The sequence below is a fragment of the Schistocerca gregaria genome, chromosome 2 (genome assembly GCF_023897955.1).
Source record: "Schistocerca gregaria isolate iqSchGreg1 chromosome 2, iqSchGreg1.2, whole genome shotgun sequence".
Lineage (NCBI taxonomy): Eukaryota > Metazoa > Arthropoda > Insecta > Orthoptera > Acrididae > Schistocerca > Schistocerca gregaria.
The window spans coordinates 135,086,598-135,230,776 of record NC_064921.1 but is presented as its reverse complement, the minus strand read 5'-3'; the positions used below and the strand labels follow the sequence as shown (position 1 = coordinate 135,230,776).

The following is a 144,179-nucleotide window of genomic DNA, read 5'->3' as shown; positions in this document are numbered from 1 at the left end:
CCGTTATTCCCACTATCCCTGTTGCACTACCATACAATACTGTGATCCAAAGTACGTTCTCAGAAATTTCTTCCTCAAATTAAGGCCTTTGTTTGATACTAGTAGACTTCTCTTGGCCAGGAATGAACTTTTTGCCAGCGCTAGTCAGCCTTTTATGTTCTCCTTGCTCCTTCCGGCTTGTGTTATTTCGCTGCGTTGGTAGCAGAATCCCTTGACTTAATCTACTTCGTGATCATCAGTACTGATGTTAAGATTATCGCTGTTCTTATTTCTGCAACTTCTCATTACTTTCGCCTTTCTTCGATTTACTCTCACTCCATATTCTGTACTCATATGATTGTTTCTTTCATTCGGCATATCTTTTAATTCTTCTTCACTTTTCCTGAGGATAACAATGTCATTAGCGAATCTTATCAGTGATATCCTTTCCTATTGAATCCTTTCCAATTGAATTTAAATTGCGCTCGTCAAACTTTCTGTTATTTCCGTCATTGCTTCTTCGATATATAAAACTTAGGAGGAGGGGTGAAAGACTACATCCCTATCGTACACCCTTTTTTGTATGAGCACTTCGTTCTTGAGGTTCCACTCTTGTTGTTCTCTCTTTGTTCTTGTACGTATTGAATATTACCTATCTTTACCTAAGGGATCTTTTCTTAAATTTTCAATCACCTTGCTCCATTTAACATTGTCGAACGCATTTTCCAGGTACACAAGTCCTATGAATGTGTCTTCATTTTTCTTTAGTCTGGCTTCCACTATCAACCCTAATGTCAGAACTGCCTCCTTGGTGCCTTTATCTTTCCTAAAGCCAAATTGGTTATCATCTAATACATCCTCAGTTTTCTTTTCCATTCTTCTGTATATCATTCTTGTCAACAACTTGGATCGTGAGCTGTTAAGCCGACTTTACGATAATTCTCGCACTTGTCGGCTCTTGCAAATCTTCGGAATTAAGTGGATGATGTTTTTCCGAAAGTCAGACTCACACATTCTACACACCGACGTTTTGTTGCCACCTCCCCAATGATTTTAGAAATTCTGATGGAATGTTATCCATCCTTGTCTTATTTGATTTTAAATCTTCCAAAGTTCTTTCAGATACTGATTCTAATACTGGATCCGCTGTCAAATGGATCCCCCTATCAACTCCTGTCTCTCCCTATCAACTCCTGTCTCTTCGTCTATCACGTCATCAGATAAGTCTTCCCCCACATACAGGCCTTCGGTGTACTCTTTCCACCTATCTGCCCTCTCCCCAGTCTTTAACAGTAGAATTCACATAGCACTCCTAACTTAACGACTCTTGCTTTTAATTTCATCGATGGTTTTGACTTTCCTGTATGCTGAGTCAGTCCTTCCGATACTCATTTTTCTCGGATTTCTTCACATTTTTCACGCAGCCATTTCGCCTTAGCTTCCCTGTACTTCAGATTTATTTTATTCCTAACTGACTTATTTCTGTATTCCTGAATTTCCCTGCAGATATTTATACTTCTTTCATCGATCAACTGAAGTATTATTTTTTTTACTCTTGCTTTCTTCGCAGTTACCTTCATTGTACCTATGTTCTTTCCTAAGTCTGTGATTACACTTTTTAGAGTTGCCCGCTCCTCTTCAACTGAATTGCATACTGAGATATTCATTATCGCACTATCTACAGCCTTAGAGAACTTCAAGCACATCTCTTCGTTCCTTAATACTTCCGTTTTCCTCTTCTTTGCACTTCGTGCTTCCTGACTAGTCTCTTTAACTTCATCCTACTCTTCATCGCTACTAAATTGTGATCTTTGTCTATATCTGCTCCTGGGGACGCCTTCCAGTCCAGTATCTGATTTCGGAATCTCTGCCTGACCGTGATGTAATCTGAAATCTTCCTGTACCGCTCCGCCGTTTCAAAGTACACTTCTTCCTCTTGTAATTCTTGAACAGAGCATTCGCTATTACTAGCTGAAATTTATTACAGATCTCAGTCTTTCTCCTCTCCCATTTCTGGTACCAAGTGTTTATACTACCATAACCCTTTCTTCTACTCCTTGCCCTACAACCACGTTCCAAACCTCCATGATTATTAGTTTTTCATCCCTCTTTACGTACTGAATTACCAGTTCAATATCCCCGTATACTTTCTTTCTCTCTTCAGCTTCGGCTTGCGATGTCGGCATGTATACCTAAACTATAGTTTTCGGTGTTGATTTGCTATCGATTCTGATGAGAACAACCTTATCAATGAACTATTCACAGCAACTAACTCGCTGCGCTATCTTCCTGTTCATAACGAATCGGACTTCCGTTTATTTTCTGTTGCTGTTGGTATTATCCTATACTCATCTGACCAGAAATCCTTCTCTTCCTTCCAATTCACTTCACTGACCCCATTACATCTCGTTTCTATACAAGCTAAAATACCCTTCGGATTTATCACTGTATTTTATCTCTGATACCTGGGAAGAATCATAAAAGAAGGCTGTATACATGGAAGAAGCCTGGAGATACTGACAGGTTTCAGATAGATTATATAATGGTAAGACAGAGATTTAGGAACCAGGTTTTAAATTGTAAGACATTTCCAGGGGACGACCACAATCTACTGGTTATGAACTGTAGATAAAAACTGAAGAAACTGCAAAAATGTGGGAATTAAAGGAGATGGGACCTGGATTAACTCACTACACTGCAGGTTGTACAGAATTTCAGGGAGAGCATAAGGGAACAATTGACAGGAATGGGGGAAAGAAATACAGTAGAAGAAGAATGAGTAGCTCTGAGGAATGAAATAGTGAAGGCAGCAGAGGATCAAGTAGGTAAAAAGACGAGGACTAGTAGAAATCCTTGGGTGACAGAAGACATATTGAATTTAATTAAAGAAAAGAAAATATAAATATGCAGTAAGTGAAGCAGGCAAAAAGGAATACAAATGTCTCAAAAATGAGATCGACAGGAAGTGCAAAATGACTAAGCCGGGATGGCTAGAGGACAACTGTAAGGCTGTAGAGGCTTATCTCACGAGCGGCAAGATAGATACTGAATACAGGAAAATTACAGAGACCTTTGGAGAAAAGAGAACCACTTGTATGAATATCAAGAGAGCAGATGGAAACCCAGTTCTAACCAAAGAAGGGAAAGCAGAAAGGCGGAAGGAATATATATAGAGGGTCTATACAAGGGCGACGCACTTGAGGACAATATTATGGAAATGGAAATGTAGCTAAAGATGAAATGGGAGATACGATACTGCGAGAAGAGTTTGACACAGTACTGAAAGACCTGAGTGGAAACAAGGCCCCGGGAGGAGACAACATTCCATTAGAACTACTGATGGCCTTGGGAGAGCCAGTCCTGACAAAACTCTACCATCTGGTGAGCAAGATGTACGAGACAGGCGAAATACCCTCAGACTTCAAGAAGAATATAATAATTCCAATCCCAAAGAAAGCAGGTGCTGACAGATGTGAAAATTACCGAATAGTCAGTTTAATAAGTCACGGATGCAAAATGCTAACGCGAATTCTTTACAGACGAATGGAAAAACTGGTAGAAGCCGACCTCGGGGAAGATCAGTTTGGATTCCGTAGAAATATTGGAACACGTAAGGCAGTACTGACCCTGCGACTTTTCTTAGAAGCTAGATTAAGGAATGGCAACCCTACGTTTCTAGCATTTGTAGACCTAAAAGCTTTTGACAATGTTGACTGGAATACCCTGTTTCAAATTCTAAAGATGGCAGGGGTACAGTACATGGAGCAAAAGGCTATTTACAAATGGCAGTTGTAAGAGTCGAGGGACATGAAAGGAAAGCAGTGGTTGGGAAGGGAGTGAGACAGGGTTGTAGCCTCTCCCCGATGTTATTCAATCTGTATATTGAGAAAGCAGTAAAGGAAACAAAAGAAAAATTCGGAGTAGGTATTAAAATCCATGGAGAAGAAATAAAAACTTTGAGGTTCGCCGATGACACTGTAATTCTATCAGAGACACCAATGGACTTGGAAGAGCAGTTGAACGGCATGGACAGTGCCTTGAAAGGACGATATAAGATGAACATCAACAAAAGCAAAACGAGTATAATTTAATGTAGTCGAATTAAGTCGGGTCATGCTGAGGGAATTAGATTAGCAAATGAGAGACTTCAAGTAGTAAAGGAGTTTTGCTATTTGTGGAGCAAAATAACTGATGATGGTCGAAGTAGAGAGTATATAAAATGTAGACTGGCAATGGCAAGGAAAGCGTTTCTGAAGAAGTATAGATGTAAGTGTCAGGGTTTCTGAAAGTATTTGTATGGAGTGTAGCCATGTATGGAAATGAAATATGGACGATAAATAGTTTGGACAAGAAGAGAATAGAAGCTTTCGATATATGGTGCTACAGAAGAATGCTGAAGATTAGATGGATAGATCATATAACTAATGAGGAGGTATTGAATAGGACTGGGGAGAAGAGAAGTTTGTGGCACAACTTGACTAGAAGAAGGGATCGGTTGGTAGGACATGTTCTGAGGCGTCAAGGGATCACCAATTTAGGATTGGAGGGCAGTATGGAGGGTAAAAATCGTAGACCAAGAGATGAATACACTAAACAGGTTCAGAAGGATGTAGGTTGTAGTAGGTGCTGGGTGATGAAGGTTGCACAGGATAGAGTAGCATGGAGAGCTGCATCAAACCAGTCTCAGGACTGAAGACCACTACAACTACTTGAAAATCTGGAATAATGTAAGTTAGTCAACATTGTTAAAAGTTTGCACTAATTCTGGAAGCGCTATAAACGTTTTTCTTAACCTATCTTCTAAGAGAAATTGTAGTCAGTGTTTCTTTGCCTTTCTCCGGGACCCAAACCCTCGGAGGTCGGGCCACTGCCAGTCTTATCCACACCGTAAATAATTCTTGTCCGTATCTTGCAAACGTGACTTATCAAAGCGATAGTTGGGTAATATTCACATCCCTCAGGATCTGGCTTCTTTGGAATAGGAAATGTCACTTTCTTCCTGAAGTCTGATGGCGTTTCATCCTCTGTTATATCTTGCATACCAGGTGCAATAGTTTTGTCGCGGCTGACTGTTCGAAGAATCTCAGCAATTCTGAGTGACTTGTTTTGACTAAGGTCTTTCAGAGCTCTGTCAAATTCTTCTCGTCGTATAGTACGTCCCTTCTCACTTCCATCTCCTTGCGCTTCTTTTTCTATAACAGTGTTTTCAGGTTTGTTTCTCTTATGTAGTCTCTCTGCATAGTCCTTTCACCTTTCGATCTTCCCTTTTTTGCTTTGTACAGGCTTGCCATCTGTGCTCTTAGTATCCATATAGGTGCTTCTCTTTTCTCCAAAGGTGTCTAGTTTCCTTATAAGCTGACTTCCATCTTTCCTATAGTTACGCATATATTTACAGCCTATACCTACGTATAATGTAATCTGGAGGTAATTCCCGTTATTAACTGCGTGAGTAGTTCAGCACTAGTCGGAATACTTTATAGAAGTATCCTACTGTGGCTTCTCTGTCTGTGAAGGCATAACTTGACTCGTTCGACATCCTTGAAGAATGTCGTTCATGACTGGATTTACGGTACCCGATTTCTGAATGAATCAACAAATGAATGAATGAGTCCGTTGTAGTTTGACTGTCGATCTTCAGAAGAGAGAAAACGAACCCACTGTCAAACAATTCCGAATTATTCGAAGAGATCTTGGGATTGCAGCTGTTCCACCGTAAAGTGTACGACGATTGGCTGCAATCCCGAAATCTCTTCGAACAATTAATTCGACGGAAAATTTTTTAAAATTTGACTTCCCAATTAACTCTTCTCATGAATATTCTAATTCACTAGAAATGTATTCGGGATTGTACAATTTTTATTCCCTTTCTGGAACTCTTGAAGACGAAAGACATATTTCTTCATGATGTAGCTGTGGGGCGTTCAGAATGTTTTTCCACATTGTTTGCCCAAAGTGAATAATTGCAGTTGCAACCAGATGAGGTAGTAGGCCCGCCAACGTTCCAGGAAAATGAGCCAAATGTTGGCTTAAAATTAGACATAACACTCGCGGTAATTTAGCTTCCCGCTACAAGCCGGTTTTCCACAAGCATAAATACCAGTGGGTTTATTACAGAAATACTCACGTAGTAGAATCCCACATGGATCGTCGACCAAGTTCTACTTCAGAACATTAGCGATAAGAAATGTTTTTTATTATTTATTTATTTATTTTCGTTACAGGCATGTATGGGCTACGTTTACACAACTTCCCTCATTTTCTGAAGTTCTCTTGCTTCCTCTTTCGCCAGTACTGCTTCATCCGTTGGCTCACTCGTGCACATTCTTTTGCCGAGAATACTCTGTTCTTCCTCGTTTTCTCCTCGAAGAAATCCTTCACCTTCGCAACCTTTTTCCTAAATACCTGCTTGATCACAATTTCTTCTGCCGTGATCCCGCATATTTGTAGATCCCAGTGCACTTCTTTCACCCATGGAACTTGTGTCTTCTTGCTCTCCTGGAGGAGAAGAATCTTGTTTGCGAGCCTCTCGTATTCCATTCTTTTAATATGTCCATAGAAAGACAGTCTTCTTTTCTTAATTGTGGTGGTGATATTTTCAAATCGTTGATAAAGTTCTTGATTTGATCTTAGGCGGAACGTAAATTCATTAGATTTTTTCTGGGCCCAAGAATCTTTCTAAGGAATTTCCTTCCTTTCTTTTCCAATTCTGAAAGTCCCTTCCTGACTATTGTCTCAGATGCATATAAACATTCAGGTTGGACGACTGTGCTGTAGTGTTGGAATTTGGCCTGATGTGAGAGTGGTTTAGATTTTTATGTGTTCTGACTCACTGTATGCTATTTCCATTTTTCTTGCCGGTTATCCAATTGCTGCCTTTTCATTGTTGTTTGGAGTCAAAATTTCTCCTAGGTATTTGAACTTCTGAACTCTTTTGATGTCGTCATACTTGGACCTCATTGTCCAGACTGGACCAGTGGCATTTATGTTCATATATTGTGTCTTCCCAAAAGATATTTGCAATCCTGCTTTCACAGCTGTTTCCATGAGGACTTCAATCCGTTTAGTTGCAATTTGCAGATTCTCTGCAAAAAACACTATCATCTGCAAACGCGAGGCATTCAAATGTAAGCCCAAACTGTTTGCGGCTTAGCCTGATTCCATTTGGAAAGTTGAACTGACTCATTTCTTTTCGCCATTCCCTGGTAACTTTTTTAAAACCACAGTTGCACAAGATCGGAGAGAGACTGTCTCCTTGTCTCAAACCTGTTTTGATTTCAAAGGGCTCTGACAGTTCTCCTAAAAATTTTATTTGTGATTGTTAGTGTTTCCTGAATAAGCCTCGTTGTCTTATCTGTTCCAAATTCTTTCAGCACTTCCATTAAATTGTCTCTGTCTACGGAGTCGTACGCCTTTTTAAAGTACAAAAATGTCATGATGTCATGATCACTTTCTTATTAGCTGCAAGTGTCTTTGTTTTGATTAAGGTTTTGATGTTAAAGATCTGCTCTGTACACGATCTTCCTGTCCTAAAGCCGGCTTGATATTCACCTAGTTGTTGATCTAAGTGACGTTCTGTTCTATGTTTGAGAGGAATGGCAAGGGTCTTGTATGCTACGGGTAGAAGTGTTATTCCTCTGTAATTATTGACACTGGATTTGTCTCCTTCCTTGTGCAATGGGTGGATGACAGCATCTCTCGATTCTTCTGGGATCTCTCCCGTGAGCCAGATTTTTTGAAAGAGTCTTTCGAGTCGTTACAGTCTCCTTCGTACTTCAAAAAGAATCTTTGCCAGACACTTTATTGTTTTTCAAGCTCCTGATAATCTTTCGTGTTTCCTTTTTATCTGGTGGGGTGGAATCAGAAATTTTGTTTTGTAGTTTCTGGACGGTTAATTTTTTTGGTGGTGGGTCACAGTTGAGCAACTCTTTGAAATATCTAGCCAAGTGTTCACAATTCTGTTTGTTGTTCATAATCAATTTGCCCTGATCATTTTTGAAACAGATGTTGTGTGATGAGTAACCTCTAAGTTTTTACTTAAATTTCTGATAGAAGCTCCTGGCGTTGTTCTTCTGGAAATTATCTTCTAGTTCCTTTAATTGATCTCTTTCAAACTTCCGTTTGGTGTTCCTAAATACTTCTTCTGTCGTCCTTCTTTGGGTTTTAAATTCTTCGAAGTTCTGGTTGGTAGAATTCCATTTGTTCCAATCTTCAGAACGTTTCCGTAAGGCATCTTCACATTCATCATCCCACCATGGATGTTTCTTTTTGTTAGCAAAGAAAATTGATTGTTTCGCTGCTTCCTGAATCTTCTGAGCCATTTTGTCCCAGTCGTTGGAGTTTAACGTGTCAAGTTCATGCTGACACTTCACAACTATTTCTTCACTGACTTTCAGTGCTTCAATTCTGTACTTCTGTATTCTGAGGGTTTTCCTTCTCCGATTGCCAGGTATTGGTTTCACTTTGACCATTGTCAGGTAATGGTTGGAATCAAAATTAGCACCTTTCTGCACTTTGACGCTCATTATTTCCTCCGGGTTGGTGGTCTCTACGTGATCAATCAGAAATTATCCTAACATGGGATTGGGTGATCGCCCTGTTTTCATCTGCTTTGGAGTCCTTTTAAACTGGGTGGACACAATTTTCATTCCAAATGATTCACATACATCAATTAATCTATCACCATTTCTGTTTGTCCTTCTGTGAGTTACATATTTGTCCACAGTGTTTTGGAATTTTCTGTCTTTTCCACTCTGGTTATTGAAGTCCTCCGTAAGGATCTTTACATGTTTGTCTGGGATTCTGAACTGTTCTTCTTCGAGTTGTGACCAACATTCTTCTACTTTCTCTGGGTTCTTTCTATTGTCTTTATTGATTGGAGCATGGGCATTGAATTTGGTGTATAATTTGTTTCCACTTGCAAGAATTACTATAGACAGTCTAGGAGATGCAGATCTGAATTCTTCTATAGATTCAGTTATAGAATTATGAATGAAGAAGGCCGTTCCAAGGATTAACACTGCATTCTTAGTTTTCTCTGTTTTCTTAATCTCGATAGCTGGTCGTCCTTTCAGTATCCTGTGGTTGCCCATAGTTGACACTTCATCTGTTGTGAATCTTGTTTCTTGAACTGCTAGAAGTCTGATTTTGAATTCATGAAGTACTTTGATCAGTTCCTTTTGTTTTCCAATTTGCAATAGGGTGTTCACGTTTAAGTGTAACAAAGAAATGTTTCTCCTTCGTTCTGAGTTTGTGGAGTGATGGATCCTCCGACTGATCCAAACATGATGGTGTAGGGCCCCAGAATCCATTGCTCTACTTGAACCAAAATTTTGGTCCCGGATTGAAACGGCTGGGGCAGTAGTTTCCGTACGTTGTGCCATCATGGTAGTTGCGTGGGTTTAGATTTCTGGGATAGGGTGAAACCCTACCCAAAAATAAAACCAAGTTGGTGAGACCTGGAGTAACTAGAACAGCCATCCCTAACATGGAATCAGACGCTGGCCAGGAAGCCGCCCAATACGGGAACCGTCGCGCCTGGGTTTAATGTACTTAGATTATGAGGTTTGCTCCCTTCGGATCTTCCGCTCTCAGTGGCAGTGGGAAATATCCTGACTCTCTTCTGCCGCTAATACCGTTGACCTGCTTCTCCTAGTAACCCTAGGTAGGGGCCCTATGACAGGACACTACCATCCGGAGCCAGATGGCCCCTGTTCTTTTTTTACGAGTTTGATATTCGTCCTGCTCCACCTTCCTCATCACTTGCACGATGAGGCCCCGGACTTGCAACCGGCAATGGCGGAGTTGAAATGTTTTTAATAGTAATGTAATAAACTGGCGGGTTAAATGAGACTTTCATACAGTAATGGCCATTAAAATTGCTACACCACGAATATGACGTGCTACAGACGCGAAATTTAACCGACAGGAAGAAGATGCTATGACATGCAAATAATTAGCTTTTCACAGCATTCACACAAGGTTGGAGCCCTTAGCGACACCTACAACGTGCTGATATGAGGAAAGTTTCCAACCGAATTCTCATACACAAACAGCAGTTGACCGGCGTTGCCTGGTGAAACGTTGTTGATGCCTCGTGTACGGAGGACAAATGCGTAACATCACGTTTCCGACTTTGATAAAGGTCGCATTATAGCCTGTCGCGATTGCGGTTTATTGTATCGCGAAATTGTTGCTCGCGTTGGTCGAGATCCAATGACTGTTATCAGAATATGGAATCTCTGGGTTCAGGAGGATAATAAGGAACGCCGTGTTGGATCACAACGGCCTCGTATCACTAGCAGTCGAGATGACAGGCATCTTATCCGCATGGCTGCAACGGGTCGTGCAGCCACGTCTCTATCCATGATTCGACAGATGGGAACGTTTGCAAGACAACAACCATCTGCACGAACAGTTCGACGACGTTTGCAGCAGCATGTACTATCACCTCGGAGACCATGGCTGCGGTTACCCTCGACGCTACATCACAGACAGAAGCGCCTGCGATGGTGTACTGAACGACGAACCTGGGTGCACCAATGGTAAAACGTCATTTTTTCGGATGAATCCATGTTCTGTTTACAGCATCACGATGGTCGCATCCGTGTTTGGCGACAACGCGGTGTATTCGTCATCGCTATACTGGCGTATCACCCGGCGTGATGGTTAACCAATGGCACCCCATACCGTCTCGGTCACCTCTTGTTCGCACTGACGGCACGTTGAACAGTGGACATTACATTTCAGATGTGTTGCAACCTGTGGCCCTACTCCTCATACGATCCCTCCGAAACCCTACATTTCAGCAGGAAAATGCACGACCGCATGTTGCAGTTCCTGTACGGGCCTTTCTGGATACAGAAAATGTGCGACTGCTGCCCTGACCAGCACATTCTCCAGAACTCTCACCAATTGAAAAGGTCTGATCAATGTTGGCTGAGCAGCTGGATCGTCACAACACGCCAGTCACTACTCTTGATGAACTGTGATATCGTGTTGAAGCTGCATGGGCAACTGTACCTGTACACGCCATCCAAGCTCTGTTTGACTCAATGCCCAGGCTTATCAAGGCCGTTATTACGGCCAGAGGTGGTTATTTTGGGTACTGATTTCTCAGGATCAATGCACACAAATTGCGTGAAAATGTAATCACATGTCAGTTCTAGTATAAAATATCTGTCCAACGAATACCTGTTTATCATCTGCATTTCTTCTTGTTGTAGCAATTTTAATGACCAGTAGTGTAGATTACATGAGAAGGCGACGTTGTTGATATACAGATGACGGTATCATTTCAGAGATGCAAGAAAGGCGAAGTCTTAGTGGAGCGCATAACTGAGAAAGTGCAAATGAGGATATGGTTGCAGTAATAAATACACGAGTGGATGTTGTCTGTTCTTGCGTAGACTGTATGCTAAATGAAAAAAAAAATAATGCAGATACAATTCTGTATTTGACTGGAACCGCATAGAAGTGAAGTACTAAACGAGGACGGGTACGCGTTCTACACTGTCCAGTCACTGTAATGTGACCACCAGTCAAAATCCTGGATAACCACCTTATGCAGTTCCGATCGTTACTAGACGTGTAGGAAGAAAGTCAGCGAAGTTCTAGGGCACCGACGGGGATGGGGAGTGATGCTGACTCCAGTGACGTGAAAGGCTGCGCTAGGTTTCTCCGTTGAGTATCCGCTGCGCTTACAGCCCGATCGAGGAACTCCCACAGCTTGATTCATCTTGTGCCGATCTCCGCCATGATTGTGTTCTGGCCACGAGTGTTAGGTCGATATTGGCCTCGCCAGAGTTGCTGGGGGCGCGAGTTGGCGGCGAGCGGTCTTCTGGCGACCGGTAGTGGAGAATTACACAATATCGAGCTAAAAGGACAGAACGGTAGAATTGTGCATTTAATAATTTTCGCACTCTGTGGTTGTGACTGATGGTGAAACCGAGACGCTTGGGAATTCAGCGCTGCTGTGGAACGATAAGCCGTGGGCTAAAAAATGGTTCAAATGGCTCTGAGCACTATGGGACTTAACTACTGTGGTCATCAGTCCCCTAGAACTTAGAACTACTTAAACCTAACTAACCTAAGGACATCACACACATCCATGCCCGAGGCAGGATTCGCACCTGCGACCGTAGCAGTCGCGCGGTTCCGAACTGCGCGCCTAGAACCGCTAGACCACCGCGGCCGGCAGCCGTGCGCTCTGCAAGTGTATGGACGCAATTATGGCTAGCTGTGGCCGATGTCGTTTGTGGGTGTTTGCCACGGCAGAGGAACAAGACAGCGTGGGCCCAACCTGAACACACTGTGCTGTAGCATGTTCGCCCGCAATAAGGATGTCGTGATATTGGAGAAGAAAGTAGTGGAATAAGGTACGTGTATTAACCTTCAGTGACTTCTGCGGTGTTAGTTTGCTTTACTGTCTGGCGACTGAGCAGTACCTGCCACTTTAGAAAGAAACTGACGAGTGTGTAAAAGTGTGGCCAATGCCAGATGGGCGTTGTCATCAAGTTGTTATATTTCTTACTTGTGAACATAATTTTATCAGGATTACTCATTAGATAGATTTGAAATTCAGTTCTGTGCTGTAGTTCAGCGGGTTCTAAATACTGGAATTTACTATATCTACTAACTGTGAGTTTTCTATATCTACGTGTTAAATGAAAGTTAATTTTGAAGTTTGAAAGGTACCTTTCTACCATTACGATTCTGTAAGTTTTTATTGGGAAGTGATGTTGTTTGCTGCTGTTTTGGTTGAGAATTTATTACCAAAAGGAACAGTTATTTAATCAGTCTTTTATGAAGTGTTTTAAGACTTGTTGTTGTTGGTGAACTATTACTAACAAATTACGTAAATTAGTAATGTTGTGTTATTTAAGGCACCTATCTCCATTAGTCAATCAACCATGGCCAGCTGGGAATGGGCATTGATGTAATATTAGGGAACTAGAGGCTATTTGCTAAGTTGTGGCAATGCTAATCTGTTGTTTGTTGTTATTGTCGCCCCTAAATGAACCTAATAATTGTGCACAATATGGGAGGTCAGTTGCTCAACAGTTGCATGTCTGTTCGCCCGTGCATACGTCGTCTACTCTGTCCTCTGTGGCCCGTGGTGCACGACAGTTACCTCGGTGCCGGTTTTTGATAGCGCCGTTTTGCAATGTACGGTATACTTCAACCACAGCGACCTGCAAACACTTTACAAGTATCGAAAATGCGACCACCCTTGGCCCGAAAGACAATAGTCATACTCTTTTGGACGTCAGCCACATCGCTCCGTTTCCGTATTATGGCAACGACTGGGTGTTTGCCGCGTCTCCGCGTATCCATTTATCCTTAGGAACCATGTATTTTCGTCGGTAGGACTGCATCTACCAGCAGGACAATGCAACGTGCCACACAGTTCTCTTTGCGTATGTGGATGGTTCCAAGAGCACTACGATTAGTTTACCGTTCTCCTCTTGCTACCAACTCTCCGGATTTAAACCCAATCGAGAATCTGCTACAGTACATCGATGAGGTTGTTCGCGCGATCACTTCTCAACCCAGAAACCTAGTGCAGATGGCTACACATCCCTGTTGGTACTTTCCAGAAGCACTTTCACTAATTCTCTCCACGTCCTCGCTGTAAAAGGTGGTTATTCAGGCTTTTGGTAGGCGGTTACATTAATGTGTATAAGCCAAAAAGGAAATACGTGAAATACAGGGAGGGGCAAATAAAAGTGGACTGGGCCATTTGTGGAAGCACTGACGAAGGAGGAAAAGACCTACAGTTATTTCTAACAGGATTGAGCAACTACCCATACAGCCAGCCGAACCTTGCAGCACCTTTGCACAATCTTCACACCTGACAAGGGCTGTTAGCAGAGGTCAGTCTGGTCCCGCCTTCGTTGGTGACCCAGGTCAGCTGAGCTGTCAGTGTGCAATTACTTTGTGTGGGGCGCCCTCAATTCTAAAGTGTATAGCAACAACCCTAATAGTCTTCAAGAACTGCAACAGAACATTTCAGATGAGACTGCAGTCATCTCCAGTCTAGCTCCGATCTGCCTTCAGCAATTGCTGACCTGTACAAAATCTGCCAAGGGATGAATGGTGGTCACTTTGAACGTCTGTTATAGTCAGATTAAGTATTTAAATATCTTTCCTTTGCTACATTTCTTTGTACTGTGTAACTCTGTCCTCCGGGTCACTCTAATTTGTTCCACTGCGAGTACGGACTACCATCAGCTGTGTAAGGGAATGATGGCAATGAAAACTTGTTCTGGACCGGGACTACAAAAGGATTTCGTGCTGCACACGAGCGGTTGCTTTAAAAGCCTTCGCCATCCCTGCATTACTGACGGCGAGATCCAAAACTCCATATTCCGTCGTTCTTGCGCCACAAACTGAACTCGTACACATGTTGTGTAATTCCCGTACAGGGGAGGACACTTTAATTGAAAGTCGCTGCACGGTGTCTGCAGATAAAAAAGAACATTGCACCGTTCTTCTTAACAACAGACATCCTGCAATATCGTACAAAAAGGAAAATTTCTGTCCACTCTGTAAGAACATCAGCTTACAGAACTTCACAAAATCGGACAAACTCATTCCTGAGAGAGAGAGAGAGAGAGAGAGAGAGAGAGAGAGAGAGAGCAGCTATGTTTACATAACATCGAATATTAGAGAAAACATTTCTATTAATTTAATAAGAGAGTCTCACAACCTATTAGGAAATGCTAAAGAGTGAAAAAAGAGCATACAGCTGAAAGCGAACTAACTACGTCTTTAACTACATCTTATCTTTTAGCTCGACACCTGTACAAACCACGCAGCTGTAAACATCTAGAATATTCTGAAGGCATTATTCGCCGGTGTGCTATTAAATGAGGTTTAATTAAAATAATAGTCCCAAGAACGACATATTTTTGATGAATCTTCAATGCATCCTTGCCCTAAAATTGTGTATTTTTATAACTTGCGAATTATAACACGGAAATTACTAAATACGAAAATTCGTTAACTAACAATACGACGTTCCCTGTTATTTTATTACAACAAATTGTATCAGTTGTATATATATTCTCAATGCGCTGGTGCTTAGAAACAACTCGTATTTGTTGGATTATGTCATAACATAAAACCCACCAAATATGAGAGTACACTGAGAGCGAAAAATGCAATATGGCGGCTCGCAAGTTCTGCCTATGACGTATAGAGCGGCCTTGCCTCGTGTTGGTTCAACCTTTCGTAACCTGTTGCCAAAATATCGCAGAACGTATTTTGCGTTTCACGTGAGGCAACTGTTACTCAAAGCGAAATAAGAGGAAGTGAAGTCCCCAAACTCGTACAGCTCCAGCTCAACGGCAGCTCATTCGATCCCTCCGACGACAGCTGTAGAAGCGCTATGATGTATTCTAATAAAAACCTCACGCATCACTGGCTCTCAATAATTCTGACATCATCGCGCCTTTCCCGGTACGGCGCACTGTCCACCTGTCTCATTCAACAGCACCCAAGCGCCACTATTCTCGCACATTCATGCGAGACGAGGGCGGTCGTTGTTCAGGTTTCGCGTGGAACGCTCGTATGCAGTGTGTCCCCATACTCACCCAAAGCAACCCCCGGTGCCTCCAGGTAATATATCTTGTGAATTAAGCCTTAATACATTTGTAAGCAGTTTAACAGATTTGTCCCTCAAGGCAAACGAAACTTGGGACAGCACTCCAATGGTGACAGTTTCCCCCAGCTGGAACATTGTCCCTCTAAGTTCCACTGTGATTAATTTTGGCATGATGTTTGAATAGAAAGACAGACCCCAAGACTCACAGTTATCTTCACTCGGCGGCATCAGGGATTTTCTCTGCCTCGTGATGACTGGGAGTTGTGTGATGTCCTTAGGTTAGTTAGGTTTAAGTAGTTCTAGGTTCTAGGGGACTGATGACCATAGATGTTAAGTCCCATAGTGCTCAGAGCCATTTGAGCCATTTTTTTGAGTAATCTTCACTCATGGGAGACACTACTTCTATAAAATGCCGAAGTTGCTCTATTCCAACTTAAAAATTCAACCCGCCCCCACCTATGATTTTGCGTCACTACGTCATCCCACGCAAACTATAGCGCAATGTATTTAATACAGTGTTGGCGAAGAATTCGGCACGCGAGCCATGCTCTACCCCGAGAACCAGAGCTCTCATCCGGATACATGCAACGGGTACCCCCACGTGACACTGTCTGAGCTTGAGGAGGGGGATGTGGGGCCAACTGCGAAAGTGCCGCATTTTAATGGCAATGCAGTCGCGCTGTACACAACTTTATCTCATAGTTCATATTTCTCAATAATATAAATCACAAACGAAAGAAATTTTCGATATCACGAAAAAGATAGGTTCGCCGGAGAGCTTCTGTAAAGTTTGGAAGGTAGGAGACGAGGTACTGGAAGAAGTAAATCTGTGAGGACGGGGCGTGAGTCGTACTTGGTTAGCTCAGTGGTAGAGCACTTGCCCGCGAGAGGCAAACGTCCCGAGTTCGAGTCGCGGTCCGGCACACAGTTTTAATCTGGCAGGAAGTTTCAAGATAGATGGCTATTTACCATATTCTGGAAATGTTGAACCGCAGACAGGCACAACATGGGGGTGAGGAGGAAGCTGGGAGGGGGAGCGATAGAAGGGTAGAGGTGGGAGATGATGAATTTAAGCTTGCCAGAGCGTATAGGAACGAGATGGAGAGAGGGTAAGGCAGCTAGGCAGCTAGTTGCTGTCTGGAGGTTAAAAGCTAGGCAGTGGGTGGGAAGGGGGTGGGGGGGGGGGGGAGGAGGAGAAAACGAGATAAGTAAAAAGATTGTGGGTGGGTCGTGTAGGGCTGACTGGAAACAGGTAAGGGGATAGGTGGGTAAATAAAAATGTAGGATATATTGCAGTGACAGTTCCCATAGGTGCAGTTCGGAAAGACTACTGTTGATGGAAGGATCCAGAGGGCACAGACTATAAAGCAGTCATTAAAATATAGACTGTCATGTTGGGCAGCGTGCTCAGCAGCTGGATAATCCAGCTGTTTCTTGGCCACAGTTTGTTGGTGGCCATTCATGTGGACAGACAGCTTGTTGATTGCCATACCCATGTAGAGCACAGCTCAGTGGTGGAAGTTTAGCTTGTGGTTCACGTTACTGGTTTCACAAGTAGCCCTGCCTTGATGGGATAGGTGACGCTTTTGATTGGACTACAGTAGATGATGGTGAGAGGATGTGGAAAGGCCTTGCATCTAGATCTACTGGAAAATGAGTCATGAGGCAAGCGGATTGAAACAGGGATTGTGTAGCGATAGACGAGGGTATTGCATAGGTTCAGTGGACGCCGGAATAACTCTGTGGGGGCGGTGAGAAGGATGGTGGGTAGGACATTCCTCATTTCAGGGCATGTGGAGAGGTAGTCGAAATCCTGATGGAGAATGTGATTCTGTTGCTCCTGTCCTGGGTGGTACTGAGAGATGAAGGAAATGCCCCTCTGTCGCCAGATAGTGCAACTTTGGGAAATTGTGGATGATTAGAGAGATAAGGCATGGGAGATCAGTTTCTGTACGGGTTGGGAGGGTAATTATAGTCTGTGAAGGCCTCAGTGAAACCTCTGGTATATTTCGAGAGACGTCTGATAGGGATGGAGGTACTGATGTAACCATCGTTGAGTTGGAGGTCAACATCAAGCAAGGTGGCTTGTGTTGAGAAGGATCAAGTGAAGTGAGTGGGGAGGGCGGGGGGGTAAGGTATTGAGGTTCTGGAGGAATGTGGATGAGGTGTCCTCATTCTTAATCCAGTCAAAAAGGTGTCATTATTGAATCTGAACCAGGTGAGGAGTCTGGGATTATGGGTAGTTAGGAAGAATTCCTTCCTCTAGATGGCCTATGATTAGCTTGGCATAGGATGGGGCCATGTGGGTGCTCATTGCTGTATCCCACATTTGTTTGTAAGTGATGCCTTCAAAGGAAAAGTAATTGTAGGTGAGGATGTAGTTGGTCATGATTACCAGAGAGGAGGTTGAAGGTTGGAGTCTGTCGGTGTTTGAAAAGGAAGGGTTCAATTGTGGCATGGCCATGGGCATTAGGGATGTTACTGTAAAGATGGTGGGTAGTGTTTAACGTCCCGTCGACAACAAGGCCATTAGAGACAGAGCGCAAGCTCGGGTTAGGGAAGGATTGGGAAGGAAATCGGCCGTGCCCTTTCAATGGAACCATCCCGGCATCTGCCTGAAACGATTTAGGGAAATCACGGAAAACCTAAATCAGGATTGCCGGAGACGGTATTGAACCGTCGTCCTCCCGAATGCGAGTCCAGTGTGCTAACCACTGCGCCACCTCGCTCCGTGTGTTACTGTAAAGGGAAGTGGCATTAATAGTGACGAGCAAGGCATAGTAAAGAAACAGGAACTGTGGAGAGTCGGTGTAAGAAATTGTTGATATCTTTTATACATGTGGGTAGGCTGTGAGTAATAGGCTAAAGGTGTTGGTCTGTGAGAGCAGAGTTTCTCTCAGTGGAGGCACAGAAACAGGCCACAAGGGGGATCCTGGGTGGTTACGTTAATGGATTTTAGTAAGTGTGTAGATGGTAGGGTGCAGGCATGGTGAGGACAGATATAGAATTTGGGTAGAGGCTCTGAGATAGGCTTAAGGATTTGAGAAGTGGGGAGAAATGTAAGGTCTCCTGAAATGACTGATACTTCTGTTGGTCTGAGGCTCTTTGACGAAATGTTCATGACTGATAACGAGTTTGTTTAGGTTCTGGATTCTGTATGGTGGTGGGAGGCAGTTTCTGAAGGTGGGATAGGTGTAGTAGGTTTTTGAGGTAGGGTTTGTCAGCTATGAGAAGAGGTGGGGGAGGGGGGGTGATTCAAGGCTGCTACAGATGAGGTGGATAAAGGTAGTCCAAGGTGGGAGTAGGAAGTAATTGGGTTGGAGTGCTTTTGAGGTGACATTGTGTATGCTGCTCTAGTTCCTGGAGGGTAAGAGTTTGTGTGTGAGGTGGGACCCAGGAATTTGGAACTGCACAGTAGGAGGATTTTACAGAGGAAGAGGAGGTGTTGCAAGGAGGCATGGGCCTGATTGGCATGGTTTTGCAGGACTATGGTGTTTGAGAACTGGCGGAATCTGAACAGATGGAAGTCATTGTGGGTTAGAAGGGGTTGCTTCTGGAGATGGGTGATTTGATGGTAAGTTTACTTTGGAGGATTACATGAGCTAAGCAACAACGCAAGAACAGTATGTGAGGTTGGGTACAGTCTAGGAATAAGGAAACTGTTCTTTATTGGCGAGGGTAAAAGATCCATGGTAGAGGATAAAAACGCGTAAAAAGACGTAAACAACGTAGAAATATGTGAGAAGAATTTTCAAAAATACACCACAATATGTAGAAAAAAACAGAAGAAGTAGGGAACAGTTGAGAGACTGGGAAACAAGATGAAACCTGAGGGAGTAGGCCAATAGTGTGAGTCGAAAACGAACTGAACTCGTCGAGGAAACAAAATGAGATCAAAGATAAAAGTAAATAAAAAGGTTGCAGGTTCTGTGGGCGGAGATGTATGGAGAAAGCGGGTATCAGATGTGGCTAGGTTAGGTGAGATTGGTATGTGTGGACTGGAATAACGGAGAAGGAATAGGTGCTGGGTAGGGGTTGGCAAGGTACGGAAAATTACACGCGAAAATACGCGAGAGTGACACAGGAGGAGTGATCAATTTGAAGGTCTAGAATTCAAGAAGTCGGGGGAGTAATGTATGACATGACATGCACCACTAACAATAAACGTGGTCTTCTGGCCGTGTGCTGGTGGTGGACCCCACAGTTGATACAGTGTGGCTCGTAAGTAAGAGCGTGTGGTGTGGTTTGGAAAGTGACACGTAACACACGGGAAAGACGAAAGAGAAAAGGACGGACACTGAGTATGGTAATGCATTAGAAAATAGTACCAGAGGAAAACATCACTGGGTTAAGGGATTGAGGAAAAACCGTTGGGCAAAATTTTGAATTTTATTTAATTATTTTAGGTGCACTGAAGGCATAACACAATTTTTATCTGGTAGAGATTGTCGCCATACGGACAGACAAATGCAGTTTCATACATCTTCGCACTCAAGTTGCAATGTGATCGTGGCTTATGTAGTTTTATAATCGGAAAAAGCCTTTCCAACACATATATTGTTCGAAATAATACATCTCGTTTGCAATCTCGTTATGGAGATGCGGAAATCAATCAGTTACATATGCATATGCATGTGGGCGCTCTCAATTTAAATGGCAAAAGTTATCGACAAGAGATGTAAGATTGACATTGGCCTCATAACACTTAGGAAACTGTCCTAATTGTTTCAAGGTCACAATGAATACTTTGCAAGGTGGCAGAATAAAAGAAGGTCAGCTTTGCACCTTACATAAGAACTTTATACATCACAATTTGAAGGTGAATATGACACCTAATTTAATTTGCCAGTAATGAGCAAATTTGCCTATGAGTGTGTAATGCAAAAAAGGATGACACTCAATTGACGGTACTAACACACTGATCCTATATAATGCATGTCTACAAGCAGAAGGTGGAACAAGCAGTGAGGGGAAACATTTTGGTTTGCAAACAAGGGCGGGCATCATGGAAACCACTATAGGGGTGTCCCAGGCAAGAGTCAACGACCGACCGACCAGGTGACTCAGACGGGAGAGAGTGGGCAGGTCCACCTGGAGGAGGACAGAAAAAAGCTTTAGAAAACTGCGTTTCAGAATTCCACATGGATACGAACAAAACCAGTGACACATTAGATCACGTGAACTGTGAATGGTACACACATGATAGACACATGTAACTTTTTAGGTGTCTGGAGTGGCACAAAACATCTGATTGGCGGAAACACACTGGGAAGGAGTAAAGTGCCGAGCTTTCGACGCAGTTAAATGGTAGGACCTTTGCAATTGGTAGAGAGAGTCCACAAAATAAGAGGAACGCTCCTATTTGTCGAAAAAAGCTGTGACATGGAGAATGAAAGAACTCAGGCGGGGAGACAGTTTGGCTGTGAGAAAGACAAGACGGAAATTTTGAGGGACTCTTCTCTGAACAGACGTTTAGTGCAGAATGGGGTGCAAAACGCCCTGTACGACGCAGACGAGAAATGTGTGTGAACACTGCGCTCACAGCGGCTGACATCCAGCTAGAAATTAGCTGCAGCATCGTTGAGCTCCAACTGTGGAGAAACGAACCAGCCAGTTAACTGTTCTTGCGAGAACTGAGAGGGCACTATAATATGTACACTGCTTCAGCCACAGCTTGAGACTAGGGATGAGTTCATGTTTTATTGCAAATCGAGAAACATAGGGAAAGTTTCTGCTGAGCACCCAGGCAGACGACAGCTCATCACAGCTAAGGTAAATAGTGTAGAGGCATCAACTTGTTGGTTCACCAGCTTGCGTCCACTGTAAACTCGAGCAACCTTCGGTAATCTTTAACACCAGTGAGCAGAACTAAAACGTGAACAATATGTCAATTACACTTTAAGCGAAGTCTTGTAAATTTGTCTGGATCAAGTAACAGTGTGATAATCAGATGCAGTTGTAAATACTGAGAACATTTCCATAGAAATGGTTTGTACCAAGTTAAGTAAATCTGCATACGGATACTGTAATAGGGTGAATTAATGTTTTATATGTTATAGAGCCACTCAGTCTGAGCGCCCTGAAAACTGACCAACATCCACTCAGTCTCCTCCTGGAGCAAACCAAAGAACCCACTGTTGCACCGGCGAATTTATTTTTGTCAGGGACTACAGATTTCACATCCTCAGTTGATTCTCCAGGGAAGAGAGTAATTAAATTAGCGGCAGCTGAATCTATTAGAGGACTAGATGGATTGGACAATACCTCATTTTCCTTTCTATGTATCTCAGTGTTTTCTGCTGAAACCTGTGCTACCTGACTAAATAACGACTGAATCGCCTCTGCCAGTATGGAACATTCCCCGACGGTAGTCGGCCTTAACGGAAGCAAATAAAGCCGTTCACTGATACAAAATCGGTATACGGTGCACTGAGTCGTAGGAGGATACATTGTGAACACCTTACAGGTTGAAAACAGTGTTCCCTGGCATTGACAAGACATTATGACAGATCAGCTGGTTGTACCAATTTCTCAAATACTACCCTCAAATTCTTATGAGAGTCTCGCCTTGAACCCACCTCCCCTGCACATGAAAGCAGCAGAAACGAAACATTTCTTTCAGTCACCCAACGTTGGCATTAGTCGACTTTTCAAACCAACTTCAGCAGCGCACCATGGATATCTTCTACAGTGGCAGAGTTTAGAAGCGGAAGTGGGTCGTGTTATGGATGTTGGTCATTGGTAGCACAAGAAAACAGCATCAATGGTCAAACATTTTATTCGGACTCAAGATCTAAACGGTCATTGAAAAGTTTTCGTTTGAGGGCGTTGCTGCAGCGTATACGCAACGTAACACGACTCCGATACAGTTATACAGGGTGGTCCATTGACAGTGACCGGGCCAAATATCTCACGAAAAAAGCATCAAACGAAGAAAACCACAAAGAACGAGACTCGTCTAGCTTGAAGGGGAAAACCAGATGGCGCTGTGGTTGTCATAATAGATGGCGCTGCCATAAGCCAAATGGATATCAAGTGCGTTTCTTTAATAGGAACCCCCATTTTTGTAATTAAATATTCGTGTAGTAAGTAAAGAAATGTAAATGTTTTAGTTGGACCACTTTTTGCGCTTTGTAATTGATGGCGCTGTAATAGTCAAATGTGTTGAGCCACGTGTGAAACGTCAACAACGACCTCCAACAAATGGTGATGCCCAAGTAGGTGTTTTAGCTGCTGTCGTGGCTAATCCGCACGTCAATAGCACACAAATTGCGCGAGAATCGGGAATCTAAAAAACGTCGGTGTTGCGAAAGCTACACAACATCGATTGCACCCTACCATATTTCTATGCACTAGGAATTGCATGTCGACGACTTTGAACGCCGTGTACAGTTCTGCCACTGAGCACAAGAGAAATTACGGGACGATGACAGATTTTTTGCATGCGTTCTATTTAGCGACGAAGCGTCATTCACCAACAGTGGTAACGTAAACCGGCATAATATGCACTACTGGGCAACGGAAAATCCACCGTGGCTGCGACAAGTGGAACATCAGCGATCTTGGGGGGTTAATGTATGGTATTGGGAGGAAGGACAATTGGCCCCAGTTTTACCGATGGCAACCTAAATGGTGCAATGTATGCTGATTTCCTACGTAATGTTCTACCGATGTTACTACAAGATGTTTCACTCCATGACGGAATGGCGATGTACTTCCAACATGATGGGTGTCCTGCACATAGCTCTTGTGCGGTTGAAGCGGTGTTGAATAGCATATTTCATGACAGGTGGATTGGTCCGCACGTTCACCGGATCTGACGTCCCCGGATTATTTCTGTGGGGAAAGTTGAACGATATTTGCTATCGTGATCCACCGACAACGCCTGACAACATGCGTCCGCTCATTGTCACTGCATGTGCAAACATTACGGAAGGCGAACTACTCACTGTTGAGAGGAATGTCGTTACACGTATTGCCAAATGCACTGCGGTTGACGCACATCATTTTGAGCATTTATTGCTTTAATGTGGTATTTGCAGGTAATCACGTTGTAACAGCATGCGTTCTCAGAAACGATAAGTTGACAAAGGTACATGTATCACATTGGAACAACCGAAATAAAATGTTCAAACGTACCTACGTTCTGTCTTTTAATTTAAGAAACCTACCTGTTACCAACTGTTGGTCTAAAATTGAGAGCCATACGTTTGTGATTATTACAGCGCCATCTGTCTCAAAGCGAAAAAAGTGGTCCAACTGAAACATTCATATTTCTTTACGTACTACACGAATATGTAAGGAAAAAATGGGGGTTTCTATTTTTAAAAAACGCAGTTGATATCCGTTTGACTTATGGTAGCGCCATCTATCGGGCCAACAATAGCGCCATCTAGTTTCCCTCTTCAAGCTACACAAGTTTCGTTCTTTGTAGTTTTTTCATTTGACGCTTATTTCTTGAGATATTTGGCCCGGTCACGATCAATGGACCTCCCTGTATAAGCACCGAAATGTAGTCAATGGCCGGCCGCGGTGGTCTCGCGGTTCTAGGCGCGCAGTCCGGAGCCGTGCGGGTGCTACGGTCGCAGGTTCGAATCCTGCCTCGGGCATGGATGTGTGTGATGTCCTTAGGTTAGTTACGTTTAAGTAGTTCTAAGTTCTAGGGGACTAATGACCACAGCAGTTGTGTCCCATAGTGTTCAGAGCCATTTCAACCATTTTTTTTTTTTGTAGTCAATGGATTAGTGTGTTATTCGCGTCTTTGCGACGCACGAGCTATGGCAACGTTATTACTAGATGTGTCCAAACAGGACCAACGCGCTGTTATTCTTTTTCTGCTGCCGCAGGAGAATCATTGTTAGATGTCCTTTGGAGAACGAAGAATGTGTATGAGGCAGCATATTCTGGATTGGTGCATGAAGTTTCATGCACCTCGCGATTTGACGCAAGAGGCCAGTCGATCTGAGAGGCCAGCCTCATCGATTGTGAACAAAACATCAATCTGGCGGTTGATAATGCGATTAGTGTGGACTGGTGCTTAATAATCTTTGTGCTAGCAAAGGATCTCGAAATCATCTTCGGTGACATGCAACACATACGGCAGGAGTCAGGATGCTGTAAGCACCTGCAGGTAATGGACACCCCAGGCACTGAATGTCGAATAGGATAGCTGTTGCCTGAAGCACCTGATGCGTTTCAGTATTAAAGGCTACACCGTGCTTCCTGGAGCGCATTGTCTCATTCAACGAAAGCTGCTGGGATCATTGGGTTTTTGTTGTTATGGTCTCCAGTCCTGACACTGTTTTGATGCAGCTCTCCATGCTACTCTATCCTGTGCAAGCTTCTTCATCTCCCAGTACCTACTGCAACCTACATCCTTCTGAATCTGATTAGTGTATTTATCTCTTGGTCTCCCTCTGCGATTTTTACCCTCCACACTGCCCTCCAGTGCTACGCTTGTGATCCCCTGATGCCTTAGAACATGTCCTACCAACCGACCCCTTCTCCTAGTCAAGTTGTGCCACAAACTCTTCTCCCCAATTCTATTTAGTACCTCCTCATTAGTTATGTGATCTACCCATCTAATTTTCAGTATTCTTCTGTAGCACCACATTTCTAAAGCTTCTATTCTCTACTTGACCAAACTATTTATCGTCCATGTTTCACTTCCACACATGGCTACACTCCATACAAATACTTTCAGGAATGACTTCCCGACGCTTAAATCTATACTCGATGTTAACAAATGTCTCTTACTTAGAAACGTTTTCCTTGCCATTGCCAGTCTACTTTTTATATACTCTCTACTTCGACCATCATCAGTTATTTTGCTCCCCAAATAGCAAAATTCCTTTAGTACTTTGTCTCATTTCCTAATCTAATTCCCTCAGCATCATCCGACTTAATTCGACTACATTCCATTATCCTCGTTTTGCTTTTGTTGATGGTCATCTTATACCCTCCTTTCAAGACACTGTCTACTCCGTTCAACTGCCCTTCCAAGTCCTTTGCTGTCTCTGACAGAATTACAATCTCATCGGCAAACCTCAAAGTTTTTATTTCTTCTCCATGGATTTTAATACCTACTCCGAACTTTTCTTTTGTTTCCTTTACTGCTTGCTCAATATACAGATTGAATAACATCGGGGAGAGGCTATAACCCTGTCTCACTCCCTTCCCAACCACTGCTTCCCTTTCATGTCCCTCGACTCTTGTAACTGCCATTTGTAAATAGCCTTTCGCTCCCTGTATTGTACCCCTGCCACCTTTAGTATTTGAAACAGGGTATTCCAGTCAACATTGTCAAAAGCTTTCTAAGTCTACAAATACTAGAAACGTAGTTTTGCCTTTCCTTAATCTTCCTTCTAAGACAAGTCGTAAGGTCAGTATTGCTTCACGTGTTCCAACAATGCTACGGAATCCAAACTGATCTTCCCCGAGGTCGGCTTCTATCAGTTTTTCCATTCGTCTGTAAAGAATTTGCGTTAGTATTTTGCAGTTGTGACTTATTAAACTGATAGTTCGGTAATTTTCGCATCTGTCAACACCTGCTTTCTTTGGGATTGGAATTATTATATTCTTCTTGAAGTCTGAGGGTACTTCGCCTGTCTCATACATCTTGCTCACCAGATGGTAGAGTTTTGTCAGGACTGGCTCTGCCAAGGCCGTCAGTATTTCTAATGGAATGTTGTCTCCTCCCGGGGCCTTGTTTCGACTCAGGACTTTCAGTGCTCTGTCAAACTCTTCTCGCAGTATCGTATCTCCCATTTCATCTTCATCTACATCCTCTTCCATTTCCATAATATTGTCCTCAAGTACATCACCCTTGTATAAACCCTCTATATACTCCTTCCACCTTTCTGCTTTCCCCTCTTTGCTTAAAACTGAGTCTCCGTCTGAGCTCTTGATATTCATACAAGTGGCTCTCTTTACTCCAAAGGTCTCTTTAATTTTCCTGTAGGCAGTATCTATCTTACCCCTAGTGAGATAAGCCTCTACATCCTTACATTTGTCCGCTAGCCATGCCTGCTTAGCCATTTTGCACTTCCTGTCGATCTCATTTGTGAGACATTTGTATTCCTTTTTGCCTGCTTCACTTACTGCATTTTTATATTTTCTCCTTTCATTAAATTCAATATTTCTTCTGTCACCCAAGGATTTCTACTAGTCCTCGTCTTTTTACCTACTTGATCCTCTGCTGCCTTCACTATTTCATTCCTCAGAGCTACTCATTCTTCTTCTACTGTATTTCTTTCCCCCATTCCTGTCAATTGTTCCCTTATGCTCTACCTGAAATTCTGTACAACCTCCAGTTTAGTCAGTTTATCCAGGTCCCATCTCCTTAAATTCGAACCTTTTTGCCGTTTCTTCAGTTTTAATCTACAGTTCATAACCAATAGATTGTGGTCAGGGTCTGCCCCTGGAATGTCTTACAGTTTAAAACCTGGTTCCTATGTCTCTCTTACCATTATATAATCTATCTGATACCTACTAGTATCTCCAGAAATCTTCCATGTATACAACCTTCTTTGGGTACCAGAGACAAATGCATGGACGAAGAAGATGCGTCATGTATCATCCCCTCGTCCCAGTTTTCTCTGCCCGGGAAATGGGTGTTTGTGTTTCCTCATCATTTCATTATCATTCGTGGCAGTGGAAAGATTGGACTGTATAAAAAAATAGGACTGCATAAAAATTGGGACGTTGCATGGATGCTGATGAACCCGCAGTTGAGCGCCCGATAAAGCAAACATCATCATCCCCTCTTCACACGAAATTCAAGAGCCAACCATCTGCAGTGAACCTGATGCTCACCCTGTTGGTTACTGGGGACCTTTGCTTATTAATTTTAAAGAATCTGACTTCTCCATGACTGGGGAACCATACTGCGCGACGTTCGAGAAATTGCGGCTTGCAGTTAAGGTGAAACTCCCGGGAAAACTACAAAAATGTGTGCTGCTGCTGCATGACAACGTATGTCCCCATATCGCAAGCGTCGTATCGCGGAAGCTACGCCAATTCAAGCGAGAGACACTCGAGCTCCTGTCCTCTAATCCTGATCTCTGCTTTGGTTTGGTGCTTATGGTAGTTCCGATCTCTCCCCACGCGATTCTCATGCCTTTGGCCCATTAAAAGAGACCTCGAATGGTCGATGATTCCTATCGGACGAGGATGTGGAGCAGGCGCCTATGGACTTCCTCGTCCGGCAGCACATGGTGTGTTAGCAAAAGGGTGACTCCAACCTGCTGCTTCGGTGAGATGATTGACTCGTGCTCACGGCGACTGGCATAACTATCCTGGACTGTACTACGTCCGATCTCCCCTTATATAACATTGGCTTAGCACCAGCTGCTTCGCTCGCGTTTATTGTATGGTCTGCATTCTTAAAAAATTTTCTTTAATCGAATTTTTATGTTCACAAATTGCAATACCTTCTAAAATTTTCTCGCTAATCAAGGCCACAGAAGCATGGTCTTTTCAGAATGTACTTCTGACCAAGAAGCGATTATGGTTGTTGGTGTGCAAGATTTTTGGTAATAATACTTTCTGCGTACTTGTGGTATTTCCATAGAAACTCATCCCCTAAGACATATTTCTTTATGCCATATAGAAGTGAAACACCAATTTCATAGATTTACTTCTAAAAAATTTTAATACAAAGAAGTATAATTTTAAAAATTTTCATCCCTTAAATCACCCTCTTAGGAGCTGAATTTTCGAAAACAGTGAAACACATTTTTTTTATTTATAAAAGACAAACCAAAAACAAATTTTCATGGATTCAGCTTTGAGAATTCTCTCACAGTGAAACAGTTTCAGAAAATTTTCATCCCCTATTTCACTCTCTTAGGGGTTCGAATTTCGAAAAGCGGTGAAACACCTGTTATTTTATTTCCAAGCGAGGAGTGAAATCTCTATTTTCATAGGCGTAGCTTTAAAAATGGTTTAGTAATTCATTGATCATGATTTATTTAAAAAAAATTCAACTACTATTTTACCTCCTTAGTGGCTGGGTTTCCAAAAATATTGAAACACGTATCTTTTTACTTTTAACAAACACCAAATACCAATTTTCGAAGTCCTAACATCAAAATTGCTATAATAGCAATATATTTTCAAAAAGCCTTTCATCCCCTATTCCACCCCCTTCTTAAACGATGCCTTCAGTATAAGAACACATCCTCCCAAACTCCAAGTTTTTATCTTTGCTGGTTTGGGCTGGTCCTATGTCATCCCCTTGGGGGTTCAGTTTCCAAAAGCAGTGAAACACACATTTTTTTCATTTCTAACAGAGAAACAAAACACCAGTTGTCAAAGATTTGGCTTCAAAACTGCGTGCATAATGAAATGTTTCCATAAAAATTTTCCACAAAAACTATTTCAGCCGATAGGGCTTGTATTGCCACAAAAAGTTGCACACATATATTTTTATTTCTGAGAAGCGCCGGCCGCTGTGACCTTGCGGTTCTAGGCGCTTCAGTCCGGAACCGCGCGGGTGCTACGGTCGCAGGTTCGAATACTGCCTCGGGCACGGATGTGTGTGATGTTAGGTTTAAGTAGTTCTAACTCTAGGGAACTGATGACCTCAGATGTTTAGTCCCATAGTGCTTAGAGCCATTTGAACCATTTTTTTCTGAGAAGACATATTGAAAGTTTCATAGATTTAGCTTTAAAATTGATTTCGCAATGAAACATTATCATAAAACATTTCAGTCCTACTTCACTCCATTAGGGGTTAAATTTGTAAAAGCACTCAAACACGGTCTTTTTGAGAAGTAAAATACGAATTTTCATAGATGCAACTGTCAAAATGCTGTAGAGTTGTTTAATAATGATTTGGTTTAAAAAAACTTTCACGCTCTATTTCACCCCTATGGAGGTTATATTTACAAAAATGTTGAAAGACGTATTTCTTCATTTTTCACTGAAAAATTAAGTATCGGTTTTTGGAGATCTAGCTTCAAAATTGGCTTAATAGCGACATATTTTCAAAAAACTAATCATCCACTGTTTCACTTCCTTAGACGTGGAAGTCGAAAAATCACTTCTTAAACGACGCCTGCAATATAAGATAACTCTCTCCAAATTTCAAGTTTCTATTCTTAGTGGTTTTGGCTGGGCAATGATGAGTGATTCAGTCAGGACATTGCCTTTTCTACGTACAGTTTCATAGCGGCCGCTTCTCGGCTAGCATGCCCGCCTTTGATGTGTGGTGAGGACAGCATGCGTAGGACCGCTGCTGGCGGTGGGCAGCCAGATGCCAGCTGTGACGTCAGCGACCGGAGGAATGCTGGCGCCCAGACACCGCACTGTGTCACGTGCGCCGGCTGTGTAGGCGCAGCTGCTTGTGACAAGGTGTGCCAGCTATGCGGAGGACCGCCGTAATATCAGCCCTCGGAAAAGGAACTAGTCCTTGCGAAAGAAGGCGTGTGGCACCAGGACGCCTGCACCAGTGTAGGGGGGGGGGGGGGCGAGTGGCCGCATCTTCCTGGTCTCGAATGGCTGCCCACCCGGGCAGAAGCCTACTGTCTTAGGAGTCACCAGTGGGAAGGCGCAAAGTCCAACGAGGTGGAATAAAGCTATCGACACACAGACGGTGCTTTCGAACGTCAACGTTGAGCATGCTGCGTTCAACATGCTGCTGCACTTTCAGAAACGATGCGGCTTGCTCATACGGTACGTGTGCCTCAATGTGATACACGCGATCGCGGCACTCTCCAACGGCAGTTGTCGGCTGTACTCCGCGTTAAAACCCTACATTAGCTCTATTAAAACGCACATTTGTTCACTTGGCCATGTGCTAATCATGTTGTTCTCTCTGCATCCATTTTCATGTTATAAGGCAAAGGAAGAAAGTAACGTGTCCACTCATTAAGGCTATTCACTTATGAAACTTCCATTAGAAATAGTGCGACAGGCCGGACGGAGAGGCCGAGTGGTTCTAGGCGCTACAGTGTGGGACCGCGCGACCGCTACGGTCGCAGGTTCGAATCCTGCCTCGGCATGGATGTGTGTGATGTCCATAGGTTAGTTAGGTTAAAGTAGTTCTAAGTTCTAGGGGACCGATGACCTTAGAAGTTGTCCCATAGTGCTCAGAGCCATAGGCGACAGAAATTTACAATATTTCTTTGCATAAGGTCAAAATTATTTCATCATTCTCATTTTTCAGTAAAACACTAATGTTATTCTTACTTGTTTACTGTCCCTGTTCAGTAGCTGAATCTTTAAAACATCTGAAATACAAGATTTGAAAAAAGAAAGTGCACAATATCTTACTGCAAGCAGTGTAAGCTGTGTTATAGATGAAGCCGATCGAAGCAAAACAATCCTAAAAAAACCGCCCTTGTATTTACATACCATCGAATACTATAGAATACACTTCTATTAAAGTATCAGAATCTATCAGAAAACACAAAGGTTAGTAAAAAAGTATTTGGATGCAATGAGACGCGATCAAGCAACACACAACTCTGCGTCTCTACTCATTACACTATAGACTTACTCATTCGTACGCAATACCCGAGTCGGGCTGTTTGTGGTAGGAAGGACAGAGCCAAAGGGAGATTGAATATCATTCGTGTTGTGAACTTTCTATTAATTTTAAACGAATACCGTTTTATTAAAAATCTACTGGAAAACACTTCCAGTGGTATTGACAACTAAGAAACAGAATAATTTACAATAATGAAACTGTACCAGGTTGATTAATAGCAAACAGATTACATTCAATAATAAAAGCTGTAGCATTACACATGTAACATATTGGGCATACATAGGAAAAGAAGTCCACAACTGTACAGCTACACTATTGATCACAAACAGCTGGAGACAGCGTCTGCCGCAAAATATCTAGACGTAACTATCCAGAGCGACCTTAAGTGGAACGACTACATGAAACAGATAGTGGGGAAAGCAGACAACAGAATCTTAAGGAAATGTAACTCAGCCACGAAAGAAGTGGCTTATAAGGTGATTGTTCGCCCGATTCTTGAGCACTGTTCATCCATCCGGGATCCTATCAGGTAGGACTGATAGATCCAACGAAGAGCGGCGCGTTTCGTCACGGGATCGTTTAGCTGGCGAGAGAGCGTTACGGAGATGGTACCTTAACTCCACTGGCAGACGTTACAAGAGAGGCGTTGTACATCACGGAGAGATTTACTATTGAAATTTCGGGACAGCACTTTTCAGGAGGAGTCGGACAAAATACTACTCCCCCCCCCCCCCCTCATACGTCTCGCTTATTGACCACTAGGAGAAAATTCGAGAAAACAAAGCCAATACGGAGGCTTTCCGACAGTCATTCTTCCCATGCATTGTTCGCGAGGGGAAAAGGGTTGGAGGGATCAGATAGTGGTACCGAAAGTATCCTCCGCCACACACCATTAGGTGGCTTGGTTGAGTATGATGTAGATGCAGAAAAAGGAAAATATTCTTTCTCGAAAGAGACTTCAAGATTCACAGTCCAGAATAAAGTACACTCCGCAAATAAGCATCATATAAGAAAACTCCTATACCGCCAGATAGCGGGAGTGAGTAAGGCACGTAGGAGAAATATCCAGACAAAATTGATATTAAGTATTGCGTCCTGAATGGTACAAACAGTAAGTGAGAATCTTCATGAAATTAATAGGTTTTCAATCTCCTAGTGTTTGGTCAGTTCAAAAATCTACATGCCTACAAGGAGTAATACTAATACCCATTCAGTTGGCGAGACCGACTTGCATAAACACTTTTAAGTAAATAAATCTAGTAATTACTCAATTGGCAAATTAACCAGTTAAAACTTCAACAATTTACACTAGCTAGAAATAAATTTAAAAGGAGAGCTGCAGATGGCGCACAGTTACTGACGCACAAATAAATACATCGATGTGCTATACTCTCTCGTCAAGGCGTAGCGGACTAGGTTGCAGAACCACTTGCTCCCGGCTGATCGCGGACTTTGCTCCGCTTTCTGATTGTGCTCCTGCTCTATTTTATCCAACTCCCACCTAAAGAAACAAAAGTGGTTGCCTAATTAACAGAGGAATACAGAATTTAGTTCAGGAATTGGGCCAAGCGTCTACTACGGGCCGAATGCCGCCGCGCGAGAGTCTGTAACACTATACTGCATCGCTTATTATATCAACATACAAGGTGTATTACCACATATGGTATTACGATGCAGTAAATGTTACCCTCTGGGAGGATTTAAGTAAAAGTGACCGTGAGTTACCTAATGGGTTTGGCTTTTCGAACCTGAATTCAGTGCTACAGAAAATACCAGAAAGCTAAAGATTGAAATTTGGAGAATGTTTTAAGGAACCAAGTTTACTTAAATGAAATAAAATAACTTCGCCATCCTAATTAGGCAGCAAATCACACTTTATCTCTTCTCAACAGTAATACTTTGTCATAAATAAATTAACTCATCATCAGATGATGTGAAAGACATTACTAAACCAAAAATGGACAGGGACATAGTGCTGTTTCAATAGTTACTTTTCATATACTACAAATATAGTTAAGTCACTGGCAATAGGATTTTTACGCTCACTATGAAGCAATCTTGTTCCTATTTTTTATGAATAAAAGCAATTACTGTAACTTTATCTTTTATAGACAATGACTTAGGTGGGGCCCTCAAACTGTCTTTCCAAGTTTTACTACACAAAGCACGCAAAACTGAAAATTTACTTCAACTGACCCAACTCCAAATAGGGGAGTCTTAAACTGTTCATATCGATAAAGCAAACTAAACACACATTCTGAGACAATTTGTAAGGTGCAAATTTTGATATTATTCTTTCATTCAAATTGCACTCACCTTGCAGGACATTTAAAACAGTTAGTGCAGGTGATCTTTCATACAGGTTCTTAAGTACGACTTTCAATGCATTTTACTCTAATTAATCTGAAAATTACGTGCTTCCCTTTGTCATTAGCACAACCAGTAATTTTCATTGACAGAATTAAATGCACTTAATATTTGAAGCACAAGTACTATTAATTAAAAACAGACCAAATATTATGAAGGTTTTCATAAATGCAATACTAAATACCTCCCTTGATTTCAATGAAACGAACAGTATTTCTATATCTCTTGTTGAATTTAGAACTGTGCAACACCAACAATTACTTATTTTCAATCGTTTTCCACATGCAGGATATTCGGATGTTAGTAATTATGTGGAATGGATCCTAAGAGGTATGATAAGAGGAACCAATTCAAGGGTCGGACACACAGTTTAACATAATTTGCCTTATTATTGCAAATTAAACACCACTTAAATGTACTGGATCATACTTGGACATAAATCTGACATTGATTTACTGAAATGATGGCGCAATATTGGTGGCGAGTACATGGTGGCTACCTGGTCTTTCCTCTGGATGTAATTTGCTCTACTACTTTCTTCTTAGCGACGAAATTACCAGTTTTAGAGCCTTTTCCAATAATAGGGCACCATTTTAGAGCCGTACACACATCCGAGGCCTTTCCACATTAGTCCAGGCACTGGATGCCACCCCAGGCACTTGCGCTGTTCACTCACTTGCTGCTCAGACCAGACCAGACTTATCCAGTAGTTAACTTCAGACTGACTGCGCTCTCACTTGGCGCCTCGACTGAGCGCCACATCCACCTTTTAGTTCGCTCCAGCCACATTTTGGTGCGCGCCAACTTACTTCCGTTACAAATGGGAAGTACTGTTGCTTTTCATTTTATACAATGTAAGTTCCTAGGTAAGAACCAGCTTGTACATAGCTGCAAGCAAACATTTTAATAAAATCCCAACATGTAAACACATTAATAAGTCAAAATAAAATAACCATAATTAAATATCACTTTTCTCCAGTTAATACAAAGAATTTAAATGGTAAAGAGAAAACATTTTACACTACTTTCCACTTCATTGCAATAGGTCAAAGACATTACATAGTAAAAGAATACATACTTGACATTAAACAGAATTAATCAGTACAGAATTAATTATGGTGTTACAAGTCAAAATTACGGCAACAAGTGAAACAAGTAAATAATTTCTCGATGATTTGGCGCAGTCAAATAAACGTAGCTTGTAAGGCGACCAAAATCTAAACACAGTTCTAAACAAAGTTACCGAGCAGCAAGTCCGACAGTCTACCACCTATTGTACCAAACTTGCGCCACGTGGGCGAGGAGTGAAACAGTAACCGCCATGTGGACCGGAGGGCTAAACCCCCCCCCCCCCAAAAAAAACGGACTCCGATGACTAGCAAACTCCTGACTTATGTACGAGGGTAATCCCAAATGTAAGGTCTCCTATTTTTTTTATAAGTACAGAACTCCGTTTGTGTGGCAGTTGGTCACAGTTATGAAGAGTGCTTCCCTGCGCTGTGTGGAAACATGCGTACGCCGCGCTGAGGCGCTCAGTCTTGGCTTGGCAGCCGTTGAGAATGGAGCTCTCGTTGGATGTTACCGCCAAGTGCGAATTGCATGCAGTTATTCGGTTTTTGAACGCAAAGGGCACTACGAAGATTGAAATCCATCGCCAATTGACGGAAGTGTATCGTGAGTCGTGCATGGATGTCAAAAATGTTCGTAAGTGGTGTAGAGAGTGTGCAGCAGGTCGGACCGAAATTCACGAGGAACAAAGGAACGGGAGACCGTCAGTTTCTGAGGAGACAGTGTTGAATGTTGAGCAAAGCATGCGTGAAGATCGGCGGATCACTTCTGCACGTTGGCTCCTGAGGTTCCCGAAGCACCGTTCACAGAATTTTAACGGAAACATTGAAGTACCGGAAGGTGTACGCAAGATGGGTGCCACGCAAGTCGATTGAGGACCACATGCCGCAACGAGTTGATGCTTCCCGTGCATTTATTCGCCACCTTGCAACCGAACAGGACAACTTTCTGGAATCAATTGTCACAGGTGACGAAACCTGGGCATACCACTTTACACCTGAGACCAAGCAACAATCACGCCAGTGGCGGCGTCCTTATTCGCCAAAGCTGCGGAAATTCAAACAAACACAGTCTACCGGTAAAGTCATATCAACCGTTTTTTGCGATCGGAAAGAGGTATTGTTGGTCGACTTTGCGCCCACTGGGACCACAATTAATGCTGACAGGTACTATGCGACTCTGAAAAAACTTAAACAGGCAATTCAGAACCGGAGAAGAGAAATGTTGAGCAAGGGCGAACACATTCTCCATGACAACGCTCGCCCACACATCGCTCGGCAAACCGTTGCTCTCCTGCAACAGTTTCAGTGGAATATAACCACCCACCACCCTATAGTCCTGACTTGACGCCCAGTGACTAACACCTGTTCCCTAGGTTAAAAGAACATTTGGCTGGGAAGCGATTCAGTTCCGACAAAGAGTTGAAAGAAGAGGTTCATAAGTTTCTGAACAGCATATCGGCGAGCTGGTATAACATGGGCATACAAAAACTGCCGCAGCGTCTACAAAAATGCATCGACAGAAACGGTGATTATTGTCGAAAAAGAGCTAAATGTTAAAGCTGTAAACTGATGTAAACAATTGTCGAAATAAACAGGTCTATGTACTTATAAAAATAGGAGACCTTACTATTGGGATTACCCTCTTAAATTTAAGGTGGAGAGGGGGAAGAGAGAAAAGGAAACGGAAGGGATTGCTGATAGTCGTATAGGAACACTCGCGAAATCAGCGGCGGCGAGTGAAAATGTGTGCCGGACCGAGATTCGAGGCCAGCGATCTTCTGTTTACTAGCCAAGTGCGTTAACCTTTGCGCCATTCGGGACGCACTGTTATCGCAACTGCACGTACTATCTCGGCCGATCCACTTTCCCACCGAGCCTAACCCATCCGCAGTCTCTGTCCATTTCATCCATGCTCGCTGCCCTGAGAGCATGTCCGTAAGAACAGACACCAAGCGTTCGTAGAACCCACCACTGAACACCAGAAGAACTAACCTTGTGAATAACATTAGAGCTACATTTAAGAATGCAGTAAGAAATGCAAAATAAAGTCCCCAATGAGAGAGAGCCATAATAACTGAGATAAAGACACACACACACACACACACACACACACACACACTCTCTCTCTCTCTCTCTCTCTCTCTCTCACACACACACACACACACACACACACACACTCACACACTCACACACACTCTCGCACACACTCACACACTCACACACTCACTCACACACACTCTCGCACACTCTCGCACACACACTCACAGTCAAACTTCGTAGTTTAAACACCCAATAAAACAATAAATGAAACTGTGCTCTCCAATAATAGTATGTGTAGGCCGAGGCACATGAAATGAACTCAGGTAATATATAAATGTCCGCCGCCGCAAATCTGATGCCTTACAGCAGCCAACAAGGAAGTTTGGACCGAAGTTCGCAAATAACACTCAGATTGGACCATTAAATAAAGAAACAAATGAAGTAGTTTTATAAGAGTACACACACAACTATCATGCCCAGAGACAGAAGCGGGATCAATAACCGGAAGTCTGATATGGAACCGGACGTGAACGCCGAACAAACGATCAGAGAACTACCGAACTGGCAGTCTCAGTAGCGCTACAACAAATATCAATTATAGCCATGGTTACTGCCGATCCTCGGCTCACTCGCACCCGATAAACCAAATCGGAAGCTTGAAAGTTTTCCGTCTGGTTATGTATTGTTACCTTTGCATCTCTCTTCTTCTCTTTCGTTCTATCTATGCTAGAGTGTGTGTGGCCAAGGCGCCTCATTTACACGTGCCCACCCGCTTAGTTCAATGCTCGGAAGGACTGAATTTAGTGGGTCGGCCCGACGTCTAGTTACGTTAAAAGTGCGCAACGGATAACGCGGGGGAGGGCTCAAGCAACCAAGTGGGCAAGTAAGTAACTGACACGCTGTAACATGATCTATGAGAACTTCACTTTGTTGATAACATTGCTCTCTACACAGGACTGGGGTTTGTAATGACCACTAAATCCATGACATCGAGCGTATAAGACGTTTATCATCTATACTCCCAGAAAATTTACAAACTCAATAATTGCAGCAAACAAAGCCAAGTCAAATAACTTCTAGTTTTGTCTCACACTGAAGGTTCTTAAACTAACAGGCATCTCGTTGCTACTTAAGCACTGGAAAAGAGTATGGAACTACGTTGCTACCCTTGTGGTTCGTCTGCTGGGACAGTGATCGAAATTCGCACCCAAGATTACTACTTGGACCGAATAAATAAAATTCTTTTGGCGGAAAAACCGGGGACAAAGCAGACACAAACGTCTCCCATATACAAAAAAGAAAGCAAATTCCTAAAAAAAACCATCCTGTGAAATATGACACACGCAAATAAACAATTAACAGCACACGCAAGCATCCTCACCTTAACTAATTTCCAAGAACGAACTGGTTGCTCGCTGGCAGTGCAGTTCGACACCACGTGGGTGACCGATACCAACAGCTAATTTCTTTGTACTCACCCCTCTGTTCGTTCTCGCTTTCCATTCTTTACAATTATTCACACGTTCAACCTACTCTTTGTCAAAGTAGTTAGGACATGCTGCTTGCAAATGAGGGTTAAAAGGATCCGTGGACAAAATTTATGAGATTGCCTAAAAAATTACGTCACACGATTAGTGCCTTAATTAACTCACACGAAACACACGAATCTCCTACCAGGTTTCACACGGAATCGTCATCTAAATTATTCATCAGCCGTTACGACCACATGTTAAGTTAACTAGGAGGGGATAGGCCCCAGTTTACTTTAACATTGCAAAACGCTGCTTCTAAAAGTGAAACTACACGATTCTTTTTAAGAGCTATGGTTGCTCTCCTGTGCTGAAGGCACCAAGTTATTGCAGCAATATACACTCCTCGAAATTGAAATAAGAACACCGTGAATTCATTGTCCCAGGAAGGGGAAACTTGATTGACACATTCCTGGGGTCAGATACATCACATGATCACACTGACAGAACCACAGGCACATAGACACAGGCAACAGAGCATGCACAATGTCGGCACTAGTACAGTGTATATCCACCTTTCGCAGCAATGCAGGCTGCTATTCTCCCATGGAGACGATCGTAGAGATGCTGGATGTAGTCCTGTGGAACGGCTTGCCATACCATTTCCACCTGGCGCCTCAGTTGGACCAGCGTTCGTGCTGGACGTGCAGACCTCGTGAGACGATGCTTCATCCAGTCCCAAACATGCTCAATGGGGGACAGATCCGGAGATCTTGCTGGCCAGGGTAGTTGACTTACACCTTCTAGAGCACGTTGGGTGGCACGGGATACATGCGGACGTGCATTGTCCTGTTGGAACAGCAAGTTCCCTTGTCGGTCTAGGAATGGTAGAACGATGGGTTCGATGACGGTTTGGATGTACCGTGCACTATTCAGTGTCCCCTCGACGATCACCAGAGGTGTACGGCCAGTGTAGGAGATCGCTCCCCACACCATGATGCCGGGTGTTGGCCCTGTGTGCCTCGGTCGTATGCAGTCCTGATTGTGGCGCTCACCTGCACGGCGCCAAACACGCATACGACCATCATTGGCACCACGTCTCCATTCGTCCCTCCATTCACGCCTGTCGCGACACCACTGGAGGCGGGCTGCACGATGTTGGGGCGTGAGCGGAAGAAGTCCTAACGGTGTGCGGGACCGTAGCCCAGCTTCATGGAGACGGTTGCGAATGGTCCTCGCCGATACCCCAGGAGCAACAGTGTCCCTAATTTTCTGGGAAGTGGCGGTGCGGTCCCCTACGGCACTGCGTAGGATCCTACGGTCTTGGCGTGCATCCGTGCGTCGCTGCGGTCCGGTCCCAGGTCGACGGGCACGTGCACCTTCCGCCGACCACTGGCGACAACATCGATGTACTGTGGAGACCTCACGCCCCACGTGTTGAGCAATTCGGCGGTACGTCCACCTGGCCTCCCGCATGCCCACTATACGCCCTCGCTCAAAGTCCGTCAACTGCATATACGGTTCACATCCACGCTGTCGCGGCATGCTACCAGTGTTAAAGACTGCGATGGAGCTCCGTATGCCACGGCAAACTGGCTGACACTGACGGCGGCGGTGCACAAATGCTGCGCAGCTAGCGCCATTCGACGGCCAACACCGCGGTTCCTGGTGTGTCCGCTGTACCGTGCGTGTGATCATTGCTTGTACAGCCCTCTCGCTGTGTCCGGAGCAAGTATGGTGGGTCTGACACACCGGTGTCAATGTGTTCTTTTTTCCATTTCCAGGAGTGTAAATGGATAACGCCAGCTCCCATGCTCCCCTCTGGAAAAGAATACGTAACTGAAAACTTTAATTGTACAGGCAAAATTTCTCAATAAATGAATGAATGGCCGTAACGACACGCTAACTACTTCAGTCTTGAAAAAGAGCGGATTAATAACAGTGTAACACATAATACCTCATCCCACAGTGAAACTGGCGGCGAAGACGGAGATCGCCCTCGATTCCGTCCGCTCAGTTCAGCCGCTACCTCAAGAGTGACTGTCATGGCGGCTCTCAATGGTCGTTCCCCTTACATAGAGAATGCAACAAGGAAACTAATTGTAAAGAGATGGAACAAACTGTTCCCTCTCAAGCTCACCAGAAATATCAGTACAACGACCCAGCTTGGAGCCTAGCCATAGTGTAGCCGACACACAACTGCATCACGGCGGCGGTGCGCCGTCCTCCTCCAGGTGCGGTCGGTCGCTGAGGCACTCAACACGCCCCTTCCCTCGGCAAGCAGCCCCACACTTCCAAAGGTCTCCAGCGGGCCGCATCGAGTTAATAATGGTTCGCAATCCGGAAACCAGCCTGAGTGTCTCTTTCTGGTATCGCTGCTAAGCTCAGGGTCTGTTACTGTTGGTTGCCATACTTGTACCAGCCATCAACTGCCGGCACACTGCTCGCCTCGCCGCCAGGTTCCAACTCGGCCGTCTCACCCCGAGCGAACTGTTTCACCTTCTCGGTCTCGCTGTCACTGCCTTCGCGACTGCGATCTTTGCGCGAACCAAACGTTGCTAAGGCAAAGGTGTTCTACTAGAGACCGTGGAGCGACCTATCGATCACGCAATGGTTCACCCACCATAATATTATACGATCATACACTACTGGCAATTAAAATTGCTACACAAAGACGCGAAATTTAACCGACAGGAAGAAGATGCTGTGATATGCAAATGATTAGCTTTTCAGAGCATTCACACAAGGTTGGCGCCGGTGGCGAGACCTACAACGTGGCGACATGAGGAAAGTTTCCAACCCATTTCTCATACACAAACAGCAGTTGACCGGCGTTGCCTAGTGAAACGTTGTTACGATGCCTCGTGTAAGGAGGAGAAATGCGTACCATCACGTTTTCGGCTTTGATAAAGGTCGGATTGTAGCCTATCGCGATTGCGGTTTATCGTATCGCGATATTGCTGCTCTCGTTGTTCGAGATCTAATGATTGATAGCAGAATATGGAATCGGTGGGTTCAGGAGGGTAATATGGAACGCCGTGCTGCATCCCAACGGCCTCGTATCACTAGCAGTCAAGATGACAGGCATCTTATCCGCATGGCTGTAACGGATCGTGCAGCTACATATCGATCCCTGAGTTAACAGATCGGGACAACAACCATCTGCACGAACAGTTCGACGACGTTTGCAGCAGCATGGACTATCAGCTCGGAGACCGTGGCTGCGGTTACCCTTGACGCTGCATCACAAACAGGAGCGCCTGCGATGGTGTACTGAACGACGAACCTGGGTGCACAAATGGCAAAACGTCATTTTTTCGGGAGAATCCAGGTTTTGTTTACAGTACTATGATTGTCGCATGCGTGTTTGGCGACATCTCGGTGAACGCACATTGGAAGCGTGTATTCGTCATCGCCATACTGGCGTATCACCCGGCGTGATGATACGGGGTACAATTGGTTAGACGTCTCAGTCACCTTTTGTTTGCGCTGACGGCACTTTGAACAGTGGACGTTACATTTCATTTGTGTTACGACCAGTGGCTCCACCCTTCACTCGATCCCTGCGAAACCCTACATTTCAGCAAAATAATGCACGACCGCATGTTGCTCGTCCTGTACGGGCCTTTCTGGATACAGAAAATGTTCGACTGGTGCCCTGGCCAGCAAATTCTCCAGATCTCTCACCAATTGAAAACGTCTGGTCAATGGTGGCCGAGAAACTTGCTCGTCACAAAACGCCAGTCACTACTCTTGATGAACTGTGGTATCGTGTTGAAGCTGCATGGGCAGCTGTACCTGTACACGCTATCCAAGCTCTTTTTGACTCAATGCCCAGGCGAATCAAGGCCGTTATTACGGCTAGAGGTGGTTGTTCTGGGTACTGGTTTTATGAGGATCTATGCACCCAAATTGCGTGAAAATGTAATCACATGTCAGTTCTAGTATAACATATTTGTCCAATGAATACCCGTTTATCATCTACATTTCTTCTTGGTGTAATGCTTTTAATGGTCATTAGTGTACTTTGCATCTTGCCATCTCCTGAAACCTTTAGTAGTAGATATGTGAGAAACATATGTAATTACAACCAACCGTACCAAGAACAATGTGCTTTTATGGATCCTCAATGTACCATTGCCTTGAAATGCCTACTTTCCTAATATGCAAGTTGTAATAATTCTTTAATCACCTATACATCGTTACCCATCATTTTATCACAATAAATGATACAATTAACGCTAAGGTTTCGAGAGATCCTAGTGCTTAGAAACGTCATGCTCATCAATTAAGGGTAATGCTGATACATGGTGAAACAACGCTGTGGTGGGCGGTTTGCCGGTTTAAATCACCTCGGGGTATGACCATGCGGTGCACTTGACCTGAGGTCATCGCACGGTGGCGCTGGCAGCAGTCCACATACGCAGAGGTGTGCTGGTGCATGTCAGAGTACGGTGCAGCGAGTATGTGTGCAGACGTTTTCAGACGTGCTAATGGTGACTGTGAGTTGAAAAAGGCTAGAGAACTTATATTGATGACGTTATAAGGAGTGGAATACTAGGGCGACTGGAGGCTGGTCAAACACAGCAGGTCGTAGCATAGGCGCTCCGTGTGCCACAAAGTGTAATGTCAAGGTTATGGCAACGATTCCAGCAGACAGGAAACGTGTCCAGGCGCTACAGTAAGGGACGTCCACAGTGTACAACATCACAAGAAGACCGATATTTCATCATCAGTGCCCGCAGACGCCCACCGAGTACTGCAGGTGGCCTTGCTCGGCAGCTTACCGCAGCCAGTGGAACAGTTGTCTCCAGTCACATAGTCTACAGACGACTGAACATATATGGTTTATTCGCTCGGAGACTTGCAAGGTGTATTCCACTGACTTCTGGTCACAGGAGAGCCCGTAAAGCCTGGTGTCAAGAACACAGTACATGGTCATTGGAACAGTGGTCCCAGGTTATGATCACGGACGAGTCCAGGTATAGTGTGAACAGTGATTCTCGCCGGCTTTTCAATTGGCGTGAACCAGGAACCAGATACCAACCCATTAATGTCCTTGAAAGGGACCTGTATGGAGCTCTTGGTTTGATGGTGTGGGGTGGGATTATGATTGGTGCATATACACCCCTGCATGTCTTTGACTGAGGAGATGTAACAGGTCAGGTGTACCGGGACGTCATTTTGCACCAGCGTGTTCGCCTTTTCAGGGGTGCAGTGGGTGCCACCTTCCTCGTGATGGATGACAACCCTTGGCCCCACCGAGCTGCCATCGGGAGGAGTACTTTGAAACAGAAGATATCAGGCGAATGGAGTGGCCCGCCTGTTCCTCAGACCTAAACCCCTTCTAGCACGTCTGAGATGCTCTCGGTCGACGTATCGCTGCACGTCTTCAAACCCCTCGGGCATCTCACGAGCTCCGACAGGCACTGGTGCAAGAATGGGAGGCTATACCCCCGCAGTTGCTCGACCACCTGATCCAAAGTATGCAAACCCGTTGTGCGGCCTGTGTACTTGTGCATGGTGATCATATCCCATATTGATCATATTGATATCGGGGTACATGCGCAGGAAACAGTGTCGATTTGTAGCACATGCGTTTCGGGACGGTTTTTTCAACTTATCACCAATACCGTGGACTTACAGATCTGTATCGTGTGTGTTCCCTATTAGCTATGCTATTAGCTCCAGTTTTGTGTAGTGCCAAGTTGTGTGGCACCACATTATGCAATTATCCTTAATTTATGAGCATGAGTGTACATACGGGCTTCCACCGAAAGCCAATATGGCGTCTCGCGAATCTGCAGTGAAGGGAGATTAAGTGCATGTGGCGTAGGTGACGCTCTTCCTTCTAATCCGTCTACGTTCAAACGCACATAGAGAATATGTGACATGCTCTGCACATTCGGATAGACTCCGCCACGCGGTGTTACCGCCCTATGACGTCAGAAAGGCACGTTCGAATGCTCGGTCGGTGTGCCAACGGTTTTACAGCATGCAGTTGGACAGATGCTGATGAGCGCCCAAATTCTTGGTGGCTGTCTGCAGAACCACATAGCCCCGATGCATGGAATAGCCCTTTCCTCATGCTTGGTGCTGACAAACTGGAACACCTTTAGCTAGAAATGACGGCTATTTACATTGGTTAGGTGCTCATTTTCTATGCTGACGTACCACTTCCAACCACGTATGGTATTAAAAGTTCGTAACTTGATGATGTGGAAACCCAGCCATCCGGTTCTGCAGTAGTCCCGTCCTTTCGCTGTTTCTTCGCTATTGCGACGCTCAGCTCGCCACCGCTCGGAATGCGTAAACGAGGTGGTTGCCGCAACTTCCGTGACTGTGTTTTGGCTCCCGTGGGCTTCTAAGGATTCTTGCAACTATTGTGGCGGAGTTTAGCAATTTTCACAGTAGCGCCCAAAAGTAGTGGCTGCAAAACAGAAAATACTAAGACCACGAAAAAATATGGGAATAACCTTAAACTTTCGAAGACTGGGCATAAGAAGATAACAGCAATCAGGCAAATGTAATGAATTAATGTTTTTAATACTGAAACATAAAAGAAAATAATTTAACCAGATAGCTAAAAAAATGAATGTTTTCAAGGCCAAAATTTATTTGATCTCTTATTGAGAAATTTTATTTTTCTCCTTATTAACTTATATTTTTCTTCCAAATATTACAGTAATGAAGACTAGCGACGATACGCATAACTAGATGATGTACACAGTCAGTTGTGAGCCAGATGTAGGGGGCACCTGCCTGGAATACGAGGGACTAGGAGATCCTGATGGGCTTGGAGGCCCAGACAATCTGAAAATGGAAAGCAGTTACCCAGAATGCTGCGGAGAAATAGTTCTGCAAAAGAGAATGAGTAAAAAACTAACATGTCAGAAAAATGTGTTTGGATCGTTATATCTCCATAATGGACGAAATATTCTTTTCAATTCTTTAAGATGCTGTGTAATACGTTACGTTTAAGAAAAAGAAGCTATTTCTTTTAAAAAGGATACACTGGATTTTCATCAGTTATAGAGACAATTAATTTAGTTATGGAATAAAAAACGATTAAAGCTGAAGGTAGCTATCCAAAGCAAGAAAAGAACAAGAAAATAAAAGTTAAAAAAGGGATAGTGTCTTTTAGTAGTAGTCAAAAAATCCTAGATCCCTAGTTCGATTCCAGCCATTGCTTACATTATAAATAAAAATTGTCAGCCTTGGTCGCCAAAGACTTCCGGTATAAGGCCTTCTGAAAGAGAGCCGAGACTGGGCAGAGGTTCAGGTTAGCATCTTGAGCGGGTGGTCGCAGACTGCCCCTGAAAGGCGAAAAAATTGGCAATTATCAACGGCAGGAAGATGCAGAAGGCAGTGGAAACATTACATTACAGGCATACAATGCGTATAGAAAGGATATGTGGCCTTATCGATAAGAAGTGATGACGGTATCTCCATTGGCTAAAGACTCCGGATTAGATCTCCATTCGGACCTGCAAGAGGGGACGGACAAGGGGGAAGTGACGAAGAGAAAAAGATTCAGTAACCAACGAAAGGGTAGCGCTCTACAAGTCGGAGCGTGTAATTTCAGAGGTTTGAACGTGACAGGAAAGCTAGAAAATCTGAAAAGGGAAATACAGAGCCTATTATTAGATATATTGAGGGTCAATGGAGTGAAATGGAAAGTAAATAAGGATTTCTTGTCAGATGAATTTAGGGTAATATCAACAGCTTCGGAAAACTGTGTAATGGAAGTAAGTTTCGTTATGAATAGGAAAGAAGGACAGACAGTGAGTTACTGTGAACAGTTCAGTGACAGGGTTGTTATCATAAGAACTCACAGCAATTCAACCGCAACACCAATAATTCATGTACATATGACGACGTCACAAGTAGAAGATTTGGAGATAAACTGTCTGAGGGGGTTAAACGTGTAATTCAGTATGTAAAGGGACATGAAAATCTTGTATCAATAGGTGATTGGAACGCTGTAGTAGGGAACGAATAGAGAACAAGAGTTACAGGAAAGTATGGGCTTAGTAGCAGGAATGAGAGAGGAGAAAGGGTATCTGAGTTCTGAAATAAAGTTCAGTTAGTAATAGCGAATACGCTATTCAGAAATCATGAGAAGATATACGTGGAAAACGGCCTGAGGCATGGGTAGATTTAAGCCTAGTTACATCATGGTCAGATATATCAAAATCAGATATTGGATTGTAAGGCGTATCCAGGAACAAATATAGACTCAGATCATAATTTAGTTCTGATAGAGGGTAGTCTGAAGTTTCAGGGATTCTCCCTGAAGAATCAAAGTGGGAAAATAGGGCATACTGAATTTCTCAGGAAAGATGAGATGTGTCTGAATTTTTCCAAGGATGTAGATGTTGCGATTGTTAATACCACAGTAAGCAGTTAATTTTAAGGAATGGATATCAATAAACGGGGCAATCACCTAAGTTGGACTAACAAACGTAGGTCCAGTGAAGATAACTGCCAGGAAAATTCGGCAAACAGATCAGCTGATCGACGAGAGAAGCAAGTACAAAAGGCAGAAATACAGCATATGTCACTTAGGAATGTAAAAAATAGGAAGAGCAAGAGAAGCCAAACAAAAGATTACTGAGAAATGTGAAGAAATGTAATAAGGAATAGTTACCAGAACGAGTGATTCAGACTGTGGAAAAGTCAAAACAAGCGTCGGTGACGTTAAGGGCAAAGTGCATTCAAAGTCCTATGGGAGTTTCACTGTTAAAAGAACAGGAGTGAGCGGGTAGATGGAAGGAGTACCCAGGAGGACTCTTCGTGGGGGAAGACTTGTGTGATGATGAGATAGAAGAAGATATGGCAGTCGATGAGGAAGGTATAGAGGATCCAGTATCAGAGTGAAAGCTTTGTAAGAATTGAGATTAAATAAGACAGAAGGCTTAGATAACAGTCATTTGGAAATTCTGTAGTCATAGGGGTAGGTGTCAGCCAAACGGCTATTTAAATAGGCATGTAGAATCTATGAGACATACCATCTGACTTTTGGAAAAATATTATCCACACCATATACAGAAGATTGGAAAAGAACATTGAGGTTCTCCTAGGTGATGATCAGTTCGGCCTTCGTAAATGTAAAAGCACCAAAGAAGCAGTTTTGAAGTTGTGATTGTTAATGGAAGCAAGAGTTAAGAAAAATCAAGGCACTTTCATAGGATTCGTGGACCTTGAAGAAGGAATCTACAGTCTAAAATGGTGCAATAGTGAAATTTTGAAGAAACTATTTGTGAGCAACAGCGAAAGAAGTGTAATATATAGTATGTACAAAAACAAACAGGGAAAGATAAGAATGGAAGACCAAGAACGAAGTGTTCGGATTAAAAAGAGTGTGAGTCAGGGATGTGTTTCACCACTACGTTTAGTCTATACATAGAGAAAACAATGAAATAAAAGAAAGGTACAGGAATGAGACTAAAATTCTGGGTGGAAGCATATCAGTGATAAGATTTGCTGATAACATTGCTAGCCTCACTGAAAGTTAAGAATAATTACAGGATCTACTGGACGGATTAAACAGTCTAAGGAGTACAGAATATGGATAAAGCTAAGGAAGACTACAGTAAAGAGGAATATGAGAAGAGGAAATGAATGATAAAATAAAGAACACGAAGAATGCTGCTACACTGGAAGGAAAATAACGTATGGCGGACGAAGCTAGGAGGTAACAAAAAACAGAGTAGCATAGAAGAAGAGTGCTTTCCGGGCCAAAAACAATCTTCTAGTGTCAAATATAGGCCTAAATTTAAGGGAAACTTTTTTGAGAATGTACGTTTGGAACACAGGACTGAGTGGAAATGAATCATGGGCTGTGGGGGAAACAGGAACAGAAGGGAATGGAAGCATTGGAGATGAGGTGCTATAGAAGGCTGTTGAAAATTAGGTGAACTGATAAGATAAATGTGGAGATTCGTCTCAGAATCAGTGAGGGAAGGAATGTATGTAGGACACTTAGAAGAAAAAAGTACAGGGTGACGGGTGTTGTATTAAGACACCAGGGCGCCGGCCGCGGTGGTCTCGTGGTTCTAGGCGCGCAGTCCGGAACCGTGCGACTGCTACGGTCGCAGGTTCGAATCCTGCCTTGGGCATGGATGTGTGTGATGTCCTTAGGTTAGTTAGGTTTAAGTAGTTCTAAGTTCTAGGGGACTAATGACCACAGCAGTTGAGTCCCATAGTGCTCAGAGCCATTTGAACCATTTTGAACACCAGGGCAATGGTCGTTAAACTGGACCCAGTTTAAGAATTCGTGCGGCCCGCTGATCACAGCAACATTTCATAACAAGTACCTAGCAACTAATAGCCCAATGCAAAAACGTCAAATATGGTTAAGAGCTTCTTAATAGCATAGTTTTCCTGCTGACTGACAAACAGCGAAGGTAAATTTTAAAAGGTGCTTAATTTTAATTAACGTTTGTGAATTTGGCCGTGAACTAAGTAAAGTTGGCGACTTACGTTAAGGGCAGAGGCAACTACTGTGGAGTTACAGCCGGCGGATGTGGCCGTGCGGTTCTAGGCGCTTCAGTCTGGAAACGCGTGACCGCTACGGTCAGAGGTTCGAATCCTGCCTGGGGCATAGATGTGTGTGATGTCTTTAGGTTAGTTAGTTAGGTTTAAGTAATTCCAAGTTCTAGGGGACTGATGACCTCAGATGTTAAGTCCCATAGTGCTCAGAGCCATTTGAAACTTTTTTTGTTTTTTGTTTTTGTGGAGTTACAGGATGTGTGAGGAGGAATGTTTTGTTATATGCAGACAGCCTTGTAGGCAGGGCAACAACAGTTATGAATAGTAATCTAATATCTGCTTAGCTGTATTTAGTCCTTTATTTCGTTGGATCACTATCGGTTTTGTGGCGCTAAAAGCCACATCTTCAGCTTTCCCACTCGAATGTTTTAGTCTTACGTTCACCTGAAAATGTGGCTTTTGGTGCCACGAAACCGGTAATGATCCAATAATAAGGGCCTAAATACTGCTTAAGCGGCTATTAATACCCAAGATGGTTCCGTTATATATCTTCCAGAATGGCAATTTATGGGCGTGCACGTCTCATACCGATCAACTGCTATGGTATAATTTTTGATACGAAAATAATATGTATTCCTAAATTTGCATTACAGGGAAGGACATCTTTTAATCTGGGTACTTATTTGTGGCAAGAAGTGAGAAAGTCTGTTAAAGCCTTTCAATATAATGAAATGAGGAGAAGAAAAATGACTTTCAACACATTTAGTAAACGTCTTTGATCGTGTCTCATACTGGATAATTCATTAAATATAATTACAGTTATTGCTATTAATCAATTAATCGTCCGATCACACAATCAGCATTACTGTGTCACAACTTTGGGTCACTCAATGTGACATCAGTCTGAAACAGAACAGTTGACAAGAACTGTTTCAAATGGCGTCCACGTTTAACGATGAGTACTTGAGAGCTGGCGGCCAATCTAAGACTCGCCTTTAGTCTATTGAGAGCTGATAACACAGTAATTTATCTGAGTCACAAATTAATAACGAGGTCCGTACATATGCAGCTTGAGATGCCATCCCACATTGTCGATAATGGCTCTTGAGCAAAATGGTTCGAAGGAACGTGGATCAGGAAGTAACTTCCACGGAACGAGAGGGAGCTGTAGTAGACGAAAACTATAAGGGAAGGCAGAAACTGGAATAATTGCAACAAATTATTGTCGAGATGAATAGGATGACACAGGATAGCAAGCAGGTTCGCATCGCCCCAGCGACGAAATTACAGAGGCATATTTCGGTACTGTTTCGCGGCGATTTCTGTGTGTGCCTGTTGTTACGACTTCTGGCACCACTTGTTAGCTGCAGGCACAGTGACTGCGCCAAAGACTGAGACGGCGTGGAGTTTTACAATTATTTATTGAACTTTCTTTACAATTTCTCCCTCGCCGTCGCTGCCCAGCCCTGCGGATTCCTCGTCCTGGTTGCTGCTGTGTAGATTCTCCGACAATGCGCGCAACGCGCGCCGCTGATCGCACTCGGGAACCTCAGGCCACCAGTGCTCCGCTGAAGCCAGGATGCCCTGTGGTTGAGATGAACTCGTCGCCGCTCGGCGCCCCAGTAGGGGCACTCCCACGGAGCTGCGTCGTCGTGAGGTCAGCTGCCGACGCCTGCTGGGAAGCCGTCAGTCGCGATGTCTGCAAGGTCCCGTCATGGATGGACAACACGCCGTGGGGCTGGGTTGCCGTGAAGTTTGGGCGTCAGTCCCCGGCGGCGCCTGTGACCAAGACGGCTCTGGAGCCAGTCCTGCTGGTTCTCGCTGTCGTTATTCGACCATGGTGCCGACCGACCTCGGGCCGACCTCCAGAGCTGAAGTTGACATCTGCCGGAGAACGGATGACTCCTGCGAGCTGGAACAGACTTCCAAAACCGTCACCTACGAAGATTGGACATTCGGACACCGACCACGTCTGTCCTCAGATCTGAACTGCTTCCTAATGGCTTCTGTCCGTTGCTGCCTTCACTCCACTTTTTCTATCCAACAGGAGAACGTTTTATACCCTCGGTGGTAGCTTTTTGTTGTTACTCCCGCAGTATATTGCAGCATAGCTTAGCGTGCTGGCCTCACTTCCCCTTACTCGGCACTCTCTCCAGGCTTTGCTCGGCGCTCGGTCTGTGTGTGTTCTTGCGTCAGCCTGTTGGTAGACTGCTGCTGTCAGCAAGGTTATCTGTGCCTGCCTACTTCGCAACGCCTCGGTCGCCGACGTGCCTCTATTTTGCCATTCTCCACTGCGTGAAGCAATGCTTACTACATGTGGCCGAAACACTGTGAAAGAAACTATATTTCGTAACATAATTTTTTCTTGACGGCAATTAGAACTACTTGTGCCACTATTCCTCTAGAAAAACTGGAGGTTTAGTGGTGACTGTTATGACGTAAGAGGGAGAATGAAAGCCGCTGTATGCCTGGGAAAAATCTTCTGGCTAAAAGCGATGCCTATATTTTAATTCCTAATAACCGGTATATTTCGGAATTTGTTTGGTCTCGGTTACAACAGGTATATTTATTTTTTATTAATAAAAGAGTAAAAAATCGAAATATCAGTTAGCCATAGCATAAGTGCAAATTTTTTTCGTTTTTAAAGCTACCTTAAAAAAAGTAATTTTTATACATAAAATATGAATTATTATGAAATATTGTATTATTATAGAAAATGTGGAAAGAGATCAGTGCAGTTTTAATAACAATGCCAACAGAAGCGATCAACAAACGCATGGCATAACATTAGTACACCATAGCTAAGACAATAATGTCCCTGTTGCGTGTAGCCTGGCTTAAGGAACGCATGTACGTACAGTGGGCAAGACTTGCCCCCATCTGTTCTATACGGTAGTTTCGCATTGTCGTCTTCAAACATCCGCTATACTGCAGAATGACTCCGACCCCAGTGTAGAAATACGAGGGCTATTCGGAAAGTAAGGTCCGATCGGTCGTGAAATGGAAACCACTGTTAAAATCAAAAATGTTGTTATTTGCAACTGTTAGCTACACCTTCCAGCTACTTCTCTATATACTCACCGCTCCGACTTAGACATTTGTCGTAGCGCTGTACCAACATTCCAACACCTCTTCATAGAAGGCTGCTAGCAGTGCTTTTCGCCAATTATCTACGCTGATCTACTGCACGATGTGTGTACCGAAACGTTGTCTACATAGCCAGCAGTTCATGTGAGCAGAGATCAAATTCAGGGAAAGCCAATTACGGTCTGTATTGTGGGTAATCAGACAGTTACATCGAAAATGCTGCAGGAGCATCTTCATTGCTGCTGCAGAATTCGGCTGAGAATTGTGACGAAGAAGGAAGAGAATGACAGCCCTCGTGTTTTTTTTACGAGTTGATGGAACAACTAATTGCAATGATCCATTGCTTTAACAGAGTAAAGATTGATATAGTAAAAGATGAAGGAGATTAGGGTAACAGTAATAATTTAAAAAATTAAGAACTATTCGTTAAAAATGCACAGTTACAATAGAAAGTAGCTAATCTGCTGTCGCTGTCTACATAATACGCCTTTACCTGCCTGTAGCCCTTGAAAACGGATAAATTAAAACGAAAACAGACTTCTTCAACTTCAATGATGACGTCTTCTCTGTTTATCAGCCGAGTCAACGCGTCGTTCTGCTGCAATCTTTCGACAAGTTACCTACTTGTCATCTTCAGATTTCGCCTGAAGATGACAAGTAAGAAACTTGTTGAAACGTCGCTGCAGAACGACGCCTTGACTCGGTTGATAAACCGAGAGGACATTATCAACGATATTCGGCGAGAAAGTCTAAATTCGCATTTTCTTCAACCACAGTTTTCATTGTTTAGCACTGACTATTCGTAAGGTGTAAGTGCTGATATGATCCATCATTACAACATTATTTCTAAGTAGAGATTCAAAAAATTAGAATCAATAAGAGAATGGTGATTTTTTGTAATATTCAACCACTTACCACTTTTCTTTGTCCGATTTCTACCTTTATTACAGGAAGTAATGTGAACAAATAACATAAAACTGATTATTTCAGAAACCGGTTGTCATGAGTGTTTTTAGCAGTCAGGTTAAACTGGATTGTAAAAAAACCGATATAACCGAAAACCGATTGTTTCAGCAATAACCGCCATCCTTTGCTGGATGTGGTCTAATTTCGATTCGTTCGTAGTTATGCTTCTTTAAAAAAAGGAAGTATCATACCTTGCCAGGTAGAATTGAGTTTCACATCTCCAAAAGAAAGTTCCTAGGTACGCTAGGTTATACGATAGTAAGGTTGTAACTAATAACTTGCGATCCTCAGTGTTTTTCCAGTTCTGAAAATAGCGCTGACGTAGCCGTGCAGTACTCTCAGAAACCGCTGACGACGTTTTGCTGGCAGGTGCCGAGATTCCAGCAGCGACAATGTGCGGCGCCGCCCACGCTCCCCGTGGCCTATTTTTATTGTCACTAGGATTTCCGCCGGTGTTGGTGGGTGCGGCCTCGCAGAAGCAGGGAGAGAGGGGAGAGAGAGCGGCGCGCATAGCCGATGTGCCGCTGCAAATAGTCGTCTAGCTGCTTGGGGCGGCGCCTGCTATATAGGCCGCCCGCGACGCACCTCGCGTTCGCCAGTCCGCTCGCAACAGACACCGCCGAGGCTTCGCCGCCAAACACCACACCAGCGTCACCACACCAGCAGCCATGGTGAGTCACGAGTTCCGCAGGTGCCACCCCAGGGAACTGGCCACTTTCCGATCTCCGTAGTATCAGGATTGCACCGCCCACTTGTACAGTGGGTCTTGCGGATTTCAAGTCATCATGGCAAGAGCGTGAAGGTTTTGAATGTGCCGCTATCTGAAGCACTGCGATAATGCAGTCGATCATAGTCATGTAGGGCTACTGAAACCATTACCGGGCTCCACTGTTTCACATTTCTTTCGAGTGAAACCAATCTTTGGTAGCAACCGAACCAAAACAAACGATTCAGATCGTGGCGATTTTGCTTATTTTTCTTTTCAAGTGAAACCTGTCTGTACTTTCTCTGTCGGTTGAACTATGTATTCGTTCTTTGAGCTAAAAACTCTCTTAGGTGTTTTAGTTTACTGAGCTATCCAATCATTCTTCTGAGTGAAACCAGTCTTTTCATCACTTTAAACTGATTAAAATGTTGGTGGGTACTGTGTTGTTCCAGCTACAGTTACCGTGTAACTAATTAAGCCTATATATCGCTGGGGGTACAATTTTGAGCGTAAAAGTTCCCTTAGGGATACATAAAGAATTGGCAAATTTTAGCGACCGGCTGCATTCTGTTTCACTGAAAAGATGTAATGCTGTCCATGAATTAAAAAGCATTTGAATCTAGAATCGGACCTGCTGGTCTAGCGGTGGGAAGCGAAAATCTCCAGTGAGATTCTTCTGCGTCCCAATAGAACCTTCTTTCCCAGAACGAAGAACGATACAGTTATGTGGCTAGTCGGACCTTATATTCATTACGTGGCGGGAAGCGGATATGATCCGGACCCTTGTGTCTTTTACCAGTATATTACGGCCCTGGATATGGCAAAGGATACCATGCTATCGTTGACGTTTTGTGAATATGATGTATGTATCATTAGTCGTCAAGGATTTGGATGAAGAGTAGAATCTCTTTTCCATTTGCGTGTTCTGTTTCTTTTACCTTGATTTTGATAAAATTAAAAAAAAAAAACAAAAAAAGGTGTTGGTATTTTCGTCATGTCCCTTTCAGGTCTATTGTACACAGTATACTTCCTTTATGTGACCCTTCTTGTCTTGGTTTTTTCCCTTTTCATTCATAAAAAATAAAACTCGTTGCAGCTCACGACTGGAAATGATTTTTTTCTTTCTTATGTGGCGGAAACCATGTAGCATTAGCTTTGATTTTGTTTCTTTCTTGAGTAGCAAGTTGTATGGTTTAACAAAAAAAAAAGATAAATAAAAATAAAAAAAATAAAAGAAGGCCGTTACTATGTGGGAGCGGCACAGTGACAGGCTGGAGAGGGGAGGGAGGGAGAGGGTGCAATGTATCGTGGCGAAGCCTCAGGATTTGACGCTATCCCCTGTGTACCATATCTCCACCCAGCCTGAACCTGACTTTCTCCGTTCTTTCCTGCCACTACCAGCTAAAAAGAGGTAGTAAGGTGAGTGCCTAGAAACCAGAAGGTACCGGAAAAAACAGAGAAAGGGGGGGGGGCGTTGCATCTAGTTAAAGCGATAAGGCACCTGCCTGGAAACAGGTCACAGCATCCAATTTAAATTGGGTCACGGATTTTTCAGTCTTCCTTTTATCCTAGCCTTCACATCACAGTGATGTGAGGAGTCGCAAAAAACGATACGTGGTTCGGATTCCAGTTTACCCCGTCGGATAGCTGGCGCAGATTAGAGAAACGCAGGTCGCCGAAGTGACGTCCGATAGAAAGGCTTGTACCAGGCCAGTGAACAGCACGAAATTAATATTATTATTTGAATTTAGTACTTAAAATTTTATTCAGCCATCTGTGTGGAAGGTAAATATATGTTACAGAATATTACGTTATTAGGTACGTACGTAAAAATCATGACCGTACGCACAAACCTATTTACATTTTACAGCTTTGCAGGTGCAGTATTCGACGTGAAGAAGTACCATACACATTTACACATTGGTACTTTAGTTACACAGTTAAGCTGTTATCTGCAAACCACTGTAAACAGTCTGCAACCACGTTCGTACCTTCCTCGAGACAAGTGGAGGCTCTTGATGCAGGTGCATCCAGTTCCGAGCGGAAACATTTGGCATCAAATTATCGTTTTGGCATTGTTAAATATCTTTGACTACGCTCCGTTGTCGCCCATCATTACTGTTATTGCCGTTCCAATACTTGCTTCTTATTGAGTGCTACTAAATAGTTTTACTTCAGTTTCTCATCCGTATTTATGAAACGGTATTTTCTTAATACTGAACTTTGTGTCTGGATCGGAATGCCGAAACCCTCAGTGGCGTATTAACGGAAGAAATCATAAGACAAGATTAAAAGTGACCGTATAAATTAAGTGTAATGTACAGCGTCTGGAAGTGTGATTCATCTTGTAAAACTATACTAACTAAAGAAATTCTCAGAATATTAACGAACGAAGACAAATATTTTTTGTGAAAGGAAGAATACTTCCGTCAGGTGTGAATATATGCTTAACGAGTCAGTGATTAAGTCACCAAACAGTTAAAAAAATGCATCATATGCTTGCTGTTCACGCCACCTCAGCATTTACCGAAAGAATCGGTGATGAGTCCAAATCAGTGCGAAGAGAGAGACAGAGCTTCAATAAATTTAAATAAAAAGTAATTTTTTATTTATTCAAAAAATAAATTTATAACATAACACCACTTATTATTCTTTGCAAACCAATCAGAAATACGTAATTAATGCCTGAAGTACGAAAAAATAGCATTTAAGTAAGTAAATATGTAAATTTCTAAAATAATTCATCTTTGTTTAAAATAAGATTTTTCTCCAAAAGTGTTAGCAGCCCTAGTTATGGTTCATACGTAATCGAAATGGCTTAAAAGATTGTAAATGAAATAACTTTAACCCGAGGACAGTGGAAACAGTCATAAACTGCCGAAGTGTTAGCGACTTGTGGCAGTCGGTTTTCTCATATTAAGTGAAACCACTGAAACCTGGAGAGGGAGTCAGAAACATCCTCGTAGCGGAAATGGCCGAAAGGGTAATTGTTTTCATTCGACTGAAAAAAACGACTGAACGAAAAAACTACCGACTGTCCAGTCGGTTGGCCCATCGTAACATTTGTACAGTGGAACTTGCGGATATCTATCCTCAGGCGAGAGTGTAGGTTTTAAATATGTCGCTACAATTTGAAGCACTGCGATAATGAAGTAGAGGTTTTTTTCGCTTATTACTAATAAGCCGGTAAGAAACAACTGCAAATCAATTTGCCATACAAGCAGTGTAAAAAGTTTTGGTTCTTAAATAAATTTTCTTTAAAAATGAGCAATGTTTATTTGCAAAATTTCTATTGCGTTGAAATACTGGGGTACTATAGCAAAACGGAAAAGTGATATTACAGTACGAACAGTACGAACTGCAAATCAATTTGCCATACAAGCAGTGTAAAAAGTTTTGGTTCTTAAATAAATTTTCTTTAAAAAATGAGCAATGTTTATTTGCAAAATTTCTATTGCGTTGAAATACTGGGGTACTATAGCAAAACGGAAAAGTGATATTACAGTACGAACAGTAGAAACGAGCAGCCAACACCTGACATAACAATCGTACCTTGTTTGTATTGCAGAAAGGTACCTCCGAAGTTTGGAAGTATTTTTGTGAAGTGCAGTAGCAATGAAATACATTGCTCCATTTGCTTCACAAGATTAAAGACGGAGGAGGCATAACAGACTTCCGACGTAATACTAGGAGAAAACATTCACAATGGTTCTTGGGATAGAAGGTAAATTTGTCTAATATACTTGTAATTTTATTGGCATGTTATAAACCAGGGATAATAACTGAAGCCTTAATTTTATGGTTGATCCAGGGCGAAAAATTGTTGCCATCGAAAGTGACGATGCAGAGCAGTCATCAACTTGGGACCTTTTACTCACGACATTACCGCGCGTCTCCTTCACTTTCGCCATCTTTGCTGCAGACAATGAGGCCAATTTATGCCACAGCCCCGATCCACTATCGATCGAGATGCCTTCTCCTTCACCTTCATTAAAAATTTTCAATGTTTGTTCGAAGTCTACTTCATTATTGGCAATAATATCAATAAAAATCGAAAATAGATTACTTCAGACGGTTTTAACAATCAGGTTAATTGTAGACTAGAATAAATGTAAACAGCAAACGGATTATATAAAAAAAGGTACCACCACAGCTGTATCTTGAGAACGTCTTTATTCTACGGACGGCACTTTATCGCCATCCTCAGGCCGCACCACTACCACTGCCAAAAGAGTAATTGATTTCCTTGGCGCATTTACTGTGGGACCCTTGTTAGTATCACACGTGGCCTAGCTTTCACCAGGAGTCTATACTCGACACCGCGTTGTTTCCAGAGATTTGAAGCAGGACAGAACAACTTATCAATAACTGTCCTCCCATCTCAGTTTGACTTGCTGCCGAACTGAGTTAGAGCCTTTGTTGTTGCCAGGTGTGTAATAAACTTCGCACCCAGTAATACCCCGCCAAGGGCCTTGCTGCAGTGGTAACACTGACTCCTGTCGCAACACCGAAGTTAAGCGCTGTTGTACTTGGCTGGAACTAGGATGAGTGACCGTCCTGTTCTGCCGAGCGCTGTTGCCAAGCGGGGTACACTCAGTCCTTGTGAAGCCAGTTGAAGAGTTACTTGACTGAGAAGTAGCGGCTCCAGTCACGAAAACAGACAGCTGCCGGGACACCTGTGACTACTTGCCCCTGCATATCCGCATCCAGTGATGCCTATCGGATAAGGATGAGATGGTGGTCGATAAGTGTCGTTGGGGCTTCCGATGCCTGTTCAGACGCAGTCTGTAATCCTCCGAAGCCTAAGGGCTTGCCGCAATGGTAAGACCGATTTCCACCAGCTCGGCCGGCCGTTGTGGCCGAGCGGTTCTAGGCGCTTGTCCGGAACCACGCTGCTCCTACGGTCGCAGGTTCGAATCCTGCCTCGGGCATGCATGTGTGTGATGTCCTTAGGTTAGTTAGGTTTAAGTAGTTCTGAGGCTAGGGGACTGATGACCTCAGATGTTAAGTCCCATAGTTCTTAGAGCCATTTGAACCATTTTTGAACACACCAGCTCACGGAAAATATTGGTTGTATAAATAAAGCATTTTTCCAGTAGATCAAGGCGGTAAAACGACAGTTTTCGAAGTAAGCACAGTCGCGCTTGACTAGCACTTGGATGGGTGATTGGTTCTGACGCGCGTTTGTGGCAAACGGTGTCACACAGGCCTTAGAGGCCATTTAAGGAGCAACGTGATTGAGAACTAGCGACTCCGGTCACGAAAGATGACAGAAGCCGACAGAGTGGTGTGCTGAACACACGCCCCTCCATATCCGTATCCAGTGACGCCTATCGGCTGAGGATGATACGGAGGTCGGTCGGTATCGTTGTGCCTTCAAGGCCTGTTCCGACGCAGTTTAGTTTCGTAATTCCCCAAAATCACCCGCAAACATATTCTTCCTACTGTATCGTGGAGGCACAATACGTAGAAGACGTTAAAATGGTTCAAATGGCTCTGAGCACCACGGGTTTTAACATCTGAGGTCATCAGTCCCCTAGACTTAGAACTACTTACACCTAACTCAAAACTGTTCAAATGTGTGTGAAATCTTATGAGACTTAACTCCTAAGGTCATCAGTCCCCAAGCTTACACACTACTTAACCTAAATTATCCTAAGGATAAACACACACACCCATGTCCGTGGGAGGACTCAAACCTCCGCCGGGACAAGCCGCACAGTCCATGACTGCAGCGCCAGTGACCGCTCGGCTAATCCCGCGCGGCTAAACCTAACTAACCTAAGGACATCACACACATCCATGTCCGAAGCAGGGTTCGAAACTGCTACCGTAGCAGCAGCGAGGTTCCGGTCAGAAGCGCCTAGAATCGTTCGGCCACAGCGGCCGGCCGTAGAAGTAATTTCTCATCGTTTCTGATCTTCCGGATTTTCATATAAGAATGATCCAAGAGGTAATTAAATGGCTAGGTATCTCACGATTCTCGAACTCCATTGTGACTGATTTCGCGTAAAACGCCGTATACCAATTGGGTCTGTAAGGTATTTCACTGACAGGGCGCCTCTGAAGTGGCTGTGAAGGAACTTGTGCAGGTACATAAGGTAAGCTTGTGAGGAGGTAGCCAGACGTGCAAGTGACACATAGGCAGGTAGACCCATAACCTACGCCAAACTTCGAGCCGTTGCACGCTGTCGTCAGCCTTCTATATCTGACACCGCGACCCGTATTAATAGAGCAGGGTCCTGCTTTTATTCTGCAGAAATGCGACTGGCTCGCTTCCAGCACCTCGTTACGCCAGAGGAGCCGTTTATCTTCGCCACACTGGGGGAAGATAACGGGAAGACTAATTGCGTCTCACTTTGAACAATAACTCGGGCGGATCTCCGTGGCTAAGGTACGTCTTTGTTGCTAGGCAGACTTCTTTCTGAATGAGCTGCTGAAATTATGGCGACCTGGCACAGTCGGAAGTGTTGCCCTTTGTCTTCATTACTATGTAAATCAACTACTGAATGTAGTGACAGTAACGCTGACGTAAAATCCACACTGTTTCTGATCTCTCTTCTCCCTGGATTCTTCGGGCACCAACGACAACAGATGAAGTGGCAGTATCTGCATATTGGAACCGTATAGATAATACTGTTCGTTGGGGAGAGCATTTAATAAATGTCTTAAAGTCCGTTGACTTCATTACTGTGTAATCTGTCGCATGACCAGATTAGTCTTATGATATTTCCTGGAAACTGATTTAACTGTAGACAGGATATGGTGGCGGGAAATAAACGTCTTCAATACTGTGAGGTTACAGTTCACCAAATAATTTCACACATTATTTTATGCTGTCAGCAGGACAGATTGATATGCTGCATTTTTTGCCGACAGATCAGCGATCGAGTGGTATGTGCGATATTTTGCGGAAATAATTTAAACTTCTCTTCACTCGTGCCATTCACTGAAAATTCTCGCAACTCCGCAAAATTTATTATGGAAAATATAACGAGCCCGCAGATGTATGCGGTTCAGAGTCAGAATGCGGAAAAGCCTACCGCAGAAAACCTGAAGTTCGTGAGTAGGTGAAGAGATTTTACAAGCTCCTAAACTTGCGACACAAAATATTTTAAACATTGTAAGAAGCGACTGATTCGTCGCACATCTGCAAGATTACGTTCTAAGACGAGTTTCATCTCTACGAGCGCTTGTAATAGACTCACTGCAAGCCATGTAGCCTTCAATCTGTAATTATCAAACTCATAACAGTACATTTACTGTACATAATATTATGCAAAGTATATCTCTAACCACACGCCACAACTTGCGCTTAGTGCTTATTCCTCTGAAATGTTACAATATTCCAATTTAATTGTGATTCGCTGATACATCTTGTATACAATAAACTTGTTCCTCACGCCCAGAGTTTCCAGTGAATAGAAACTACATTAAAATTAATAGCTATCACAAAAGTTGTATATCAATTTATGGACTTCATGGTAAAAAGTAACTGCCAATTTGTTCTGCATTATACTGAAATCGTGGCAAGAGTTGGTAACGTTGATGCAGTTAGCTGTCTATCTGCTTTAATAATTGAACTGGCCTTGTGGTAGGCAGAACGGAAACTGTACAAAGGTTGTACCCTAGAAGCATGTAATTCGTGATTACACACTGAAGCGCTTAGGTATTCAAAGACAGAGATATATAAACAGGCAGAATGCCTATATAAGACAAACGTCTGGCGCAGTTGTTAGATCGGTTACTGCTGCTACAATGGCAGGCTATCAATATTTCTGTGAGTTTGAGCGTGGTGCTACAGCCGGTGCACGGGGGATGGGACACAGCATCTCCGAGGTAGGGATCAAGTGGGGATTTTCCCGTACGACCATTTCACGAGTGAAACTTAAATATCAGGAATCCGATAAAACATCAAATCTTTGACATCGCTGCGATCGGAAAAAGATCCTGCAAGAATGGGATCAAAGACGGCTGAAGGGAATCTTTTTAAACATGACAAAAGTATAGCTCTTCCGCAGATTGCTGCAGATTTCAGTGCTGGGCCATTAACAAGTGTCAGCGTGCGAACTATTCAACGAACACCATCTATATATCGATATGGGCTTTCGGAGCAGAAAGCCCCCCCCCTCGTGTACCACTGATGAATGCACGACAAAAAGCTTTACGCATCACCCGGGGCCCATCAACACCGACATTCGACTGTTCATGACTCGAAACATGTTGCCTTGTCGGATGAGTTTCGTTTCAAATTGTATCGAGCGGATGGACGGGTACGGGTATGGAGATAACTTGTTGAATCCATTGACCATGCATATCAGCAGGGGACTGTTCGAGCTGGACAGGTGACACGTACGTAAGCATCCTGTCTGGTCACCGCATCCTTTCATGTCCATTCCGACGGACTTGAGAAATTCCAGCAAGACAGTGCGACAACCCATACGTCCAGAATTGCTACAGAGCTGCTCCAGGAACACTCGTCTAAATTTAAACACTTCCGCTGGCCACCAAACTCCCCAGACATGAATATTATTGAGCATATCTTGGATACCTTGCAACGTGCTGTTCAGAAGAGATCTCCACTCCGTCGTACTCTTACGGATTTATAGACACGCCTGCATGATCCATGGTGTCAGCTCCCTCCAGTACTGCTTCAGACATTAGCCGAAGCCACGCCATTTCGTGTTGCGGCACTTCTGCGTGCTCGCGGGAGCCCCACACGATATTAGGCACATGTACCAGTTTCTTTGGCTCTTCAGTGTATTTTAGTGTAAATAGGTCATTCCTCGTATGGACAGACCTGTGCTGTTGTACTAGGTCAAAAATTGCGTAACGAATAACTGATACAATTATATACTCATGTTGCTGTGACAATAATAACACCACTGATTTGTCTGGAAGCTCAAACGATGCATGCATCTCACCAGTCAGGCTCCAGCTCTCGGCTGAGATAAACATACAGGGCGGCAGGTTAAGTATTTATCTTTTTCTGCGTTTTCCTCATAGTATCTTTATTATGTCTCTCTCTTGTTATTCTGTTTAAGAGGTTTATTCTCACGTTTCTGGAAGTGTGAATTCAGTTAATCTGTAGCGCTGTAGTTGCTCATTTGTTTTGCTTTGAAAGCCAGCTCTCGGCTGATATACATCAACTGAGTGGCAAGTTAATTGTTTTTCTCTTTTTTTTGTATTTTCGTCGTACTATATTGCCAGTTGTCAGTTGATGGTTGGAGTGCTGACACATTATCTACGCATCCAGTAATGCTGGCAACTGATGGGTTATGCATGGGGACCTTATGACCCTGTACCGCATCAAATACAGCCTGAAGATGACGCAATGAAACGTTGAAACTGGTAGCGACAAAGTAAATTACAATCATTAGGACGGCTGTAGATGTTTTTACTTTTTATCACATCAAAGTTTGTGTCATTCGGCCTCAGACACCATGAGAAAACTCTCATACTGAAAGTGTTTGCACTCCACTTTTCTTCTGTGGTCGTACAAAGAATTAGCAACGATATTATTGTCATACACCTGCTTTTTGGCTCAATGATCACAGAACAATGTGGGCTAGGAGCTTCATTTTGGAAGTGCCACTAACAGCTCTGGGTGACTCATTTTTCAGATCCTAATTTGCTGAAGATGCCAATCATTGGAAAGCAACGGAAGTATTACTGTCAGTACAGGATTTCTGGCAGTTATCGCTAATGGTAGTCAGTTCAATAGCATAGGTGGCATACAGTAAGACTAATGAGGTGCCTACATTTAGACATTAAGGGAATGTCAGGTATGATGTCACTCATATTACAGTTTAGTGGCACCACCCTGTTGTCCATGTGACCTGTCGTGATCCAATAATAAAGGACTAAATCCAGCTGAAGCGGTTTCTTAAAACCGTAGATGACTACTTGTAGCTGTGGTTGGCCCACCTTCAAGGTTGTCTGCACTTTTAAGTTTGCTTTCGTACTGTTCTGTGAACATGAATATTTTATGGTTAACCTAAGTCATAATGTTCAACACTGAGTAGGGGCGTGAGAATTTAGAAACGAGGTGACTAAGTTTGACAGTGCGTGATGAAAGTCCACCTCAGTTTCTTGTGGTGAAAGCTGCACCTCTAGATCAGTAGACACCCACAGTTGCTTATCTGGACTTTCCCTCAGCCGGATCAGCTGCCGCGGTACCTGCTCAACTCGTGAAGTGTTTGGTTCGTGTACTTTTCAGTGAATACTAGAGCATATCAGGTGTAGCAGCACCCCTTACCACTTTCGTACAGGAAATAATTCTGTCCAGTTTGCACTCAAAACGTCCCGTATTGCTGTATTCCCAAAGCAAACTGCAACAATTGTTTTCTAAATGGTTCAAATAGCTCTGAGCACTATAGGACTTAACATCTGAGGTCATCAGTCCCCTAGAACTTAGAACTACTTAAACCTAACTAACCTGTCACCTGCCCGAGGCAGGATGCGAACCTGCGACCGTAGCAGTAGCGCGTTTCCGGACTAAAGCGCCTAGAACCACTCGGTGACACTGGCCGGCAATTGTTTTCTGAGCTGGGCTGCAAGTTCATGGTTAGAGTTTGTTCTCTCATGTGCACTGTAGTCAGCGCTCCTTGCTGGACATCTAACATACTGAAACCCATACTCAGGAGTTCTCCAGTGACCATTTGCTTCTCTTGAGCATTGTTCTCCACATTGAAATTACTGTCGGAAATTTTCAGGTCTGTTGACAACAGATGCAGGTGCTGATACTGTAATCTTTCAGGGAAAAGCAGAGATACCGGCTGTCCTACAGATTAAGGTATTAGTGGAGTATACGAGGGGGTAACCCCCCCCCCCCCCCCAAAAAAACGGAATAACATTGCCGTGGGCGGAGCTTGTGTAGTACGCATTTCTACCGCTAGGGGTGTACAGCGCAACTCATTGCGAGTTCCATGCCGCTTTTGTTGTAGACCGGGTATGTTTTGCTCATTTGCAGTGATTGTTTTTGCTAGTGCTGTTTTTTTTCTTGTTTCGTCTTGTATGACGGCAAGTTTAAGTCAACAGCGTGTAGATGTAAAATTTTGTTTTCTACTCGGTAAAGATGCTGCTGAAACTGTTTTAATGTTGAAAACAGCTGACCAAGACGACGCTATGGGAAAGGTCAAGTGTACGAGTGGTTTGATCGATTTAAACAATGTCGACATGTCGACTGATGACAAACCTCTTTCTGGCCTTCCATCAACTGCCCGAATCGACGAAAATATTAAAACAATTGGAGAGCTTGTGCTCACAGACCGTCGAGAAACAATTGCTCAACTCTTAAAGATTAGTGGGTTATCTTGGAGCTAGAATCAGCGAATTTTAACGGCAGATTTGGGAATGAAAAGGATTGCCGCAAGTTTGTTCCTCAGGTTCTGACTAACAATAAAAAGGAACGTCGAGCTGAAACATGTCATACTTTGAAACATCTGCTTGAAACTGAACCAGATTTTCTGTCAGTGATCATTTCTGATGATGAGTCATGCTGCTATGGTTACGACCTAGAAGCAAAGTAACAGTCAAGTCTATGGAAGACTTCATCGTTACCATGTCCAAAAAACTGCTATCGAGTCATATCAAACATCAGAACAATACTGATTTGCATTTTTGTAGCCAACGGTGCAGTTCATTCAGTGTTTGTTCCCCCAGGTCAATCAAACCTTTTATTTGGAAGTTTTAAGAAGATTGCCCAACAGTGTTTGTCAAAGAAGACCCGATATGTGACAGCCAGGAGATTCCTCCACCATGACAACGCACCTGCACTCATAGCCGTCTCTGTGACACAGTTTTTGGCTACAAATGGCGTGGTTACGCTGCCACACTTTTTCTTATTTCCACGCATGAAAAGCGGCACGAAAGAACAATAATTTGACAGCATTGAAGAAGTCAAGAAAGAAACGAGGGAGTAGTAGCCAGCCATTTCTAGACATGACTACAAAAAATGTTTCGAACTGTGGAAGCACCAGTGAGACAAATGGATTAGTTGTAACGGGGAATGTTTTGAAGGGGTAAGTTTGTTTAGTAAACATTTGAGAACATGTACCTTTTAAAAGATAATTTTTTTTGGGGGGGGGGGCGTGGGGGATACTCCCTTGTACATGTTGATGTTACGTTCTGGTCACTGCCATGTAAAGTAAAAATTTGTAAAAGGTTAAAAGGTTTCAACAAAAATTATATTAGAGATTGATAGTAATCCATCTAGAAACCGAGCGAGGTGGCGCAGTGGTTAGCACACTGGACTCGCATTCGGGAGGACGACGGTTCAATCCCGTCTCCAGCCATCCTGATTTAGGTTTTCCGTGATTTCCCTAAATCGTTTCAGGAAAATGCCGGGATGGTTCCTTTGAAAGGGCACGGCCGATTTCCTTCCCAATCCTTCCCTAACCCGAGCTTGCGCTCCGTCTCTAATGACCTCGTTGTCGACGGGACGTTAAACACTAACCACCAAACCACCATCTAGAAGTAGGCACACTACTAGTCATTATAATTGCTACTCCAAGACGAAATGCAGATGATAAAAGGGTATTCATTGGACAAATACATTATACCAGAACTGATATGTGATTACATTTTCACGCAATTTGGGTGCATAGATCCTGCGAAATAAGTACCCAGAACAACCACCTCTGGCCGTAATAACGGCCTTGACACGCCTGGGCATTGTGTCATACAGAGCCTGGATGGCATTTACAGGTACAGCTGCCCATGCAGTTCAACAAGATACCACAGTTCATCAAGAGTAGTGACTAGCGTATTGTGACGAGCCAGTTGCTCGGCCACCATTGACCAGACGTTTTCAATTGGTGAGAGATCTGGAGAATGTGCTGGCCAGGGCAGCAGTCGAACATTTTCTGTATCCAGAAAGGCCTGTACAGGACCTGCAACATGCGGTCATCCGTTATCCTGCTGAAATTAGGGTTTTCACGGATCGAATGAAGGGTAGAGCCAAGGGTCGTAACACATATGAAATGTAATGTTAAAGTGTCGTCAATGCGAAAAAGAAGTGACCGAGACTTGTAACCAATGGCACCCCATCCCATCACGCCGGATGATACGCCAGTATGGCGATGACGAATACACGCTTCCAATGTGCGTTCACCGAGATGTCGCCAAACACGCATGCGACCATCATGATGCTATACACAGAACCTGTATTCATCCGAAAAAAATGACGTTTTGTTATTCGTGCACCCAGGTTCGTCGTCGAGTACACCATCGAAGGCGCTCCTGTCTGTGATGCAGCGTCAAGGGTAACCGCAGCCATGGTCTCCTAGGTGATAGTCCATACTGCTGCAAACGTCGTCGAACTGTTCGTGCAGATGGTTGTTGTCTTGCAAAAGTCCCCATCTGTTGACTCAGAGACCGAGATATAGTTACACGATGCGTTACAGCCATGTGGATAAGATGCTTGTCATCTCGAGTGCTAGTGATACGAGGCCGTTGGGATCCAGCACGGCGTTCCGTATTACCCTCCTGAACCCATCGATTCCATATTCTGGTAACAGTCATTGGATCTCGACCAACGCGAGCAACAATGTCGCGATACGATAAACCGCAATCGCGATAGCCTACAATCCGACCTTTATCAAAGTCGGAAACGTGATGGTACGCATTTCTCCTCCTTACACGAGGCATCACAACAACGTTTCATCAGGCAACGCCGGTCAACTGCTGTTTATGTATGAGAAATCTGTTGGAAACTTCCCTCAAGTCAGCAGGTTGCAGGTGCCGCCACCGGCACGAACGTTGTGTGAATGCTCTGAAAAGCTAATCATTTGCATATCACAGCATCCTCTTCTTGTCAGTTAGATTTTGCGTCTGTAGCACGTCATCTTCGTGGTGTAGCAATTTTAATGGCCAGTAGTGTATTTAGTCTGTGGTGAGCCTTGTGTTGCGGACTGTACGAACTGTAACAGCATGATCCGAGAGTAGTGCTCTGTGCTTGAGAGTGTTAGGTGAGCATAAGCGACCGTGACCCTATTAATTATCTGACAATAAAGAGGGTTTAAGTCTCAAGCACAAACAGTATTTCATTCTTAGGTAGGGTGTCCATAAAATACAGTGTTTGCATGCTGTTTATCTCCAAGTGAATTCTTGTGAATGGTTGTCGGTTTTTGGGGCTGCTGTAACTTCTAGATGTAGGTGCTCCGCGGCTATCCATTTTCCTGTTATTTTCCCCAGTCTGCCCGAACATCGCGGCTGGACTGGTGGCCGATTTTGGCACGCCGATTGTTAGTGCTCAGTTCTCCTATAACTCGTTTTGGAACGAACTGTCTCGTTAAACTCTTTCCGCAATTGCAGCCTCGTGTCACCGAGTTTTCCGGCGTCACTCGCAACGCAGATTTGCGATGTCTTGCTCTCTTCAAAGTGGATCTGAGCACTATGGGATGGCCGCGGTGGTCTCGCGGTTCTAGGCACTCAGTCCGGAACCGCGCAATTGCTACGGTCGCAGGTTCGAAACCTGCCTCCGGCATGGATGTGTGTGATGTCCTTAGGTTAGTTAGATTTAAGTAGTTCTAAGTTCTAGGGGACTGATGACCACAGATGTTTAGTCCCATAGTGCTCAGAGCCAGCCACTATGGGACTCAACTGCTGTGGTCATCAGTCCCCTAGAACTTAGAACTGCTCAAACCTAACTAACCTAAGGACATCACACACATCCATGCCCGAGGCAGGATTCGAACCTGCGGCCGTAGCAGTCGCACGGTTCCGGACAGCGCGCCTAGAACCGCGAGACCACCGCGGCCGGCTCTTGCTCTCTGTTCGGATTTCTATTATTTTTAAAGCGAAACTCTGTCGTAAAAATAGTTGGAATGTATGGCGGCTGTCGGTTGCAATTATAGCTCAATTTCTTTGTAAACACGAATGTTAGATGGTAGCAGAGCGAACGTGAAAAAGGAAGGAAGGGAGCTTGCGGGAAATTAATGTCTGTGCGTTTCGCCACGAGTCCTTTGAGAAATGAGCGCCGACTGGGAGTGGCAGAGGAGCCGGGTGTGCTGCCAGCGTTTCCGGCCCACGCACAGCGGCCCGCGTAGAGGGCCGTCTGCAGCGCCTCTGCGTTACGTAATTTTAGGGCCGTATCTGAGGCGGCGCCGTAAATAGCGAAGGCGGCGATCGCGGAGCGGCCGTGGTGGATGCGTTCGCTGACCGCCGGCCGCGGCTTCTGCCGCCCGACGTTCTGTAGCCCTCCAGCGAGCCGTCAGCCTTCTCCTCCGGGAAGTTGTTCCACTTGCTTTGCTTTGAAGTTCATACACAGTAGCGTCCAAAATTAAAGCAACAAAAGGAAATTTTGCGAAGTTACGCTTATTTTGCCCCAAAACAGTGTAAATGAGTGATAGTAAAGTAGAAACAATATAAAAAAAATAAGGAACATAAAAAATTGCAGAAACGGTAGAAAAAAAATGGTTTTCGTTTTTTTCCCAAACAACGTATTTACATGCACATTCAGACAGCTGGTTAATCTGCTCAGTTTGGCTTGTGACCACCTCTGGAAGCAATACAGGCCAGGCAACAACGAGGCATGCTATGAATGATCTCATCAGTCTCATGTTGCAGAGCTGCTCGCAAGTCTTGTTGAAAGGGCGGTGCATGCTGATGTTATGCAACCCGTGCAAAGAGCTACCAGTTTCTAGTGCTATTCCGTTGTTATCATATCTGAATTTTCACCCTCGAAATCGCTAAAGAAATTGCAAAAAACATCTAATGAAACACATGATGATTGAATAATTACAGCATTGCACCCCAGCTTGGCATTTTTATGTCTGAATTTTTTCCAAAATTGTTATTAACACTTTCACAAGGTTTTTGTGCCATTTATCAAAACTCTCCACAAATGAACCCTTAAGTAATTTATCACTCCTGAAAGTTTATATGGAAGCTGTTGAAACAATGAGTGCCTCCTATCCTCGAGGAACCATTATCAAAGCGTTAAATGTCATAAGAACCGATACAAGCACAAAATAAATATTAATTTTACGGAAATCATGCAATTACAACCTAACGTGGCATAATGAAGCACACTCATTAATAAATTAATCTAAGTACGAAAAAATACATACTTCATCGTGTTACCTAAAAATTGGGCACCGTGCTCTCCAATACCACCCATCATTCGCAAATACATTACAACTCTCTTTTACTAACAGATTTTCTGTTTATTTCCTCTGCATAGTGCCAGAAAGAAAATGAAAGCTCTGTATAGGAAGACTTAGAATATTTATGTGTAAAAGAGCTTTCGAGAAGGTGAAAGGCTTGTTGACGCTAAAAAAGAATTCCAGTAGAACTAAGCAGGAGATTTACCAAGAGTTTTACCTAGGACGCTGTACTGTATGGCAGCAAATCAAGGACAGTCAAAAGGAAAGAGGAAAAATACTAGGATAGGTTCTGCTAATAATGATATGGACAGACAGAATGATAAATGAAGGATGAATTCTAATATTGGCACACGAAACATGTGGAAATGATGCAAATGAGGATAACAGACTGCGAAGAAACTGCTGCAACGAACAGTTATTGAGGGGAATATTACTGGGAAGCCAGGAAGAGGAAGAAGAGGACTTGGAATTTTGAATGACATGAGAAATGGACGAAGTTAGGAACAGATTGAGGAAGAAGCAGCAAAAGACAGTTGAGAGGGTTCAGTCTATTCCTGTCGTAAAACAGATACACAAAACATGTAATAGAGGGCAGTAAAAGTAATAAATCTGCTCTGTGGTTGGAACAGGATCCACTAACTATCCAGAAAACGCTAAAAAAGTAACGATTGCATCTGACTTGCTGAAAGAATGGTCTAGTACTTAGACGAGATACAGGGTGAGTAAACACTGTAGGTGTATATGAAGGTATCCATGAGCGCTAGGTGTTAAATTAACCTAATTCCAATTAGTTTAGAGTCCAAGGAATAGCAGCGAATGATGATTAAACAAAATGGGTCATAAGGTTACTGGACAAAATGTTAGCCAGGAACGAGCCGACTAGTCACTTTAGAGTACTGTAGATGGAGTAGGACCCGTCCCAGACTCTGCACCGCTGACGTTCGTCATGGTGGTGAAAGCATGTGGTTGTGACAGACGGGTGTGTGGAATTAACACACTATAGCTAATATGATCGGTGCTTAAACATACATTATAATATCGTTCCCTGTAACATAACGTGCTAGTTTAATTACTACCGCAGTTTTATTGTCGTTTGTCTGTTCAAGATATGTTTGTGTATTACTTTTTTCTAGTGAACTTTACAGTGTATAAAGTAGCTGTCTGAAATGTTGGCATTACATCAAGAGATGGATATTAACTGTCTTTCTTTTTATGTTTCCAGGAGGACGATGAGCAGAAGATGCTGAGTAAGTACCTATCCGAGGAGTGACTATGACAGCGAAAGCGGTATGTTGCTGAACGTAAGCAATTTTAATAATAAATCCTAAAGGATAATTCATCGAAAAATTTCGGATATTTTTTCAGTGTCTTGTTGTCTGTGATAACATTTTCCATTCCAAATACCTTCCTTTCCTTACCGACAACGTTTGAACAGTCAAACTGAGGCTGTCGCAGACTTAGAACACTTGGGGGATGGGAAGGAGTCACACTTCACCAACAGATCACAAAGGACGTAATCGTAATAAATATAAGTAGCACTTCGGGAAGAAGATCTACCAAGAACTGTGGAGGGTAAGGCCTTAAGTATATCGTAATGAGGATTAATGGGAACAAGATTGGTAAATCCCACTCTCCAGACCACATTCTCTCCCTTTGCAGATGTTAGCGCCAATAAGGCTATAATTTTGATAGATCACTTCGTGAAGAACAAATATGGATGCTCACCAACCTACACTGTAGACAGCATGGCGACGAGTCAACATTTGCAATCCTTTGAACTAGACGTGAAAAATTACGACCGACACAGATTCAGATGGATAGTGCTAAATGACACTATTAACTTGATGGCCCTGATGGCACTTGACCAACACACGAACTCGTCGTGTTAATGCCAGGATTTGAGATTCAGTTGCCCACTGACGTGAACCGAGACTTCTGTGAAGAAGATTTACACTTCACACGTCTCGAGAAATACTTGGGGCCGTAGTAGCCTAGAGTACAGTAATTGGGAATGTCGGAGGCTCTACTGCCTAGGCTCTCTTTTTTAGCCCGTATTAAGAAATATTGAGAAACGTGGATTCAGCGAGCTCAGTTATTGCTTCAGCACATCCAGAGACATCTACGCCCATCCCATGATATATGAAGTATGGCAAAATTAAAAATATCGCACACCTTCGAGATACTTTTTTTATTTAGGGAAAATAAATTATAGAAATTAGGACTAAATGCACGTTAGTGGATCTGGAAGAGGAGTTGAATAACAATAAGTAAGGATAACGAAACTACTGAAAAAACAACCAACGATCGAATGTAATTAAAATCAGAAAATATTTCTTCTCGAAGAAGAACGACATCAGATAATTCAGGATAGGATTTATTGTAAACATTAAATTAAAGACTCTGGTAGAAGGGTAAGATGTGGTTTAAAAATAAACAAAAAGTGTTATAAGGGAATCATTCAGCTCTATGCGCCATTGTGTTTACATTCTGATGAGGATGTAAAGGACCCTATAAAGACTTGCTGAAACTTATAAAAGACAGCAAATCTTACTGCAATGTACTATCGGAGGATTTTAATTCATGTATAGAAACAAGAGAATGCTTCTTTAGTAATAAATTTTGGGGTTGATATATGAAGTAATCGAGGTCATTACTGAAAGTTTACCTTCCTCTAAGGTCAAGCTGGGACTACAATCCTGGTTTTATGCCCTGAAATGTTAATCCTTTTCGTATCAAATTTCACTCACGTATAAATAACGGCAATCTAACAAGATTATCAAAAGTTTGGAGTGCAAGGACTTTTGTAAAGCGCAACCAAATAAAGATATAGGGTGTGTTAGAGGGTGGTCGGTTAAATAAAATTAACAGAGGTTAAATTGAAATTAGAATCCTCATCATAGCCTTCATGCGCATCTGCTACTGTACATGTAACTGAACTGAATCTTATAGATACAATTTGTGTAATACAATTTTTTTTTGCCATTTGTTCCCTACGGTTTCTACTAACCTTAAAAACCGAAAGTGGTAGCAGAAATTATCTCGATAATACCGTCTCCACTGCTACGTGCCTCTATGTTCCACAGCGACACAGACATACCTGCGTAGCTAAAATTCTTCTTTAATATATTTATAATCTCTGCTTACGGCAGGCGACTTTACTTCAGCTCTGATATAATTAAAATGACTGGGGTCTGTTTCGAGAACGTAGCTCTTGATTGGACAGATATGTAGGTATGGAACACTTGGAATAACTCATTAAACAAAAACCAGGAGGAGGATAATGAGTGCACAAAGTACCATCTATACTATTCGTAACATAATGATCAATATTCATATACACGATGAGATACTTGACGTATTAACACAATTTTGGGACTATATATACAACAGAAGAGAAAGTTGCAGCACATAATAATTAATTCGTGAAACATTGTGTTACCAGAGGAAGAACTTCGAGATAAGTCGCTTGAAATCTTGGATGGCTAAATTAGAAATGGATATCGATCACCACGTGTTGTAGCGAAGTGCGCAAACGAGCAAACGAAAGTTCTGCACGCGAAATATGACGGCATAATATATCGCGGGTAGGAAGGTCTCGTAAATTACAATCGTGTAAATGTAGTGTAAATGTGCAAGTCAGCAACAATCTCACAATAAGCCAGAATTAAGTCACTTAAATGTGTCCATTTCACTATCACAAGGCAAAGCGAAAATTGACACATCCATTGCTTATAGCAGCAGGAGAGGAAGCAAAGTGCCTTTCTGTGCTGGTACATGAGGTCTCCTAAAAAGAATTCTGTCGCCTAACATTCCTATTACACACCGCAATCGAAACTAGCACGATCCGACAATATATACCTTGCAGTTTTCTTCCAGGCATGTACTACAATAACAGACAGATAGGCGACTGCATAGCTTTGAAGCTGTCAAGTGACTATTTGTAGTGCGCATGAACATGTAAAATGAAAGCTTGTCCGCTCTAAAGTAGACGCCTTTCACTACGATAGTAGATTTTTCCAGGGGGGAAGGAAATGTGTATTAGGAACACAATTTCACGAAAGGAAATAAATAAAAACATTTGGCAACTATCAAATAGAACTAAAAACTAAACTGACCCAATTTCATCAAACAGTAAAAAAAAGTGCAAGATGTGAGATTCTATGTCAAAGTCAACATGAAGTAAGTCGAAATTATGGGGAATAATAACATAATAAAGATCATACCAGGTTAAATTACCCAACTAGATCATTATTTTATATAATGATTGTACAGAAATAGATGCAAGTTTTTTTTATTTTTATCATTTTTTTAAAAGGAAAAGTTACTACTCTTCACAGTTGGTAATGACCATGCAGGTCGAAACAGGTTGTGTACAGCCTACTGTGTTTTTCCAGAACGTCTTTTACTGAATCCGTTAAGGGTGTTAGTGGCTGTTATCATCAAACCTTTTATAATAATCGGAATTGTACACTATTAGCAAGACTAGTTTTAATAGCAATAAATTTGTAAACGTGTGTGTTTTCTGCTATAGAGTTGACAGTAAAATAGAAAACAACGTAACTGCACGTCTCTCACCATTGAAGAGGAAAGGAAGCCAGAGCGATAAGATACAAGAAAATGACGGTATCCTGAATACTATAAAAATTTAGGAAGCAAATTATAACAGAAGAGAGAAATTTAATCAACCTCATACAGTGACAACTGAAATTTTGTATCTGCAATGTCTGAATGAACAATAACACCATAAACACAGAAATATTAAAACTTAATAGTTAAAAATTCATATTTTAAAGATCCATTGCAGTTAAGGCGGCGACAGATTGTACTGTATTTTAATGTTTTCTATCGATCGTTCATAGAGATAGTAATCTAAAAGTATGATTCATTGTGCAGAACTGAACATTGAACGTTGGTGGAAATTGTTCGCGCCTGTTTTAGATCTTGAAAACGCAACATTCTCATGCACTTTGATACAAATATAAATGAAAAAAGTAAAGTGGCTGAAGCTTGAAATTTTGCCTTGATAAACCTGATCCTTAGGAGGTAGATAACGTAAAGGAAATGAGACTCTGGCTTGCCTTACTGGTCTGCTTTTTATTGCATCTTCACGTGTATGCAGTGAACATACAGAAGAGCACAGACATTGGTTTACAACTTCAGTAAGTGTAAAACACCGATAAGGCTCGGTACATTCTCCAGTCACCAGAACAAATAGCAAAATGGTTCAAATGGCTCTGAGCACTATGGGACTTAACTTCTGAGGTCATCAGTCCCCTAGAATTTAGAACTACTTAAACCTAACTAACCTAAGGACATCACACACATCCATGCCCGAGGCAGGATTCGAACCTGCGACCGTAGCGGTCGCGCGGCTCCAGACTGTAGCGCTGTAGCGCCTAGAACCGCTCGGCCACCCCGAACCAATATATATTCCTAAACCGAAGGATGATCACGGAGCAAACGGTAGCCGCATGTTGGGAATCGCTAAGAGCTGCGGAAAGAAATAAACCAAAGGCCGGACTGGATTTGGAGACGGCATTATGAATGTAAGGCAATTACAATGTCGCCGGCCAGAATATGGAGCCAAACAAATGGATGGTGTATGGATCAAGAAAGTGCTTTTGTGACTTGAAGAGATAATAAATGCTAGGGCAACGACATGGTGGAAGGCAGGTGGGTTGCGTTAGAAAACGGGGGTACTCATTACCTCTGACGGTAAAACACCAAAATATCCCAACGTGGCCTGGATATCCGATACCGTAAGCCATCACGATGTCTTACTTAGTGTTAAATTTTAATATAAGTTGTTAGCATGCGGTAAATAGTAGCCATTATTGTTAGGGTGTAGCTTAGACACACCAATTCATAGAATGACACCCAACGAAAATTATCAAATTGCATTTAGTACGAACGTGGGATAGGGAGTACAATTATGGGTAGAAATAACATTAATGACAAGATTCGCGGATACATTGCTACGTTTATTGGAAGCGAGGAAGAGTGCAAGACATATTGAATAAAATGTGCAGTATACTGAGCACAGGATACGGGCTGAGAGTTAACCGAAGAAAGAAGAAAGCGAAGAGGAGTAAAAGAAAAGTGATTAGTGATAAATTTAAACGTCAAAATTGGAGACAAGAAGTATACCAAGTGAAGGAATTCTACTTCGGAACAAAACTAACTGACGGATAGGAAATGAAGAAAGGAGGACATAAAAAAGCGGACTACCATACGCAAATAGGGCATTTCTATCCAAAAGAAATCTGCTGGTGCCAAATACAAGCTTTAAGCGGGGTAGGACGTCCAACGGGCCGACTTGGAGCAGGAGAGGCATTACAGGACATTTTAATTTCCAGTTTCTATACTTTTAGAAATAAATTCATAAAACTTTGTCAGAATCACCAGACCAGGAAGGATTCAGAATTCCCACTCATTGCAGTGGAAGTTCGAAAACATAACAAAATAAATTTTTTTACGTGTGAAATTTCATCCTTTTTTCACTTACTAATGGCAGCATTTGTTGCTACAGGTACACTTTTCTTCATAAGTTAGAGAGATTCTTCGATGAATTTTGAACAGCATACATACCATACTTACAGGTGTATGAAACTCTAGAATTTATTTAATTTTTGAAAAAACGAATGAGCCGTTATATTTTAAACTTCATGATTAGAAAAAACACAAATTTTATAGTTTTTGCCTCAATTTTTACCACAGTTTTAAATATATATGGAAAATTGTAGAGTTTCATACACCTTTATGTACGGTCTGTATGCTGTGCAAACTTCATCGAAGGATCCCTCCTACTTATGAAGAAAAATGTACTTACAGCAACAAATGCTGCCATTAGTAAGTGAAAAAAATGATTAAATTACACATGTAAAAAAAATTATTTGGTTATTATTTCCGAAGTTCCACTGCTAAGAGTGTGAATTCTGAATCCTTCCTGGCCATGCTGACAAAGTGTTATGAATTTATTTGTAAAAGTATAGACAGTGGAAATTAAAATGTCCTGTGGTGCCTCCCCTGCTCCAAGTTGGCCCGTTTGACGTCCTACCCCCATTAATGTGAGGAAGAAATTTCTGAGACCGTACATGTTAAACACAGCATTATATGAAAGTGAATGATAGACTGTGGAAAATCCGGAAAAAGAAGGGAATAGAAACGTTTGAGATGTGGTGGTATACAAGGATGCTGGAAAGTAGGTGGAATGGTGAGAAATGAGGAGGTTCTTCGCAGAAATATGTGGAAAACGCTAACAAGAAGAAGGGACAGAATAACAGCACTTGTGTAAGACATAAGGGGATACGTTCCTTGCATCTAGAGGGGGATGTAACAGGTAAAAATCGTAAAAAATATATATATACTGAAATATATCAAACAAATAGTTGAGGACTTAGGATGCAAGTGCTACCATGAGATTAAAGGGTTGGCGCAGGACAGGAAGCCGTGGCGGGTTGCATCAAACTGGGCAGACCCATAAAAAAGAAGAGAAAAGCTAATCTTAATTGGGATAAACAGTGGCGTAAGGACTACGAGAACCGGGATGAATGAGAAACAGTAGGGAGAGTAATCACGTGGTTCTGTATAGTCACAAGAAGAAGATCCTTCGCACAGTGGCCGTCAGCAACGCGAGCATACACGATTTGCCACATCGTTAGAAACGCTGCGGGAAGAGTAGCAGCGAGGGGAGGGCAGCGACGACTCTTCCCTGCAGGGCTAATAACATTACCAGTGTTTCGTGATATTATGTAAGCCGAGGTGACTCGCTGGCTTATGTTGGCAGCGCTCGGAGATAAATCAATATCTTTCAACTACTGCCGATTTTCTTCATTAGTGGCAGCACCAGTATTTTGGATCTTCCTTTTAGGAACAAACAGTACTGACTGTTATAAATCAGTACATTACATTACATTACAGTACATTACGTTACGTATGTTACACTTTTGAATGGAATACTCTCTTTCAAATTCTAAAAGTGGCAGGGGTAAAATACAGAGAGCGAAAGGCTATTTACAATTTGTACAGAAATAAGATGACAATTATAAGAGTCGAGGGACATGAAAGGGAAGCAATGGTTGGTAAGGGAGTGAGACAGGGTTGTAGTCTCTCCCCGATGTTATTCAATCTGTATATTGAACAAGCAGTGAAGGAAACAAAAGAAAAAAATTCGGAGTAGGTATTAAAATCCATGGAGCAGAAATAAAAACTTTGAGGTTCGCCAATGACATTGTAATTCTGTCAGGGATAGCAGAGGACTTGGAAGAGCAGTTCAACGGAATGGACAGCGTCTTGAAAGGAGGATATAAGATGAACATCAACAAAAGCAAAACAAGGATTATGGAATGTAGTCGAAATAAGTCGGGTGATGCTGCGGGATTAGATTAGGAAATGAGACAGTTAAAGTAGTAAAGGAATTTTGCTATTTGGGGAACAAAATAACTGATGATGGTCGAAGTACAGAGGATATGCAATGTCACGGAAAGCGTTTCTGAAGAAGAGACATTTGTTAACATCGAGTATAGATTTAAGTGTCAGGAAAACGTTTCTGAAAGTATTTGTAGGGAGTGTAGCCATGTATGGAAGTGATACATGCACGATAAATAGTTTGGACAAGAAGAGAATAGAAGCTTTCGAAATGTGGTGCTGCAGAAGAATGCTGAAGATTCGACGGGTAGATCACATAACTAATGAGGAGGTACTGAATATAATTGGGGAAAAGGGGAGTTTATGGCACAGCTTGACAAGAAGAAGGGACCGGTTGGTAGGACATGTTCTGAGGCATCAGGGGATCACAAATTTAGCATTGGAGGGCTGCGTGGAGGGTAAAAATCGTAGAGGGAGACCAAGAGATGAATACACTAAGCAGATTCAGAAGGATGTAGGTTGCAGTAGGTACAGGGAGATGAAGAAGCTCGCACAGGATAGGGTAGCATGGAGAGCTGCATCAAACCAGTCTCAGGACTGAAGACTACTACAACATATGTTACACTTTACTTTTAGCCATTAATAAATGTGAGTTACACTGATTAATACGCTCTTTCGGGCTTGGTTCAATCCCCTCCTCAGAGAAGTTGCAACTGCGTGTGACATACGTGTAAGCTATCTCCATTGTGCCGTCCATTACCTTATACATTTATTTAAATACGTAAAACAAGGATTAAGTATTTCGACTGTGTCACAGAAACTTTTTGTTGTGACTGTTACAGTGTTGCGCAAGGCATTCCAGATGTTCGCCAAGTCGGGCACCATTGATACCATCAAGATCAGCACCATCTTGAACACCATGGGGCAGCTCTTCGATGACGGAGACTTGCAGGCCATCATTGACGAAGTAGACACAGAGGGTAAGTGTCACTTCCACTGAAATGCACAGAACTCATTACGTCAGTCTTACCAAGTTTTTGTTGCACCAGAACATTCTTATACACCAACATCCAAAATTTTATACCAACCAGGAAATCAAAGTGTAACTGTTCGGGATATCGGAAGGGAAGCAGAACAGGGTGAAGCTTACTCATAATGCATTTGCTATACAATAAAATCTGAAAATACTCCATTAGAAATCCCTCAGCCGGAGATAAAAATTTCAAAAGAGGTAACAAAATCAGAAAATGTGTTCCATAAACAGTTAATAGCTGCTTAATACCCTTGGTAGTAATGTACCATGCTCTCTATGTGGCAGTTCGTGAGCTTCGTTGACAGTCAGTCCCATTCGTAGAAAAAGTGCTGAGTGAAGGTCATACCGGGGCGATGATGGGCTGCGGTTTGTCTGCACATGCAGTGCCAGACAAGCCCTGTAGAAATTAGTACCAAAAGCCTTGAGCGTCATCCCGTGTCAAGAGTTTATCTGTTAGATACTGCACTGCCAGATGATCTCAATAAAACGTGGTTTCATTCTACGTAAAAAGAAAGTGTGCACCGGCTGAAACTTCGAACAGCCGCGCCTAGGGTTGCAGTTCGTCTTATTTGTACCCAGAGCATTCTAAGAAATCTCCGTCCATTACCAATATGACGAACCTATCGTCATAACACCGGACTTCCTCCACGTTTTAATGTTGAAGTAACCTCAACTGTGTGTTACTTTATCTAAAATGCTTTATTCATTGCATTCACACAACTGGTCAATTATGGTCTAACATTCGGGATGGGGGAGAAGAGAGCCATTATGTTCTAGAGCGGAAAAATGGAACCCGAGACTATCACTTGGTACCAAGATCCAGTATCTGTTGATGCAGAATGACATTTATTTCATTTGGTGCCACATTAAAAACTTAACAATGTAACTTGTAAATAATTTTATGGTACCTGAACATAATCAGAAGATCGAAACCGGTAGTAAAAAAAATTTGCATCTCTTACTTGTTTGAAATAAGACACTTTCAAGATACTTATGAGCTAAGGGGTACCACCTGCACAAAATATATTCGGCTTAATACGCCATTTTCAAGTGCGATATACACACATCAAAATAAGTTTTGCATCACCTCCGTTCCGAGAGTTCCGGAACTTGTACAGAAAATTGGAATAAAGGTCAACATAAACATCATCTCCACTCTTTTTACTGCTCATGAAAACCACACATTGCATGGTGTACCACCATACAGCGAGGCCTTCAGAGGTGGTGGTCCAGATTGCTGTACACACCGATACCGCTAATACACAGTAGCACGTCCTCTTGCATTGTCCCACTCCTCAACGGCGATTCGGAGTAGATCTCTCAGAGTGGTTGGTGGGTCGCGTCGTCCATAAGCAGCCCTCTTCAATCTATCCCGCCGCTCGGGATTAGCCTAGCGATCTCAGGCACTGCAGTCATGGACTGTGTGGCTGATCCAGGCGGAGGTTCGAGTCCTTCCTCGGGCATGGGTGTGTGTGTTTGTCCTTAGGATAATGTAGGTTAAGTAGTGTGTAAGCTTAGGGACTCATGAACTTAGCAGTTATGTCCCATAAGACTCCACACACAGTTGAATTTGAACAATCTATCCCAGGCATGATCGATAGGGTTCTTGTCTGGAGAACATGCTGGCCACTCTAGCCGAGCGATGTCGTTATCCTGAAGGAAGTCATTCACAAGATGTGCACGATGGGGGCGCAAATTCTGGTCCATGAAGACGAATGCCTGGCCAATATGTTGCGGATATGGTTGCACTGTCAGTTGGAGGATGGCACTCGCGTATCTTACATCCGTTACGGCGCCTTCCATGACTACCAGCGGCGTACGTCGGCCCGACATAATGCCACCCCAAAACTGCAGGGAATCCCCACATTGCTGCACTCGCTGGACAGTGTGTCTAAGGCGTCCAGCCTGACCAGGTTGCCTCCAAACACGTCTCCGACGATTGTCTGGTTGAAGGCATATGTGACACTCATCGCTGAAGATAACGTGATGCCAGTCCTGAGTGGTCCATTCGGCATGTTGTTGGGCCCATCTGTATCGTGCTGCATGGTGTCGTGGTTGCAAAGATGGACCCCGCCATGGACGTCGGGAGTGAAGTTGCGCATCATGCAGCCTATTGCGCACAGTTTGAGCCGTAACACGATGTCCTATGGCTGCACGAAAAGCATTATTCAACATGATGGCGTTGCTGTCAGGTTTCCTCCAATATATAATCCGTAGATAGTAGTCATCCAGTGCAGTAGTAGCCCTTGGGCGGCCTGAGCGAGGTATGTCATCGACAATTCCTGTCTCTTTGTATCTCCTCCATGTCAGAACAACATCGCTTTGGGTCGCTCCGAGACACCTGGACACTCCCCTTGTTGAGAGTAGTTCCTGGCACGAAGTAACAATGCGGACGCGATCAAGCCGCGGTATTGACCGGCTAGGCATGGTTGAACTACAGATAACACGAGCCGTGTACCTCCTTCCTGGTGGAGTGAATGGAACTGGTAGGCTCTCGGACCGCCTCCGTCTAAGAGGCACTGCTCATGCAGGTTGTTTACATCTTTGGGCGGGTTTAGTGACATCTCGTTGAAAACTTTTTTTTGAAGTGTGTGTAAGAACGAGCTTCGAAGGGTTGTAGAGGGTACCAAATTGAGACAGGAATTCATGTCTTGAAACGTCATTAATCTAGTTTACATTATTCGTACTAGATGAGAATTATATCCAGAGCGATGAACTGTCGCTGTAAACAATCCTTAAGATGGGAGTATAAGAGCCGGAAACCGATCGTGGTGTGTTAAATAATAGAACCTTACAACTGTAGCGGTATTTTCAACCTCAGCCACTTCGTATTAGATACACGTGCTGTCGCATGCATACCAATAACATGAAAGGCGACTTTTAGTGAACTTCTTTCACTTCAGTCTGTAACGAACTAATAGAGACACGCGATCCTTACACTAAAGTATTCAGAAAATGAACCCCAAAAATTTCCTAAATTTTGCCTCTAGAGTTCATAGTCTTTTTTTCAGCCGAACAAACACAGCGGAGACAGCCCTCGTTACAGTTTTACTCCGCCCAGACACTGGCAGACCGTAGCGAGCAGCCGGCCAGACTTGAGCAGCGTTACGAGCCAGCGGGCTGACAGCCGTCCGTCCACGCAGTGTCCGCACTACACAGCCGCAGAGCCGCCGCGCTCGTTAAATAAGCTCCGAGCCGGCCCGCGTATTGTGGCAGAGGGGCCTCGGCTCGGCGGCCGCTGTCACGGATGACGGATGGCGCTCTGTTTGGCAGCTGTCCGCCGCATTCCGGGGGCAAATATAAAACCCGGCGCCGACAGACGCCTCTCACCTTCTGCCCCTGCCGTCACCCCCACCCCTCTCCTTCTTTTTTTAACCATCTTTTCCTGATCTGAGGACGCCGCCACTCTGCTCTGCCACCACGTGTCGGCCGTGGGTAATTGTGTAGCACCCGTTGGTGGGATGGAGGTGCCTTCGTTCTGTATGACACTCAATCGCAAACAAATGTTGCGGAACGTCAGCGCTCGGCGGCATATCTCTGGCACAGCCCGTCAGGTGTTTTCCATTCACAATGGCCTATTATTCGCTCCATTTCAAACTTTTCAACTCCTAATTAATCTGTTCTTTCGCAGAAATGTCTTAATGTTTTAAATTCCCTAACATTGCGACAGGGAAAATAATGTGCTATTATAATATTTATGGCACCAAATATCTACTACCGATGTCATTTGACCTGTGTCCGCCCCCGGTAGCTGAGTGATGCCGGCACGGTAGCTCAGCGTGTTCGGTCAGAGGGTTAGCTGCCCTCTGTAATAAAAAAAAAAAAAACTGAATGAATGGATCATTAACGAACTTCAACGGGCGTCAATTGAAACGAACAATAACGAACAAAATGAGATTACACAAAAATACAAAAAAAAAAAGTGGTCAGCGCGACAGACTGTCAATCCTAAGGGCTCCGGTTTGATTCCCCACTGGGTCGGAGATTTTTATCTGCTCAGGGACTGGGTGTTGTGTTGTCCTAATCATTATCATTTCATCCCCATCGACGCCCAAGTCGCCGAAGTGGCGTCAAATCTAAAGATTTGCACCAGGCGAGCGGTCTACCCGACGGGAAGCCCTCGTCACACGCCATTAATTAAATTTCACCTGTTTGGATGAATCTAGCCACCTTCGGGCAACACACATTCTGCAGGCACTGATACTGCATGTGATAAGGCTGTAACTTCTCAAACACTTGTCTTCGCCGCTGTTAAAGCCCCGATGAGGACTACGTTTGCGAAATTATGTTTACACATACGCTAATCGATTTTTGATATTTAAGAATGTCTTGAACACACACAAGGAGTGGACAAAATACCGAAACACTGAAACACATCACACTATTGTGCTTAATAGGGTGGTGGCATACAAAAATTTTCCAGTCGGCTTGCAATGGATAAATACAGATCCTGTGTGGTTTTCAAGGGAATAGTATGCCGTACTTGCTGCAAAATAGTGTCAAGCTCGAGTAACGATGATGGAGGTGCATGGCAATGACCCATCTCTCCAAACTAGACCACAAAGGCTGAATGATATTGATATCTGGTGATTGTGGTGGCCAGGAGAGACACGAAAATTCATCTTCGTGCTCACTAAACCAGTCCTGGACGATGTGAACTACGTGAACAGGAGCTAGTATGTTGTTGGAACACAGCAACACCATTGGGGAACAAATATTTTAGCCGGCCGATGAGACCGAGCGGTTCTAGGCGCGACAGTCTGGAACCACGCTGCTGCTATGGTCGCAAGTTCGAATCCTGTCTCGGGCATGGATGTTTGTGATGTCCTTAGATTAGTTAGGTTTAAATAGTTTTAAGTCCTAGGGGACGGATGACCTCAGCAGCGCTCAGAGCCGTTTTTGAACAAATATTTTACCGTGAACTGAGCAGTGAAAATGGCAGCACAATCAGTGGCAGTAGTGCGACCCTGCAAAGTAAAGATGTGGCCAATGGGATACTACAATATGGCTGCCCAGATCATTGCTGAACCCTCGTCATGTTTCACTCTTCGGACGTAAACTCGGTCAGAAGTTGGGAACTGTGTGAAGCAAGACACATACGACCAAATGATTTTTCGTCAACTGGTCCATAGTCCATGATGGATGATTATGATGGTTTGTGGGGCTCTCAGCTGCGCTGTTATCTGCGCCCGTACGAATTCCCAATCTTTACTTAGTCCAATCTCACTACTTTCACGAATGATGATGAAATGATGAGGACAACGCAAACACCCACTCCCCGGGCAGACAAAATCCCCAATCCGGCAGGAAATCGAACCCGGAACCCCGTGATCCAGAGGCAGCAACGCTAGCCACTGTTCCACGAGCTGCGGAGTCCACAGCACAGGTTTAATTGCTTCGGGGCCACGTTTGCCTGTTACTGGCATTTGCATCACTGATGAATAATTTCGGGATTCCTACTCGCCCTGCTATTCCCAGCTTACGAAGCTTAGTTCGTGTTGATTTCGTGCTGACAGCGGTCGATACTTCGTGTCGTACTCTTTTCTTCTTCGTCACAGTCCTCTTCAGTGACCGCCTGTCACGATGACTCAACACGCACTTTCATCCGCGTTGTTGCTTAGCGGATGATGTTTTTTTTTTTTTTTTTTTTTTTTTTTTTTGCATTTCCTGTATGTGGTATAAATCTTCGATTGGCACCTCTTCAAACACCTAACACTTCGTCTGCTTTGGTTACGGAACTACTCACCATACGAGCCCCAACAATTTTCCCACCTTTGAATCCACTTAGCTCCGACATAATGCACTCTCAACTACACAGAACTCTGTTCTGACCGCGACTGACACTTGGAACGTGTTGAGGACATTTCACAGGTTCCTTTCTTGGTAAATAGAACAGCGGAACCTCCAGCTAGTCACGTCTTCAGAACAATTGACAACATGTAGTACTAAAATGAAAATACCACAAATCGATTTGATGCATATGTATCAGGTACATCTCAAGATGGGACTAGAATTCTCCAAATCGATCATGTTATAATAACATTGAAGGTCTTTTAATTACAGTTTCAGGTAGATTCATTCTTACTCTCAACTTACTATACGACTGCTTTCCCGCGGTTCTATCGATAAAGGAATTTTTGAATAGTAAGTAACTTGTATCTGGATGCGGTGTGCCCCAATAGTCTTTAATCGAGGAATAGGCAAGGGGTACAACGTGTTCAAGTACCGGCCAAATACCATTATCTGAACTTACTGAAGAGAATAACTGTCAACCCTAATTTGAAGATCTATATTTGATAAATGAAGTAACTTTGGTTTCATTTACTGGATAGTTTGACCAGTAAGTCTCTTTTGCAACCAAAATAAAGTAGCTCAATTCTGAAGGTTGACAGCGAGTAGTTGACTGTTGCAGTATTTTCTAATGAGGAGGAAAAATGTACGAGATGATATGCTAAAAGATCTGTGCATCCTCATTGTTCATCGTTTCCGCTGTCAAATCTTCTTAGATTGCAATATAATATAAATGTAAATCTATGAAATGTGCTTCGTACATTAAACATTTTGTTTCTTACATCTTATTTGCTGCGATTATTTTTTTTTTTCGTTCCGTTTCTTGCAGTCCCTCACGAAATACTGTGCTAATACTACAGCTAGTAGTCATTTGTACATTCTTTTCGAACATTTTATTACTACTTATTTGGGATACCGGTAGTGATACTATGTTTGATGATGAAGCTAAAGCTTCGTTGCAGAACTGTTTACTTATTCCTTTCTACGATTGTCTGTGTATGTGTTCAGTAGTTTTAGAGCAACCTGATGGGTGTTTTCGCCGAAGAATACTGTACTCAGAGGTTATAATCGGTAAGTAAAAACAGAACGTAGTTACGATGTTCACTAACTGTTGCAGGATCGGGCAAGGTGAATTTTGACGGCTTCTGCAGGATCGCCTCCCATTTCCTGGAGGAGGAGGACTCAGAGGCCATGCAAGAGGAGCTGAAGGAGGCTTTCAGGCTGTACGACAGGGAAGGTGAGCGACGACACCTCTCAGTGAACTTCTGTCATATGTTTACAAGCCGCCGACATTTTTCTGAATTCGTCACCTTTCGGCTGGTTTGAGACTTTTCCTACCTGTGTTTATCTTACCATCTCTACATAACTACAATAACTAATATCGTCTGCATCTGGTTTTGAGTATTGTAGCTTTTGACTGCCCGTTCTATTACTTTCCTCTACTGCTCTTTTGCTCATTCCTGCACCTGTACCTGATGTCCTCACGAACCGGTTCATTCCTCTCGTAACAGTCGTCCGTTAACGTCTTTCCTTCATCATACTGTGTGCTAGTTCTTCATTTCGTATTCCGCTAATGTTTTAATCTTTAACATTGCTCGAGAGCACAACGTACTAGATACCTTCAGTTTGTTCTTCTACGGATTACTGATGCTGATGCACACAGCACTGTGCTCCAGACGTACACTGTCAGAGACTCCTTGCTCAGTCGCTTTCAGATTTCTCACACTGGTTGAGCTCTTTCATTGAAGAAAACTCGAATCCCCTGTAACAATCAACTTCTTATACACTATCTGATCAAAAGTGTCAAAATACCCCTATGTAATGTGGAATTCACCGCTGTTGCGGCTTACCTTGACGCGGCAGCAGAGAGGTTGGCCGACAGCAACTCGCTGAGCAACAATGCTGGACCCTGGAGTAGGAGGGCACCATTTTTCGGTCAAGTCCTGGTTCAGCGTACACCATCGTGATGGACGTGTTCCTTTGTCAAGTCTTCCAGAGCAACGAACGTTGCCAGATTGCATTCGATATCGTCATACGGGTCCAGCAACTGATATGATACTATGTAGTGTCATTAAGTAAACCACACTTTTATCTCGCTTTCGCGTATTCTGCAATTTCAACGGCAGTCACTATTTTGTGTAAAATAATTTAGGTGTAAGTCTGCGTAATTACAAAACACCGAAACAAGTAACTGCCAGCGTTTCGAAAGACTTTGCGATAGTCGTCTTCAGGACAGTTAACTACACTCTCCAGCAGATAACTGGCCTGAAGAGGACCTCTACAAAGTCAGTCGAAACTTCGACAGTTAGTTGCTTTAGTAATTTATAATGACGCAGCCAAGTACCCAAATTTTTTTTTTTCAAAATTACACTGGCGTTAGAAGCTTACGAACTTTTAGCAGATGTTTTATTTCTGATGTCTTAGGATGAGAGGCATTCAACGGCTTCGTAATATCTTTCAACGAGATAACGCCAAACCACAAATTGCCTGTGGTGGCGTGACCTACCTCGACACGGAGGCTGTTCGACTGTTGCTCTGGCCGGACGTTCTCCACATCTCCCACTGGTTGTAAACATCTGGTCACAGGTTTCAGAGACTGGCCCCCTACCACTCACCCACCTCCACGATCGCCTCTGATCTCTGGCTCAGAGTTGAAACAGCGTGAATTGACGTTATCGTATCTGCCATCCAAACAGTACGACTCGATGCCTAGCCGTATTGCTGCTGCCAAAGTTGGTGTCCAGTATACCCCCAGACCTCCTAAAAATTTAACCCGATTTTCTTCCTAGAATAATGTTTATGCACAGTAAAACGTAAAAGTTCGTTATTTGATATCCTTCTTATTGTTGTAATTTGATTGCTGGGCATGGATGACTTGCATAAATATTTCGAAACTATCAAACTTTTGAATAGCACCACGTGAAAGATGATATAATTATCAGTGCTGTACGTAATTGTATCACACCCCTTTCCGCCAGAAAGTTTTAGCTGTGTTACGCGTATGGTAATCCAGTGCACGTGACACAGTGGAATGTATGCTCCTAACTTAGGCCAAGGCCCCGTCCGCTTCAAGATGTCGTTAGCCTGTTTCAACTGCAGAAAGAAACTTAGTTTTTTTTCTGTGGAAGCTTAAAAGATGTCATCTCGCTTCAGTTTTCCAAGGTCCTCATTCTATCCGATTCTACGTAAGTTTTACAATCACTAAGGCATAAGAAGTGGAACTGAAAAACCAGACCTCTCATTTCGGCAATCATTTGGCAGTGTCTCCAGTGTCAAATCTAGAGACCGACGACAAAATTCCTCACCGTGGCATCATTGAAGGAAAACTGACTTAAACGTCCCGTCGACATCGAGGTCGTTAGAGACGGAGCACAAGCTCGGATCGTATCAAGAATGGGGAATGGAATCGGCCCTGCCCTTTCCAAGGAACCATCCCGGCACCTGCCTGTAGCGACTTAGGGAAATCACTGGAAATCTAAATCTGGATGGCCGGACGCGGATTTGAACCGTCGTCCTGCCGAATGCGAGTCCAGTGTGCCAACCACTGCGCCACATCCCTCCGTTGTGGTAACGCTGATAATCAAATAGTCAATATTCTTATTGAAGAAACCAGAAAGTCAGGAACATTGATCGGCCTGAGACTTTCTCCTTCTGAACTGCACCTTTGGTTTTCAGCAATATCAAAAGGACTGGAACATGTCTTAGTTCTTCAGGAGATAATGATATTATTCCTATGCTCAGCCTGTTATTCCACACAGGCACTGTTTCACAATGTTCGCCTACCCGGGTGGTTGATATCCTTCTCCTACCATATGAGTTTCAACCTCGACAGCTTTCCAATGCATCTTCACCACAAAGAAATTATTCCAACTGTGGCCTGTGGCTGCATACACTACATAAGGTGACTTCAATCACATCGGATGTGCAAAATGGAAGAGACTCAAACAACCGTTTGTGCAACAGTTACGTCCACTGACTGTAGATTTTCCTGTGAATGGTGACATTCAGCTTTCTTTGGATATTCCCCGCATATAATGAAGAGCTTTGTAAATTTTTGCAAGCTGTCAAAGTATCTTTGTGGTAAGAACGCAGCACTGGTTGTTTCATGTTCATAATAAAGTATTTTATATGTGTATGTATCTCAACTTGGGTGCTGAACATTTTTATCTCTGCTGGTCTTCCTGTTTTATTGGATAAACTTGTGGTGCCAGAATAATCAACTCTGTTGAGCTACTCCGTAAAATTTTTCACTGCTTATCAAGCACCTTCGGTAAATGTGTACTTGTATCTTTATTTATATTTGTGTCAAAACACCGTTGCTAAACGTTAATCTTGTTATTTTGATATTCCAACTTTTCCTTTAAATTTAAAAACCTTTTTTCACTGTTTCCAAGCGTGTCAATTAACAAATGGTTCAAATGGCTCTGAGCACTATGGGACTTAACAGCTGTGGTCACCAGTCCCCTAGAACTTAGAACTACTTAAACCTAACTAACCTAAGGACATCACACACATCCATGCCCGAGGCAGGATTCGAACCTGCAACCGTAGCAGTCGCGCGGTACCGGACTGAGCGACTAGAACCGCGAGACCACCGCGGCCGGCTATCAATTAACAGCAAGCTTCTGAAGCCATTTGTTAAACTATCATCAATTTATGTTTTGTTCTGTATGTAAATTACTTATTTTTTAGCTGATTAAATGGGCTCCAGAGCCCAAATAAAAAAATAAAAAATAAAATAAAAAAGTAACATTTGTTCAAACACACTGAAGTATTCTACCTCCCCAGTTTTTGACAGGTATTCACTTTTGGCCAATATCAGCCTTATAGGTCATTTTCAAGGTTAGTTGGTGTCGACGTGTACAGTTATCCTGTGTACAATACATCGACACCTACTACCCTACTCGTAATGCCGCAATTGGCCAATTTTGTAACATGTGGTAAAGCGAATACTTGTGAAAAACAGCCGAGGTGGATTACGTCAGTACGTCTTTTAACAAGCATACTGCTGTGGTACCCCACATGGAGAAAATGAACGTAATACACTCCTGGAAATTGAAATAAGAACACCGTGAATTCATTGTCCCAGGAAGGGGAAACTTTATTGACACATTCCTGAGGTCAGATACATCACATGATCACACTGACAGAACCACAGGCACATAGTCACAGGCAACAGAGCATGCACAATGTCGGCACTAATACAGTGTATATCCACCTTTCGCAGCAATGCAGGCTGCTATTCTCCCATGGAGACGATCGCAGAGATGCTGGATGTAGTCCTGTGGAACGGCTTGCCATGCCATTTCCACCTGGCGCCTCAGTTGGATCAGCGTTCGTGCTGGACGTGCAGACCGCGTGAGACGACGCTTCATCCAGTCCCAAACATGCTCAATGGGGGACAGATCCGGAGATCTTGCTGGCCAGGGTAGTTGACTTACACCTTCTAGAGCACGTTGGGTGGCACGGGATACATGCGGACGTGCATTGTCCTGTTGGAACAGCAAGTTCCCTTGCCGGTCTAGGAATGGTAGAACGATGGGTTCGATGACGGTTTGGATGTACCGTGCACTATTCAGTGTCCTCTCGACGATCACCAGAGGTGTACAGCCAGTGTAGGAGATCGCTCCCCACACCAAGATGCCGGGTGTTGGCTCTGTGTACCTCGGTCGTATGCAGTCCTGATTGTGGCGCTCACCTGCACGGCGCCAAACACGCATACGACCATCATTGGCACCAAGGCAGAAGCGACTCTCATCGCTGAAGACGACACGTCTCCATTCGTCCCTCCATTCACGCTTGTCGCGACACCACTGGAGGCAGGCTGCACGATGTTGGGGCGTGAGCGGAAGACGGCCTAACGGTGTGCGGGACCGTAGCCCAGCTTCATGGAGACGGTTGCGAATGGTCCTCGCCGATACCCCAGGAGCAACAGTGTCCCTAATTTGCTGGGAAGTGGCGGTGCGGTCCCCTACGGCACTGCGTAGGATCCTACGGTCTTGGCGTGCATCCGTGCGTCGCTGCGGTCCGGTCCCAGGTCGACGGGCACGTGCACCTTCCGCCGACCACTGGCGACAACATCGATGTACTGTGGAGACCTCACGCTCCACGTGTTGAGCAATTCGGCGGTACGTCCACCCGGCCTCCCGCATGCCCACTATACGCCCTCGCTCAAAGTCCGTTAACTGCACATACGGTTCACGTCCACGCTGTCGTGGCATGCTACCAGTGTTAAAGACTGCGATGGAGCTCCGTATGCCACGGCAAACTGGCTGACACTGACGGCGGCGGTGCACAAATGCTGCGCAGCTAGCGCCATTCGACGGCCAACACCGCGGTTCCTGGTGCGTCCGCTGTGCCGTGCGTGTGATCATTGCTTGTACAGCCCTCTCGCAGTGTCCGGAGCAAGTATGGTGGGTCTGACACACCGGTGTCAATGTGTTCTTTTTTCCATTTCCATGAGTGTATTTAAAGGGAGTTGAGGGGATGTCTTTGTCGTGTCTACCCTTTGTCACCCCGGCGTTATTTGAAAGCACGAGCGTGTCGACTGTATTTCGTTTAAGCTTGTGCGTTTCTTGCGCAGGAAACGGCTACATCACGACGGGGACGCTGCGAGAAATCCTGGCGGCGCTGGACGACAAGCTGGGACCAGAAGACCTGGACGGCATCATTGCTGAGATTGATACCGACGGCTCAGGCACCGTCGACTTCGACGGTGAGCGCCCTTGAGAGATAACACCCCCTCACCTTCTCTTTCTACTGAGCAATACGAGCCATCAGATACGCTTCTCCATCAGGACAGAAAATCATAGAAGTGCGAGCTATCACAGCCATTGATGATATGAGTAAAATTCTTCTGGGTGTTAGATGGTGTCGCTTTCTTTCTTTTTTATCAGTCTTCTGATTGGTTTCTTGCGGCCAGCCGCCAGCCAAGTATTTTTTTTTTTTTCCAGCGCCAACCTCTTCATTTCAGTGTTCCACTTGCACCCAACGTCCTAAGTTATTTGTTGGGTGTATTCCAATGCCTGTATTTCCTGCACCGTTTGCCCTCTGCAGCTCCCTCTAGTACAATAGAAGTTTCTACTTGGTGTCTTAGCACATGTGCTGTCATCCGGTTCTTCTTGTCAGTGGTTTCCATATGTTCCTCCCTCCGCCGACTCTACAGTGAAATTCCTCATTCCTTTCTTTTATCAGTCCACCTAATCTTCAACATTCTTCTGAATACCACATCACAAATGCTTCGATATTCTTCTTTTACGCATTTCCCACAGTCCATGATACACCACTATATAATCTGATGCTCCAAACTTAGTCTCAGAAATATCTTCGTGTCAAATTGAGGCATATGTTTGATATTATAAAAACTAGCAGGCTTCTTTTGGCCAGGAAAACCATCTTTGTTTGTGCTAGTCTGCTATTTATATCCTCTTCGCTTCGTCTGTCATGGACAATTTTGCTTCGAAGGTAATAGAATTCCATAACTTCCTCTGCTTCACGATCACTAACTTTGATTTTAAGCTTCTCGACTTTCTCGTTTCTGATACTTCTCACTGCTTTCGTCCTTTTTCGGTGTATTCTCAATCCGTATTCTGTACTCATTAGACTGTTCACACCATTCAACAGCTCCTGTAATTCTTCGTCACCTTTTATTTTCGTCACTGCTTCTTCGATGTACAGTTTCAACAGTAGTGGCGAAAGACTGTCTCACGACTTTTTTATCCGAGCCACTTCGTTCTTGGTCTTTCAATCTCATTGTTTCCTGTAGGTACTTGTACATATGTTGTATTACGCGTCTTTGCCTATAGCTTACTCCTATTTTTCTCAGGATTACGAATTTTGCACGATTTTACATTGTCGAAAGCTTTTTCCAGCAGGTTGACAGATGCTATAATCTTATCTTGATTTTTCTTCAGGCTTGCTTCCATTATCAACCGCAATGTCAGACTTCGTCTCTGGCGTCTTTATCTTTCCTAAAGCCGAAATGATAGTCATGTAACATTTCTTCAGTTTTCTTTTCCATTCTTCGGTATTTTATTCTTGCCAGCAACTTGGATGAATGAGCTGTTCAGCTGATTGTGCAGTAGTTCTAGCACTTATCTGCTCTCGCTATCACCGGAATTCTATGGCGTAATTGTCCAAAAGGGGGAGTCTACACACCAACATAAACAAACGTTTGGCCTCTACTTTCCTCCATGACTTTAGATATACCGACTGAATTTTGTCTATCCGTTTTTTCTTATTTAATCTCAAGTCTTCCAAAGTTCTTTTAAATTCTGACTCTAATACTGGATTCGCTATGTCCTCCATATTGACTGCAATTTCTTCTTCTGTCACGTCATCTGACAGTTCCTCACCATTACAGAGGCCTTCAGTGCTCTCATGTCACCTACCCGCTCGCTCTGCCTTTGACAGTGGAATTTCCATTGCACTTTCGTTACTGTCACCCTTGCTTTTAATTTCACAAAAGGTTGTTTTGACTTTCGACTTTTGAGTCAGTCCTTACGATAATCATTTTAAGTTACATATCTTCATATTTGTCCTGCATCCATTTTGACTTCCTGTATTCTTGTCGTTCCCTGACCATTTTTATCCTTCCTCCTATCGTCAATAAACTGTAGTATTTCATGTGCTACCCAATGTTTCTTTGTAGTTACCATCCTCATAATTATATTTGTCTTTTCAACATCTGTGATTGCTCTTATTAGTGATGCCCACTTCTCTTCTTTAAGTGTCTACCATGGTATTCCTTATCGCAGGATCAAACTTCAAGTCGTCTCGTCACTCCTTAGTAGTTTAGTATTCCACTTATTTCCACCTTTATACTCCAGTACGATCCTCTTATATTTCAGTCATCATTACGAAAATGTGATCTGAATCTATATCTGCTGCTGCGTACGCTTTACAATCCAGTATCCCGTATCTTCAGGCCTTTTCCACGTATATCTCCTCCTTTTTTGATTTTTGAACATTGTATTTGCTATTACTTGCTGAAACTTATTGCGGAACTCAATCAGTCCTTCTCCTTTTTCAGTCATATTACCAAGCCCATATTCTCCCGTACTTCTTTCTTCTATTCGTTCTCTTACTACGGCGTTCCGATCACCCTTGATTCTTAGATTATCCTCTCTTTATACATTCTGTAGTACACGTTCAGTATTCTCATATACTTGCTCTGTCTCTTCATCCTCGGCCTGTGATGTCCGCTTGTGTCCCTGAATTGTTTTTACTGGAGTTAGTTGCTGTCGAATTTGATGAGAATAATTCTATCGCTGAACTGTAGTGACTCGCTCTCTGCTATATTTCCCTATTCATAATGAACCCTACTCCAATTAAAACATGTTTTTGCTGGTTCTGATATTACCTTATATTCGTCTTCACTGACTCCCTGTTCAGATTTTCTAGCTTCCCTATCGCGTTCAGACTTCTGACATTCCGTTGGTTATTCATTCTTTTTCTCATGGTCACCTCCCTGTTAGCAGTGCCCTACCAGAGATCCGAATGGGGATCAGTCCTGAATCTTTTGCTAAAGGAGAGATCATCATGACACTTTTTCACTTGTAGGCCACATGCCCTGTGGATACATGTTATGTTCTTCAATACGATAGTTTCTATTGCCTTCTGCATCCTCATGCCATTGATCATTGCTGATTCTGCCGTATTTTAGGGGAAGATTCCCACCTCAAGGGCAAAATATTGTCCTGAACCTCTGTCCGCTTCTTTGCCGTCTTTGACAAGCTCGATGGTGGAACAAGGGTGACTTCTTACACCGGAAGTCTTCGGCCGCCATTGCTGATGATATTAATTCCAAATTTTAGCTGCAGAGAGATTCGAAACAGTGGTACAATATGTTTTAATTACTTCTCAAAGACGCTACCATTGCACGACGCGTCGATTGTTTTGGTGCTATTACAAAGCATTAGAACAGTATAGATATGACTTCAGACTGTCTTTGTATCGTTCCTTCTCAGGGCGGCCGAACAGCAGTCGGATATATATATATATATATATATATATATATATATATATATATATATATATATATATATATATATAAGTTTTAATGTTCCATAATGTCGTCGCCTAACATCTAAAATGATTTTATTCAAATGCAAATAATTTTGCAAACTGATGTAGAGTTTCGGGGCGATGTACCCGTGAATCTGGTTTGAGAATCCACGACTGTCAAGAGAATCACTGTGTTCACCTTCGTAAGGCCGGAATACATTCGACAGGGAACGATTTTTGCCCCCAGAAACAGTCAAGTGCGTTAAATCATTAACTAAGACCTGTAGTGGTTTCAATAGATTACTTGGCGAACCACGATTACAATGAGAAACACAGGCTTTTGCAGCTTGTTCCGCTAGTTATTTATTTGTCAGCTAGGCTTCCATTTATTCTCCTTTTTATGGCGTTACTGACAAAGAAATTTTTTTGCATAATGGCACAAGACAGCAAAGAATTTATAATCGTCAGAGAAATTAATTGCTAATGCTAAAAATACAAAAAATTAATATTTCACACTCATAGAGCTCTAAATTAGTAAATGTCGCATCCAGTAACAATAGGTTACTACTTAACAAAACTGCTGGGAGAAACACACATGTCTGACAATATGAATAAGTAGAGAGTAAGTTTCACTTTGTTTATTCAGTAACTATTCAGGATCGTTCTGGCGGTGCCTCCTCATCTTAAGTATTTCGAGCAGAGACACTTTCTGTCCACAGAGAGGTTATGTAGTAGAAGCACTCTGGAGAAATAGGGAATGCAGGTTTTTTCGACATACTTCATTGGGGAAATCGACTCACGTTATCAGCTGAATCGTGGAGTCCTGTTGTCGCAGTACTTCGACGAGTTTCTTATTCGTCATCATCGCCTGAATTCGCGTCCCATTATGATCGTTTCAATATTGCTACTGCTTTCTTTTCACTGATTACGTAACCCTTCGAAATGAGTTTTGAATCGCCAATGGGAAAGTCGTAACCAAATAATCTATCGAGATGGCTAACAAATGTTATTCCGAACAAAAACATTATGGATGAGCCCATTTTCCAGCTAACTTGTTTTTTGACTTATTTCTATGGTGTTGATGAAAGTGTTAATGACAAATGGATAAAAATGAGGGAAGGACTCATGGATGCTGCTAAAGAAATACTAGGAATTAGAGTATCATAAAGTAGCAGAAAAGAATGGATAACGGAAAACAGGCTGAAAAAGAGGGAAGGGCGGAGAGAGTGGAAAAATGTAGAAACTGAAGAAGGAAAAAAGTGGTACAGGAAACTGAATAATGAATGAAGAAGTGAAACTGAAGAAGCAAGAGAGAAATGGATGAAACAATAATGCGACGAAATACAGAAAATGGAGTAACAGGGAAAGTATGAAATGATGTATAGACTGGGTAGTGAAATAGTTTTTGAACGTAAAAGAAAGAGGAATAACATGGAAATAGAAAGAGCGGCTGGAACTTTAGCAGAAGAACCACAGGAGGTTTTAAACAGATGACAAGAATATATTGAATGTCTGTATAAGGGGGATGAAATACAAAGCGAAATTAAGGTAGAAGAGGAGCAGTGTGTGCCGGAAGGTGGAAAGGGATTCACCATCTTGCAAGCAGAAGTAGAAAAGGCGCTGAAGGAGATGAAGACTAGGAAGGCGTGTGGAATTGATGATTTGCCAGCAGAACTATTGAAGAGTCTGGGAAACAAGACAAGAAAAGAAATAATCTACCTCTGTAATGAGATATATGATAAAGGGGAATGGCCTGAGGACTTCCTTCCAACAGTTATGATAGCAATAGAGAAAAAGAGAAACACTAAAAAATGCGAAGAGCATAGGACCATCAGTCTAATTTTCTTATGCCGAGAGTGTTGAATAGAAGGCTATATGGCAAGCTGGATAGAGGGACTGCAGAGGAGCAGTTCGGATTTAGAAGAGAAAAAGGAGTAAGAGATGCTATTGGCCTGTTAAGAAATGGTTCAAAGGGCTCTGAGCACTATGGGACTTAACATCTGAGCCCCTAGAACTTAGAACAACTTAAACCTAACTAACCTAAGGACATCATACACATCCATGCCCGTGGCAGGATTCGAACCTGCGACCGTAGCGGTCGCGCTGTTCCAGACTGTAGCGCCTAGAACCGCTTGGCCACTCCGGCCGGCACCTGTTAAGAGCTACATGGGAAAGATATATGGGAAAAGGTAGTTAAATCTTTGCTGTTTTCCTAGATTTAGAAAAGGCTTTTGATAGAGTTCAGTGGAACAAGCTGGTGGATATTTTGAAGAGGAAAGCAGTAGATTGGAAAGAGAGACGACTGATACCAAAGCTATATTTACACAGAAAAGTAAGTAAAAGGATTGGAAATGAAATGTCAGAAGGAAGCAGCGCTGAACGAGGTGTTAGACAAGTTTGTTGCCTTTCCCCACTGCTGATTAACGCTTACCTTGAAGAGACTATTGCGAGAGGCTTAGATGGGAAAAGAGGAATATGTATTGGTGGAGAGAGAGTAGAAAGTATAAGATTTGCTGATGACATGGTATTAGTGGCAAAACATGAGCGGATAGTGAATAACATGCTGAAAGATCTGAATGAAGCTTGTGTGGAATATGGGATGCAAATAAACACAGCAAAAACAATGAGTATGGTCATCAGTACAAGACGCAGACTGTCCAATATTAAAATAGGACAAGCTACCGTTAGCCAAGTAAGTGAATTTAAATATCATGGAAGCACAATAAGTGAAGACTTGAGATGTCACCAGGAGGTGAAAACTCGAATTTCCATGGCGAAGGAGGCTTTCATCAGAAAGAGGAGTCTTATGTGGCAAATTAGATAAAGGCCTAAGAAAAAGGCTAGGCAAATGTTTTGTCTGGAGTGTGGCACTATATGAGGCAGGAACATGGACGCTGAGACGAGAGGATGAAAAAAGGTTAGAAGCATTTGAGATGTGGATATGGAGGAGAATGGACAAGATAAGCTAGATTGAAAAAGTGACTAATGAAAGAGTATTGGAAAGGTTTGGTGAGAGAAGATGTCTGCTGAAGGTTATAAGAGAAAGGAAAAAGAAAAGTTGGGCATTCATTGAGAAGGGAGTTCTTGCTAGCCGATGCATTCGGAAGGACTGGTTTGTGGGAGAAGACTAAGATGAAGAAGGAGATACAAGATGATAGACGACAAAAGGAAAGAGGAAATTATGCGGACCTGAAGAGGAGGGCAGAAGACCGGACAGGCTGGAGAACTACTATGTGAAAACCTGCCTTTTGGCGGAACACTAATGATGATGATTATGATATATGGTACCTCAGTAGTTTGCGAAACTATCTCAGTCCTACTTCTGAGCCAAAGCACCTGAATTAACAGCTTCTACACATGAATTAAGATTATTTTCCATTTATTAACCACGCCTGCTACTTTCATCCTGCATCTTGTACTTAATAGACACCTTCACTAATCTGTAAATAAAATAGCCAATCCGTAGGCTCCTAAACGAACTTAAGGGACACTGAAGATTACCTTCATGTAAAATATTTGTGAGTGTAATCACTGAATCTACCCTCGCCTGCATTTTTAGAGGATGAGACTAGCCCCAATTTACACGCTTATCTGAGCTGGATTTTATATTACTTGACACGATTGAAATATTCAGTACATTCTGTCCGGCTACAAGTCGGCAAGGTGCCAAATTCATTACTTGCCAACTAGATCGTAATAGCTTTACAGACATAAGTCTGAGACGATTAAATTAAGCTGCAAAAAGAAACTTACGGTACTGATATTGATAATCATCTTTCTAGGGATGGTACCTCCTGTTGACTTTTTCCCGTATTGCACGACACGATGAATCTCTTTCTTCTACTTACCCAGAAGTGTTTCGACACCTATGTGTCGTCTTCTGTGGATGTAGATTCGACTTATTTTTATAGAATTATTATAAAAAGTTCACAATTGTTTTTCTATTTTAAGCCTAAAAATTCTGACATGTATGGTCTTTTGACTGCTCACCTGAAATTACAGTGATTGTGAAAATTTATAGTGCTCTGCCTCTTTCGTTAAGACATGGCATTATGACAACATTTTATACCTAATTCAATATTTTATCAAATGTTTCCAGAGACCATTTCAAGTCTCAAACAGATACGATGTATATATGAAGATTGAAGCCACGAATCAAAATTTGTAGCAAGGCGAGGATTCCAACCTGGGTGTCTTACTCACTTGGCAGATGCGCTAACCACTACGCTACACTGGCATGGCGACTTTGCGCAACTGCACAGACTACCATAGCACGTCCCCCTTATCAATCCAATTTTCCATTCACACCTCAGCCTACTTGCTATTCCCCACTAAGCTCGAACAGCATTGCAGAGTCTTTCCAGCTGTACTGGAACAGCACCTTTGCATCGAAAGAAACGAGGCATTCTGCCTGAAACTCGAGCAGAGGTGCTTTAATCAAATGAAACTATATCGTTCCAGAGACATTTTCAAGTTACAAACATCTGTGAAGTATATATGCAGACTGAAGTGACGTATTAAATTTGCACCCAGACCAAGATTCGAATCCGCGTGCCGGCCGCAGTGGACGAGCGGTTATAGGCGCTACAGTGCGGAACCGCGTGACCACTACGGTTGCACGTTCGAATCTTGCCTCGGGCATGAATGTGTGTGATGTCCTTACGTTAGTTACGTTTAAGTAGTTCTAAGTTCCAGGGGACTGATGGCCTCAGATGTTAAGTCCCATAGTGCTTAAAGCATTTAGAAAAGCCTCTACAATGCTGTTCGAGTTTAGGGTGAATACCAAGTGGGCTGAGGCGTGAATGGGAATTTCGATTGACGAGGGAGATGTGTTAGGCCAGTCGTTGCGGTTGCGCAGAGAGAGCCATTGTGCCAGGGTGGCGTAGTGGTTATCCATCTGCCTTGTGAGCACGAGACCTGGGTTCGAATCTGGGCCTTGGTAAAAAATTTCTCGTCGCTTCGGTCTGTGTATACACACAATTTATTATGTTTTTGTGGGCCAAAAGTAAGTTACCAGGATCAAAGCACATCTTTTTTTCTGAGTGCAATTCAGAATAAGAGTTCTATTTCTTTTCTCTGGTGTGTTTCAGAGTTCATGGAGATGATGACGGGAGAATAAGCCAGCAAATGCGAGGGGTACGGCGCCCAGCGGTTTACTCACTACGAACACCCGGACCAAGTCCAACAGCACCACCTGCTGCGTCATCGCCAAAGCCGCGAACTCTCCTGAAGGGCCACGGAGAAGCAGCACTCATCATACCTACGCAGCACTCGCCTCAGGCACTATTGCTAACACTTAGCAACAGACATTGTAAATAAATAATTTCACCACTAAGCTGCTTCCGCGTGCATTCATTTTCTTTTCCCAGTTCACTTTGTCACTCTCCTTATCATCTTGCAAAAATGGCGTCGACGAATGTGGCGCAGTGACATTTTAAGTGAGATGAAGAGATCGTCGATAATGGAAGTCCTCAAAACATGATCTTCGCAGCTTGGTTACACCTGCTTTTTACAATTTTTATCGTTCTGTGTACCAGATATCTCCTGCTTTACAACCACGGCCTAAATTCTAAAAATACAGGTGGCATCAATGTTGCGATGACTTACGTTGGTTGTAGAATTGGTGTGTGTTGGTATCCGTAGCATTGCGATAATTCATTGAAATAGAAAAACTCCATTCAAAAATCGTGTAACTACGTTGAAAATATTCTTGAGAAGCTTCTAGGTGAAACGGAATAATATTACGGTAAAATTGTGCCAAATTAGTCTAATCTGCAAGTAACGAACGAAGAAAGAAAGGGAAGAATGAAGTTGATATTCAGCAGTTAGTCGACATCGACGGCAGTAGGGATGGAGAATTAGTTAAGTCTGAACAGGCTGCGGCGAGGAAGCAGTCGTGGCGGCGTAAAGAAATATTCTCGAAACGGTAGAGAAAATCCCGGAGAAAGAAAAATCAAAATAAAGAAAAAAGTTCTGATATAAAAGGAATAGCGTAATAGTACAGAGAAATCATGCGGTTGATGTATGCTTTTAACAGGGCAAGAACAGAGGGGATATTAAGCCATTAAGTCTGCTGCTGACTTCAGAACTGGTGAGTTGCGTAATTTATATACGATGAGCAGTCAGACGAACACGGAACCATGCAATGCTTTCATTGAAAAATAATCACCGTAAACGTTAAAACATTGATCCAAATGGGAGACGAGACAATCAAATTACGTTTGTAAAACGCGGTCGGTCGCTGACGGATCCACAACATCCACTCTTGCACTTCCTCGTCCGACTGAAACCAATGTCCACCCATATTTTTCTTCAGGTCGCCAGCATCGAGCCTGAGGGCGAACGGCAAAGCCAACAGTGGAAAAATCCCACTTATCTTCGCCAAAGTAGTCCAGAGCCGTTCACACAAGTTCAAGTAAGGTCATGATGACGTCCTTAGACTGCAGGGTCCATCTGCTCGTCAAGCTCCCGGAGCGTCACCTGGAGCGTCAGAGCACAGAATTGTGGAGACACTTTGCATAAACTGCGCCATAAACTCCAAACACCCAGGAATGCTGTCGGATGTAATCATGCCGTCTCACGATAACGCCCGCCCGGGCGGTGGGTATCAGACGAATGCTACAATACACTTCAGCGATTTGGTTGGGAAACACTGCAAAATTCTCTGTACCGCCGTGATCATTCACCATATGATTCTCATATCTTTGGCGATCTGAAGAAACATGTGTATGGATGTCGGTTTCAGTTGGATGAGGAAGTGTAAGAGTGGATGCGATTGTGTATCCATCAGCGGCCGACCGCGTTCTACGAAAGAGGAATTGATCATCTCATAGCCCGCTGGAATAAATGTCTTAATACGTCTGGTGATTACTTTTTAATGGAACCATTCCGTGATCTCTTTGTGGGTGGTGTTCCGTTTTCATTTGACTACCCTTTACGTTATGCATGCGGACATCAATTGGTGTAAGATGTACCTTAATCTTATCCGTTGTTTTTGAACTATATGAATATACACACACCAGGTGTTTCACTTTTTTTTTTTACAGGCTGCTCTTAGGGGTTATGGAGAGGCCTTACTAGATAACATTTCGTTAAGGAACCCAGGTCTCGAAATGTACCATGTGGGTGTGATATAAAAAATCTACATTTTACCAAAAATATGTACCCACTAATAGTTATCCAATTTAAAGTCGTAGCTGACCTTTGACTAAACAGAATCTAATTTGAATTCAACTGTAACTGGTCTGAATACAACGCGTCTTGTTTTATTGGAAGAGCAACTGAAGTAAAGCAGTTACCTGACCCTAACCAAAACCATTGTATACCATATGGTGCAATGTGGCAATGCGTAATGATAAACCTTTAAACACTGGGACGGGGAGTGTAACTACCCGAACGACAACGATTTAGAATGAAGTACGGATTAAAAAATGCAGTGTCTGCCCACAAACATAGGTCTGAACAATACTACGCTTAACAAAGTGAACAATGATTTGAAAATGCTACAATGTTAACAGAGAATTTCTATAAAAAACAAACAGTTTAATCAGCTGATATGTTAATGTATGATTCCAGGAAGTGGGATGGTCTCTCTCTCAGCTTTGAGCGAGTAAACTAGCTGACAACAATTATTCCTACACACCAGATGCGCAGTGCTGCTGTCTTACCTCAAACTACTTCTTTTCAAAATTAGTAACCGTATTAAAAACTTGTATTGTTTACGCCTTCCAATATATACATCATATTCATAGATGCTGTCGTTTACAATAACTCTTCCTTCATCTAACGGATTCAGTCACAAATCAGCACAGCCTTACTAAATAAATCCATCACCTACCACGTTTCAACTAAGAATGTATGAGACTGCGGAGAGGCAAAAACTGCGCTACAAGAAGGCCAAAGATTGTTTAACAGTAACATAACTTGCTGTCTTCCTGTCTGTCTTGTTCGTTGATAACGTACAAAAGTCGATATGAGATGCCCGCCTTAGAGTTTGAAGATGGGGATCACTTTCACATCTCCCGCTTCACGCTACACGAGCCGCGCGCGGTCTCAGGCTCCTCGCCACGGTTTTCACGGCTCCCCACGTCAGAGGTTCGAGTCCTCCCTCGGGCATGGGAGTGTGTGTTGTCGTGTGTAAGCCTAGCGACTGATGACCTCAGCAGTTTGGTCCCACAGGAACTTGCCACAAATTTCCAAAATTCTCACGCTACCCACACAGCGGAGACAATGAGCTCCCCATCGTCGGATTCACGAAGGACGTGCTATTCAAAGTAGAGAGTGGAGCCCGTCCGTGGAGCACTACAATCAACCCTTCTAGTTGCGAACATGCCACTTTCTGCCAGCTATTGTTGTAGCTAGGCGGAACTGGTATATGATATATTTACAGCACTGAATGACGACGGCGGCCTTTCCTCACTTTGTGTGCTTACCGTGAAGTGGGAGATTTCATAGAGACCTGCCGTTGAAACTCGTTTTTTTATCCAAACAGTACACTTGCAGACACGAGTTACTTGTAAGAACTTCACTAAATCCGCTCTACAGCCCCTAGGAACTTGTAATCGGAATTGTTAAACACCCTGTGCAGTAGTCCCCAAGCACAAAGAACACGGCTAAAACTCATCACCTTTATGAAGGCCATTTATATCCAGTCGAAACATAGATCGTTTCCACGACGTGACTCACACAGCCGTAAAAGCTTTGTTGAAACTGACTGAGGATCTACGCTTGCTATTTTATTTTAGATTACGAACAATCACAAATCTATCGGTACGGAACCATCTTCACGGACTCTGTATTCTAATCTAAATGAATCATTTTATAAGATTTATTGTTTTAGTATGGCAGTTTAACTTCAAATAAAATTATAATAACAGAAATGGTATAATACAACAATTATCGGCTATCTAATGTAGCATTCTTAGATTATACCGTATGCTAAACTTTGGATCTATATCGTGTTTTATCACTAAGTGAATTAGCAATTTTTTCATAGTTATACGTATGAGACTGCCAAATTCACCCTAATAACTGTATAAAGGGACGCGTGTACCTCTTCTATCTTGCGTTCTACATAGTCTACACATGAGTACAACGTATAGAATACGACAAGTTGAAAAAGACAAGGCTAGGCAGAGGATCATATGCACGTACGTGTGATAAACCCCTTCCCTTGAAAATTCCTGTCCTTCATACCTCCTCAGTCAAAGATGACGTGTCACTGATCTCATTTGTAATAAAATTGCAGTACAAGCGTGGTGCCAATTTGCTTCAACCATCCTAAGTGGAATTCATAAGTTCTAATTAATGTTCACCAGCCTGCAGTCTTCTACAGTTGTCGTACCCTGCGCAGAAAACAGCACACAGGCCGTTAACCCGCTGTCTTCAGGCTGTAATAAACTCTTAGTGACGAACTGATATTGTATGAATAATAAAATCTTCAATTAGGTTGTTTATACGGTATGACACTCGTTTTTATTAGGAGAATACGAGAAACTGCACATTTATATCTCACATTATGGATCATAAATAATTTCAATTCTTGACACGTTCATAAAAAATAAACAAAACAATGAACTGCCTATTTGCATAAATACCATCAAATTATTTTCAGTTACATGTCCAAAAAAGAACAAAAAATATCGCCTGACATTGATGGGCGGGAGGCTCCATCCGATGAAGTTCGGCCGCCAGGTGTTTATTTCAAGTGACGCAGCATTGTGCAACTTGCTCGTTGTGATGGTGAAATGACGATGAGGGAGGCGCAATATCCAGTCCATCAGCGTAGAAAATCTGCAAGCCAGACGGGAATGAAAGCCGGGCCCGCTGTATAAATGGCAAACACGTTACCACTCAGCTGAGCAGGCGGACTAGTTACGTGTCCAAACAACCAGAGATTGGTAATTAAGTTCTCAACCGATGCCGATCGAGACAAACAACGCTTCATGTTTCCGTGACTACCAAACCAGCTCTGATCTTACAGCCGAACCACTTCATCCGCCATCCAAGCTAGCTGCGATCCGAAGATCTCCGAAGTGCTTCGTCAGCCTTCCGTTTAGCTTTTGTTTATTATTCTGCTGGAAATTAATACTTTTGAAGTAACTGAATGATAGCCTGCTATTGAGAAATGATTCTACATGAAATGCAAGTAAATATTGTATATTGTTCAGTTTTTGCAATGTTAATGACAGGAGATTAACATTTTGGTGCACAACTTATGAACGCAGCAGCCAATCGCGGAGGTGGACAACGACTCAGGCGGTCTTTCCCACGATACCCGAACGAAAGAAACCATCTGTCATCGCTTCCTGCCATCATATTACATCTTGCCACTGCTGTCTTCTTAACTGCTCTCAGAAGGACTTCTTGTAGCCGAATATGATACTGTAAAGACAGATATAGTACAAGAACTTTCGTAAAACAACGTGAAACAACCATAAAAGTCATTCTTTGGGATGTCGTTCAACTTGCACGTCACATTGGGTTAAATGTCGGTTGTCATCAAAGCGTTGACCCTTCATGTGAATTTCTGCACTTTATCTTCTTGAGATAGGTTGGTATTGATAACACCAAGTCTCGTCACCTGTGTCGAATTTTTCCAGAAAACAACGGCCCACGTTTTGCGTTTGCTTCAAGTCGCGGCAGAGGCCCACGAGTCGTTTTTGTGTTCGGGAGTCAATATATATGGGATAAACTTTGCACACTTCTCGCTTCTTCTAAGCATTCTGGACAATGTCTTCCAAGCTTGATTTAGAAATGTTGCTCCATTACTATTCATGACACAACAACGTTGACACCCTACTGCCGCACGTCCACTACTCAACACTTCCTGCTTATAACTGGCTGCTCGAATGCACGTGTGTTGTTTACACTTGCCACCGAACTTTTTGGAAGGACAGCAAAATCTAGCTCATCTGAAAAAGGGGCCAGCAAGTTCGGAAATTTCATCGAGCGATCTTTAAAGTGACATCCTGGTTTTTGTTCACGGTAACCTGACTGAATGGCCGCAAGTTAGGGTACGAGGGTCACCACAAAACAGTACAGAACTCACGCCACACTTAACTGATTTTGACGCCTCATTAGGCCGTCGGTGGTGTCGACGCCTTAGGCTGAGGGCCCTACAGAACGGTATTCGTCCGACTAGTTAGTCGGCCGTGTACGGTCCCACACAGCCGACTAATCCCAAGACAGGTAGCGCGACTGTGAAAGTAAAGTGCAAGAACTCTAAACTCGTGTCTGTGTTTATTGACACTCGTGTTTATAGATGTCTGCTTGGAACCTGAGAAGCGTATAAAACTTATACGTATGGTGTTGCAAAAAGGTACGGCCAAACTTTCAGGAAACATTCCTCACACACAAAGAAAGAAAATATGTTATGTGGACATGTGTCCGGAAACGCTTACTTCCCATGTTAGAGCTCATTTTATTACTTCAAATCACATTAATCGTGGAATGGAAACACACAGCAGCAGAACGTACCAGCGTAACTTCAAACACTTTGTTACAGGAAATGTTCAAAATGTCCTCCGTCGCATGGAATCCCTGGTGCGCTGATGCAGCCCTGGAGAATGGCGTATTGTACCACAGCCGTCCACAATACGAGCACGAAGAGTCTCTACATTTGGTACCGGGGTTGCGTAGACAAGAGCTTTCAAATGCCCCCATAAATGATACTCAATAGGGTTGAGGTCAGGAGAGAGTGGAGGCCATGGAATTGGTCCACCTATACCATTCCATCGGTCACCGAATTTGTTGTTGAGAACCGTACGAACACTTCGACTGAAATGTGCAGGAACTCCATCGTGCATCAACCACATATTGTGTTGTACTTGTAAAGGCACATGTTCTAGCAGCACAGGTAGAGTATGCCGTATGAAATCAGGATAACGTGTTCCATTGAGCGTAGGTGGAAGAACATGGGGCCCAATCAAGACATCACCAACAATGCCTGCCCAAACGTTCACAGAAAATCTATGTTGATGACGTGATTGCACAATTGCCTGAGGATTCTCGTCAGCCCACACATGTTGATTGTGAAAATTTACAATTTGATCACGTTGGAATGAAGCCTCATCCGTAAAGAGAGCATTTGCACTGAAATGAGGATTGACACATTGTTGGATGAACCATTCGCAGAAGTGTACCCGTGGAGGCCAATCAGCTGCTGATAGTGACTGCACAAGCTGTACATGGTACATAAACAACTGGTTCTCCCGTAGCACTCTCCATACAGTGACGTGGTCAACGTTACCTTGTACAGCAGTGACTTCTCTGACGCCGTCATTAGGGTTATCGTCAACTGCACGAAGAATTGCCTCGTCCATTGCAGGTGTCCTCGTCGTTCTAGGTCTTCCCCAGTCGCGAATCATAGGCTGGAATGTTCCGTGCTCCCTAAGACGCCGATCAATTGCTTCGAACGTCTTCCTGTCGGGACACCTTCGTTCTGCAAATCTGTCTCGATACAAACGTACCGCGCTACGGTATATTGCCCCGTGCTAATCCATACATCAAATCGTCATCTGTCAACCCCGCATTTGTAAACATTGCACTGACTGCAAAACCACGTTCGTGATGAACACTAACCTGTTGATGCTACGTACTGATGTGCTTGATGCTAGTACTGTAGAACAATGAGTCGCATGTCAACACAAACACCGAAGTCAACATTACTTTCCTTCAATTGGTCCAACTGGCGGTGAATCGAGGAAGTACAGTACATACTGACGAAACTAAAATGAGTTCTAACATGGAAATCAAGCGTTTCCAGACACATGTCCACATAACATCTTTTCTTTATTTGTGTGTGAGGAATGTTTCCTGAAAGTTTGGCCGTACCTTTTTGTAACACCCTATATATATATATATCAGTGTTAAAATTCAATTTTGAATGTAACTACGATGCGCAAATCTTGGCTAGCCGTAACATCAAACAATTTGTCTGCGAGAAAGCAATCTGTTCTCAGTGAAAGTTACATACGCCATCTGCTTGCAAAACAAAATGACTCAGATTAAAATGTTGGCCCCGAATATAGTTAATATTTATCTTCAGTCCTGCAAACAATCGCTGTACCAGAATTGTTATTCTACTTATACAGAAACTGAACATAAAATTTGCTACGCATCTGACTTCCTGATAAAACTGCTTGAAAAGTTGCATGATAGCACTTCGATGAAATCTTGTTCTGGTATTAACGCTATGAAGGGATACTACATTTTTGTGGTATCGATAGTTCCGATGCCACAGCGTAGGTTGGCACTACGAGAGCGGAAGATGTTCGCCGACCAGGGCGCCCTCTAGCCGTCGCTGTGCGGCTCTACGAGCGCCGCTCCACTTGCGCCCAGTTCATGAAGAGCAGTAGCTCAACTTGCTATTAAGACTTTCTTATCTGGATATTGGGTGCACACCTACGTGCGCATCGCCTAAAGTTATGTAATACGTTTGGATGTGAAACTCCTGGCAGATTAAAACTGTGTGCCAGACCTTTGTATTTCGCGGGCAAGTGCTCTATGAACTGAGCTACCCAACCACGACTCACGACCTGTCCTCACAATTTTACTTCCGCTGCAGCGTGAAAATTTCACTATGTTTCCATATGTTTATACTATAATAACACCACTTTTACTTTACTTGCAGTACCGAAAGCTTTACCTCACCTGGTCCTACTCTCTTCCTTCATTCGGCCTCTTTGTCAGATTTCAGGAGCAGACCCACGCGTCGCCTTCTAGGCGGGATATAAAAATTTTCACAAATAAATTCTGCGAATCACTGTATCTTAAACTGGACATTAATTCTGATGATAATTAATTTTTTTTGGTATACTTGTGCGCACGGAACGCTTGTCTATTCTGCAACCTATTACTATAAGGTTGCAGTCGTTGAGACTGAAAATAAAAACAGATTTTATTTGCCGTACTTGCGATGTGCAACGCAAGACGGTATCTTACTAATTTTCAGGAAATGCTTCTCAGTACACTGCGCGTGATGAGCAATGCGAGTATGCAAACACAGTCACGAAAGTAAAGCAAAATGGGGAAACAAATCTTAACAGCTAATAAATAAGAACAAGACTCGAAGTTTAGCTACGCTTAATTAAACCATGACAACAATACACTTTTCATAAAGTTCTCAGAGAAGATGGCAAAATATTTCTTCATGACTGATGTTGTTGTGGTCTTCAGTCCTGAGACTGGTTTGAGGCAGCTCTCCATGCTACTCATTCCTGTGCAAGTTTCTTCATCTCCCAGTACGTACTGCAACCTACATCCTTCTGAATCTGCTTAGTGTATTCATCTCTTGGTCTCCCTCTACGACTTTTACGCTCCACGCTGCCCTCCAATACTAAATTGGTCATCTCTTGGTGCTTCAGAACATGTCCTACCAACCGATCCCTTCTTCTGGTCAAGTTGTGTCATAAACTTTTCCCCAGTCCTATTCAGTACTTCCTCATTAGTTATGTGATCTACCCATCTAATCCTCAGCATTCTTTTGTAGCACCACATTTCGAAAGCTTCTATTCTCTTCTTGTCCAAACTAGTTATCGTCCATGTTTCACTTCCATACATGGCTACACTCCATACAAATACTTTCAGAAACGACTTCCTGACATTGAAATCTATACTCGATGTTAACAAATTTCTCTTCTTCAGAAACGCTTTCCCTGCCATTGCCAGGCTACATTTTATATCCTCTCTACTTCGACCATCATCAGTTACTTTGCTCCCCAAATAGCAAAACTCCTTTACTACTTGAAGTGTCTCATTTCCTAATTTAATTCCCTCAGCATCACCCGACTTAATTCGACTACATTCCATTATCCTCGTTTTGCTGTTGTTGATGTTCATCTTATATCCTCCTTTCAAGACACTATCCATTCCGTTCAACTGCTCTTCCAAGTCCTTTGCTGTCTCTGGCACAATTACAATGTCATCGGTGAACCTCAAAGTTTTTATTTCTTCTCCGTGGATTTTAATACCTATTCCGAATTTTTCTTTTGTTTCCTTTACTGCTTGCTCAATATACAGATTGAATAACATCGGGGAGAGGCTACAACCCCGTCTTACTCCCTTCCCAACCACTGCTTTCCTTTCATGTCTCGACTCTTATAACTGCCATCTGGTTTCCGTAAAATTGTAAATAGCCTTTCGCTCCCTGTATTTTACCCCTACCACCTTCAGAATTTGAAGGAGAGTATTCCAGTCAACATTATCCAAAGCTTTCTGTAAGTCTACAAATGCTAGAAACGTAGGTTTGCCTTTTCTTAATCTTTCTTCTAAGATAAGTCGTAAGGTCAGTATTGCCTCACGTGTTCCTGTATTTCTACGGAATCCAAACTGATCTTTCCCGAGGTCGTCTCTTACTAGGTTTCCATTCGTCTGTAAAGAATTCGTGTTAGTATTTTGCAGCTGTGGCTTATTAAACTGATAGTTCGGTAATTTTCACATCTGTCAACACCTGCTTTCTTTGGGATTGGAATTATTACATTCTTCATGAAGTCTGAGGGCAATTCGCCTGTCTCATACATCTTGCTCACCAGATGATAGAGTTTTGTCAGGACTGGCTCTCCCAAGGCCGTCAGTAGTTCCAATGGAATGTTGTCTACTGCGGGGACCTTGTTTCGACTCAGGTCTTTCATTGCTCTGTTAAACTCTTCACTCAGTATCATATCTCCCATTTCATCTTCATCTACATCCTCTTCCATTTCCATAATGTTGTCCTCAAGTACATCGCCCTTGTATAGACCCTCTATATACTCCTTCCACCTTTCTGATTTCCCTTCTTTGCTTAGAACTGGGTTTCCATCTGCGGTCTTGATGTTCATACAAGTGGTTCTCTTATCTCCAAAGGTCTCTTTAATTTTCCTGTAGGCAGTATCTATCTTACCCCTAGTGAGATAAGCCTCTACATCCTTACATTTGTCCTTTAGCCATCCCTGCTTAGCCATTTTGCACTTCCTGTCGATCTCATTTTTGAGAAGTTTGTATTCCTTTTTGCCTGCTTCATTTACTGCATTTTTATATTTTCTCCTTTCGTCAATTAAGTTCAATATTTCTCTGGTTTAGTCAGTTTATCCATGTCCCATCTCCTTAAATTCCCACCTTTTTGCAGTTTCTTCAGTTTTAATCTACAGTTCATAACCAATAGATTGTGGTCCGAGTCCACATCTGCCCCTGGAAATGTCTTACAACTTAAAACCTGGTTCCTAAATCTCTGTCTTACCATTATATAATCTATCTGATACCTTTTAGTATCTCCAGGGTTCTTCCATGTATACAACCTTCTTTCATGATTCTTAAACCAAGTGTTAGCTATGATTAAGTTGTGCTCGGTGCAAAATTCTACCAGGCGGCATCCTCTTTCATTTCTTAGCCCCAATCCATATCCACCTACTACGTTTCCTTCTCTCCCTTTTGCTACACTCGAATTCCAGTCACCCATGAGTATTAAATTTTCATCTCCCTTCACTATCTAAATAATTTCTTTCATTTCATCATACATTTCTTTAATTTCTTCGTCATCTGCAGAGCTAGTTGGAATATAAACTTGTACTACTGTAGTAGGTGTGGGCTTCGTATTTGTCTTGGCCATAATAATGCGTTCACTATCCTGTTTGTAGTAGCTTACCCGCATTCCTATTTTACTATTCATTACTAAACCTACTCCTCCATTACCCCTATTTGATTTTGTGTTTATAACCCTGTAGTCACCTGACCAGAAGTCTTGTTCTTCCTGCCACCGAACTTCACTTATTCCCACTATATCTAACTTTAACCTATCCATTTCCCTTTTTAAATTTTCTAACCTACCTGTCCAATTAAGGGATCTGACATTCCGATCCGTAGAACGCCAGTTTTCTTTCTCCTGATAACGACTTCCTCTTGACTAGTCCCCGCCCGGAGATCCGAATGGGGGACTATTTTACGTCCGGAATATTTTACCCAAGAGGACGCCATCATCATTTAACCATACAGTAAATCTGCATGCCCTCGGGAAAAATTACTGCCGTAGTTTCCCGTTGCTTTCAGCCGTTCGCAGTACCAGCACAGCTAGGCCGTTTTGGTTATTGTTACAAGGCAGATCAGTCAATCATCCAGATTGTTGCCCTTGCAACTACTGAAAAGGCTGCTGCCCCTCTTCAGGAACCACACATTTGTCTGGCCTCTCAACAGATATCCCTCCGTTGTGGTTGTACCTACGGTACGGCTATCTGTATCGCTCAGGCACGCAAGCCTTCCCACCAACGGCAAGGTCCATGGTTCATAGGGGGGGGGGGGGGGGGGGGGCGGTCTTCATGACTATGTACAGTTAATTTCCGTGATACTTGTTTCAATCGTAATACAAAGCCATATGCTGTATTGTAAGATTTCTACAGTAAACTTCGATCATACGCAATGTTCTAACAATAAGAAATTGCGCAATTACAAATATAAAAATCTGGACTACCTTTCGTTTTGACATTTTTGCATTCACATCATCTCATTTCCACGAACCTTTTACTCAAAACACATTATTACAAAATCCTGTTGAAATAGTGCTTCCTCCACTGCACGGTAGGTCAGCTTCCATTCTTCTCAAAGCAAATAAATAGAGTGTCTAATACACACTGTTACTCTCTTCAAAAGCAGTAACCTCTCTGACCAACATCTAGGTCTCAGGAACAGATTTTATGGTTGTATCGATACTACACATGTTGAGTACATTTGTCAAATTGCTACTTCATTTCCATTTGCACGGTGAAGCAGGCCTTATACGGCCGTACACGGCCAGCGATCAGCCGCAACCCAGTGAAATGGGATTGTCGGACATAGTAGCTGCAATCGAGTGTCTGTTGTTACTTGAGTCTAGGTGTATTTCGTACTTAAGTATCAACTGTGGACGTAGACGTTATAAGTCACAGGAATGTGAACAGGTCGCTGAGCGATACGCGTGATAAAAGCTATAACCACTGCGACTTACAGAGGAAACTAGGTATGAAAGTTGCAGGAGATAAGGGTGCGGAAGCTAAGAGGAAACACTAATCATAATGAAGCAAAAAACATAACTTGTGCGATCAGATTTAGACAGTATGTAATACAATTTCAAACATAAAATAAGACAGCAGCCGTGGTATGCAAATAGAATAGTTAATTCATAGGAAAAAAATTAAAACCATATGGTCAGTTGTGAAGGAAGTGTCTGGTCAGCAGCACAAGGTCGACGATATGAAGTCATTTCGTAGTAAAAATATTTCTGTTACTGATAAATCAGTTATACGTACAGTATTTAACAATCATTTTCTGAGCATTCCTGGCGAATTAAATAAAAATTTAGTTTTTACAGAGAATTATATAACTCTCTTCGCAAATGACTTTCCGAGGTTGATGTCTGAAATACTCCTCAGTGATACTGACAAGCGGGAGATTGAGTCAATAATCAAATCACTGCAGACTATAGACAGTCATGGATATGATGGAGTGCCTAGTAGAATATTAAAGTACTCAGTAGTAAAGCCGCTTTATAGAAAGGGAAAAAGGTATAATGTAGACAAGTTTAGACCTATTTCAATGCCATGAGTGTTTGCTAAAGTTATTGAAAAGGCTGTGTATGTAAAGATAATTGATCATTTTATATCACACGATTTCTTATCAAATGTACAGTTCGGATTTAGAAGTCGTTTAACAACTGAAAATGTTATATTCTCTTTTCCCAGTGAGGTAATCGGTGGGTTAAACAAAAGGTTTCATACGCTAGGCATATTTTTTGATTTAACTATGGTGTTTTATTGTGTTGATCACAAAATATTGCTCCAGCAGTTGGACCATTACGGAATACGGGGAGTAGCTCACAATTGGTTCATCTCTTACTTTAGCGATAGACAGCAAAGCTCATTACTGAGAGTGTTGAGAATGGCTGTGAGGTGGGGTCTGAGTGGGGTTCGGTCAAGTGGGGGGTGCCCCAGGGATCAGTGTTGGGGCCACTCCAGTTCCTTATTTATATAAACGATGTGCCCTATAGTGTTACGGGTAACTCTAAAATATTTCTCTTTGCTGATGACACTAGCTTCGTAGTAAAGGATGTTGTGTGCAACATCGGCTCGGTTTCAAATAGTGCAGTTCATGACATAAGTTCATGGCTTGTAGAAAATAAATTAACGACAAATAACAGTAAGACTCAGTTTTCACAGTTTCTAACACACAATTCAACAAAACTTGACGTTTTAATTTCACAGAATGGATATATGATTAGTGAAACGGAACAGTTCAAATTTCTAGGTGTTCAGATAGATAATAAACTGTCATGGAAAGCTTACGTTCAGGATCTTGTTCAGAGACTTGATACTGCCATTTTTACTATTCGAACGTTATCTGAAGTGAGTGATGGTTCGACACGAAAATTAGTCTAATTTGCTTATTTTCATTCGCTTATATCGTATAGTATTATGTTTTGGGGTAACTCTTCCCATTCTAAAATGATATTTTTGGCTCAAAAAATGGCGGTTTGGGCAATGGGTGATGTAAGTTCAGGAGCCTATTGTCACCCCCTGTTCACGAGTGTGGGTATTTTGACATTGGTCTCTCAATATATATATTCCTTACTGTCATTTTTTTTGTTAACAATTTTAGCTTATGCCCAAGAATAAGTAGCTTTCACTCATTTCATACTCTGCAGAAATAAAACCTTGTTTTTGGATCAAGTGTGAACTCTTGTACAAAATGGCGTGTAGTATACTGCTGCAACCATTTTCAACACGCTACCATTAGAATTCAAAAACCTTAGCAGTAATCCACGCGCTTTCAAATTGAAACTGAAGAGTTTCCTCATGGTTTACTCTTTCGATTCAGTCGAGAAGTTCCTTGAAAAATTAGGCTGATTCTTGTTGTGTTGTTGATTGCATTTACTTAAATTTACGGCTTGACTTTTTTCGGGTTCATAAATATTTTATTTTTATCTGTTATTACTTTTATGTTGTAATTTCATGTACTGACAAGTTCCATGACCTTGGAGATTTGCTCCTCAATTTGGTCCTTCGAAACTTGACGTGTAAATAAATAACATATGATAAGTATAAAACAGCCAACCAGTTGCAACAAAATTTCATTTCTACCAGTTTTCTACATCAACTGCGGGTGTCTTCAGCAGGAAATCCACAGTTAGCTAAAAATGTTGCAAATAAACATTAACACAGAAAAAATAAGGAATAATCAGTTTTTATTCGGAACCTATTTACATGTAGTAAATGACTTACAAATTTAAGGAAAATAACGCTCTCGTCACATAAAATTAAAGACAATAAAGCCAACATGAAGCTGGAACTGCCAGTAAAACTATAGCAACATGGATTAGCAGGGCTGCGAGAAATACGTCACTAGCCGCGCTTGTTAGCCGCGTGGCCTCAGGCGCCTTGCCACGGTTCGCATGGCATCCCCCGTCGGAGGTTCGAGTCCTTCCTCGAGCATGGGTGTGTATGCTGCCCTTTGCCTAAGTTAGTTTAAGTTTAAGAAGTGTGCAAGTCCAGGGATCGGTGACGTCAGCAGTTTGGTCACTTAGGAACTTCCACCAAAAAAATACGTCACTGCAAGCGGCATCAGACTAGAGGCTCAAATGCCGAAACTGCCACAGTATGGACACGAAAGAAGTCGGGTCGTCTTGTAACGATCGGAGGTAAGAGCTGTTAAATTTACGACAAACAGGACGAGCAATTTCTGTTAGACACAAACAACATTTTAAAAAAAAAAGTTACAAACATATATGATTCGTCATTCGTCGATCATTTATTAATTATTGGCCATTTGATTGAAGAACTTCATGACGTTAGTATGCTGCACACAGTTAAGAAAGACTTCATACTTAATATTCTTGAAGAGTAAGAAATATTCAAACACCTGTCTTTTAATGACGGTTTCATTTTTAAAGAACGCTTGCAGAAACGTAATAAAAATGTTTAAATGTGTAAAGCCATTGCTTAGAAATGGCTAAAGTTGACTCCTCTTTTTTCCTCAGAGTATACTCTAAAATATCGTTTACCTCCCTCTTTTTCATTTATTACATTGTAATCGTTTTGCACAAAAATGTACCTAATACTTGCTGCCGCACTGTCCTGTATAATTTTGTCTTTTTGCGTAATGCTGGCTACTGATATGTGTCATGAACACTTATATACTATTTAAAATGTTTTTCGTAAACTAAGCAGCTGGTATCTTCGACTGTTACTGGATGGCGCAGCTTGTTTCGTGTCCACGTTGTAGCAACTTCGGCATGTAAGCTTCTTAATCTGATACCACCTCCAGTGACTGTTACCTCTCGCAGCCCTTAGCGCGGTGTATCGTGCTGCGTCACGTAACTATAGTTTTACGACAGTGATCAATTTTATGTCAGTTTCAATGACTTCCTAATTTATATGATTTTAATACTGACTTCTTGATGAAGTATTTTATGTGACGAGAGCATTATTAGTTTCAAATTTGTTCTTCATTTTCTTCATTTGAGTGCAAGTCTCGTTACAAACCTCTTAGTATAAAACTGGTTGTTCTTAGTTCTGTCTCTATTACGACTTACTCATAATCTTTTTAGGTAATTGTGGATTTTCTGATGAAGACGCTCATAGTCGGCGTAGAAACCTGGCAAAAACAAAATTTTATTGCTAGCGGTTAGTGAGTGGCGACATACAGTGTACATTCAATAAGACTAAAAGAAGTTCTAGAAACTATATTCGAAAACAAAATTAAGGAGAAGAAGTTCAACCAAACGCTCACCCTATGTAACTAGTGTTCTGGAAAGTACTGAAACCGCTTTCATGTGTGCACTTCCCGTAGTAAATGAAAGTTGTCAATTTATCTAGGATGAAATACGCTGCGCTGACACCATAGTTCTCACCGACAGAAGCATATATTTTTGTCAAGTGTGTTGATTGGCAAGTGAATGCAGTTGCTCGTTCTTCCCCCTCCTTATCAATTACAACGTTGTTTAACAAGCATTTGACTATAATCTCAACATTAGTAAATTAGGCCGGCCGGTGTGGCCGAGCGGTTCTAGGCGCTTCAGCCTGGAAACGCGCGACCGCTACGGTCGCAGGTTCGAATCCTGCCTCGGCATGGATGTGTGTGATATCCTTAGGTTAGTTAGGTTTAAGTAGTTCTAAGTCTAGGGAACCGATGACCTCAGAAGTTAAGTCCCATAATGCTCAGAGCCATTTGAACCATTAGCAAATTATCAGTTTCAATACTACTTCGCAGCGATCTTCGTTGAGTAGTCATTATTCCGAATGCACGTTCTATCATCTGTCAAGCCACAGAAAGACGTCTGCATTGGACCTAGTTTTGCCACCAGGATCGGTCTCGTCGGGTAAGACTTCAATTCAACTACCGGTCGTGTGTCGGATGATGCTCGGCTGCAGTGGACAAGCTTCATTAGTCGGCCGTGGTGCGAGTGGTAAACCACTTCTTGTAGACAAGTTTGATAAGCCGCAGTGATATATCACCAAATCGAGCACTTTCAATTTTTGTTTTTGTGGGGATCAGAAGCTTCCAATTGCTTAGTAAACTGAATATCTTCATTGTGCCAATCTGTTACGTCCTGACGTCTACCCATCTTGCCACAATCATCCCCCACAACTGGATGGCAGGTATACACCACTACACTGCCGTGACTTAAATCATCGCTGGAGGGCTACATAACTGCCTTCTTCCAGTTCTTCACCGTCTACAGCAGTAGTCGTTAGACTTTTTTGCTCGAGAGCCAATACTGACATGGCGGAACGGCACCTCGGGTTGCATATATACCGATCTTATTAACTGGTAACCTATATAAATTGATGTGCAATGAGCGCCCAAAAGAGTAGCTATAGAAAGCGCATGAAAAGTTGGCCGCCGATCGGCAAGTACTGGTCGTTAAAAGTCTGCACCATTCGCAACACTTCCTATAGACTTATCTGTTTCCGACCGCTCCACCCTCGACGAACCCAAAGTTGTGACTCTATAATTGACTAACGAAGTGTTGTTGTGTTGTCGGTGTGAGCGGATGACTGATTAATAACATATCCAAATGCATTACGCAAAACGAGACACGGGTGTTTACAAAATGTTTTGAACGCCATTTTTGTTCTACTCATTGTATTGTATTTTAACAGCCTTGAATTAATTTTATATTCCTTGCGACAAATATGTACCGCCTTATTAGATGATCGTCTCTATAATGCGTGTTCAAGAATCCCTGTTACTTCAGCGCCAAAATGTATACTATAGCAGCTGATCAATACATGTCTCTCATGTCCATGGGTTGCCCCTACTGGAAGATAACCGGTAAAATATTCCACCTCTCGCATCCTCTAACCCTACAGGGACCGTTCTGCATACTCCTCTCGCCATTGACGTAAGTGTCCAATGGCCGTCGAATTCATCAACGTCAGTGCAAGTTAAGTACATCTTAAAATATTTTGTTGTCCCTGTATTTTTATTTGTTACTGAGCAGGAAAATGACGCTCTTAATAATCTCTTAGGGTCGTTTCACACTTATCCGGCTGCCGGGCAAACGGCGCCGGTACACTGTTGTCGGGAGACACGAGGCGTGTTTTTTAAGTATGTATCGTTTTGAAATTTAAAAAAGACGTGCTAAGATAACTGAATAATTTTATTTTCACATGAAAGGCTGTACCTTAATCTACTCACTGAAGCAATTACAGTCTGATTCTTCCTCGTGTACGTTGTCTACTGAGTGTTTAAGTTGCCTCCGATAATCGTGAGTACCGCCGACTGTGAAGTACGGGCTGTTATAAGATTTATTAGTGCTAAGAGCCTGAAATCGGTCAATATTCATCGTGAGATCTGTGTAGTTTACGGAGAAAACATTATGAGTGATGGAATGGTAAAAAAGTGGGTGAGTTCATTCAAAGATGGCCGCACAAATATGCATGATGAACAACAGAGTGGGCTTCCTTCGGTCGTTAATGAAATTTGGTGCATGAAGTGGACAATAAGGTGAGAGAAAACAGACGCTTTACGATTTCCTCTTCGCGGGATGACTTTCCCAATGTTTCTCGCAGTGTTTTGTATGGCACTGTGACCGAGCACTTGAATTACCGAAAATTGTGCGCACGTTGGGTACCAAAAATGTTGACGGATGTGCACAAAACCAAACGTTTAGACAGTGCATTGTGCACAAAACCAAATGTTTAGACAGTGCATTGACTTTCCTTGAGCGGTACCACAACGATGGTGATGATTTCTTAACCCAAATTGTTACGGACGATGAAACATGGGTGGCCTACGTCACACCAGAATCAAACCAACAGTCCATGCAATGGCGGCATTCAGATTCACCCAGAAAAGTGAAGTTTAAGCAAACAATTTCTGCTCGGAAAATCATGTGCACAGTTTTTTGGGACAGAAAAGGAGTATTGCTTGTGGAATTTCTGCCTCGTAATGAGCCAATCAATGCAGCAGCTTACTGTAAGACATTGCACAATCTACTCCGTTCAATTCAGAACAAAAGTCGTGGCAAGTTGAGCAAGGGCATCGTTTTGCGGCAAGACAATGTCCGTCCGCATGTGGCAAATCAGACCAATGATCTCATCATATCTTTTCGATGGGAAACTCTAGATCATCCTCCGTACAACCCCGATCTCGCGCGCAGTGACTACCATCTGTTCCTGCAATTGAAGAAACACCTGGGCGGTCAGCGTCTTCATGACGGTGACGAAATCGAAACAGTGGTGATGCAGTGGTTAACAAGTCAGGCGGCAGACTTCTATGAGGAGGGTATTCAAAAACTGGTACAATGTTATGACAAGTGCCTCAATATTGACAGAAATTATGTAGAAAAGTAGATTAAGGTACAGGCTTTCATGTAAAAATAAAATTATTGAGATATCTTAGCACGTCTTTTTCTTATTTCAAAACGGTACTTACTCAAAAAAACACGCCTCGTACATTGATGAGACATTTCGCTGAGTGGTACACTGCAGCTGACCTGCTGCTGTGGGAAGTCGGCAGCATCCATTGCCACCACCCGTCTGCGGGCGACGGCAAGCCAAGCCAACCAGTGGTTCAAAAAATGGTTCAAATGGCTCTGAGCACTATGGGACTTAACATCTGAGGTCATCAGTCCCCTAGAACTTAGAACTACTTAAACCTAACTAACCTAAGGACATCACACACATCCATGCCCCTAGAACCGCTCGGCCACAACGGCCGGCGCCAACCAGTGGAATGCCGGCTGTGACCGCTCACATTTGGCAGCATTTGACGTTGGCTGTTCTAGTCTTCACTACTTTTGTGTTATTTCAAGTGAAAATATAATCTTGCAAACAGTCCTTACCTTGTTTTACCACGGTGGAAGTAGACTTAGAAGCACTAATTAGAATAGTAAGTGGTGGCCCATTTTATGGGACAAAACTCAAGGTTGCTATAAGGACAGAGTACTCACAAGAAATACCTCACTAGAAGTATTCAAAGAATTATGCGGTTTGCTTTGAAGAGATGGATGAAAATGAAGGAAACGATTATGACGAGTACAGTCCTATATTTACTATACTAAATAAAATGCATCATTCACATGCTTTGTTGACACAATAAATCTTGGAATGCTGCTATTTAATTGAATCTATTGGTGTTAAAAAATAATCCATCATCGCTTTTAGAACGTTGTTAGCTGAAATTCCCTCATGCACGTATACACTTCTATTTATACTTTGAAGCAGAGTTGTCGACAGAGAATACTGTGTGTTGTAAGAGTCTCTTTCAATAACTAAATCGTGTAGAACAGAGCAGGCCTTAACAATATCAATGGTGAAGTCGGGATCCATATTTACTTCTCTCTGGAAAATCCTCCATTTATTGCTCATTGTTCCAAATGTACATTCTACTTTCCTTCGAGCCCTCGAGTGACGATATACATTCTTTTTGCAGTCGTCGACTGATGTCCAGCAAACGGTCTGAGAAGATGTTTGTGAAGCCCCAAAGCTTCATCAGCAACAAAAAGATTTGCTACCTTGGGACTTTTTGTGTCAGGAAGACACCTATCTTTAGGAAGTCCAAGTTCAGCTTCCAGCAGTGATTTCCACAATGAACAATCTTGAAATAAGGTCGAGACGCTATCTCTTCCGTATCTGCTGAATCCAGTGAGGAAAATTAGCTACAATTTTTTCAGCAGTTTCCTTTCAGTGATCTGATGTGTGTACAGGGATACATTCGTGCCTTAGAGACGAGATCTCCTTACATACGTTTCTGACGATTTTGTCAATAGTGGAAACGCCAAGTCTGAAACTGTAGTGAAAATGTATGAATGCACAACCGCTGGCCTTATATCTGAAACAAACGTTCCAAAACCATAGTAAATGAAATTTATCTAACTTTCTCAAATAGCCGACATATACAGTGGTTGTATAATAATACTATTCTGTCACTCAATTAAAATCAAAACGAAACCGCATTTCACCACACATTTCACGACTAGTAAGGAGTAATTTTTTCTCAGTGAAAGGTGTCATGCAGAAGTGATGAATGTTCACGGTCCATTTCAGAAAAGTGAGAGGAAGCAAAGGACTGTAAAACAATCCTCTGGAAGCGAAAGGCAGCCACATTTTCAGCAAACAACCAGACTTTTTTTAAATTTTTTTTTTAAAGGAGATTCTATCGACCGCCGTCCCATTGAAGGCAGCTTTCCAGACGATAGTCTACCACCTACAGCGCTTTAAGAAAATGAAGGCGAAGAAATAAACCATCCTGCTACAAGCGAAACATTCAGGGAAGATTATGAAACATTTAAAAAACTAACAGAGTTTAAAAGGAAGAAAGGAGACCAATCCCAGTTGAACTTTAAATAATCAGTGACTTAAAGCAAAAGCCAGATCGGCATATGTCTTTTTCCAGTGGGATAATTCCACCCTTAGACGGCTTTGACGACGACGAAGTAGGATAGCAAGGTGAGCCTGTAATTAAAAAGAGTGCGGCAACCATCAGTAGATGCAAGTACACAAGCATGGCCGCTTGCACTAGCACAGCCAACGGATACCATTCAGCCAGAACCATACAGTCGTGTTACCATTACTTCACAGGGACATTTTTCACACCCCCAACTGTCTCAGACCACTCCGAACCCTCATCATTTGATTCATTCAGTTTCTAAATTATATATTTAAAGTTCATCTTTGAACGTCGTTTTGAATTTGAGAATATCTGTTTTACAGTATCGTATAAATATCGCTCAAACACATAATGTTATAAACAAGAACAAAAATTACAACAAAATTTAAAATGTTTCATTTTTCGCTCACGTGATTGTGATTGCCCACATATACGTATAGGTTGGATACATTCTCTGAACTACGTGTTACAGCGTTGGATTGAATCATTTATTCTTACATGGAGATCGTCAAAAGTTTGCGTAGTCATCTTAAAATAGCTGAAAAATTTATCAGCATCGTTTTTCAAGTCCTCCAAATGTGTAAAAAATGCCCCGCCATAGTCTCTTCACATGTTGACTGGATGAACCCATAACTTCTAATTTCTCCTTCTTTTCTACAGGCGTCTATGAAAGACCATCCGCCCACGCTAGTAATGTATTGCGATCCATTTCTACATCAGACTGTAGGAATAGACTTACAAGTGCGGACGTTTGACGTGCTATTCTTGCTGCACCCCGTCATATACTGGCGGCGCAAGCTACCGCGCCGTTTACACGGCAGCTGGGCTGATTGTGAAAAATACCTGCTCGCCAGCCGTGCAGCCGACACCATTCTTCCAGCAGCCGGACAGATGTCAAAAGAAGGTTTTTCAGTTTGTCTTTTAGTTGCTACATTCATATTGTTATACAAGGTAGGTCTCAAAGGTTCTACATCTACATCTACAACACACTCCGTAAGCGCTGCTGTCATGGACTGTGCGACTATCCCGGCGGAGGTTCGAGTCCTCCTTCGGGCATTGGTGTGTCTGTTTGTCCTTAGGGCATTTTAGGTTAAGTAGTGTGTAAGCTTAGGGACTGATGACCTTAGCAGTTAAGTCCCATAAGATTTCACACACATTTGAACACTCCGTAAGCCACCTAAGGTGTGTGGCGGAGGGTACTTTTCCTACCACTAATTGAGCCCTCCAACAATGTTCCACTCTAGAATAGCGTGTGGGAAGAATGATTGTCGCTGAGTCTCTGTATTGGCTCTAATTTTTCGAATTTTTTCCTCATGGTCATTACGCGAGACACATGTGAACCCCGCCCCCGCCCCCGTTGGTGGAGGGGCTTGCGTGCCTTAGCGATAGAGATAGCCGTACCGTAGGTGGAACCACAACGGAGGGGTGGAGGGGTATCTGTTGAGAGGCCAGACAAACGTGCGGTTCCTGAAGTGGGGCAGCAGCCTTTTCAGTAGTTGTAGGGGCAACAGTCTGGATGATTGACTGATCTGGCCTTGTAGCATAGCCGAAACGGCCTTGCTGTGCAGGTATTGAGAACGTCTGAAAACAACAGGAAACTACAGCACTAATTTTTCCCGAGGATTTGCAGCTCTGCTGTACGGTTAAATGACGATGGCATCCTTTTGGGTGAAATATTGTGGAGGTATAATAGTCCCCAATTCGAATCTCCGGTAGGAGACTACACAGGAGGACGTCATTATCAGGAGAAAAAAAACTGGCGTAGAATGTCAGATCCCTTAAACGCGAACAGGTACGGTAAAAAATTTAAAAAGGGAAATGGATAGGTTAAAGTCAGATATCGTGGGAATTAGTGAAGTTCGGTGGCAGGAGGAACAAGACTTCTGGTCAAGTAAATATAGAGTTCTAAATCCAAAGTCAAACAAGGGTAATGCAGGAGTAGGTTTAACAATGAATAAAAAATAGGAGCGCGGGTAAGTTACTATGAACAGCATAGTGAACGCATTATGGTAGCCAAGATAGACACGAATCCCACTCCTACCACAGTAGTACAAGTTTATATGCCAACTACCTCCGCATATGAAAAAGAGAGAGAAGAAATGTATGATGAGATGAAAGAAATTATTCAAATAGTTAAGGGAGACAAAAATTTAATAGTCATGGGGGACTGGAATTCGATAGTAGGAAAAGGAAGAGAGTGAAAAGTAGTAGGTGAATAAGGAATGGGGGTAAGGAATGAAAAAGGAGCCGTCTGGTTGAATTTTGCTCAGAGCATAACTTAATCATAGCTAAATCATGAAAAAACGTTGTATACATGGAAGACTCCTGGAGACACTGGAAGGTTTCAGGTAGATTATATCATGGTATGACAGAGATTTAGGAACCAGGTTTTAAACTGTAAGACAGTTCCAGGGGCAGGTGTGGACTCTGACCACAATCTATTAGTTATGAACTGTAGATTAAAACTGAAGAAATTGCAAAAAAAGGTGGGAATTTAAGGAGATAGGAACTGGATAAACTGAAAGAACCAGAGCTTGCAGAGACTCTCAGAGAGAGCACTAGGTAACGGTTGACAAGAACGAGGAATAAATACAGTAGACGAAGAATGGATAGCTTCGAGAGATGAAATAGTGAAGGCAGCAGAGGATCAAGTAGGTAAAAAGACAAGGGCTTGTAGAAATACTTGGATAACAGAAGAGATATTGAATTTAATTGCTGAAAGGAGGAAATATAAAAATGCAATAAATGAAGCAGGCGAAAAGGAATACAAACGTCTCAAGAATGAGATTTCTAAATCGCTAACCAGTGATGGCTAGAGAATGTAAGGCTGTAGAGCAATTCTCACTGGGGGTAAGATGGAGACTGCCTACAGGGAACTTCGACAGACCTTTGGAGAAAAGAGGACCACTTGTATGAATATTAAGAGCTCAGACGTAAAACCAGTTCTCAGAAAAGAAGGGAAAGAAAGGTGGAAGGAGTATATAGAGCGTCTATATAAGGGCGATGTACTAGAGAGCAGTATTATGGAAACGGAAGAGGACGAAGATGACGATGAAATGGGAGATATGATACTGCGTGAAGAATTTGACAAGGCACTGAAAGACCTACGCCGAAACTACTGATAGCCTTGGGAGAGCCACCCCTGATAGAAATCTACTATCTAGTCAGCAAGATGTGTGACATAGGCGAAATACCATCAGGCTTCAAGAAGAATATAATAATTCCAATCCCAAAGAAACTTGGTGTTGACAGGTGTGAAAATTACCGAACTATCAATTTAATAAGTCACGGATGCAAAATGTTAACACAATTCTTTACAGACTAATGGAAAAATTGGTAGAAGCCGACCCTTGGGAAGATCAGTTTGGATTATGTAGAAATGTAGAGGCACGTGAGGCAATATTGGCTCTACCTTATCTTATAAAATAGATTAAGGAAAGGTAAACCTACGTCTTTAGCATTTGTGGACTTAGAGAAGGATTTTGACAATGTTTATTGGAATACTCTCTTTCAAATTCTGTAGGTGGCAGGGGTCCAGTACAGAGAGCGAAATGCTATTTACAATTTGTACAGAAACCAATTGGCAGTTATAAGAGACGAGGGGCATGAAAGGGAAGCAGTGGTTGGGAAGGGAGTGAGACAGGATTGTAGCCTCTCCCCGACGTTATTCAATCTGTATATTGACCAAGCAGTAAAGTAAAAAAAAGAATCATTTGGAGTACGAATTAAAACCCACGGTTACGAAATAAAAACCTTGAGGTTTGCCGATAACATAGTAATTCTGTTAGAGACAGCAAAGGACCTGGAAGAGCAGTTGAACGGAATGGACAATGTCTTGAAAGGAGGATATAAGATGGACCAACAAAAGAAAAACGAGGATAATGGAATGTAGTCGAATTAAGTCGGGTGATGCTGAGGAAATTAGATTAGGAAATGAGAAACTTAAAGTAGTAAAGGAGTTTTGCTATTTGGGGAGCAAAATAACTGATGATGGTCGAAGTAGAGAGGATATAAAATGTAGGCTGGCAATGGCAAGGAAAGAGTTTCTGAAGAAGAGAAATTTGTTAACAGCGAGTATAGATTTAAGTGTCAGAAAGTCGTTTCTGTAAGTATTTGTATGGAGTGTAGCCATGTATGGAAGTGGAACATGGACGATAAATAGTTTGGACAAGAAGAGAATAGAAGCTTTAGAAATGTGGTGCTACCGAAGAATGCTGAAGATTAGATGGGTAGATCATATAACTAATGAGGAGGTGTTGAATAGGATTGGGGAGAAGAGAAGTTGATGGCACAACTTGACTAGAAGAAGGAACCGGTTTGTAGGACCTGTTCTGAGGCATCAAAGAATCACCGATTTGGTGTTGGAGGGCAGTGTGGAGGTTAAAAATCATAGAGAGATCAAGAGATGAATACACTGAGCAGATTCAGAAGGATGTGGGTTGCAGCAGGAAAGTAATATGTTGTCCGACTCGTCACGGAAAGTGCTCACTCGAAATTGCAATAGTAAATCTCTCCGTGGTGTATAACACCTTTCTTGTAACGTCTCCCAGTGGAGTTCATTAGCATATCCGTAACGGTCTCGACCGACTAAGCGAGCCCGGCGAAGAAACATGCCTCTGTTCGTTGGTTCTCCTTTATCTCTTCTATTAATCCTAACTGGTAGGGATCCCAGATAGATCAACGATACTCACGAATCGGTCCAACATACGCCTTATAAGCCACTTTATTCCTTAGGGTTCCTCCTATGAATTTGAGTCTGGCATCTGTTTTTCGCACTATTTTTAATGTGGTTATCCACTTTAGGTCCCTCTGGACAGATAATCCTAGATATTTTACTGTTTCCAACGGTTTGTCATCGATGGTGTAGCTAGGCAGTAGCGGATTTCTTTTCCTATATATGCGAAAAGTGTTACATTTATTTACGTTCAATGGCACCTGCCAGAGTCTGCACCATTCATCAACTCTCTGGAGGTCATTCTGCAAACTCTTACAACCTTTGGCGTTGCTACTTGATTATAGACAGCCGCGCGGGATTAGCCGAGCGGTCTAAGGGCGCTGCAGTCATGGACTACACGGCTGGTCCCGGCGGAGATTCGACTCCTCCCTCCGGCATGGATGTGTGTGTTTCTCCTTAGGTTAATTTAGGTTAAGTAGTGTGTAAGCTTAGGGACTGATGACCTTAGTAGTTAAGTCCCATACGATTTCACACACATGTGAACATTTTGAACTTGATTATAGACAACAGCATTATCTGGGAACAGCTACCGAGAGCTTTCGAGGTTATCTACTAGATCACTTGTACATACTGGAAGCGGTAACGATCCTATCACACTTCATTGGGGTATTTATAAATTACCTTTACATCTGTCGGTTTTGTTCTTTTAAGAGCGACGTGTTTTCTGTCTGCAAGGAAGTCTTGAATCCAGTCGCAAATCTGCTTCGATACTCGATAAGCTAGCATTTTTCTCACGAAACGGCAGTGCGGGGCGGTGTCAAATGGCATCCTGAAGTTAAGGAACACGTCGTCAACTGAGCGCCATACTCTACGACCCTGTAGATCTCATGGGGGAACACAGAGAGGGGAGCTTCGGCGAATGAACTTAACAAATAGAGACCATCTGAGTTGCAAACACAATCCCTTTACCGGCGTGCAAAGTAATCACGGTTGTAAAGCTGTTGGAAAGTGTTAGCAAATGCTTCTTGTGGAATCCCTTGAAGCACCTTGCTCACGCGTTGCTGGATAGCCGCAACGTCTGGGTGCTCAACTTCCTTGCTCTACGCAAGGTGACCGTTCTTCAACACCGTCCTTATTCACCAGGTTTTGTCCCGGCGGACTTCGTTTTGTTTCCCGCCTTAAATTATCTCGGAAAGGCTGACGCTTCGGAGACGTTCCGTGTGACATCTGTGCTCCGAGCGATTCAAAAATGGTTCAAATGGGTCTGAGGACTATGGGACTCAACTTCTGAGGTCTAGGGGTAGAACTTAGAACTACTTATAGCTAACTAACCTAAGGACGTCACACACATCCATGCCCGAGGCAGGATTCGAACCTGCGACCGTAGTGGTCTCGCGGTTCCAGACTGTAGCGCCTAGAACCGCAGGGCCATTCCGGCCGGCTTCGAACGATTCCACGTGAAGCGTTTGCTGGTAGTGTCCAACGGCTTTACCTTCGATGCCAAAAGTGTGGTGCAGCTAATGGTGATTACTTTGAAGACTAGTGATGGTAATCTGATGGTGAGTCTGGTTTCCTTCCGTAACTTTACAGGCGCAACTTGTGTAATAGGGCTCCGGACCGCTGGCTGCGTGAATACTTCATTCGGGAAGTGTGCGGCCCTCAGGTTGCAGTATGACGACCATCTGTGTCCATCGAAATCTTCAGAGTAGACCTTCCCGGCAAATTAAAAGATCAGATTCTTGTCGGGTCTTCAGTCGGATCAAATTGTCGTATTTTCCGTGGTCCACCTGGCCGCCATCATCAGGTGAGAAAAGCTGAGCCGCACACCTGTCATTGAGGTTACGAATAGTTCGGCCAATGTATATTTCACCGCATTCACATGGTATTTTGTAAACGCCAGGCTTTCTGAAACCAAAATCATCCTTAACAGAGCCAAGAAGTGCTCTAGTCTTAGCCGGCGGGCGGAATACACATCCGATTTCATGTTTCTTCAGAGCCCTTCCTATCTTGGCAGAGACGTTCCCAGCAAACAGAAGGCAAGCCACAGAGCTAAAAGTGTCTTCAGCTGATTTAGGTAAAGGTCCAACTCAAATGCACATAAAAAAAAGGACCCGAAAAATTAGAGACTTCTGTTTGGTGCAGAATCCCTGAACATATTCTCAATTCGAATATAATAAACTTTATTGAGACTGAGAAGTTAATGTCCACGAATCAGTATGGTTTGAGAAAGCATCACTCGCGCGAAACTCAACTTGCCCTTTACTCATACGCTATACTGCGAACTATGGATGAAGGGCAACAGCCAGATTCCATATTGCTAGATTTCCGGAAAGCATTTGACACGGTGCCCTTTGCAGACTGTTAACGAATGTACGAGCATAGAAAAAATAAGTTCACAGGTACGTGAGTGGACTGAAGACTTCTTAAATAATAGAAACCATTATGATGTCCTCGGCGATGAGTGTTAATCAGACATTAGAGTACCGTCAGGAGTGCCCCAGGGAAGCGCGATAGGACCGCTGTTCTTCTCTCTATATATATAAACGATATGGAGGACAGGGTCAGCAGCAATACGCCTTGGTGTACGGTAAGGTGTCGATGTTGAGTGACTGTAGGAAGATACAAGACAGACAAAATTTCCAACTGATGCGATGAATGGTAGCGAGCTCTAAATGTGGAAAAATGTTAATGCCGATTTGTGGGAAGATCAAAGCTGTATTATTCGGATAAAGTATTACTGGTGTCTTGGTTGACACAGACAAGTCTTTTAAATATCTGGGCGTAATTACAAAGCGAGATGAGATGGAACGAGCATATTAGAACCTTGGTAGAGAAGGCGAATGGTCGACTTCAGTATATTGGAAGAACTTTAGAAAAGAGTGGTTCACCAGTAACGGAGACAGCATATAGGACGCTGGTGCTACCTATTCTTGAGCACTGCTAGAATGTTTGGGATCCGTACCACGTCGAATTGGAGGAAGACAAAGAAGCAATTTAGAGGCGAGCTGCTAGATTTGTTACTGGTAGGTTCGATCAATACGTAAGTGTTACAGAGATGCTTCGGGAACGTAAATGGGAAACCCTGCAGGGAATGCGACGATCTTTTCGAGAAACACCATTCAAAAATTTAGAGAATGGTCACTTGAAGCTACCTGCCGGACGATTCTACTGCCGCCAACATATACTGAAGAGCCAAAGAGCTCGTGCACCTGCCTAATATCGTGCAGGGCCCCCGCGAGCACGCGGAAGTGCCGCAACACGAAGTCTCAAGTAGTGCTGGAGGGAATTGACGCCATGAATCTTGAGTATGAGTGTATGGAGATTTCTTCTGAACAGCACGTTACAAGGTATCCCAGATGTGCTCGATAATGTTCATGTCTGGGGAGTTTTTGGCCAGTGGAAGTGTTAAAGCTCAGAAGAGTGTTCCTGGAGCCGCTCTGTAGCAATTCTGTACATTTGGGGTGCGCATTGTCCTGCTGGAAGTGCCCAAATCCGTCGGAACGCACAACGGACATGAATTGATGCAGGTGATCAGACAGGATGCTTAAGTACGTATCACCTGTCAGAATCGTACCTAGACGTATCAGGGGTCAAACATCATTTCAACTGCATACGCCCCACACCATTACAGAGCCTCCACGAGCTTGAATAGTCCTCTGTTGACAAGCAGAGTCCATGGATTCATGAGGTTGTCTCTATACCCGTACACGTCTATCCGCTCGATACAATTTGAAACGAGACTCGTCCGATTAGGCAACATTTTTACAGTCATCAACAGTCCAATGTTGGTGTTGACGGGTCCAGGTGAGGCGGAAATCTTTGTGTCATGCAGTCATCAAGGGTTCACGAGTGGGCCTTCGACTCCGAAATCCCATATACATGTTGTTTCGTTGAACGTTCCGCACGTCGACACTTGTTGATAGCCCAGCACTGAAATCTGCAGCACTTTGTGGGAGGGTTGCACTTCTGTCACGCTGAACGATTCTCTTCAGCCGTCATTGGTCGCGTTCTTGCAGGATAATTTTCCGGCCGCAGGGATGTCGGAGATTTGATGTTTTACCGGCTTCCTGATATTCACGGTACACTCTTGAAATGGTCGTGCGGGAAAATCCCCACTTCCTCGCTACTCGGAGACGCTGTGTCCCACCGCTCGTGCGCTGACTGTACCACGTTCAAACTCACTTCAACCTTGATAACCTGCCATTGTAACAACAGTAACCGATCTAACAACTGCAGCAGACACTTGTTGTCTTATCTAGGCGTTGCCGACCGAAAGGTCGTATTCTGCCTGTTTACACACCTGTGTATTTTGAATACGCATGCCTATACCAGTTTCTTTGGCACTTCAGTGTACATTGCACGTAAAGACACGAAGATAAGATACCAGAAATTAGTGCTCATACGGAGGCATATGGACAGTCATCTGTCCATCGCTCTATTTGTGATTGTAACAGGAAGGTGCATGACAGACGGTGGAATGTAAAATCACATAAAATGTAATAACACATAAAAAAGTATTTTTTGCCTCTTTTTGTCCATCTGCCTGTCCCAACAAAGACCCTTTTCTGTCAGGAACATAAAGCCGTATAAAGCTGGAATTTATGTCAAATTCTAAGTTCTACGGTTCCTTGGCAATGTAAAAAATTTCAGTTTTTAAGTCATTGCAGTCTAAAGATACGGCCAATTATTTTATATGCTCTGATATTCGTGAAATTACTCTTGAAAACCTGTAGAAGAACTATCTATAAACATAATTAAGTTTGTTCTCAACCTCAGAGCGCGAGACTTACTCACACCTGTCCGTTCTTTGTGGTATTTAACGGTATTATTCTGGTTTGTGTAGAGTGCTTAACGAAGTGAAGTCTCTTCTGTTGCCTCACCATCTCGCTCGGTACACATTTGAATCTAATATTATGTAAAAGTCTTTCCATCTTAACCCAACTGTTTCTCCACCAGTAGTATGTTCCGTTATAGTTTCTTTCTGCGCGGTACTTCTTCCTTCTCGGTGCGTCGCAAACTACCTTTTGTAAAATGTAAACTTTTACTGTCGGAAATGTAACAATTAATAAAACATTCCGGGCTATTATGCCGTGGTCGAATGGATTTTACATTAAAATGACTCTGAGCACTATGGGACTTAACATCTATGGTCATCAGTCCCCTAGAGCTTACAACTACTTAAACCTAACTAACGTAAGGACATCACACAACACCCAATCATCACGAGGCAGAGCAAATCCCTAACCCGCCGGGAATCGAACCCGGGAACCCGGACGCGGGAAGCGAGAACGCTACCGCACGACCACGAGCTGCGGACTTTTACATTAAAGCCGGACGTCAATGGCAGTAGCGAGACAGGATCTGAATCGGATATTCAAAGAAGTTATGGTTACCCTTGAAAATGTCCTCTGCAGATGCGAACGAAACGACCGGTTTTAATGTGAAAGCCATTCGATCACTGCATAGTAGCTCGTGATATTTCATTGAGGCAGACTAGCTCTGTTGTGTTTTCCGGCCGACAGTTACACAATATATGTTTCTTTTGTGCACAGTACATTTTCTCGACTGTGTACTGTAAATCTCCTTTTCCTCGAGATTAATGGCACGGAACATGTACTGAGTGTTGCAGTTAATTGTGAAATGCTTGACATCCCAATGCGTATCACGTGTCATCATGAGCAAAATGTTGGCAGTACAACGCAAAGACAGCTCTTTATGTAACTCTAAAAGCTCACATGAAAGCTTCTCTTGAATCTTGGCCAGTATTGTTGGAAAACAAATGAGGCAATAAAAACTGCCAACTGCAGCACCTTTGTCTTCTCGTTTATTAATTATCTCGTCATTTGCCACCATTCAGACGGTGCACTGAAAGGGTTTCCACTACCACCAATAGAATAAATGAATTAAGGCGCAAAACAAACAGGGCAAGGAAAGCTATTCACATTATGTTGTCAAGCGTCTATAGACACTTGTCCAAATACGACAATTCTAATAACTACTTCTTTGCTTTCTATTTTTATTTTTGGCGATGTGATTCGTCCCATAGATAAACAGGTGTCACATTTATTGATTGAGAATAGAAGATAAATCATTCATGCCTTGATCTCGTAACTAAATTTTGCAGATGTATGCAGGAACTGTGGTTAATTAAAACTGGGTTGACCACAAGGAAATGTGAAACCGATTGTTCTCGTGCGAGAGACCAGCGGTTTGGTGTTCAATTCTGAGAAGCTTACACGTTTTGTTGATGTATGACGGAAAGTAAAGGCGGAATGATACAATAGTATAAAGAAACACTGCAGAATGCCAGCTGTTAATCATTAGCCACTACTGAATGGTTGGTATAGAGATAACTGCAAGGGCACCAGTGACTACTGAAGCTTTGGCTTGCAGGTAATGCTGTGAACCAGAAGATCGCCCCAACCACGTAACAGAATCTCCCGTAGTTTTATTGTATTCATTCAGAAAAAGTGCTAAACTGAGTACCATTTACAAGTTGTTCACGGTTAGTACCTACCAAAGTAACAAATCACAAAACATAATACCGCGCGGGATTATCCGAGCGGTCAGAGGCGCTGCAGTCATGGACTGTGCGGCTGATCCCGGCGGAGGTTCGAGCCCTCCCTCGGGTATGGGTGTGTTTGAGTTTGTCCTTAGGACAATTTAGGTTAAGTAGTGTGTAAGCTTAGGGACTGATGACCTTAGCAGTTAAGTCCCATAAGATTTCACACACATTTGAACTGTTTTGAACAAAACATAATAAGCGACGTATGCGCTACATTATGTCACATCTTCCCTAGCATCAGACAAATTCAGCGAAGCAGTGCGAAAATAGCTTTCTGGCTTCGGTTTTCGTTCAACATTGTGCCTTCCGAAGACTTTGGCACCAGGCACTGTAGCACTTCTCACAGTGATATGTCGTGTTTCAGTGAGTAATAATCAGAGACTCCCTAATTGTTAACGCATTAGAGCTTCAACACGCTAGCACAAGGACTTCACCAAAATTCATTATGTTCTTGCACACATCGTTGTTCATCTGTTGCAGGCAATACATACTAATTAAACAATTTAGTCACGCAAGATAATCATTTGACGTCGAGGAGTTTCCCTATCTTGACCTCCTGTTGCTAACTCCTCACTTGACATATAAAATTCAGCCATGTGTCTTATTGCACCACAGCTGGTTTCAGTCCTAAAAGTCTATTCTTAATTAGTATGTAAGGCCGTAAACTAAGCACGAAAAGATGTTCAAATGGTTCAAATGGCTCAAAGCACTATGGGACTTGACATCTGAGGTCATCAGCCCCTAGACTTAGAACTGCTTAAACCTAACTAGCCCAAGGACATCACACTCATCCATGCAAGCGGCAGGTTCCAGATTCTAGCGCCTAGAACCGCTCGGCCACCACGCCCGGCTTCTCGTATCAATACTTCGCAACTAAAGAGAATAAGTTGATATTATTTGCTGATATACTTGCTACTTCAATTATGTTTATCACTTAGATAAGGATAAAAATCATCTATCTTCTTCAACTGAAATTTTTACATAGTGAAATGTATTCATCGTTTGTTTCTGTCTGTTTGAAGTGTGTACGCAATCCTCAATAGTGTGCTAAACGAGCGAGTTCAATCCACATTATACATCATTCAAACAAGTAATCACAATATCTGCTCATAACCTGAATGATCAGAAGGTTTTGCCATTGTATTGAAACACAACGCCGTCACAACGAGACAAACAAATTAGAAAAGCAGAAAAACTGACTATTTATTTTTGCCTAACCACGATCAGTTGTAGGACAACAGGAGATTCAAATCACGTCTGAGTTTCATGAGTCATTTATTTACGCTGAGATCTCGGCACATGCCACATTGCAATAACGGAGAACAGGTTGCTAAGAAAATGAACACAAAGTCTCATAAAACTGACTGAGAAACTTCTCCAGCACAACGAGCAGAAAGACACCTAAAAAATATTGAAACAAAAATATCTTTAATAGCCAAATTTATACCAAGACTGTCCCGCTAACAGTATTGGAAGGTGCTCATTTAAGTGGGAGACTACTAGGGAAAAGCTGCAAGTTTTAGTAACCTGCGCAACTAGCAAAACAAAGTTAACGAGTCCATGACTCACTAAACAATGTAATTAATCAGGCAACACAAGTTGCGTAGCAAATCCTGCAAATTGTGAGCTAGACAGGAAGTGGACAGCACTAAAGTGAAGTGGGACACTTACACCAAACTCGCAAATGTGCGCCAGATCGAGTCGATCGCCATCCCTCCCCCCAGTCGGCCACAGCAAGGGTGCGTCCCACTGGGCGCCAGGGCCAAAAATCTCTCTCCCTTCACGGCAGAACCACAAGAGTCCGAAATTATGCTCCTCTAATTATAACTCTAACACTTGGTTCAAGAATCATAAAAGAAGGTTGTATACATGGAAGAATCCTGGAGATACTAGATGGTATCAGATAGATTATATAATGGTAAGAGAGATTTAGGAACCAGGTTTTAAACTGTAAGACATTTCCAGGGGCAGATGTGGACTCTGACCACAATTTATTGGTTATGAACTGTAGATTAAAACTGAAGAAACTGCAAAAATGTGAGAATTTAAGGAGATGGGACATGGATAAACTGACGAAACCAGAGGTTGTACACAGTTTCAGGGAGAGCATAAGGGAACAATTGACAGGAATGGGGGAAAGAAATACAGTAGAAGAAGAATGGGTAGCTCTGAGGGATGAAGTAGTGAAGGCAGCAGAGGATAAAGTAGGTAAAAAGACGAGGGCTGCTAGAAATCCTTGGGTAACAGAAGAAATATTAAATTTAATTGATGAAAGGAGAAAATATAAAAATGCAGTAAATGAAGCAGGCAAAAAGGAATACAGACGTCTCAAAAATGAGATCGACAGGAAGTGCAAAATGGCTAAACAGGGATGGCTAGAGGACAAATGTAAGGATGTAGAAGCTTATCTCACTAGGGGTAAGATAGATACTGCCTACAGGAAAATTAAAGAGACCTTTGGAGAGAAGAGAACCACGTGTATGAATATCAAGAGCTCAGAAAGGCAGCCCAGTACTAAGCAAAGAAGGGAAGGTAGAAAGGTGGAAGGAGTATATAGAGGGTCTATACAAGGGCGATGTACTTGAGGACAATATTATGGAAATGGAAGAGGATGTAGATGAAGATGAAATGGGAGATACGATACTGCGTGAAGAGTTTGACAGAGCACTGAAAGACCTGAGTCGAAACAAGGCCCCGGGTGTAGACAACATTCTATTGGAACTACTGACGGCCTTGGGAGAACCAGCCCTGACAAAACTCTACCATCTGGTGAGCAAGATGTATGAGAAAGGCGAAATATCCTCAGACTTCCAGAAGAATATAATAATTCCAATCCCAAAGAAAGCAGGTGTTGACAGATGTGAAAATTACCGAACTATCAGTTTAATAAGTCACAGCTCCAAAATACTACCGCGAATTATTTACAGACGAATGGATAAACTGGTAGATGCGGACCTCGGGGAGGATCAGTTTGGATTCCGTAGAAATGTTGGAACACGTGAGGCAATACTGACCTTACGACTTATCTTAGAAGAAAGATTAAGAAAAGGCAAATCTACGTTCTAGCATTTGTAGACTTAGAGAAAGCTTTCGACAATGTTGACTGCAATACTCTGTTTCAAATTCTGAAGGTGGCAGGGGTAAAATGCATGGAGCGAAAGGCTATTTACAATTTGTACAGAAACCAGATGGCAGTTATTTGAGTCGTGGGGCATGAAAGGGAAGCAGCGGTTGGGAAGGGAGTAAGACAGGGTTGTAGCCTGTCTCCGATGTATTCAATCTGTATATTGAGCAAGTAGTAAAGAAAAAAAAAAGAAAAATGCGGAGTAGGTATTAAAGTCCATGGAGAAGAAATAAAAACTTTGAGGGTCGCCGATGACATTGTAATTCTGTCAGAGACAGCAAAGGACTTGGAAGAGCAGTTGAACGGAATGGACAGTGTCTTGAAAGGAGGATATAAGATGAACATCAAGAAAAGCAAAACGAGGATAATGAAATGTAGTCGAATTAAGTCGGGTGATGCTGAGGGAATTAGATTAGGAAATGACACACTTAAAGTACTAAAGGAAATTTGCTATTTGGGGAGTAAAATAACTGATGATGGTCGAAGTAGAGAGGATATAAAATGTAGACTGGCAATGGGAAGGAAAGCGTTTCTGAAGAAGAGAAATTTGTTAACATCGAGTATAGATTTAAGTGTCTGGAAGTCGTTTCTGAAAGTATTTGTATGGAGTGTAGCCATGTATGGAAGTGAAACGTGGAAGATAAAGAGTTTGGACAAGAAGAGAGTAGAAGCTTTCGAAATTTGGTGCTACAGGAAAATGCTAAAGATTAGATAGGTAGATCACATAACTAATGAGGAGGTATTGAATAGAACTGGGGAGAAGAGGAGTTTGTGGCACAACTTGACAAGAAGAAGGGACCGGTTGGTAGGACATGTTCTGAGGCATCAAGGGATCATAAATTTAGCATTGGAGGGCAGCGTGGAGGGTAAAAATCGTAGAGGGAGACCAAGAGATGAATACACTAAGCAGATTCAGAAGGATGTAGGTTGCAGTAGGTACTGGGAGCTGAAGAAGCTTGCACAGGATAGAGTGGCGTGGAGAGCTGCATCAAACCAGTCTCAGGACTGAATAAAACAACAACAACAACAACAATTATTACTCCGTACTATTTGGAAAACTCCAGGTGGAAGGAAAACTCAATGCTACTGTCAACGAGGCCTCAAATATGTTGCTTTATTTACGTGAATGCAGGGAACCCTGCTATAATTTCCCATTCTTGGCTTTCAGAACGCATGTTAACTTGCAAGAGGTCTGTATTGGCTGCTGGCCATATTCCACTCGTTGGCTGATCCCTTGACGCCAGGGCACAGTGGCGGATAAGACGCATTTGATTTGGAGTGTCTAGCTACGAATTTTTTCACAGTGGCCAAACCGAATTCAGCGCCCATTCTTAAATCTGGGTACAGTGAGGAGAATCCGTCACGCTCAGTGATGCACTAGGGACACGTAGTGGCTTCACGATAGACTGCCTTCGGAGGAGGAAACCACATATGCTGACAAAGCATGACGCTGGAGCTTACAGCAACCGACTTTCGCAAACTTCCAGTACACTGGGGACTCACATCCTTTTGTAGAACCTCTGCGACTGACCTGTGGTCATGCCGGGCGATAGGGCGTACACTTGGGCTCCCTCGTTTTTAGCAAGATAATCTGAAGCCTTCTTCTCGAGTGAGCAAACCTTGTACTCTCCTCAAAAACAGCCAAGAAATAAACAGAAAAATAAACAAATATCATACATCGATATCGACTGTCATGTCACAATTGTTTTTAGCCAAACGTTTTCCACGTATTCATATTAGGTACCTACATGTTTATAAAGCAGAAAATAATTTTTAACTATACATATTTTGTAATGGAACACAGAACAATCTCACAAGTGTGACTGAAGAGAAAGGGGTGAACCAGAACTTTACGATTACTGCCCAACACTGATGCTGCCCGGTGGGGTCGTGAGCTCGCGATTTGGTAAGGAAAGTGTATAAACAGAGCAAAACCGAATGGTAAATCATTTTAATGACGATGTGGGCTGCAGACGAGGAAATTCGCTGACACAGGGTTGATTGATATTGCCTGGTGACTGAGTACGAGCATCTCAGGAGTGGTGGAACTGGTCGCGTGCCATCGTCGTCGGCGTCTATGGAAAGTACACTCCTGGAAATGGAAAAAAGAACACATTGACACCGGTGTGTCAGACCCACCATACTTGCTCCGGACACTGCGAGAGGGCTGTACAAGCAATGATCACACGCACGGCACAGCGGACACACCAGGAACCGCGGTGTTGGCCGTCGAATGGCGCTAGCTGCGCAGCATTTGTGCACCGCCGCCGTCAGTGTCAGCCAGTTTGCCGTGGCATACGGACCTCCATCGCAGTCTTTAACACTGGTAGCATGCCGCGACAGCGTGGAGGTGAACCGTATGTGCAGTTGACGGACTTTGAGTGAGGGCGTATAGTGGGCATGCGGGAGGCCGGGTGGACGTACCGCCGAATTGCTCAACACGTGGGGCGTGAGGTCTCCACAGCACATCGATGTTGTCGCCAGTGGTCGGCGGAAGGTGCACGTGCCCGTCGACCTGGGACCGGACCGCAGCGACGCACGGATGCACGCCCACACCGTAGGATCCTACGCAGTGCCGTAGGGGACCGCACCGCCACTTCCCAGAAAATTAGGGACACTGTTGCTCCTGGGGTATCGGCGAGGACCATTCGCAACCGTCTCCATGAAGCTGGGCTACGGTCCCGCACACTGTTAAGCCGTCTTCCGCTCACGCCCCAACATCGTGCAGCCCGCCTCCAGTGGTGTCGCGACAGGCGTGAGTGGAGGGACGAATGGAGACGTGTCGTCTTCAGCGATGAGAGTCGCTTCTGCCTTGGTGCCAATGATGGTCGTATGCGTGTTGGGCGCCGTGCAGGTGAGCGCCACAATCAGGACTGCATACGACCGAGGCACACAGGGCCAACACCCGGCATCATGGTGTGGGGAGCGATCTCCTACACTGGCCGTACACCTCTGGTGATCGTCGAGGGGACACTGAATAGTGCACGGTACATCCAAACCGTCATCGAACCCATCGTTCTACCATTCCTAGACCGGCAAGGGAACTTGCTGTTCCAACAGGACAATGCACATCCGCATGTATCCCGTGCCACCCAACGTGCTCTAGAAGGTGTAAGTCAACTACCCTGGCCAGCAAGATCTCTGGATCTGTCCCCCATTGAGCATGTTTGGGACTGGATGAAGCGTCGTCTCACGCGGTCTGCACGTCCAGCACGAACGCTGGTCCAACTGAGGCCCCAGGTGGAAATGGCATGGCAAGCCGTTCCACAGGACTACATCCAGCATCTCTACGATCGTCTCCATGGGAGAATAGCAGCCTGCATTGCTGCGAAAGGTGGATATACACTGTACTAGTGCCGACATTGTGCATGCTCTGTTGCCTGTGTCTATGTGCCTATGGTTCTGTCAGTGTGATCATGTGATGTATCTGACCCCAGGAATGTGTCAATAAAGTTTCCCCTTCCTGGGACAATGAATTCACGGTGTTCTTATTTCAATTTCCAGGAGTGTAGATGACAAATTCGACGTCTACACCTTCTCACAGGACTTGGAGGTGGTAGGTCTGCCGGCTACGTAAATCAGGATATGCAACGAAATGTCCACGATCTGACTGATGTCGGCGCAACCTTACGCAGCAACCTGTTCAGTGAACATTATTGGGCAGAGGACACCTACGCGTTCTCATGTTGACCGAACGACATCATCAGCTATGATTGCAGTGGGCACTGGATACTGGACAGTGGATTAATGTAAACGTGTCGTCACACCAGGATCTGTCTGGATACGTCCCCATCCAGAGAGAATGGAAATTCGAAAATCTGCGACACACCACGGTCACAGGATGGTGAAGGGAAAGTATTATATTGTATGGAACATTCACGTGGCCTCCCTTCGGACCTGTGGTGGTAGGCAAAAGCAGCAGGACAGCTACACACTATGTGGACATTGATATGGAGCACATGTAGCCCTTCATGCTTGATGTGTTCCGTGACTGCGATGGCATCTTCCAGCAGGTCAGCTGACCGTGTCATAAGGGCAGAATCGTGCTGTAGTGGTTTGAGAAGCGTGTTAGTGTAGTATCCATCAAATTCGTCTAATCTCAACTCGAATCCCAACTGGAATGATATATTTGCCAACAAACCACCAGCACCGAGAACTGCATGAGTTGTGCGAAGACATCTGATGCTACAGACCTCCGGAAATAACGCAAGTGTGCACTCTGCAGTTCGTACCACATACGATTTGAGGAATGTACGGACCGTTCAGCGCCTGGTTCCCGGCTTTGTAACCCACTCAGCGTTTCTGAGAAACCAGGGCAAGCTTTAGTACCAGCTCCCAGCTAGCAGTCTTGATGAACTGGCACAGAGTGTTTTATAGACGTGGTAAGAAATTACCGTAGATGTCATTTAGAAGCTATTTGCTTCCATATCACAATCTAATAAAAGACGGCATCTGACCCCGTTGGGTTTCGCACCTCATACTGGTATTAATGATGGAGATCAATCTAAAACAACTAAAGATACTTAGCACCCGTTACAGAGCCAACATCACCAGAAACTTAGACTATATTCGGGCAGATATTCTCGGTGTAGCACATTCTTTTTCCGTCTGTGTAATGGATTAAGATAGAAAGATTAGTATGACATTTTTGGCTGGTAGAAACCGAGGGATAGGATCAGACTTGTACTCGGAGAGACTCTCTTGCTTCTTGCACATCAGCCGCCATTCTCACGTTGTGTGAGTTTTGTGTCTTAACTATACCTGGCATGTGTAGATGTCTATAATGGGGGTGTGGAAAGTGTGGTGAGTGACCGTGTTACAACGCCAGAATCGTAGTACAGCGATTTGAGGAGCATACTACTGAACTCAGATTGATTTCTTGGCTGCGTATATGTATAGTGTGGTGACTGCCCGTGTCACAAAGCCAGAATTATGGTATAGTAGTTTCAGGAGCAAAATACTGAACTCGTGTTCATTTCTCGACCACGTGATGAAACACATCTTGGTCGCAGTCGGGTGCTGGCTCTTCGCTCACACACTACCGTCCCGCAATTTACGGGGACCGCTAGAGTTGATCTTAAACATTTGGTGCCACGCACCTCTCGATTATTACAAAGCAGTTGTCGAATCGATATCACGCAGTAGCGCTGCTGTACTGGATTTCAAAAGTGGAACAAGATTCTTTTAAATAGATAGTCATAACATTTTGGCTCATCACTGTATGAATTAAAATGCGACAGCGTGATTATAATTAAGTTGCAGTTTCAAAACGCTGTAATAAGAGAACCACTGCTACAAATGACGGATGAAGCGCGATGTGGCGGCTACAGTTCGATTTCCTCATTAAACCCAACATACCGTGCACGTTTGGCACTCAACAGTTACGTCATTATTACTTAGATGAGTGCACTCACCACGGCAAGGTTGTACCACAATAAATAGGAAAACTGTTTGTAATTGTACTGAGGCCACAAACAGGATAAAAACCAACAACGAAATCGGTTTTTAATTGTCTTGATGCCAAAACCCGGATAAAAAGCAACAGTGAAATCGGGGTTTAATTGTTGTGAGACTGGCAGCGCGATAGACTGCTAGACTGCATTAATAACTCTGACAGCGCTCTGCGCCTTCTATAAGAGGCTCTGTGGCTGGTCGGACTCGCAGTTGGAGGCGATTAGCCAGCAGTGATGGAAGTTGGAAGTTTATAGTTACCAGAGATGGAGGTTAGAGGTCTGAAGTGTTAGCGCGAACGGACGGTCTGAACGTGTCCGTTATAGAGGTTTAAAATTATTGACGATCATAATTTTTTGGAACAATGTCAAGGACGATTATGTAATTTTTTGAACTGGATATCACATTATTAAGGTAAAATTTGCTGAATACATTGTTTGCTGAGCAAAAAAATCTTTTCTTTGCTAACTACATGCCTATTAGTAGTTGGAGCCTACAGTACTTAGAATCTTTTATTTAGCTGGCTGTATGCTTTCTGTATCGCTGTAGTTCGTGTAATGTTTTGTGAGGTAAGTGTCTTATGAAATGTGTAGGTTATTGTTAGTATTTCTTCTAATTCAGGGTCATTCTTTTGCGTTAATTATTTGAACAGTCAGATTGCGTTTGAGTTGTATTTGTCAGGAATAATTCTGTAGGTCAGATATGAAATGATAAGACAAGCAAAGTGACAGTACGTTCAGTTTCACTCAGCAATTTAAGCAGGTTCACTTGCATTCAATTGCACGCAGCAGTTTCAGAATTAAATTAAGATGTTTCACCTTCTCAGTTATGTCAGTCCAAGTAAGTAAAAACATAATAGAGAAGTTTCACCTGTCGACCCTTAGCTGATTTTCTGGTAGTTTGAACAATTAGTACATGATTTGAAATTAGTTATTGTCCACCGCTAGTGCGTAATTGTATAAAGAGAATTTCCTTTGTAGTTATAGTTTCTTATTGTTGTATTATATTGTAGTGAACAAAACAGTTGTGGCATGCATTTGGATTTGCATTAAGTATTTCACAGTCACGTTTGCAACTAATTGCATATTTATTATTTTCAGTGCTATTTTAGTGTGTGTTTTTAATTTTGCTTTTCAGATTGTGGTTTTTGTGAGTTATCGTGTGAAGCAGTGTGACAATCATGGCGCGTGAATAACGCAATACTACGCAGAAAGTAAATTGAGCAATAACCGTGACGAGGAGCGTAGCTTGTTAGTACCACTTTGTAACGAACTGACAAATGTTCACGATAGTAATTTAATAATTTTGAGTAGGGACATAGACAGGGCAATAAATAACGGTGTGAAAACGGAACCGTTCAGCGAACAGAGAAGTGTTGTTGATCGATCGGTCGGCGACTGTTCGCCTCAGGAATGCGTCTGGGTCGGAGGTTTTCTCCGCTCAGGGACTGGGTGTTGTGTTGTTCTAATCATCATCATTTCATCCTCATCGACGCGCAAGTCGCCGAAGCGGCGTCAAATCGAAAGACTTGCAGCCGGCGAACGGTCTACCCGACGGAAGGCCCTAGTCACACGACATTTTTTTATTGCTATTAATTCAAAAAGTTGATCAAACAATCCAAAGGCTTCAAACGTTAGACACAATGGAACAAAATCAGAAAAAATACCACAACAACCTCAAAAGCTAGAAATAATTGAACAAACGACCGTTGTGTACGAAAATCATGACACCTTGCAGGCTACATGTGACTCTGTTGCTTCTACCGATATGGTTGCGCAACTTATAAAAGATCAGGCAAAGTTAAACAGCACAGAATAAACGACCTCGACACAAATGGACACTCTAAAATTTGATTCAGAAAACACACGGAGGAAATCAGCACATTATCAGAAAAAGTAGCCAAACTTTCGGATCAAGTAACAAATTTATCTGCGAAGGTAGATGATAATCTGAATGACACAGGACCGGTAGCCTTTACTGACACAGAAGAGTACGAAGAAATTAGGAAATTCAGAGTCAGAAACAAATCAACACACAACACAAAAGAGAAATGCGGGAAGTGCAAAATAAATTGGCAGACGCGATACAAAAGTTACATATTTCAGAGGATACTCGCGCCCCGACCCGGGAAGAAGGATTTAGAAATACGGAAAGGTTACAAAGCAATATACATGGTATTTCGGAGATCTTGAAAGAAGTCGGCATAGTGCAGCGAGGCTTGAGATGGAACCTCCACCATGTAGGAATGACAGATTTGTGACTCGGAGTCACGATGACTTTGACTATAAGCTCTTCATCACAATGCGTAAATTCAGAACATTCAAGAATTCTAGTAATGATATACATCCACAGGCTTGGCTTTATCCATTTTCTTACTGCTTTCCTCCTAATTGGCCATAAAAAATTAGCAATAGATTTTGCCACATTTCTCGTGTAAAACCGTTTGTTGAGAGGCAATTTGCTTTCTGACTTAGCCGTTGCTATCAAATTTTTCACTTTACGTTCTTACGCTTTCTCATTTAGAAACTGTTAACATATAGCGATGTTTTGACGTTAACTATCTAATGAATAACTTATGAAACTGACGACGTAGCTGGCATGAATATCAATTAATACAGTAATTTTACGAGTCCACTTTTATTGAGAACAGACGACAAAGTCTTACTGTGTCTACATTTTTGCTTGTTAGTTCAAAATGGTTCAAATGGCTCTGAGCACTACGGGACTTAACATCTTAGGTCATCAGTCCCCTAGAACTTAGAAATACTTAAACCTAACTAACCTAAGAAGAACACACAACACCCAGCCATCACGAGGCAGAGAAAATCCCTGACCCCGCCGGGAATCGAACCCGGGAACCCAGGCGCGGGAAGCGAGAACGCTACCGCACGACCACGAGATGCGGGCGCTTGTTAGTTGCACGATTACGTCAGGACTATAATGCTCAAAT

At 43.0% G+C, this 144,179-nt stretch overlaps 1 protein-coding gene across 1 annotated transcript; it reads left to right on the top strand.

Annotated features, from left to right (window-relative positions):
- Nucleotides 1–53,028: 53,028 nt before the first annotated feature.
- Nucleotides 53,029–99,914, top strand: LOC126336515 (troponin C). The gene is made up of 6 exons (XM_050000296.1): nucleotides 53,029–53,240; nucleotides 70,607–70,631; nucleotides 78,594–78,731; nucleotides 85,692–85,811; nucleotides 91,158–91,289; nucleotides 99,670–99,914. The coding sequence occupies exons 1-6, from the start codon at nucleotides 53,238–53,240 to the stop codon at nucleotides 99,696–99,698; spliced, it is 447 nt and encodes a 148-aa protein (XP_049856253.1). The 5' UTR covers nucleotides 53,029–53,237; the 3' UTR covers nucleotides 99,699–99,914.
- Nucleotides 99,915–144,179: the final 44,265 nt, after the last annotated feature.

Excerpts from the sequence above, each read along its gene's own strand:
- LOC126336515 (XM_050000296.1), top strand. Across the intron at positions 78,732-85,691 it reads TGACGAAGTAGACACAGAGG|GATCGGGCAAGGTGAATTTT; the intron begins GTAAGTGTCACT and ends TAACTGTTGCAG. Across the intron at positions 85,812-91,157 it reads CAGGCTGTACGACAGGGAAG|GAAACGGCTACATCACGACG; the intron begins GTGAGCGACGAC and ends TTTCTTGCGCAG.